Below are 123,802 nucleotides of genomic sequence, written 5' to 3' on the forward strand. Positions count from 1 at the left end.
GGTGTGAATAGCTCAGACAATATTACAGAGCTGTCTGACCCCAGTCTTTGGGGTGAAGAAGCGTAATCTACACAGCAACAGCGACGGGACAACAGAGAGCGCAAAGGGGCTAGGACTAGCTTATGTGCCAACATCAACGATAGGCTGGGTAAGTCTAAACCACGCCCAGTCTCTACTCTGACAGGCCGGCTCGGAAGCGGGAACTATCTCTGTCATGAGTATAATATACTATCTTTGTCAGGAACAAATCAGTTCTCTGTCTTATCCTGCGTGATGAAACATTGAACCCGTATATACGGAAATTGTATTTGCCATTTATTAACTTTTGAATTAAACAATTATTTTAACTAAGTTCAGGTGTACTATTGTTCCTATCTCAGTTGAACTTACGCAACCCTAACAATTGGTGACCCCGACGTGATCTGAGGGAACTTCGCTGGACATTGAGCCATCCAGCCTTTGGCCTAGACTGTCGCCAGACGGGGTCTATCTAACCAACATTGCCTACAAGTTTGATCGGGGATGTCTATAGGAGAAGCCGTTTGGACTAGAGGTTTGGACTAGAGGCCGATACCGATATCGATTATCGAACGACCAAAAAAAGCCGATACCGATTAATCTGCCACATTTTTTATTTTATTTGTAATAATGACAATTACAACAATACTGAATGAACACTTATTTTAACTTAATATAATACATCAATAAAATCAATTTAGCCTCAAATCAAAAATTAAACATGTTCAATTTGGTTTAAATAATGCAAAAACAAAGTGTTGGAGAAGAAAGTAAAAGTGCAATATGTGCCATGTAGAAAAGCTAACGTTTAAGTTCCTTGCTCAGAACATGAGAACATATGAAAGCTGGTGGTTCCTTTTAACATAAGTCTTCAATATTCCCAGGTAAGAAGTTTTAGGTTGTAGTTATTATAGGAATTATAGGACTATTTCTCTCTATACCATTTGTATTTCATATACCTTTGACTATTGGATGTTCTTATAGGCACTTTAGTACTGCCAGTGTAACAGTATAGCTTCCGTCCCTCTCCTCGCCCCTTCCTGGGCTCGAACCAGGAACACATCGACAACAGCCACCCTCGAAGCATCGTTACCCATCGCTCCACAAAAGCCGCGGCCCTTGCAGAGCAAGGGGAACAACTACTCCAAGTCTCAGAGCGAGTGACGTCAACAATTGAAACGCTATTAGCGCGCACCCCGCTAACTAGTTAGCCATTTCACATCGGTTACACCAGCCTAATCTCGGGAGTTGATAAGCTTGAAGTCATAAACAGCTCAATGCATGAAGCATTGTGAAGAGCTGCTGGCAAACGCACGAAAGTGCTGTTTGAATGAATGCTTACGAGCCTGCTGCTGCCTACCATCGCTCAGTCAGACTGCTCTATCAAATATCAAATCAGACTTAATTATAACATAATAACACACAGAAATACGAGCCTTAGGTCATTAATATGGTCGAATCCGGAAACTATAATTTCAAAAACAAAACGTTTATTCTTTCAGTGAAATACGGAACCGTTCCGTATTTTATCTAACAGGTGGCATCCCTAAGTCTAAATATTGCTGTTACATTGTACAACCTTCAATGTTATTTGTTGTCTTTGTTAGGAATAAATGGACTTCACACAGTTCGCAAAGAGCCAGGCGGCCCAAACTGCTGCATATACCCTGACTGCTTGCACGGAACGCAAGAGAAGTGACACAATTTCCCTAATTATAAGAAATTCATGTTAGCAGGCAATATTAACTAAATATGCAGGTTTAATATACACTGCTCAAAAAAATAAAGGGAACACTAAAATAACACATCCTAGATCTGAATGAATGAAATATTCTTATTAAATACTTTTTTCTTTACATAGTTGAATGTGCTGACAACAAAATCACACAAAAATTATCAATGGAAATCAAATTTATCAACCCATGGAGGTCTGGATTTGGAGTCACACTCAAAATTAAAGTGGAAAACCACATTACAGGCTGATCCAACTTTGATGTAATGTCCTTAAAACAAGTCAAAATGAGGCTCAGTAGTGTGTGTGGCCTCCACGTGCCTGTATGACCTCCCTACAACACCTGGGCATGCTCCTGAGGAGGTGGCGGATGGTCTCCTGAGGGATCTCCTCCCAGACCTGGACTAAAGCATCCACCAACTCCTGGACAGTCTGTGGTGCAACGTGGCGTTGGTGGATGGAGCGAGACATGATGTCCCAGATGTGCTCAATTGGATTCAGGTCTGGGGAACGGGCGGGCCAGTCCATAGCATCAATGCCTTCCTCTTGCAGGAACTGCTAACACACTCCAGACACATGAGGTCTAGCATTGTCTTGCATTAGGAGGAACCCAGGGCCAACCGCACCAATATATGGTCTCACAAGGGGTCTGAGGATCTCATCTCGGTACCTAAAGGCAGTCAGGCTACCTCTGGCGAGCACATGGAGGGCTGTGCGGCCCCCCAAAGAAATGCCACCCCACACCATGACTGACCCACCGCCAAACCGGTCATGCTGGAGGATGTTGCAGGCAGCAGAACGTTCTCCACGGCGTCTCCAGACTCTGTCACGTCTGTCACATGTGCTCAGTGTGAACCTGCTTTCATCTGTGAAGAGCACAGGGCGCCAGTGGCGAATTTGCCAATCTTGGTGTTCTCTGGCAAATGCCAAACGTCCTGCACGGTGTTGGGCTGTAAGCACAACCCCCACCTGTGGACGTCGGGCCCTCATACCACCCTCATGGAGTCTGTTTCTGACCGTTTGAGCAGACACATGCACATTTGTGGCCTGCTGGAGGTCATTTTGCAGGGCTCTGGCAGTGCTCCTCCTGCTCCTCCTTGCACAAAGGCGGAGGTAGCGGTCCTGCTGCTGGGTTGTTGCCCTCCTACGGCCTCCTCCACGTCTCCTGATGTACTGGCCTGTCTCCTGGTAGCGCCTCCATGCTCTGGACACTATGCTGACAGACACAGCAAACCTTCTTGCCACAGCTCGCATTGATGTGCCATCCTGGATGAGCTGCACTACCTGAGCCACTTGTGTGGGTTGTAGACTCCGTCTCATGCTACCACTAGAGTGAAAGCACCGCCAGCATTCAAAAGTGACCAAAACATCAGCCAGGAAGCATAGGAACTGAGAAGTGGTCTGTGGTCACCACCTGCAGAACCACTCCTTTATTGGGGGTGTCTTGCTAATTGCCTATAATTTCCACCTTTTGTCTATTCCATTTGCACAACAGCATGTGAAATGTATTGTCAATCAGTGTTGCTTCCTAAGTGGACAGTTTGATTTCACAGAAGTGTGATTGACTTGGAGTTACATTGTGTTGTTTAAGTGTTCCCTTTATTTTTTTGAGCAGTGTATATATACTTGTGTATTGATTTCAAAGAAAGGCATTGATGTTTATGGTTAGGTTTGGTGCAACGACAGTGCTAAATCATCACCCGTTTGGCGAAGTAGGCTGTGATTCGATGAGAAATTAACAGGCACCGCATCGATTATATGCAACGCAGGACACGCTAGATAAACTAGTAATATCATCAACCACGTGTAGTTAACTATTGATTATGTGAAGATCGATAGTTTTTTATAAGTTTAATTATAGCTAGCAACATACCTTGGCTTCTTGCTGCCCTCACGTAACAGGTAGTGAGCCTGCCACGCAGGCTCCTCGTGGAGTGCAATGTAAGGCAGGTGGTTAGAGCGTTGGACTAGGAACCGGAAGGTTGCAAAAACTAATCCTTGAGCTGACAAGGTAAAAAAAACTGCCCCTGAAAAAGGCAGTTAACCCACCGTTCCTAGGCCGTCATTGAAAATAAGAATGTGTTCTTAACTGACTTGCCTAGTTAAATAAAGGTGTAAAAAATATATATAATAATTAAAAAAATAAAAATAATTAATCGGCCAAATCGGTGTCCAAAAATACCGATATCAGATTGTTATGAGAACTTGATATCGGCCCTAATTAATCGGTCAATCCGATTAATCAGTCGACCTCTAGTTTGGACTGCCAGATGGTGAAGCATGATTCATCACTCCAGAGAACGCGTTTCCACTTCTCCAGTGTCCAATGGTGGCAAGAAATTTAACAAACTGACTTGTTGAAAAGGTCGCATCCTATGACGGCGCCAAATTGAATGTCACTGATGTCACGGCCGTTAAAAGAAGAGGACCAAGGTGCAGCGTGGTAAGCGTACATTTTCTTTTATTAATAAAAATGACGCCGAACAAAACAATAAACACTACAAAAACAAACCGTGAAGCTAAAGGCTATGTGCCCTAAACAAAGTCAACTTCCCACAAACACAGGTGGGGAAAGGGCAGCCTAAGTATGGTTCTCAATCAGAGACCCTGATTGAGAACCCTACCTGGCAAAACATAGAACTACAAAACATAGAACATTTAAAACCCACCCCAACTCACGCCCTGACCAAACCAAAATAGAGACAAAAAAAGGATCTCTAAGGTCAGGGCGTGACAGTAACCCCCCCAAAGGTGCGGACTCCGACCGCAAAACCTAAACCTATAGGGGAGGGTCTGGGTGGGCATCTATCCGCTGTGGCGGCTCAGGTGCGATACGCAGACCCCGCTCCACCACTGGCTCACCCCACTTTGGTGGCACCTCTGGTGCGGGGACCCTCGTCGTCGACCCCGGACTAGGGACCCTCGTAGCGGGCCCCGGACTGGGGACCCTCGTTGCGGGCTCCGGACTGGAGACCGTCGCTGGAGGCTCCGGACTGGAGAACGTCGCTGGAGGCTCCGGACTGGAGGCCGTCGCTGGAGGCTCCGGACTGGAGAATGTCGCTGGAGGCTCCGGACTGGAGAACGTCGCTGGAGGCTCCGGACTGGAGGCCTTCGTTGGAGGCTTTGTGCCATGACTCCTCAATGGAGGCTTCGTGCCATGGATCATCACTGGAGGCTTCTTGCCATGGATCATCACTGGAGGCTTCGTGCCATGGATCATCACTGGAGGCTTCGTGCCATGGATCATCACTGGAGGCTTCGTGCCATGGATCATCACTGGAGGCTTCGTACCATGGATCATCACTGGAGGCTTCGTGCCATGGATCATCACTGGAGGCTTCGTGCCATGGATCATCACTGGAGGCTTCGTGCCATGGGTCATCACTGGAGGCTTCGTGCCATGGGTCATCACTGGAGGCTTCGTGCCAAGGATCATCACTGGAGGCTTCTTGCCATGGATCATCACTGGAGGCTTCGTGCCATGGATCATCACTGGAGGCTTCGTGCCATGGATCATCACTGGAGGCTTCTTGCCATGGATCATCACTGGAGGCTTCGTGCCATGGATCATCACTGGAGGCTTCGTGCCATGGATCATCACTGAAGTGAGGAGACGTATGGGCAGTCTGGTACGTGGAGGCCCTGTCCTTGGCAGAGGCACCGGATACACTGGGCCGTGGAGGCGCACTGGAGGTCTCGAGCTAGGATCCTGCACAACCCGTCCTGGCTGGATGGTTACTTTGGCCCGGCACATGCGGGGCGCAGGCACAGGACGCACTGGGCTGTGCAGACGCACCGGAGACACAGTGCGCAGAGCCGGCGCAGGATATCCTGGGCCGTAGAGACGTACTGGCGGCCAGATGCGCTGAGCCGGCATCCTCCGACCTGGCTGGATGCCCACTCTAGCCTGGCCGATTCGGGGAGCTGGAAGGTAGCGCACCGGGCTGTGCACGCTCACTGGAGACACTGTGCGCTCCACCGCATAACACGGTGCCTGACCAGTACGACGCTCGCCACGGTAAGCAAGGGGAGTTGGCTCAGGTCCCCAACCTGACCAAAAAAATTGGGCTGCCTCTCGGGCTTCCTTGCTAGCCATGTCTCCTGGGAGCGAAGTTGTTCCTCCCTCGCTACTTCAGCCTGTCATAACCTCCTCCCATGTCCAAGATGTCCTCCATTCTCTTTTCTCCCGAGCCCAGGATCCCTGCTCCTCCTGGCCACGCTGCTTGGTCCTTTCGTGGTGGGAAGTTCTGTCACGGCCGTTAAAAGAAGAGGACCAAGGTGCAGCGTGGTAGGCGTATATTTTCTTATATTAATCAAAATGACGCCGAACAAAACAATAAACACTACAAAAACAAACCGTGAAGCTAAAGACTATGTGCCCTAAACAAAGTCAACTTCCCACAAACACAGGTGGGAAAAGGGCAGCCTAAGTATGGTTCTCAATCAGAGACAACGATAGATAGCTGTCCCTGATTGAGAACCATACCCCGCAAAACATAGAACTACAAAACATAGAACATAGATTACCCACCCCAACTCATGCCCTGACCAAATCAAAATAGAGACATAAAAAGGATCTCTAAGGTCAGGGCGTGACAACTGAGCTCTTCAGTATGGGCCATTCTACTGCCTATGTTTGTCTATGCTCGATTTTATACACCTGACAGCAACAGGTGTGGCTGAAATAGCCACTAATTTGAAGGGGTGTCCCCTTGACTTATTCCCCATTTTGTTGTGTTACAGCCTGAATTCAAAATAGATTAAATATTTTTTTTCTCTCACCCATCTACACACAATACCCCATTATGACAAAGTGAAAACACGTTTTTAGATTTTTTTTGAAACTTATTGAAAATTAAATTCAGAAATATCTCATTTACATACAGTACCAAGGGTTTTTCTTTATTTTTTACAAATACTCTTGGCATTCTCTCAACCAGCTTCACCTGGAATGCTTTTCCAACCCCATCTATCTTCAGAGCTTGTGCTGCTAGGTGACCTAAACTGGGACATGCTTAACACCCTAGCCATCCTACAATCTAAGCTTGATGCCCTCAATCTCACACAAACCAACTTGCCCTAACCAACTTGCCCTCTAAATACACCTCTGCTGTTTTCAACCAAGATCTCAGCGATCACTACCTCATTGCCTGCATCCGTAATGGGTCAGCGGTCAAACGACCTCCACTCATCACTGTCAAACGCTCCCTGAAACACTTCAGCGGGCAGACCTTTCTAATCGACCTGGCCCGGGTATCATGGAAGGATATTGACCTGATATTGACCTTGATTTTTTTTTAAAATGCCTTCCTCACCATCTTAAATAAGCATGCCCCATTCAAGAAATATAGAACCAGGAACAGATATAGCCCTTGGTTCTCTCCAGACCTGACTGCCCTTAACCAACACAAAAACATCCTGTGGCGTTCTGCATTAGCATCGAACAGCCCCCGTGATATGCAACTTTTCAGGGAAGTTAGAAACCAATATACACAGGCAGTTAGAAAAGCCAAGGCTAGCTTTTTCAAGCAGAAATTTGCTTCCTGCAACACAAACTCAAAAAATTCTGGGACACTGTAAAGAATTTCAATAAGCATTTTTCTACGGCTGGCCATGCTTTCCACCTGGCTACCCCTACCCCGGTCAACAGCACTGCATCCCCCACAGGAACTTGCCCAAGCCTTCCCCATTTCTCCTTCTCCCAAATCCAGTCAGCTGATGTTCTGAAAGAGCTGCAAAATCTGGACCCCTACAAATCAGTCGGGCTAGACAATCTGGACCCTTTCTTTCTAAAATTATCTGCTGAAATTGTTGCAACCCCTATTTCTAGCCTGTTCAACCTCTCTTTCGTGTCGTCTGAGATTCCCAAAGATTGGAAAGCAGCTGCGGTCATCCCCCTCTTCAAAGGGGGAGACACTCTAGACCCAAACTGCTACAGACCTATATCTATCCTACCCTGCCTTTCTAAGGTCTTCGAAAGCCAAGTCAACAAACAGATTACCGAACATTTCGAATCCCACCGCACCTTCTCCGCTATGCAATCTGGTTTCAGAGCTGGTCATGGGTGCACCTCAGCCACGCTCAAGGTCCTAAACGATATCTTAACCGCCATCGATAAGAGACAATACTGTGCAGCCGTATTCATTGACCTGGCCAAGGCTTTCGACTCTGTCAATCACCACATCCTCATCGGCAGACTCGCTAGCCTTGGTTTCTCAAATGATTGCCTTGCCTGGTTCACCAACTACTTCTCTGATAGAGTTCAGTGTGTCAAATCGGAGGGCCTGTTGTCCGGGCCTCTGGCAGTCTCTATGGAGGTGCCACAGGGTTCAATTCTTGGGCCGACTCTCTTCTCTGTATACATCAATGATGTCGCTCTTGCTGCTGGTGAGTCTCTGATCCACCTCTACGCAGACGACACCATTCTGTATACTTCTGGCCCTTTGTCAGGACGAGCTTAAATGCCATACAACTCTCCTTCCGTGGCCTCCAACTGCTCTTAAATACAAGTAAAACTAAATGCATGCTCTTCAACCGATCGCTGCCTGCACCTGCCCGCCGGTCCAGCATCACTACTCTGGACGGTTCTGACTTAGAATATGTGGACAACTACAAATACCTAGGTATCTGGTTAGACTGTAAACTCTCCTTCCAGACTCACATCAAACATATCCAATCCAAAGTTAAATCTAGAATTGGCTTCCTATTTCGCAACAAAGCATCCTTCACTCATGCTGCCAAACATACCCTCGTAAAACTGACCATCCTACCGATCCTCGACTTCGGTGATGTCATTTACAAAATAGCCTCCAATACCCTACTCAATAAATTGGATGCAGTCTATCACAGTGCCATCTGTTTTGTCACCAAAGCCCCATATACTACCCACCACTGCGACCTGTACGCTCTCGTTGGCTGGCCCTCGCTTCATACTCGTCGCCAAGCCCACTGGCTCCAGGTCATCTACAAGACCCTGCTAGGTAAAGTCCCCCTTATCTCAGCTTGCTGGTCACCATAGCAGCACCCACCTGTAGCACGCGCTCCAGCAGGTATATCTCTCTGGTCACCCCCAAAGCCAATTCCTCCTTTGGCCGCGTCTCTGCTGCCAATGACTGGAACAAACTACAAAATTCTCTGAAACTGGAAACACTTATCTCCCTCACTAGTTTTAAGCACCAGCTGGCAGAGCAGCTCACAGATTACTGCACCTGTACATAGCCCATCTATAATTTAGCCCAAACAACTACCCTCTTCCCCTACTGTATTTATTTATTTTGCTCCTTTGCACCCCATTATTTCTATTTCTACTTTGCACATTCTTCCACTGCAAATCTACCATTCCAGTGTTTGACTTGCTATATTGTATTTACTTCGCCACCATGGCCTTTTTTTGCCTTTACCTCCCTTATCTCACCTCATTTGCTCACATTGTATATAGACTTATTTTTCTACTGTATTATTGACTGTATGTGTCACGCCCTGGCCATAGAGAGGTTTTTATTCTCTATTTTGGTTAGGCCAGGGTGTGACTAGGGTGGGCATTCTAGTTTCTTTATTTCTATGTTTTCTATTTCTTTGTTTTTGGCCGAGTGTGGTTCCCAATCAGAGGCAGCTGTCTATCGTTGTCTCTGATTGGGAATCATACTTAGGCAGTCCTTTTTCCCTCTTTCATTTGTGGGTTCTTATTTTTGCATTGGTTGTTATTTTGCCCTGCAGAACATCACGTTCGTATTTGTTTTGTTGTTGTCTGTGTTCATTAAATAAATAAATAGAATGAACACGTACCACGCTGCGCTTTGGTCCACTTCTTCCCATGACTACCGTGACAGAAGAACCCACCACAAAAGGACCAAGCAGCGTGGCCAGGAGGAGAAGGGATCCTGGGCACGGGAGAGAAGGGAGTTTAGGACATCGTGGACATGGGAGGAGATCATGGCAGGTGACAAAAGCCTGCCATGGAAACAGGCGGAGGCAGATAGAGAGGAGCGGAGAGATCAGGAGTTACGGCAGAGATGGGAGCACGAGAGGCAACCCCCAAAAATGTTTTGGGGTGGGCACACGGGTTGGCAAGCGGGGCGAGCGGAGTTGGTCACGGTTCCAGTGCCATGTTTTCCGGTTTTACGCACTGTGCCTTCAGTGCAAAGTCACAGCCCGGTGCGTGCAGTACATGCTCTACGTACCTGCCGCGTAAAGAGGGGTATCCAGCCAGGAAGAGTGGTGCCGGCTCAGCGCTCCTGGTCTCCAGTGCACCTCCTCGGACCGGGATATCCTGCGCCGGCTCTGCGCAAGGTGTCTCCAGTGCGCCTGCACAGCCCAGTGCGTCCTGTGTCAGTGCCTCGAACGTGCCGGGCTAAAGTGGTGATTCAGCCAGGAGGGGTTGTGCTATCTCTAAGCTCCAGACCTCCAGTGTGCTTTCACTGCCCAGTGCGTCCTGTGCTGGTGCCCAGCACTTGCTGGATTGAAGTGGGTATCCAGCCAGGACGGGTTGTGCCTACTCCACGAACCAGGCTTCCTGTGTGTCTCCCCAGCCTGGTGAGTCCTGTGCCTGCTCCACGAACCAGGCCTCCACTGTGTCTCTCCAGCCCGGTGAGTCCTGGGCCTGCTCCACGAACCAGGCCTCCAGTGTGTCTCTCCAGCCCGGTGAGTCCTGTGACTGCTCCAAGGACCAGGACTCCTGTGTGTCTCTCCAGCCCGGTGAGTCCTGGGCCTGCTCCACGAACCAGGCCTCCAGTGTGTCTCTCCAGCCCGGTGAGTCCTGGGCCTGCTCCACGAACCAGGCCTCCAGTGTGTCTCTCCAGCCCGGTGAGTCCTGTGACTGCTCCAAGGACCAGGCCTCCTGTGTGTCTCTCCAGCCCGGTGAGTCCTGGGCCTGCTCCACGAACCAGGCCTTCAGTGTGTCTCTCCAGCCCGGTGAGTCCTGGGCCTGCTCCACGAACCAGGCCTTCAGTGTGTCTCCCCAGCCTGGTGAGTCCTGTGCCTGCTCCACGCACCAGGCCTACAGTGTGTCTCCCCAGCCTGGTGAGTCCGGAGCCTCCGGCGACGGTCCCCAGTCCGGGGCCTGCGGCGACGATCTGCGGCCCGGTTCCTCCAGTGAAGGTCCATGCACCAGGGCCGCCACCAAAGCGGAGGGATCTGCGGGCGGAGGGGGGTCTACGTCCCGCACCGGAGCCGCCGCCATAAGGGATGCCCACCCGGCCCCCCCCCTTTAGAGTCAGGTTTTGCGGCCGGAGTCCACACCTTTGGGGGGGGGGTACTGTCACGCCCTGGCCATAGAGGTTTTTATTCTCTATTTTGGTTAGGCCAGGGTGTAACTAGGGTGGGCATTCTAGTTTATTTATTTCTATGTTTTCTATTTCTTTGTTTTTGGCCGAGTGTGGTTCCCAATCAGAGGCAGCTGTCTATCGTTGTCTCTGATTGGGAATCATACTTAGGCAGTCCTTTTTCCCTCTTTCATTTGTGGCTTCTTATTTTTGTATTGGTTGTTATTTTGCCCTGCAGAACGTCACGTTCGTATTTGTTTTGTTGTCGGTGTTCATTAAATAAATAGAATGAACACGTACCACGCTGCACTTTGGTCCACTTCTTCCCATGACGATCGTGACAGTATGTTTGTTTTACTCCATGTGTAACTCTGTGTTGTTGTATGTGTCGAACTGCTTTGCTTTATCTTGGCCAGGTCACAATTGTAAATGAGAACTTGTTCTCAACTTGCCTACCTGGTTAAATAAAGGTAAAATAAAATATGCTGAGCACTTGTTGGCTGCTTTTCATTCACTTTGCGGTCCAACTCATCCCAAACCATCTCAATTGGGTTGAGGTCGGGTGATTGTGGAGGCCAGGTCATCTGATGCAGCACTCCGTCACTCTCTTTCTTGGACAAATAGCCCTTACACAGCCTGGAGGTGTGTTTTGGGTCATTGTCCTGTTGAAAAACAAATGATACTCCAATTAAGCACAAACCAGATGGGATGGTGTATCGCTGCAGAGTGCTGTGGTAGCCATGCTTGTTAAGTGTGCCTTGAATTCTAAATAAATCACTGACAGTGTCACCAGCAAAGCACCCCAAACCATCACACCTCTTACTCCATGTTTCACGGTGGGAACCACACATGCGGAGATCATCCGTTCACCAATTCCACGTCTTACAAAGACACGGCGGTTGGAACCAAACATCTCAAGTTTGGACTCATCAGACCAAAGGAACGATTTCCACCGGTCTAATGTCCATTGCTCGTGTTTCTTGACCCAAGCAAGTCTCTTCTTATTATTGTTGTCCTTTAGTAGTGATTTCTTTGCAGCAATTCGACCATGAAGGCATGCTTCACACAGTCTCCTCTGCACAGTTGATGTTGAGATGTGTCTGTTACTTGAAATCTGTGAAGCATTTATTTGGGCTGCAATTTCTGAGGCTGGTAACTCTAATGAACTTATCCTCTGCAGCAATTAACTCTGAGTCTTCCTTTCCTATGGCGGTCCTCATGAGAGCCAGTTTCATCATAGCTCTTGATGGTTTTTGCGAGTGCACTTGAAGAAACATTAAAAGTTCTTGAAATTTTAGAGATTGACTGACCTTTATGACTTAAAGTAATGATGGAATGTCGTTTCTCTTTGCTTTATTTGAGCTGTTCTTGCCATAATATGGACTTGGTCTTTTAACAAATAGGGCTATCTTCTGTATACCAACCCTACCTTGTCACAACACAACTAATTGGCTCAAACGCATTAAGGAAAGAAATTCCACAATTTAACTGTAAACAAGGCACACCTGTTAATTGAAAGGCATTCCAGGTGACTACCTCATAAAGCAGGTTGAGAGAATGCCAAGAGTGTGCAAAGATGTTATATGGAATGATGTAGTAACCAAAAAAGTGTTAAACAAATGAAAATATATTTTATATTTGAGCTTCTTCAAAGTAGCCACCTATTGTCTTGATGTGTTATTTCATAGTTTTGATGTCTTCACTATTATTCTGCAATGTAGAAAATAGTAAAAATAAAGAAAAACCCTTGGATGAGTAGGTGGGTCCAAACTTTTGACTTGTACTGTAAGTATTCACACCCTTGAGTCAATACTTTGTAGAAGCACCTTTGGCAGCGATTACAGCTGTGAGTCTTTCTGGGTTAGTCTAAGAGCTTTCACACCTGGATTGTGCAACATTTTCCCATTATTATTTTCCAAATTCTTCAAGCCCTGTCAAACTGTTTGTTAATCATTGCTAGAGAATAATTTTCAGGTCTTCCCATAGAGTTTCAATCAGATTTAAGTCAAAACTGTAACTTGGCCACTCAGGAACATTCACTGTCTTCTTGGTAAGCAACTCCAGTATAGATTTGGCCTTTTGTTTTAGGTTATTGTCCTGCTGAAAGGTGAATTAATTTCCCAGTGTCTGGTGGAAAGCAGACTGAACCAGGTTTTCCTCTAGGATTTTGCCTGTGCTGAGCTCTATTCCGTTTCTTTTTTATCCTTAAAAATGTGCCAGTCCTTAATGATTACAAGCATACCCATGAACATGATGCACCACTATGTTTGAAAATATGGAGAGTGGTACTATGTTATGTGTTGTATTTGCCATAAAACATAATACTTTGTATTCAGTACAAAACATTAATTGCTTTGCCAAAAAGTTAATTGCTCACTATTACTTTAGTGCCTTATTGCAGGATGCATGTTTTGGAATATGTTTATTCTGTACAGGCTTGTTTCTTTTCACTCTGTCTATTAGGTTAGTATTGTGGAGTAACTACAATGTTGTTGATCTATCATCAGTTTTCTCCTATCACAGCCATTAAGCTCTGTAACTGTTTTAAAGTCACCTTTGGCTTCATGGGGAAATCCCTGAGCGGTTTCCTTCCTTTCCGGCAACGGAGTTAGGAAGGACACCTGTATATTTGTAGTGACTGGGAGTATTGATACATCATCCAAAATGTCATTGTTTGTGGAATTGCCTTAACCACTGTTGTATATTGTCTATTGGTGAAAACAAGATCACATTTTTTTCATGAAATTGTTATACAATAAAATATTTCCATTATCATCCATTAAATGTTGAATAGACCAGATACCTTTCTCCATCCACTCATTGTAAAATAATAATTTTCTCTTAATTAGGATCCATCTATTGTTCCAAGTTGGAGTAGTATGCTGAGTAAAGTTATGTTTATATATTAGTTTCCAATAATGGAGGACTCACATCTTAATACAAAATCTATACCATCAAAACTCTTAAAGATTTTGGAAGGAAAATCAAACCAAAAACGTTCAAATTTTCGAATAAAATATTGTAATCATTTTAACTTGATGGTACCATTCATTGGATCAAAGTCAATTGCATTCAGACCACCTTCCTCAATAGACTTTACAATATCTCCTTTTCTTAAATAATTATGTTTATTGTTCCATATAACGTTGAGATTGGCTATTTTTCTTGATTAACTTGTCAGGGATAGCTAAGAAATAGGATGAATATGTTTGTCTTGATAGACTATGCAGTATAGTAAGTAAAATATGTCAAAAAATGTATAAATCCCTTTGTAGCCAACTATTGAGAATAGTTATAAATTATTCTGTATATTAGACTTTCCCGTAAACTTTAAATACTTTCCCATAAACTTAATATTGTTATTACAATACATAAATACGTTACTTAACTGGTACGTTATGAACAGTAATCAGAGGGTGATCATGAATAGCCATTCATTAAAATGTGTCATATTTAAATGTAAACCAGAAGCTTTTTTTATTTTTTATAATAATAATGTTTTGTACTGCTGGAATCTGTGCTGTGTTCTTGATCAATAGACATTTAAAGGTTGGATGTTCGGACTAGCCTTTATAAGGAATTCATGAACATTAATGGTGAGCTGCGACACAAATTCCTCTCTTCACTTTATATCTATTTATACTATCATGTAACATTCCAATCACCTTTACACATTTTTCACCAAAACTAAAAAAAAACATCATCATCAATCATGTCTGTAATAATAGGTCCAGGACAAGCCTATTGTTGTTATGTATAGACCTGTCTTCAAGGAATCCAGATGAGTGTTACTTATTATATGTGGCATGCCCTCTTTCATTCTGTTAGCAATCACATGGGTAAACACATTGAAATCTACATTAAGTAATGTCTCAGGGCGCAGATTGTCTATATAGTGTATATCTTGTCTTTACCAGGTTTAGGTATAAGAGTTAGTTATCAACAAGTGCAGGCTGCTGAGGGGAGGACGGCTCATAATAACTGCTGGAACGGAGTATTATTGCCGGAATGGAGTGAATGGTATGTTTGCTACCATTCCATTAACTCCATTCCGACCATTATTATGAGCCATCCTTCTCTCAGCAGCCTCCACTGGTATCAACCCTTGTTTCATAGTTGGCGTTAGACCGCATTCAAAACAACTGGGAACTCGGAAATCTCTGACTTCAGTGCTTTCAAGACAACTGGGAAAAAGAGAGAAAAAACGAGCTCCGACTAGGGAAAATCGTTTTGAATGGTCATCCAAGTTCAATGCGGAAACTCGGACATCTGTCTGGATCTCCGACTGTCCGACTCGAAGTTAGTGTTAGTTAGTGTGCGTGACCACTGAGCTATAGGTGTGGCCAACTTGCAAAGATACCACGTGACTGAGGACGGTCCACGTACCGGTCCACGTACTTCCTGTATTGAAATTAGGTTGGACGACCAACGTATAACACCGATTCAACACTGCTCTCGGATTACTTTGTCAAATTCTGTAACAGAACCCTTTGTCTGCGGCAGCACTAGTGTAATATTAGCTGTTTGCATTGTCCGCATGTGTATCGAATTAAACGCCTAACAAGCGTTTTCATATTCAAAAATGTGGTCATTACGATCCCGCTTGGCCAGCGTGTCACGCCGGGGGCATTCTTCCCATTCCAACCCCCTTGTGAAAATGTCTTGCTAGCCAGCTAGTAGCTATCTACACCTCAGCTTGTGGTTGTGCGTTGTAATGTTTAGTATTGTATCCATCTCTTCACTACTATGGCTGTACGTTGGTTATGCAGGTAAGAATACGGGCATGTAAGCTTATCATATATTCCGTACAGTTTATTATGTGTATTTATTATCAAATGTATTTATTTACCTGGCATCGTTTGGATTTCTACGACGTTAGCTAGCCTACATTTAGCTTGTACATAAAATACAAAAAAATGTTGACACCACATTGATGATTTCATTAATATATGTGGATTTATTGCACTTCGGCTGACATTATGGTGTCAGTCAGGGGACCAGTGACTCGGAGTCACTAAGTGTGGTCTTGTTGACCAGCAGTGCCCCTGGCCGAAAGAGGCTTCATTGTCCTCCAACAACTGGGTCCCCGTTGGAACTCTACAAAAAGTAGTATTTCCTTCCCCCTTCATTTACTGATTCGAATTTCGAAATGACTGTGCAAGTGAAAGCCATCTGGTGGAGCCCTTGCGTTCACCAGTGTCCAATCATGGCATCAGTGATTACTGAGGAAGGAAAAGTGCACATTTTAAAGCAATTCGAATGGGGCCCTGTGACTTAAATGTAGACCTAGCAATATGAACGCGCGGCGACTTCTTGCTCACAACTACATGGACTTGTCCAATAAGAAAATATAGTTGGCTGTGTTGTACTACTAAACACGACCCATGATTATGAACTGTTCTAAGGGGGGAAAGAACCCCCCCAGGTGCCTCAGATTGAGGTCTAATAGGCCTGTAGATGATCCTTTGTGATAGGGGCTAGCTATAAGGTCACAGTTAGTGATGTAGTTGCAGAAAAATAGGTGGCTTAAGCTGACCGTGGTGCATTTACCCTCCACTGTACCACTGGTCATAGTGTTTACAAATATGACCATTGGCCAGGGTCACACCATCTCACATTCAGTAGGCAGCCAACAGACAAGGCAGCCAACGAAGAAGACACCCGGGACCTATTCAGGCTCAGCATGTTACAAATATTGGCTAAATATGAAATTACACACCATAGCGTGGGTCTCGTTAATGCAAAATGTTGTGTTTTTCAGGCAAAGAAAATGGCAAGATATTTCTGTGTTTTGTAAACGCAAATCTAAAATGTTTCTTATTGTAATTTCTGCTCGGCATCAGACTAATTTTGTGCTTCAGTTGCATTTCTCCACTCGAATGATAATTCACAAAGGAGATGTGTAGCTGCTTTTCTCCGGTAAAATGCAAGATTAACTTAAGCTAAACATTAGAAAATGTAGCTGGCTACATTCTTTATGATAAACATTAGAAATATGATGGCCATGTATCTTTTTTACAAAAAATCTTGCTTTTTCATTGTAGGCTAAGCTCGTTTACTTGTGTGGCTGCTAACCAAATAGCGTTGCGCTTCTGTTGTCATCTGATTAAAAGTAAGTTATTTTCTGCCGAATGTGTTGCACTCATGCAGTGGTCACCGATTGGTCGATCGCCACGGCATTTCTAGTTTATTGCCAAACATTTCTGTAAAAAAATCAAGGATAACGTTATTTTTGCGTTCCTATTTTTATGTATTCCTCTCGCGCTGTTGGTAGGTGCATACGATTCAGCTGGGTAGGCAGATTGTTCCCATTTTGAACCATTTCATGTGTCTGAATGCACAAACACTGCCTTCCTGTAGAACAAATCAAATGCACTATAGGTCTACCGCTGGCCAATCGGATGGTCTCAGAGGATTTCGTATTATTCTGGTCTCAGAGCGTTTCATATTATTCTGCGCGTATATTCGAGACATCATTTAATATGATATGTTGTTTGGTTTGTATTAATTTGTGGATGTCCATCACCCGTTTCGTATGTTATGAATTACACTTCGTATTGTATGTTACGAATTTGCAAAATGTACAATGTGTTACGAATTTGCAAAACATAGTATATGTTACGAATTCTAGCTAGGTAGCTAATGTTAGCTTGCTGGCTAACATTTGCTAGGCTAGGGGTTATGGCTAAATAAATAAAATAATTGGACTATGGTTAGTAGTTAGGTTAAAGGGCTTTAGGGGAAGGGTTAGCTAACATACAAAGGAGTTGAAACGTTGCTAAAATGTTAAAGTTGTCCGTGATGAGATTGGAACTCGCAACTTGTTTTATGTAACCATACCTAACATATCATACTAATTACTATGTTACGTCTAGTTTGAGACGAACCAGCAGATTACCAAGTCTGCAGTAATGTATCAGGCGTAAAATAAAGCTAAAGTAAAGTTGATACTGTGAGATTTCAAAACTTTTAAAACCATGACATGTTTTTACTCATCACTGTCAACACTTATAAGCCATAAAATTAGCATTGTCTTACTTCCAATTGCGCTACAACCCGCACTGCAGTTATAATGAATGAGTAGGAAAGTGTATCAATAGGCTTGCACTGTTATTATTAGCGACTTGAGTCTTATTTTATTATTATATATATATATTTTTTTATATCTAGGAATATTTCACTTTCTCTGTTCACAGGAGTGAGAACATGAATTTGTGCATGAGGCAGAAATAATGCGGTGCGACTTGAGTTAACCTCTCTTGGGCACGTGAGACGGTAGCGTCCCACCTCTTCAACAGCCAGTGAAACTGCTGGGCGCCAAATTCAAATACAGAAATACTCATTATAAAAATTCAGAAAACAAAACATATTTTACATAGGTTTAAAGATGAACTTCTTGTGAATCCAACCACGGTGTCAGACTTTAAACATGCTTTACGGCGAAAGCATACCTTACGATTATTTGAGAACATAGCCCACTAGACAAATCATTACAAACAGTAGCCAGCCAAGTAGAACAGTTACACATGCCAGAAATAGAGATAAAATTAACCCCTTACCTTTGATGATCTTCATATGGTTGCACTCAGCAGACATTCATTTACTCAATAAATGTTCCTTTTGTTCGATAAAGTCTCTTTATATACAAAAACCTCTGTTTTGTTCGCGCGTTTTCTTCAGTAATCCACAGGCTCAAACGCAGTCAAAACAGGAAGAAAAAAATCCTATTTGTATCCGTATAATTCATAGAAACATGTCAAACGATGTTTATATTCAATCCTCAGGTTGTTTTTAGCCTAAATAATCGATAATATTTAAACCGGACAATAACGTTTTAAAAGGTAAACAAGAAAGTCGGTCTCGCGCATGAAAAAGCTCTGACACTTTAGGGTCCACTCATTCAGACTGCTCTTACTTCTTCATTTTTCAGAATACAAGCCTGAAACAATTTCTAAAGACTGTTGACATCTAGTGGAAGGCATAGAAACTGCAATTTGAGTCCTAAGTCAATGGATACTGTAATGGCATTGAATAGAAAACTACAAACCCCCCCCCCCCCAAAAAAAAAAACTTCCTGCATGGCCAAATCAGTTCTGTTATACTCACAGACACTATTTTAACAGTTTTGGAAACTGTGTTTTCTATCCAAATATTAGTGTTTTCTATCCAAATCTACCAGTTATATGCATATCATATCTTCTGGGCCCGAGCAGCAGGCATGCATTTCATCCAGAATTCCGAATGCTGCCCCCTACCCCAGTGAAGTTAAGCTATCAGCTGGAAGACATTGTCCTTTTTGGTCAATGTCAGTTAAAGAAGGGGAGAGTGGAGGGATATTTAGAGGCGAACTCTGAGTCTGCTGCCCTCAGCTGAGACTGACCATCAGATGCAAGCACCATCAGCCCAGTAAAATAAAAAGCTAGTTATTTAAATGTATTCTCACTCAGCTGTGCCTCACAAGTAATGCAACAACAGATCTATTACCGGTGAAATCATAGAGCCAATCTCAAATTTTGAAATTGAATATAAAAAATATAAAGAATGCCAGGGCAATTCATGCAAAGCCAATATATGTCGATAATGTATTGGGCCTATAGCCTACTGCACAAACCACATTGGTACAGTACTGTTTTTAATAGGTTAATGTTCCATAGGCTTACGTTTTTTAAGTAATGTTAAAAAATAATCTTAGCGGTAGATATCGGCTTGCATTTTGACTCAGTGAGCTTGACTTAGAAAAGGTTGGTGACCACTGCACTAATGTATTTTCAGTGAAGGAATACTATAGTTTCATGCGCCTGATCACTCTTGAAGCAAAACGGACTTTCAATATGAAACGCAAGTGAAAGTGTTTAAAATGCAAATATTTTGATGGTTTCTAAATTTCTAAACTCTAAAGCGACCCCTGCATAAGTAGGGGCCCCAGGTTATCGGTTTATTCAGTGGCCAGCCATCCTCCACAGTCCCCATGGTGTGGGTTGCCAGTTGTTGGTTATGAATCATGGCCAAATTTACAGATTGTACATGTCATGGCTGACCATCACTAAATTATTTTTGTCTGTTCTAGGGCTATACACTTCTGTCTGAATATTATGTAATGTTATATTCTCATGAGTTTAAGCCCCTGAACTAATCAATTTTGTGTATAGGCAGGCTTATCTCCCAAATACTCTTCATGGATATGGAAGTTGGCAATGCATGATACAGTTGTGAAAATGGAATCTTTGTCATAGTGGTATTCCAGCAGCACCAGTTGGTCTCAACTTGCTGCCAGATGCCAATTAGAGATCTTCTTTTGTAGTTCAATGGTAGAGATGTCAAATGCTTGACATAGCCCATGTAAATAGAATGTATTTTTAATTGTGTTTAATAGTGATTACAAGTTACAACGTATCTTGTTGACAATAGCAGACTATCAAACTGCTAAAATATGGCCACGACCCCGTTTTACAGTTCACTGAAGACTAGTTTATGACGCGCGTGAACAAACCCTCTGAATTGGTGCTTGGGAGGGGCGACACTGCACGCAGTGCTTAATGCTGTACGACAGTACTGTACCGAGGTGAATCAGCCATTGAAAACGAAATAGCCGGCATAGCTACATAAAGACAAACAATATTAATTTGGATTACACACTACAGCGCGTACGATCATAGTTGGTTAGCTGATGGAAACGGACATCTTTAGAAATGTGCGCAAATGTCTTTGGCGCTTTGAAAAGGTGAGACATTTCATGCGCAGCTGGGAAGGTAGTGAGACATTGCTGGCGTTTGTTACATTGAAACAGGAACCTAGCAACTGGCAGATTGAAAATGCGTTTTGTTTGAGAGATAGTGGCAGCACTGCAAGCCTAAATGATTAGAGTGTCTGCTTACAATGCTTAAATCCCTTTTTAGGTATGTAGAACTATTATGTATGAACAGTAATTCTTTGCTCAGTGGGTTGCTGCGCGTTTGAAGAGGGACTGTTCTAGAACGCTTTTTGTAGAATGGGGTCTCAGACATAGAGCATCACCGTACACTATGTTAATCAATTCTAGACTACAGGTATCAATACATAAATACACTACGTAAACTATAAGTCAAGTTGGTAGCTCTAAGGAGACCTCAATTTTGATATGTTCTTTCGGATCGGGTTCTCTGTCAGGCAATTTTTTATTTGTAAGCTGTTGGCCTCACAGGTAGCCTTGCCCCATTGTGTCCAGAAAAGGGACATTCGCTGGTAGCATCCTGGATTGGAGCCCTCTCCAAAACCAGGATGCCATAACAATGTCTGTCTCCTCCCTACACATCTGGGAGGCTTGACTAGCCATTTTAGTTTTATTTAGGCTCCTTGCTCATATTAAACTGACAACAAAATTAAATGTAGGCAGTTTTATTCAACGTACCAAGCATAAACAATGTTTTTAGTGGTTGTGTAATGTGTAATCATGCACTCCTGTCAATAGGATTTTGTTATGAAAGTCTACTTGTCAATTGAGTGGATTCGGCCCATGGTCGTCACCATTCTTTTAGATAGAAGTACAATAGCAACACAGTATTGTCTGAGATGGTCTTTCTAACTACTGTGTCTGATTATATTAAAGGCCCAAATGCAGCTATTTCTGGGTAACAATTAAGTTCCTCATTGTAATGGATTTCCATTAAAATGGCCAAAAGTAGCTTTTGAGCAAGAATTCTTGATTGAGAAACAGTTTATCTTGGACTGACTTGGAGTGGTCTGGGTGGGGATGGGGAAAAATAAAAACTAGCGGTTATGGCAGAGAGGTTTGGAAACCTCTTTGTTATTGCCCAATGCAGCTAGGTTTATATCAATGTCATATCACAATGTCACATCTCCCTTTCTGGTTAACAATTAAGTATCTTACTGTTAGATTTTTCCATTTTTAAAAGGTACAAAAATTGCCGGTCACCAGAAAAGCCGAGATTCCCACCCATGCAAACAGGCTGATTCGAAGGTCCTATGTAGATAGTTGCTGCTTGAAAAACAATCAGGAAATAACACTGATCAAATAGTTTCACACTTTTACAGTGTTAGTTTCATTACCTATTGTACAATATGACATAAAACACATGAACAACTGAATTTTGACTGCAATTGGCCTTTAATTCAAAAGACAAGTAACCTAGTGGCTAAGTGTCTGATTCTCTCCCATGAGGCCTGTTGTCTTTAATTTTTCTGTTAACCCTCGTTACAGGCTGCTTGTTGTCCTTTCTGACAAATGTGTGTGAATAGGGTAATACTATAGACCCTAGGCCTAAATTGTCTCAACCTTTTCCAATGGCTTTCCTGAGGCAACACTAAAGATAGGTTTACGCTATAGACCAAGGGGGGTGCAAAGTACGGCCCGCTCAAAAAATGTACACCTTTTTCTCCTCAATTTCGTAGTATCCAATTGGTAGTTACAGTCTTGTCCAATCGCTGCAACTCCTGTATGGATCGGGAGAGGCGAAGTTCGAGAGCCGTGCGTCATCCGAAACACGACCCAGCCAAGCCGCACTGCTTCTTTACACAATGCCCACTTAACCCGGAAGCCAGCCACACCAATGTGTCGGAGGAAACGCCGTACACCTGACAACCGTGTCAGCGTGCATTGTGCCCGGCCCACCACAAGAGTCGCTAGAGTGCGATGGGACAAGGAAATCTCTACCTGCCAAACCCTCTCCTAACCCGGGCGATGCTGGGCCAATTGTGCGCCGCCTCATGGGTCTCCCAGTCACATCCCAGCTGTGACACAGTCTGGGATCGAACCTGGGTCTGTAGTGACGCTCGGGAGGCCCCCGCAAATTGATTAAAAAAAAAAATGTTTGCCCACCCCTGCTATAAACTGTCACACCGACAGTATTTTAGGCTTCTAATTTGGGTTTATTATCTGAATGGTATTGCAATGTTACCAATAGTCCGAATTAAAACATTTCTGTCTGAATATAGTTTAAATGGACCCTAGTAACCCCATAATGACTGCTCAATCGGCACTCTTTCTCACTATAATCCCCTTTGGAAAATCCCCAACATACGGTCATAACAGTTACGCGCTGGGTGCATTCATATATTCACTCTGGAGTGCCAGAGTTCAGATTGTCCATTTGTAAATTCAGAGTGTTTTGTTCTCGGATCATTCAGAGCACACACTGGATGCTCTGGCTGAAGAGTAGGGTTGATCCGAGCATTCTGACCTCACAACGGCAGTCAAGCACCCAAGCTAACTTGCTAGCTACTTTCAGACACAAATGAGAACACCTCACTCTGACCATGTTACTCAGACGAGAGTGCTCTAAAATCGGAGTAGATAGACCGAGTGAATTTACAAACTTCATCTTTAAGAATGAGAAGAATGCCCTGTATATTGTGACATCACAGACACATCACTGTGGAACAGCAGCAGTAAATATTTTGAGAGCCTCCCAATCTGCTGTGTCTGGAGCCTGGATGCCGATGGCACAGAATTTAGGCTACTGGTGTGTTCTCTTACCGGAGCCAGCTTGATATTATTAATTCCCTCTGGAGTTTTTGTAAGTAGTGATGTTGACTATTTGATACAATTATGCCAACAGTCATCTTTGAGTGGGGGAATTCATTCTGTGGGGTGCCCTTTTTTTGTTAGGTCAGACGTTCTCTGAAGAATGTAACTCGATTATGGTTATTTCTGACCTGGGGTGTTAAGACAGCTTTGTTGTTATTGTTGCAGTAATTAGACTTAGTTCAGTGATGTTCATTAGACAGTCTTGGAAAGCTGAAATAGTAGCCTGCACTGAGCCTAGATCTATAGCCTACGTTCAGTAATGAGTTGAATGATTGTCATGCTAGTGTTATCATTGAAAGTTGAATTAATGTATTGCCTTTTTTTAGGACATGCCTGCATGGTTCTTGTTGGTTAAGCGGTCACTAACAAATTAGGATTGTACACTTAACTTCCAGTAGCTCATTGTTCATTTGAGGAAATAAGTGGACAAAGGCTGCTTGTTCAAGCTTGTTTTTATTTTGTAAAATAGAAGGGGAAAAAATGACAAAATAGTGAAACATTAAAGTTAGCCTTTTTAGATAAAACTATAATAAAATATTCAAATGTTGTCCACCTAATCAAAGGATCTGAGAATGAATCTGGTACTGAAAGCATAAGCTACAGCTAGCTAGCACTGCAGTGCATAGTTGAACAGCTTTGAACAAGTTAATTTCTTAAAAATGAAGGAGAAGCAATAGAGATATTTAGTTGTATTTTTTTTCACTTAGCTAGCGAATGCAGCTTGCTAGTTTAGCCTACTCAAACACCAGGCTCAAACAGAGAGGGATGCTATGTTAGCTAGCTAGTTATGGCTATCCAACACTGGAACTCTTCCAAGTCAAGGTAAGCTTTTGGTTTTATAAGTTCATGGCCACTGGGGCCCGCCGATATAACTGCGGATGATAAGATGACGCCGAAGAGGATGGCTGACGTTTTACATGCTCCTAACCAACTGTGCTATTTTGTTAGTTTTTTTTGTGTTTAACTTATTTTGTACATAATGTTGCTGCTACCGTCTCTTATGACCGAAAATAACTTCAGGACATCAGAACAGCGATTACTCACCACGAACTGGAAGAAGCTTTTTCCTTTAACGAGATGGATATACTGCTTTCCCGGGAACAGGCCCAAATCCCTGTCATTTGCGTGAAGAAACGACTGAGGAAAAGGGGGCGCAGGTCAGGCTGCCTTCTGAGAATCTGTAGGCGAGCGAGAACTTCCACTGCCATCCGTTCTACTGGCTAACATGCAATTATTGGAAAATAAAATTGGTGACTTACGATTATCCTACCAACGGGACATTGAGAATTGTAATATCTTATGTTCACCAACTCGTGGCTGAACGACGACACGGATAATATAGAGCTGGCGGGATTTTCCATGCACCGGCAGAACAGAGAAGAAGCTACGTCTGGTAAGACGAGGGGTGGGGGTGTGTGTCTATTTGTCAATAACAGCTGGTGCGCGATGTCTAATATTAAAGAAGTCTCAAGGTATTGCTCGCCTGAGGAAGAGTATTTTATGATAAGCTGTAGACCACACCATCTACCAAGAGAGTTCTCATCTATATTATTCGTAGCCGTCTATTTACCACCCCAGACCGATGCTGGCACTAAGACTGCACTCAACAAGTTGTTTAAGGCCATAAGCAAATAAGAAAATGTTCATCCAGAAGTGGTGCTCCTAGTGGCTGGGGACTTTAATGCAGGGAAACTTAAATCAGTTTTCCCCAATTTTTACCAGCATGTCACATGTGCAACCAGGGGGGGGGGAAAAACTCCAGACCACCTTTACTCCACACACAGAGATGCATACAAAGCTCTCCCTCACCCTCCATTTGGCAAATCTGGCCATAATTCTAAACTCCTGATTCCTGCTTACAAGCAAAAACTAAAGCAGGAAGTACCAGTGACTCGCTCAATATGGAAGTGGTCAGATGACGCAGCTGCTACGCTACAGAGAACTGGCAGTGTGGTGCAAGGACATCAACATCTCCCTCAATGTGAGCAAGACAAAGGAGCTGATCGTGGACTACAGGAAAAGGCAGGCCGAACAGGCCCCCATTAACATTTGATGGGGCTGTAGTGGAGCGGGTCGAGAGTTTCAAGTCTCTTGGTGTAAGCATCAACCAACAAATTATCATGGTCAAAACACACCAAGACAGTCGTGAAGAGGGCCTGACAAAACCTATTCCCCCTCAGGAGACTGAAAAGATTTGGCATGGGTCCCCAGATCCTCAAAATGTTCTACAGCTGCACCATCGAGAGCATCCTGACCGGTTGCATCACCGCCTGGTATGGCAACTGCTTGGCATCTGACCGTAAGGCGTCAGAGGGTAGTGCGTACGGCCCAGTACATAACTGGGGCCAAGCTTCCTGCCATCCAGGACCTATATACAGTGGGGAGAACAAGTATTTGATACACTGCCGATTTTGCAGGTTTTCCTACTTACAAAGCATGTAGAGGTCTGTACTTTTTATCATAGGTACACTTCAACTGTGAGAGACGGAATCTAAAACAAAAATCCAGAAAATCACATTGTATGATTTTTAAGTAATTAATTTGCATTTTATTGCATGACATAAGTATTTGATCACCTACCAACCAGTAAGAATTCCGGCTCTCACAGACCTGTTAGTTTTTCTTTAAGAAGCCCTCCTGTTCTCCACTCATTACCTGTATTAACTGCACCTGTTTGAACTCGTTACCTGTATAAAAGACACCTGTCCACACACTCAATCAAACAGACTCCAACCTCTCCACAATGGCCAAGACCAGAGAGCTGTGTAAGGACATCAGGGATAAAATTGTAGACCTGCACAAGGCTGGGATGGGCTACAGGACAATAGGCAAGCAGCTTGGTGAGAAGGCAACAACTGTTGGCGCAATTATTAGAAAATGGAAGAAGTTGAAGATGACGGTCAATCACCCTCGGTCTGGGGCTCCATGCAAGATCTCACCTCGTGGGGCATCAATGATCATGGGGAAGGTGAGGGATCAGCCCAGAACTACACGGCAGGACCTGGTCAATGACCTGAAGAGAGCTGGGACCACAGTCTCAAAGAAAACCATTAGTACCACACTACGCCGTCATGGATTAAAATCCTGCAGCACACGCAAGGTCCCCCTGCTCAAGCCAGCGCATGTCCAGGCCCGTCTGAAGTTTGCCAATGACCATTTGGATGATCCAGAGGAGGAATGGGAGAAGGTCATGTGGTCTGATGAGACAAAAATAGAGCTTTTTGGTCTAAACTCCACTCGCCGTGTTTGGAGGAAGAAGAAGGATGAGTACAACCCCAAGAACACCATCCCAACCGTGAAGCATGGAGGTGGAAACATCATTCTTTGGGGATGCTTTTCTGCAAAGGGGACAGGACGACTGCACCGTATTGAGGGGAGGATGGATGGGGCCATGGATCGCGAGATCTTGGCCAACAACCTCCTTCCCTCAGTAAGAGCATTGAAGATGGGTCGTGGCTGGGTCTTCCAGCATGACAACGACCCGAAACACACAGCCAGGGCAACTAAGAAGCATCTCAAGGTCCTGGAGTGGCCTAGCCAGTCTCCAGACCTGAACCCAATAGAAAATCTTTGGAGGGAGCTGAAAGTCCGTATTGCCCAGCGACAGCCCCGAAACCTGAAGGATCTGGAGAAGGTCTGTATGGAGGAGTGGGCCAAAATTCCTGCTGCAGTGTGTGCAAACCTGGTCAAGAACTACAGGAAACGTATGATCTCTGTAATTGCAAACAAAGGTTTCTGTACCAAATATTAAGTTCTGCTTTTCTGATGTATCAAATACTTATGTCATGCAATAAAATGCAAATTAATTACTTAAAAATCATACAATGTGATTTTCTGTATTTTTGTTTTAGATTCCGTCTCTCACAGTTGAAGTGTACCTATGATAAAAATTACAGACCTCTACATGCTTTGTAAGTAGGAAAACCTGCAAAATCGGCAGTGTATCAAATACTTGTTCTCCCCACTGTAATAGGCAGTGTCAGAGGAAAGCCCATAAAATGTTCAGACTCCAGTCACCCTGGTCATGCTGTTTTCTCTGCTACCGCACTGCAAGCTCCTTAACAGCTTCTGCCTCCAAGCCATAAGACTGCTGAACAATTAATCAAATGGCCACCGGACTATTTAAATTGACATTTACATTGTTACTTTTTATAATTGTTTTATTTTCGTTTATTTGGTAAATGTTTTCTTTTTTTTTTTTCTTTTTTTTTTTTCTAAATTTTATAAATTTTATCCCCTTTTCTCCCCAATTTTTCGTGGTATCCAATCGCTAGTAATTACTATCTTGTCTCATCGCTACAACTCCCGTACGGGCTCGGGAGAGACGAAGGTCGAAAGTCATGCGTCCTCCGAAGCACAACCCAACCTAGCCGCACTGCTTCTTAACACAGCGCGCCTCCAACCCGGAAGCCAGCCGCACCAATGTGTCGGAGGAAACACCGTGCACCCGCCCCCTCGGTTAGCGCGCACTGCGCCCGGCCCGCCACAGGAGTCGCTGGAGCGCGATGAGACAAGGATATCCCTACCGGCCAAACCCTCCCTAACCCGGACGACGCTAAGCCAATTGTGCGTCGCCCCACGGACCTCCCGGTCGCGGCCGGCTGCGACAGAGCCTGGGCGCGAACCCAGACTCTGGTGGCGCAGCATAGCACTGCGATGCAGTGCTCTAGACCACTGCGCCACCCGGGAGGCCGGTAAATGTTTTCTTAACCAACAGTGCAGTTCAAGAAGAGTTAAGGGCTTGTATGTAAGCATTTCACGGTAAGGTCTACACTTGTTGTATTCGGTTTGATTTGAAACTGCTTGCTGACTGTACACTACTACATGATTGTAGTGTGTTTACTAATGCGTTAGTTCTGGTAGCTGTGTTGACGTTAGCTAATATGGTGACAACGGTGTAGCAGTTATGATATGAAGGTTTGGCCTGGTCACAGACAGCTGATGTGTTGTGCACTGAACTCCACAAGTGAAGGAAAAAGGTGAGAGGAGGCTTGCATGTAGATGCGATAAGGAATTATACAACGATCAAAGGGATCATGCTGTTTGTATGTGGCTGCTATGAAAGTGAACTGTGTTTGTGTGTGATCAGGGATGTCTTCGTTCCGCTGATTCTGTTGAAAAACGTTTCTTAAATGGAAACAAACAAAACGAGGATAAACATACCTGAATTTGTCCAATAGAAACTCTTGTTTGCAACTGTTGGACTAATGATTACACCCTAGATCAGCTAGATGCAGGCAAGAGTTTGCAAAGCGGTATTGAATGTGTCAATGTCTGTCACATTTCTCTCAACATATGTACCTATGTTGTAAACTTTCAATCATAGTCTAGGCTGTAGCAACCTCATGATGGGTGTAGGGACAATTCTAGTATCATGTAGTAGCCTAAACCTAGCTATTGTCCTCACTCATCTTAAAATGCACCGACCGCCACTGCCTTAGGTCAACATTACATAATGGGAACAAGGACACCTGGCCTAACATATGGAATTGGACAAGCCTCATACTGGAGCTTTGTTTTTTTTCTTAATGTTTTCCTATTTTAAGGATGAACAGTTAAAATATATATATATTATACACACACAGTACCAGTCAAAAGTTTGGACACCTACTCATTCAAGGGTTTTTCTTTATTTTTGCTATTTTCCACCTTGTAGTATAATAGTAAAGACATCAACACCTATGAAATAGTACATGGAATCATGTAGTAACCAAAAAAGTAAAATATATTTGAGATTCTTCAAAGTAGCCACCCTTTGCCTTGATGACAGCTTTGCACAATCTTGGCATTCTCTCAACCAGTTTCATGAGGTGGTCACCTGGAATGCATTTCAATTAACCTCTCTGGGATATGTGGGACGGTAGCGTCCCACCTGGCCAACATCCAGTGAAAATGCAGAGCGCCAAATTCAAATAAATTACTATTAAAAATTAAACTCACGAAATCACACATTCAATATACCAAATTAAAGCTACACTTGTTGTGAATCCAGCCAACGTGTCAGATTTAAAAAATGCTTTACGGCGAAAGCAAATAATGCTATCTGAGGATAGCACCCCAGCTAACAATCACAGACCATCATATTTCAACCCTCCCGGCGTGACACAAAACGCAGAAATAAAGATATAATTCATGCCTTACCTTTGACGAGCTTCTTCTGTTGGCACTCCAATATGTCCCATAAACATCACAAATGGTCCTTTTGTTCGATTAATTCCGTCGATAAATATCCAAAATGTCCATTTATTTGGCGCGTTCGATCCAGAGAAACACCGGTTCCAACTTGCACAACGTGACTACAAAATATCTCAAAAGTTACCTGTAAGCTTTGTCCAAACATTTCAAACTACTTTTGAAATACAACTTTAGGTATTTTTTTACGTAAAATAATCGATAAAATTGAAGATGGGATGATCTGTGTTCAATACCGGAGGAAAACAATATGTAGCATGCTTTCTGGTCACGCGCCTCTAACAAACCGTACACTTCACTGGAGCCACATTCTGAACATGGCTACTTCATTTCTCAAAGGAAAAAGCTCAACCAATTTCTAAAGACGGTTGACATCCAGTGGAAGCGATAGGAACTGCAGGAAGGTCCCTTAGAAATCTGGATTCCCAATGAAAACCCATTGAAAAGAGTGACCTCAAAAAAATCTGAATGGTTTGTTCTCGGTGTTTTGCCTGCCAAATAAGTTCTGTTATAGTCACATACATGATTCAAACAGTTTTAGAAACTTCAGAGTGTTTTCTATCCAATACTAATAATAATATGCATATGTTAGCATCTGGGACTGAGTAGGAGGCAGTTTACTCTGGGCACGCTTTTCATCCAAACGTGAAAATGCTGCCCCCTATCCTAGAGAAGTTAACAGGTGTGCCTTGTTAAAAGGTAATTTGTGTAATTTCTTTCCTTAATGTGTTTGAGCCAATCAGACTGTAGATCAATGTGTTTCAGCTTTGAACTTTTGTTAATGTATTTGCGCTTACCCTTATTTTCAGCCTGTTTGGGAAGCCCTTTGATGGTGGGAAGAGAATGGACCATGGCAGCCAGCAGCAGCACCCAGCCATGAATAGGCTCTATGAGGTCCAGCGGGAGGTTCAGTCTTTGGGCCCTCAAGTGTGCACCTTCAGCGGGCTAAAGAACGAGCGGGAGTACCGGCGCCTGGAGCGCGAGCTGACCCAGTTGCTCCTGGAAGTGGACCAGGTGGACACGGAGGGCAGGGCAGACCTACAGGGGGCACGCAAGAGAGCAGCCCAGGAAGTAGAGGGGCTGTTGCGCTACCTGGAGGAGAACGCCACCCACCCGTCTCGCCTGGCCATCGAGGAGCTGAGCCGGGAGGCCCAGAGGCTGGTGGAGCAGGGGGTGGTGGAGCCTCAGCAGGCTGGGGGCACAGCAGAGATCAGTGATGAGCTGGTGGATGCTGTGCAGGAGCTGATACTGAGGCTCACCCAGGTGAAGACAGGAGGGAGGGTGCCCCTCCGCAAGGCTCGCTACCGGGCCCTGACACGACTGTGTGCCGTGCAGGATGTGATCGAGGGTCGCACGCGCCAGCAGACCCTTCCCCTGTCAGAAGACACGCACGTGGCCGTGCAGAGGATCAACCAGGTGATGGTGCAGGTGAGTGTTGCGCGCAGCCAGCTGGTGGCACTGCTGATGGGGCTGAGTGGGAGGGATAGCTGTGCCCACCTCTCCCGCGTGCTCACTGAGCTCCTAGTGGAGCTGGATGCCCTGGACGTGTCGGGGAACGCAGCGGTCAGAAACTACCGCAAACAGGTGGTGGAGGAGATCAACAGCCTGCTCAAACACCTGGACCTGGAGGGAGAGGGAGACGATACGCGCAGGTACTCAGCTTTACTAGAATTACAAACGCTCTGGAGTAATAATACAGAAGGGAAATACAGTATGCGTGTGTGTACATGCTTTCAGATACAACTTGGCTCAAAAATGTGATTGTGTTGTATATATCTTTCCTCAGGTATGACTTGGGGCAGAATGACTCTATCCGTCAGATTGAGGCGGTGCGTGGTCGGGTGGGCCAGCTGCAGGGGGAGGTCCTGCGACACTGTGGGGTGGGCGACCTCTTCAGGCCGAAGCCTGAGCTCCAGAGTCTCCTCACACATCTGGACCAGGTAGACACAGCCCGTAACCCCTGTATCCGTGAAGCCCGGCGGCGTGCCGTGCTGGAGGTCCAGGCTGTCATCACCTTCCTGGACCTCCGTGAGGCCCTGATCTGCCGCCAGCCCAGCCCCAACGAGCCCTCACAACACAGGGCTGTGTGGATAGTCCTGGGCAGCCTGTCAGACCTCCAGGCCCAGGTACTCTGCTTCAATGGCAAGCATGCCGACAAGAGCTACATGCTGCTGGAGGAGCTTCTGACCAAACAACTGCTGGCACTGGACGCGGTCGACCCACAGGGCGACGAGATGACCAAGGTGGCCCGCAAGCAAGCAGTCAAGTTTGCCCAGAACATCCTCAGCTTTCTGGACATGAAGACAGATGAGTGGGAATACTGATCCACTGGAAAAGACTGGACATAGCTGTAGGATGCCCTATGGAATTGTATATAAACTGGTGCATCATCGCTCTAAGAGAGTTGGGGTGTGTAAATATTGTCTAAATCCCAGAATGCACGTCAGCAGCGCTTTTGTCTCTTTGTCATTGTTGCTGGTCTGTAGGGGGGGGTGGACAACCCAATAACATTTTTGTGAAATAGAATTTGGAGAATAGTGTTCCGACATACAATGTGCTTTTTAAAGTTTACAGAGCATCTTTTTTAAATCTACTGTATGTGTGTGCGTTTTCATCAGTGTTGTTGGGTTGTGGTTGCAAAGCCTGCGGCCAAAAGCACTGAAGCCTGTTATAGTGGTGGTCAGAGTAGTTAAGATAGTCACTTCGTCTGTTTTTCAAAAGCAGGAGTGGGACTAGAGTAATTACATCTTGATGGTGTCCATGTTTAGCTTGATTACTTTGGAGGTCAGTTGTAAATTTACTCAGATGTACATGTCTCAAAATACTTCTTTACTGAGATGAACCGAGTTTACATCAGTACTGTGAGACAAGATCTTCCTCTGTTCATGTTGCTTCTCCACTTCCATTTGCTCTGTCTCTCTTCCTCAATCAACACTTCTGGGGCAAACTACCCTAACCCTGGACATACACAGCTGTTGCTGGCAACCATTCAGATGACAAATGAAAAGGAGAGCTTCTTTACGGCTTTAACCACTGTCCTACAATAATGAGGAGAAGGAGGATGTAGAGTTAAAGGGCCTGTGAGAACATTTGTCAATAGGAGGGTATGTTATTAAAGGCCTCCTTGTATAGAATGAACATTTGTGGACACGATAATTGCCCTGTTTGTCTGTAATTTGTAGCTAAATGTTGATTGTGTGTTTGCGAGGCTAGTGAAGGGGAAAAACAGTGTGGAGGTGGTTTAGGTTTCATTTTTGTCTGTGGCTTTCTATTGTCAGAGGAATGTGTCTGAGAGCCCCGTAGAGGGTCACTGATTTGGTGTGGCGTGTATTATTATAGCTGGTGACAAGTGTTCACAGTGGACAGAGCAGTCTAAAACCTCTGCAGAGTTGCAGCAGAGTTAGGAAGCTATTAGTTAAAAAGCCCAAATCTCTGTGCCTTTCTTTTCATCATATTTTTCACCATCCCGAGGACTTACGCTCTGAGATGTGCACTTTTTACTGATTCTCAGCGCTGCAACTGACAGCTCTTCGTAAACTGACCATGGCATGTCTGTCAGATAGCCCTATGCACTAACAAAGCTTGAACAGATGGCTCCCACAGAACTCACACACTCTCAAAATGACAGAGGTTATTCAAACCTTCTCTGCTGCTATAGAAAAACATATGGCACACAAACAGTGAAATCCAGCTTCACACTCATGGGTCGTCTGAAGTGAGATGATTCGATTACACTGTGTTCAGTGCGGCCCACATGCAATGGAGGGGTGTTCACACAGCAAACTTAATGCTCTGTCAAACTAACCAATACAAAATAAGGTTCCATTCTGTCAATTTTTGTTGATTTGAAGTAACATTCTTTGCCAATAACCATAGACAATCTCATTCCTTCCTAGGCATATACAGTGCATTCGGAAAGTATTCAGACCCCTTGACTTTTTCAGCCTTATTCTAAAAAGGATTCAATTGTTTTTTTTCATCGTCAATCTACACACAATACCCCATAATGACAAAGCAAAAACAGGTTTTTAGACGTTTTTGCAAATGTATATAAAAGTATTCAGACCCTTTACTCAGTACTTTGTTGAAGTACTTTTGGCAGCCATTACAGCCTCGATTATTCTTCGGTATGATGCTACAAGCTTGGCACACCTGTATTTGGGGAGTTTCTCCCATTCTCTGCAGATCCTCTCAAGCTCTGTCAGTTTGGATGGAGAGCGTTGCTGCACAGATATTTTCACGTCTCCAGAGATGTTCGATTGGGTTCAAATCCGGGCTCTGGCTGGGTCACTCAAGGACATTGAGGCGTGTCCTTAAGTCACTCCTGCATTGTCTTCACTGTGTGCTTGGGGTCATTGTTCTGTTGGAAGGTGAACCTTTGCCCCAGTCGAAGGTCCTGAGGAGGTTTTCATCAAGGGTCTCTCTCTACTTTTCTCCGTTCATCTTTCCCTCGATCCTGACTAGTTCCAGTCCCTGCCGCTGAAAAACATCCCCACAGCATGATGCTGCCACCATCATGCTTCACTGTAGGGATGGTGCCAGGTTTCCTCCAGACGTGACACTTGGCTTTCAGGCCAAAGAGTTCCATCTTGGTTTCATCAGACCAGAGATTCTTGTTTCTCATGGTCAGAGAGTCCTTTAGGTGCCTTTTGGCAAACTCCAAGTGGGCTGTCGTGTGCCTTTTACTGAGTGGCTTCCGTCTGGCCACTCCACCATAAAGGCTTAATTATTTCTGGAGTGCTGCAGAGATGGTTGTCCTTCTAGAGGGTTCTCCCATCTCCACAGAAGAACTATGGAGCTCTGTCAGAGTGACCATCGGGTTCTTGGTCACCTCCCTGACCAAGGCCCTTCTTCCACGATTGCTCAGTTTGGCCGGGCGGCCAGCTCTAGGAAGAGTCTTGGTGGTTCCAAACGTCTTCCATTTAAGAATTATGGGGACCTTCAATGCTGCAGAAATGTTTTGGTACACCTCACCAGATCTGTGCCTCGACACAATCCTGTCTCGGAACTCTACGGACAATTCCTTCGATCTCATGGCTTGGTTTTTGCTCTGACTTGCACTGTCAACTGTGGGACCTTTTATATAGACAGGTGTGTGTGTGCCTTTCCAAATAATGTCCAATCAATTGAATTTACCACAGGTGGTCTCCAAGTTGTAGAAACATCTCAAGGATGATCAATGGAAACGGGATGCACCTGAGCTCAATTTCGAGTCTCATAGCAAAGGGTCTAAATACTTAAGTAAATAAGGTATTTCTGTTTTTTTATTTTTTATATATTTGAAAAAATGTCTTAACCTATTCACTTTTTCATTATGGGGTGTTGTGTGTAGATTGAGGAAAAATATAATTATAACATTTTAGAATAAGGCTAACAACAAAATGTGGAGAAGGGGTCTGAATACTTTCCGAATGCACTGTACATCGTGGTGAAATTACTAAGATATCTATAGTATCTTCAGTACATTATTGTTTGTTGCTCTATCAGTGCGGTCTGTTGTGTTGGATGGGAACCCCTGTGTGAAGGGGTCATTTGTCAGCCAAACCCCTGTTAAGAGTAGAAGGCCAGATCATAGGCCAACACTATCTGTTCTAATTCTAGTCCTCTTTCTCTGTGTAGTGGACATGAGTCAGTCATGGTTGCTCATGGTAACGTGATGAGGTAGCCTTGCCTGCAACTTCATTATCAGTGTCAGCCGTCGGGCCCAACCTTGCAAAAATAGAACAGCGCTCTTATCTGAAAGTAGTGCGAGGTGTTCTATCTGAACTATATATGCATCAGTTACATCCATGTGAACATGACTTCGGTGTTGGTTGAGCAAACAACAAATTACGTAACATTTTAGGGGTAGAATGTACAATTTTGTCAAAGAACATTGTTTTATTTATTAAGTACCAAAGCTGATTACATTTTTTTTTTTGTATTATTTTTATATAGCACATATTTTGGGTTACTCACTCTGTGTGGAACATTTTGGTTTGCCTACTTTGCAAATGGCAGGAATGTGTCTAAGGTACAGTATTAAATGTTTTAATTTGACAATCTGTTTCTCCAGTCTCCTTTGACTAAGTTGATTGTGACAGACTTTGCTGTGTTTTTCATACAAGATGCACGTGTACAAAAGCACACTGAGGTTGAAATGATGTGTGAATGCTTTAATAATAGGTTTGTTAGACTTTTTATTACCCTCTTTATTTTGGAGGGGGATGTCCTGAGTCTATTTGTGTAAAGACCTTTTTTTCCTTCATTTTATTTCTGGATCATGCCGTTCCCATGACAGCACTATCATATGAGTAGACGGGTATAAAAAAAAAACTCCATAACTGGAATCTGTTAACCTTCAAGAAGAAATATCATAATCAATAACTATATTAATAAATAACTAATTCATTATATATTAATCTAACTAAATCAAATTGTATTTGTCACATACGCTGAATACAACAGGTGAAAAGCTTACAAGCCCTTAACCAACAATGCAGTTTTAAGAAAATACCCCCCAAAAATTAAGAGGTAAGAATAACAAATAATTAAAGAGCAGCAGTAAAATAACAATAGCGGGGCTATAGAGAGAGAGAGGCGAAGTCGAGAGCCGTGCATCCTCCGAAACCCAGCCAAGCCGCACTGTTCTTGTCCCATCGCACTGCTTCTGACACAATGCCTGCTTAACCCAGAAGCCAGCCGCACCAATGTGTCGGAGGAAACACCGTACACCTGGCGACCGTGTCAGCGTGCGTTGCGACCGGCCCATCACAGGAGTCGCTAGAGAGCGATGGGACAAGAACATCCCTGGCTAAACCCTCCTCTAACCCGGACGACGCTAGGCCAATTGAGGGCTGCCCGGTCGCGGCCAGCTGTGACAGAGCCTGGACTCTAACCAGGATCTCTAGTGGCACAGCTAGCACTGCGATGCAGTTCCTTAGACCACCATGCCACTCTGGAGACGTCGAGGTAATTAAGGTAATATGTATTCAACCCCTTTGTTATGTCAAGCCTAAATAAGTTCAAGAGTAAAAATGTGATTATCAAATCAAATGTTATTTGTCACATGCCGAAGACAACGGGTAGATCTTACAGTGAAATGCTTACTTTCAAGCCCTTAACCAACAATTCAGTTTTAAGAAAATACCTAAAACAATTAAGAGATAAGAATAATTAAAGGCCAGCAGTAAATAACAATAGCGGGGCTATATACAGGGGGTACCGGTACAGAGTCAATGTTTGGGGGCACCGGTATTGAGGTAATATGTACATCTAGGTAGAGTTATTAAAGTGACTATGCATAGATAATAACAGAGTAGCAGCAGGGGGGGGGGGGGGTGCAAATAGTCTCGGTAGCCATTTGACTGTTAGCTGTTAGCTGTTCAGGAGTCTTATGGCTTGGTAGTAGAAGCTGTTTAGGAGCCTCTTGGACCTAGACTTGGTGCGCCGGTACCGCTTGCCGTGCGGTAGCAGAGAGAACAGTCTATGACTAAGGTGGTTGGAGTCTTTGACAATTTTTAGGGCCTTCCTCTGACACCGCCTGGAATAGAGGTCCTGGATGTCAGGAAGCTTGGCCCCGGTGAAGTACTGGGCCGTACACGCTACCCTCTGTAGTGCCTTGCGGTTGGAGGCCGAGCAACTGCCATACCAGGCAGTGATGGACCTGTGAAGGACCTCGGCGTTACTCTGGACCCTGATCTCTCTTTTGACGAACATATCAAGACTGTTTCAAGGACAGCTTTTTTCTATCTACGTAACATTGCAAAAATCTGAAACTTTCTGTCCAAAAATTATGCAGAAAAATGTATCCATGCTTTTGTTACTTCTAGGTTAGATTACTGCAATGCTCTAATTTCCGGCTACCCGTACAAAGCACTAAATAAACTTCAGTTAGTGCTAAATACAGCTGCTAGAATCCTGACTAGAACCCAAAAAATGTATCATATTACTCCAGTGCTAGCCTCCCTACGCTGGCTTCCTGTTAAGGCAAGGGCTGATTTCAAGGTTTCACTGCTAACCTACAAAGCATTACATGGGCTTGCTCCTAGCTATCTTTCCGAGTTGGTCCTGCCGTACATACCTACACGTATGCTACGGTCACAAGACGCAGGCCTCCTAATTGTCCCTAGAATTTCTAAGCAAACAGCTGGAGGCAGGGCATTCTCCTACAGAGCTCCATTTTTATGGAATGGTCTGCCTACCAATGTGAGAGACGCAGACTCGGTCTCAACCTTTAAGTCTTTACTGAAGACTCATCTCTTCAGTAGGTCATATGATTGAGTGTGATCTGGCCCAGGAGTGTGAAGGTGAACGGAAAGGTTCTGGAGCAACGAACCGCCCTTGCTGTCTCTGCCTGGCCGGTTCCCCTCTCTCCACTGGGATTCTCTGCCTCTAACCCTATTACAGGGGCTGAGTCACTGGCTTACTGGTGCTCTTCCATGCCGTCCCTAGGAGGGGTGCGTCACTTGAGTGGGTTGAGTCACTGACGTGATCTTCCTGTCTGGGTTGGCGCCCCCCCTTGGGTTGTGCCGTGGCGGAGATCTTTGTGGGCTATACTCGTCCTTGTCTCAGGATGGTAAGTTGGTGGTTAAAGATATCCCTCTAGTGGTGTGGGGCTGTGCTTTGGCAAAGTGGGTGGTGTTATATCCTGCCTGTTTGGCCCTGTCCGGGGGTATCATCGGATGTGGCCACAGTGTCTCCTGACCCCTCCTGTCTCAGCCTCCAGTAGTTATGCTGCAGTAGTTTGTGTCGGGGAGCTAGGGTCAGTCTGTTATATCTGGAATATTTCTCCTGTCTTATCCTGTGTGAATTTAAGTATGCTCTCTCTAATTCTCTCTCTCTTTCTCTCTCTCGGAGGACCTGAGCCCTAGGACCATGCCTCAGGACTAACTGGCATGATGACTCCTTGCTGTCCCCAGTCCACATGGCCGTGTTGCTGCTCCAGTTTCAACTGTTCTGCTTGCGGCTATGGAACCCTCACCTGTTCACCGGACGTGCTACCTGTCCCAGACCTGCTGTTTTCAACTCTCTAGAGACAGCAGGAGCGGTAGAGATACTTTTAATGATCGCTATGAAAAGCCAACTGACATTTACTCCTGAGGTGCTGACTTGTTGCAACCTCGACAACTACTGTGATTATTATTATTTGACCATGCTGGTCATTTATGAACATTTGAACATCTTGGCCATGTTCTGTTATAATCTCCACCCGGCACAGCCAGAAGAGGACTAGCCACCCCTCATAGCCTGGTTCCTCTCTAGGTTTCTTCCTAGGTTTTGGCCTTTCTAGGGAGTTTTTCCTAGCCACCGTGCTTCTACACCTGCATTGCTTGCTGTTTGGGGTTTTAGGCTGGGTTTCTGTACAGCACTTTGCGATATCAGCTGATGTAAGAAGGGCTATATAAATAGATTTGATTTGATGCAACCCGTCAGGATGCTCTCGATGGTGCAGCTGTAAAACCTTTTGAGGATCTGAGGACCCTTTTCAAATCTTTTCAGTCTCCTGAGGGGGGATTGGTTTTGCCGTGCCCTCTTCACGACTGTCTTGGTGTGCTTGGACCATGTTAGTTTGTTGGTGATGTGGAACCCCAGTCCGAGAGACCTCCCAGCCCAACACTTCATCAAGACGTCAGGGTCCTTGACCCCAACACACACACACACTGGCTGTTGGATTTCAGAAAAGCCCCCAGAGGTCTATATTAAAAGTCCATAAAATAGAGGCTTTTCAGAGCATTGACTCAGAAAGCAGAACTCTGAGAGGAACAGACAGACTGGCCACGGAACACTTCCAAACGTAAACCCCTGCACCCTGTCCATCTGTCCCAGAGCACTGACTGCCAGAACAGCTGATCAAGTCATGACCCTTCACATGACAGGGTCTCTCTCAGCATGAGCTCACGCTCCATTACCTGCAGTACAGTATCAGTACAGTGTAGACTATTTGTTCTGCAAGGCAAGCATGTTTAGAGTTCCTGCCAGCTTCAACACTGGGTTATTTCATAGGTAGTGTGCCAAGTGTTTTATATCTTTCCACTGTAATTACAGTGAGCTGTGGCCATAAGGCACAACTGTTCCTACGTATGACCACTAGAGAGCGCTAGATAACAGGCCCCGCAGACACACCCTGTCAACGTCCAGAGAGCGAGAGCGAGAGAGAGATTGTTTGTTTGTTTGTTTGTTTGTTTGTGTGTGCTGTTAATCAGGGCGAGGCCCTCTCACACATATCAATTGCACCCTGCGGTGCCTCACAGCACGGATCACTGCTGCTACACGTGAACACTGTGTAACCTATTAATGACAATGTTTATATAAGATGTTTACATGCACCTTTTGATATCTACTCATGAGTATGTCCAATGGTTGTGGAGGGTATATGCAGGTATACGCCGTATATCCACACATTTGTCAGTGGACATTGCATATACTCACTTCTTAATCCCCACTGATACGTATCAAAGTAGTGTAGTGGAGGTATACGCCGTATCAATTAATATGACTGATTGAACAGATCGTAATGTTTAGCTTAAAATGTTAATAATCTTAAATTCTTTAACAATTTAGCCGCAGCAATATACACATGGCAGTAAACCTACGCGTGAATGTTCCAAAATGCAATTTGCTGGAAAATATGGAAATATCCGTAAGAAATAGGGGGGGTTTAAAAATGCAATAACTACCATGGGTTGCTAATATGATTAGGATAATGCCGTTGCTGCTAGACAATGAAATAAAGTTGAAAGAAAACCATTAGAAGAGAGAGGAGAACATAATGAGTCTTTATATAGCAAAAACTTGCCCCCACGTTTCTATGGTGGGATTTTGGCTATAGGCTACTTTGAAGCAAGGTAAGATGTGCCTCATAATATGAAGTAAAACATCCAGGTTTCAAACATTTAAATCTAGTGATGCTAATGTTAGGCCTAACCATCTTTTTGTAGAATGGAAGAGTGTTTTGTAGAGTGTTCGGAGGATATAACGGCATTGTGGTGTTAGGCCCGAGAGGAAGTCTAATTTGAATTTTGAAACAATGTTGCAAATGTCGGAGAGATGGACAGTAAGGTTTTATACAAATCTCCGCTAGGCATTTTAATGTCATAGATTTAGCCAGTGTTAACTTGTGGAATAGACACCGGCTGGAATGCAATTTTAACCAGTCAACATTCAGGATTAGACCCACCCGTTGTATAATAAATGTTAACTAGCTACCAAGTAGCCAATGCCTACTTATCAGAATGCTATCATGATTATTTGCGTCAATCCAGTGGCCATTTATTTTGCAAACAACATCCCATGTGCTACAGAAACACTGCTAATCAAACAATAGTGCTAGGTGCCTGTAAACCTGCGTTAAAGGGTCACTACTTTAAAAAGTCTGAATTCCTTAGATTTTTCCAAGATCTCAAAAGTCGTCTCCTGATGTGATTTAAGCATTGCTAGCTGCTTAGTCTAATCAATCCCCGTCTCCCTCCCTTTGCTCCTCCCTCCAACCCCTTCCCAGGGTCAGTACTCTCCTAGTGGTGGGCTCTTTGTAGGAAGGCCAGGTTACATAACATTCTTCCCTTCTGCACCATTACTCATGCTTACATAGAGACCCTGCTGGATGACATAACCATCCACACATAAACACATTGTCCTTCCCCCTTCATCACTGTTCGTCTCAGCTCTTCTTCTCTCCATCTTTTTGTATTAAACTTGGATGGGTAGTGTGTGGGTGCTCTGTTGGTTTGCTCTCTGTGTTTCTAAACAAATTGAGAAAGGCGCTTGGCTAGCTATATAGATACAATGTATTATGATTCTGTATAGGCAGACAGCCGGGGAGGTCCCTGGGTAACGAGGTTCCATGATCATCCAGTGAATTCCCTTCATTGGCCCGGGTCCGCGCCGCATCTGTCTGTAAGTAAGTAATGGTGAGTTGAGTTTGCTCCGAACCTCGCCAAATAAACACGTAACTCAACAGCTGTGAACAACAGCTGTGAAATTCATTCACCCCCCACATGGTCCCTGTGAGAAATTCTTTGGGTTTACAGAGATGATTACACCACCCACGGTGAGGTCACAGCGAACAGACTGGAGGAGAGTGGGGAAGCTGGAGGGAGGAGATTCTGCTCTGATTTAAAATGAAATGTACATAACCCATCCAGCAGCAGGGCAGCCAGACACTATCTAGAACAACTGGGACTGCTGATGTCTGTTGTAACCCGGTTCACTGATCGGAGTAATCTCCGGACAGAACTGCTAGTCCCTGAAATGATGGGAGTGCAGCAGTTGGCTGCTTGCCACAGCAATGGGAATGACTCACTCCTCCATGGAAGCTGGCCCTTGTTTGCACTGTGGATGTGGTTCTGTTCTTCCACTCCCACAAATGTACTTCTGCCCATCCCTCGATCACCCCCACTTCAAGGAATCAAATTACACACATCAGTACACACATAATTAAATCCCCCTTCAAAACAGAGCAAGCATGAACTATGCATAATTCCATTTGACAAAAGAGCTTGGCATTATCTACCACAGCATAACTGTCCTGTGAGGTAATGGGGTAGAGAGTGGACTAAACACTTATGTTCAGTGGCTTTACACAGTCTGTCTTGCTTCTACTGCATGTTTTGCTGTGTTTACACTCTGGTGAGCATCAATCTATGTTTGAAACATTTGTAAATAGAACTTCCCCTGGTTTTAGCAGCAATACTTAAACCAAGCCCTACACTCTCAGTTCCCTTAAAACATGCTCAAGGCTGAGAGCACATAGAAGACATGCCACACCTATTTACACTAACTGGCATTTGAGCAGTGTCTTATCTTCATTCATGCTCTAGGTGGCAGTCGATCATCGTGGCATTCCTATGACTGTCAGGCCAGGGCAACCCTTTCACCTTGGACAGAGAGTGCTTTGGAATGGAGAAGGCAACAGTGTCTTGATGTGTTAGCTACTGTATGTCATGGGCCATTGTTCCCCCAACCTGAAATGTTCTCATTTGTCTCAAAAGATATGGAAAGGTTTCAGATCCTCTTCCCTCTCTACTGTGTTTGCCTGCCCTCCAGCACATTCTGCTGGACACTGTCATAGCCTACTGTCTGTCTAGGAATACTTAGAGGAATGTGACACACCTTGCTTTCTGTTCAAATGGAGAAATAAAATAAAATCCTTCAGCCCAACCCTCATGCTAGGCAAATGGTGGTTCTGTTCTAAGCAGGGGGTTAGCTGTCTCAGTATGGAATCTGTCAGAGTTTGTCTCTGTGTCTCTTTTCTGAGAACAGAGAAGTGGCTGATGCTCTAAGTTCCCATGACTCAGTGACTTACACATTCATGTCTACATAGCTGTCTCAGATGAGATGTGTAAGGCTGGATGGACCACACTGGTTACCTGACTTATTGTATGAAGCAGTATTTAAAACCGTTACGTGCAGTTTGTGGATGCCCTTCAGACTTCACCTGTGGTAGACTTTCTCGTAAATGCAGTAGCATGGGAGGAGCTGCCTGGAGCGAATGCTATATTAAAACAGCAGTCTAAAGTCCACCAACCACTGTCTTATCATATCAACAGATCTTGTGCAGCCAGGAGTTGTAGGTAGGTGGGGACAAGGGTCACTATATGAAGGACGACCAGGGCCGGCTTCAGGCATAAGCGACATAAGTAGTTGCTTTGGGCCCCTGGCCGCTAGGGGGCCAACGACCAATTATACACTACCGTTCAAAAGTTTGGGGTCACTTAGAAATGTCCTTGTTTTTTAAAGAAAAACACATTTTTTGTCCATTAAATAACATCATATTGATCAGAAAGGCAGTGTAGACATTGTTAATGTTGTAAATGACTATTGTAGCTGGAAACGGCTGATTTTTTAAATGGAATATCTACATAGGCGTACAGAGCCCCAGTATCAGCAACCATTACTCCTGTGTTCCAATGGCACGTTGTGTTAGCTAATCCAAGTTTATCATTTTAAAAGGCTAATTGATCATTAGAAAACCCTTTTGCAATTACGTTAGCACAGCTGAAAACTGTAGTTCTGATTAAAGAATCCATAAAACTGGCCTTCTTCAGACTAGTTGAGTATCTGGAGCATCAGCATTTGTGGGTTCGATTACAGACTCAAAATGGCCAGAAACAAACTACTTTCTTCTGAAACTCGTCAGTCTATTCTTGTTCTGAGAAATTAAGGCTATTCCATGCGAGAAACTGCCAAGAAACTGAAGATCTCGTACAACGCTGTGTACTACTCCCTTCACAGAACAGCGCAAACTGGCCCTAACCAGAATAGAAAGAGTGGGAGGACCCGGTGCACAACTGAGCAAGAGGACAAGTACATTAGAGGGTCTAGTTTGAGAAACAGACACCTCACAAGTCCTCAACTGGCAGCTTCATTAAATAGTACCCGCAAAACACCAGTCTCAAAGTCAACAGTGAAGAGGTGACTCCGGTGATGCTGGCCTTCTAGCCAGAGTTCCTCTGTCCAGTGTCTGTATTCTTTTGCCCATCTTAATCTTTTTATTGGCCAGTCTGAGATATGGCTTTTTCGTTGCAACTCTGCCTAGAAGGCCAGCATCCCGGAGTCGCCTCTTCACTGTTGACGTTGAGACTGGTGTTTTCCGGGTAATATTTAATGAAGCTGCCAGTTGAGGACTTGTGAGGCGTCTTATTCCCCAATGTAATTATTTGTATTTTCCTCAGGGGTTGGACACAGATGTTGTGAGAGAGTATGAGACTGTCCAGCACTAAAACAGGCACACAGTAAACCGTGTGCACAACATCCATCAGAGAGGAATGGGCTGCCACAGCCACAGGCTAGCTATATGGATGTCAGGGGGTATAGAACAGTACCAACGTCCTTGCATACAAATAATCATAGACCTTACCAGTCAGAAGTTAGGAGGGCAAATGCCCTTTTTTATAAAGACCAGTGGCAACCACAGTAGTGGGCTGAAAGTTGGTCCCATTCAAACAAAGCTTTTAAAACCTGGTGATTAAGCTGATAGTGAGTGGGCGTGTGTGACACAAGGCTCATGTTTGATATGAGCTTTATGACTTTTCCTCCTGAAGAGTACAACGTCCAACCATAATTCCTATGACATCATTGGCAAGCTATTTGCCTGGCATGAGGCCTTTATAACAACATGTTTCCTGTTTTATGTGTGATAGTCAAATATGTCATGTAAAACACTGACCTAGGAACCAAAGGAAAAATACATTGGTAATATATTATCTTTCCAAACTGTATGACTGGGTAGCCTGTACGCCCAGGCAGTCAGAGTACATATAATAACAGATATGTTTGTCCAACACAGGGCACCATAATCTTTTATAGCCCTACTCAATGAACTGTCTTGTTATTTTCATTAGGACTCATTGAGATTATGACGGCCCAGTAGTCCTCTATAGAAGAGCTCCTCTGTGTGACCTGTTTATACTTCAAATCTGTCACATTATTTCCAAAGTTGTTGCAGACAAATGTTCCATACAACCCATGGCTAATAAGTCATTTGGCTTTCTATTCTTGTGCTGAGGAACATGCAGCATGTGGAAGTTTTGTGGTGTGCTCCTGGAAACGAAAGTAAAATGGTGGACCATGATGGTCAGTTTCATTGTTTTCAGTTGTTACAGTAACATAGAGATCATTTTAATAAAAAGGAAAAGTTTGGTGCTATTCTTGATCCGCAGTAAACGAATACTGTATATTACACTGGGCATAGTTTGGCAATGTTCCAGTTGTGGAGAATAAATGTGACATTTTCTGAGTAGAAAACAGAGTCAACGCCATCCTGCTCAGCTGACAGGCTAGCCATGACGTCTGTTCCGCAGAGAACAAAGCATCGACTCTGACCTCGAGAAAAACTGACAACCCTTGAGAACTGACTACTGATAATACACACAGACAACCCAATCGCCATTCCACCTCTCAAATATATGTGTGCATGTGTGAGCTCCCCATCATGATAGAGCGATAAGAATGTGGTGAAATATGACTGCAGTTCTCTGCAGAATCAGGAGCACCACCTTGCTACTCCTCCCCTTCACCTTTGTCACCAGGTAGCCTTCGCTGTCACTAGATCATAGGGATCAACCAGGCCAGGAGTCACAGATCACACCACCACCATGCCCCCCCTGCTGCAGAGCCATGATCTTATCACATTTCCGCCAAGCCGGTGCCCCTCCCTGATCACTGAGCTAATATAATGCAGCCCTGCGTATTAACCCAGTGTTATGTCCCTGCCCTGCTTGGATGTGTCCTGGAGGCCTCGGAGCCCTCAGCTGGAAGAGGGTCCATAAGATCTGAGAAAAGACTATCAGTGTTCAGCTGCATGAGATCATACCATAGCGTCTCTCTTGCATTCTTTATATCAGCGGGTCACCAGCAGCACCCGACCCTGATGCCCTGCTGTGTGTGCAGCAGTGTGTGAAGTGGAGGAGCTGAGTTGTTTTATAATGGCTGTGTAATGATGTTAGTGAACTGATAATGTGTTTGGGAATCGGTACGGGACACTCGCAGTAGCTGCAAAAATCTATTTTCTATTACAGCTCTTATACAGGCAGCCATAACTCATCATGGATGGAACTTAAATCTGGGAAAGGGTTAGGAGTACACTTAGTGGACACTAACTGGTAAGAGAAAAACAAAGATAATGGGGATTGAAAGAGAAATGGCAACGAGGTTGGCTGACGGGATGTTTTTACAACAGAGATATAGCAATAGTTTCTACTGTACCTGTTTGGTTATCATCCTTGGTGAATGGTCAAGAATAATCTCATAACAGCCTGTGTGAAGTGTGTGCCCTAGCCTTTTGGCAGGGGCAAACAGTTATTTGCTTTTCATCACAAAACCAATCAATTATAATTTACAGAGGGCTTGGAAATCAATCTCTTTCCGAACTAAAATTCCTATCACCTCGCATACAAAATATGGATGTACGGAGGCCACGTGTTTGCCTGTTGGGAGAGCCAATCAGCAGGAAGAACACTGCAGCACTGTTGGAGTCAGGCTTATCTAATCAACTGACCAGGAGTGTTTGACATCCTCAAACTGAGAGACCACTCACAAATCACCTCTGATTCAGTTTAAAATATGCAATTGAGTGAGAAATGTAAGAATTCAATCATACTTCACATTTAGAAATAATGTGGCTTATGATCTGTGGATTTGACAGGCATTCACTGTAAGTAAGTAGTAGTAGTAAGATGGTCGTGTGACACTTACTAATTGTCTTATGAGATGAGTGACCAAGCAGTTCCCTCTTTTATATTTTGTTTGGATTGTCCCTATGACCAATGATCCGATGTCTGTATCTGCTATTTGGACCGTATTTATATCATTATCTATGGGAAAAAGCTGCTCTACAACCATGGTCCAGTTCCCCTCTGGCATTACCCACAAAAATAGACCCTGAAGCAGGGCTCTCCAACCCTGTTCCTGGAGAGCTACCGTCCTGTAGGTTTTCGGTCCAACCCAAATCTAACGCTCCTGATTCTTATAATTAGCTGGTTGATGAGCTGAATCAGGTTAGTTACAACTGGGGTTGGAGCGAAAACCTACAGGACGAAAGCTCTCCAGGAACAGGGTTGGAGACCCCTGCCCTTAAGCAACCCCCTATCCCTTCAGCATCAGAGGGCTCAGGACTTATTGTTATTGTATGCAAAGTTGTAATATAAATCATACAGATTTTTCATGGAGGTGTCCACCGTATTTTTTTGAAAACCTATGGAACACTTTTCAGATACAGTATGTTTATCAGGCTTAGTATTAGTATTAAGACCATTATGACCAACTATACTGAACAAAAATATAAATACAACATGTAAATTGTTGGTCCCATGTTTCATGAGCTGAAATAAAATATCCCCGAAATTTTCCAAATGCATTAAAACTTTATTTCTCGTAAATGTTGTACACAAATGTGCTTACATCCCTGTTAGTGAGCATTTCGCCATTGCCAAGATAGTGCCTTCAGAAAGTATTTAGACCCCTTGACTTTTTCCACATTTTGTTAGGTTACAGCCTTATTCTAAAACGTATTACATTGTTTTTTCCCCTGATCAATAGACACACAATACCCCCTAATGACGAAGAAAAAACAGTTTTTTAGATTTTTTGCCAAACTGAAAAATCACATTTACATATGTATTCAGACCCTTTAGTCAGTACTTTGTTGAAGCACCTTTGGCAGCGATTACAGCCTCGAGTCTGCTTGGGTATGACGCTACAAGCTTGGCACACCTGTATTTGGGGAGTTTCTTCCATTCTTCTCTACAGATCCTCTCAAGCTCTGTCAGGCTGGATGGGGAGCGTCGCTGCACAGCTATTTTCTTGAAAACTCTGTTTATTAAGTTTTACACACATACACACAGAGACAAGACAACACAAAGCAATATAAATAATATACTCAACTAGAAAAAAATACAAATAATACACTGCTCAAAAAAATAAAGGGAACACTAAAATAACACATCCTAGATCTGAATGAATGAAATATTCTTATTAAATACTTTTTTCTTTACATAGTTGAATGTGCTGACAACAAAATCACACAAAAATGATCAACTCCTGGACAGTCTGTGGTGCAACGTGGCATTGGTGGATGGAGCGAGACATGATGTCCCAGATGTGCTCAATTGGATTCAGGTCTGGGGAACGGGCGGGCCAGTCCATAGCATCAATGCCTTCCTCTTGCAGGAACTGCTGACACACTCCAGCCACATGAGGTCTAGCATTGTCTTGCATTAGGAGGAACCCAGGGCCAACCGCACCAGCATATGGTCTCACAAGGAGTCTGAGGATCTCATCTCGGTACCTAATGGCAGTCAGGCTACCTCTGGCGAGCACATGGAGGGCTGTGCGGCCCCCCAAAGAAATGCCACCCCACACCATGACTGACCCACCGCCAAACCGGTCATGCTGGAGGATGTTGCAGGCAGCAGAACGTTCTCCACGGCGTCTCCAGACTCTGTCACGTCTGTCATAAATGTGCTCAGTGTGAACCTGCTTCCATCTGTGAAGAGCACAGGGCGCCAGTGGCGAATTTGCCAATCTTGGTGTTCTCTGGCAAATGCCAAACGTCCTGCACGGTGTTGGGCTGTAAGCACAACCCCCACCTGTGGACGTCGGGCCCTCATACCACCCTCATGGAGTCTGTTTCTGACCGTTTGAGCAGACACATGCACATTTGTGGCCTGCTGGAGGTCATTTTGCAGGGCTCTGGCAGTGCTCCTCCTGCTCCTCCTTGCACAAAGGCGGAGGTAGCGGTCCTGCTGCTGGGTTGTTGCCCTCCTACGGCCTCCACCACGTCTCCTGATGTACTGGCCTGTCTCCTGGTAGCGCCTCCATGCTCTGGACACTACGCTGACAGACACAGCAAACCTTCTTGCCACAGCTCGCATTGATGTGCCATCCTGGATGAGCTGCACTACCTGAGCCACTTGTGTGGGTTGTAGACGCTGTCTCATGCTACCACTAGAGTGAAAGCACCGCCAGCATTCAAAAGTGACCAAAACATCAGCCAGGAAGCATAGGAACTGAGAAGTGGTCTGTGGTCACCACCTGCAGAACCAGTCCTTTATTGGGGGTGTCTTGCTAATTGCCTATAATTTCCACCTGTTGTCTATTCCATTTGCACAACAGCATGTGAAATTTATTGTCAATCAGTGTTGCTTCCTAAGTGGACAGTTTGATTACACAGAAGTGTGATTGACTCGGAGTTACATTGTGTTGTTTAAGTGTTCCCTTTATTGTTTTGAGCAGTGTACATAAAAAAAAATACCTTTAAAGATACCATACTTTAGACAAGATAAACACACCAGGCAGATGGCTACAACGGTTAAAGTGCAATCTATAGTACAGGGACAGAGCAAACACCTCACCATTGTTCCTGTAAACAGTCAAGGGATAGGGGTGGAGAAATGCAACCACTCACAGACTGTCATGGCCACAGACCGAACCATCCACTGGACCAAAAATAAAAAGTTTACAATGCTTTAAAATAAAAAATGAATAATAATCATTTTATGTAGGTGTGAACAAAATTAAAAAAAAAAAAAAAAAACTGGGAAAAACAAGCTCACATTTTAGTCTCTGCCCGGGCAAGATGAACAAGGCATCCGCAGGTCACAATCAATAAGCACATCAACCATTCCTGCGTTGTCTTGGCTGTGTGCTTAGGGTCGTTGTTCTGTTGGAAGGTGAACCTTCGCACCAGTCTGAGGTCCTGAGCGCTCTGGAGCAGGTTTTCGCAAGGAATCTCTGTACTTTTCTCCGTTCATCTTTGACTCAATCCTGACTAGTCTCCCAGTCCCTGGTGCTGAAAAACAACCTCACAGCATGATGCTGCCACCACCATGCTTCACCGTAGGCATGGTGCCAGGTTTCCTCCAGACGTGACGTTTGGCATTCAGGCCAAAGAGTTCCATCTTGGTTTCATCCAAATCTTGTTTCTCATGGTCTGAGAGTCTTTCGGGGCCTTTTGGCAATTGGCAAACTCCAAGTGGGCTGTCATGTGCCTTTTAGTGAAGAGTGGCTTCCGTCTGGTCACTCTACCATAAAGGCCTGATTGGTGGAGTGCTGCAGAGATGGTTGTCCTTCTGGAAGGTTCTCCTATCTCCACAGAAGAACTCTAGAGCTATGTCAGAGTGACCATCGGGTTCTTGGTCACCTCCCTGACCAAGACCCTTCTGCCCCAATTGCTCAGTTTGGCCAGGCGGCCAGCTCTAGGAAGAGTCTTGGTGGTTCCAAACTTCTTCCATTTAAGAATGATGGAGGCCACTGTGTTCTTCGGGACATTTAATTCTGCAGACATTTTTGGGTACCCTTCCCCAGATCTGTGCCTCGACACAATCCTGTCTCGGAGCTCTACGGACAATTCCTTCGACCTCATGGCTTGTTTTTTTGCTCTGACATGCACTGTCAAATGTGGGACCTTATATAGACAGTTGTGTTCCTTTCCAAATCATGTCCAATGAATTGAATTTACCATCGGTGGACTCCAATCAAGTTGTAGAAACATCTCAAGGATGATCAATGGAAACAGGATGCACCTGAGCTCAATGTTGAGTTTCATAGCAAAAATAATTATGTAAATAAGGTATTTCTGTTTTTTTTAATTTTTAATACATTTGCAAAAATGGCAAAACTGTTTGCTTTGTCATTATGGGGTATTGTGTGTAGATTGCTAAGTATTTATTTATTTTTTAATCCATTTTAGAATAAGGCTGTAACGTAACAAAATGTGGAAAAAGTCAAGGGGTCTGAATACTTTCCGAAGGCACTGCAATCTATCCACCTGAAAGGTGTGGCATATCAAGAAGCTGATCACTTCAGTCATCATAAAGTGCTTTGAGAGGCTAGTTAAGGATCATATCACCTCCACCTTACCTGACACCTTAGACCCACTTCAATTTGCACACCGCTCCAATAGATCAACAGACGATTCAACCGCCAGCACACTGCCCTATCCCATCTGGACAAGAACAATACCTATGTATGAATGCTGTTGATTGACTACAGCTCAGCCTTCAACACCATAGTACGCTCCAAGCTCATCATTAAGCTCGGGGCTCTGGGTCTGAACCCCGCCATGTGCAAATGGGTCCTGGACTTCTTGACGGGCCGCCCCCAGGTGGTGATGGTAAGAAACAACACTTCCCCTACGCTGATCCTCAACACAGGGGCCCAACAAGGGTGCATGCTCCCAGTACTCCCGGTTCACCAATGACTGCGTGATCACGCACGCCTCCAACTTTTTCATCAAGTTTTCAGATGACACAACAGTAGTAGGCCTGATTACCAACAATGACGAGACAGCCTACAGGGACGAGGTGAGGGCCCTGGCAGAGTGGGACCAGGAAAATAACCTCTCCCTCACCTTCAACAAAACGAAGGAGCTGATCGTGGACTTCAGGAGACTAGGGAGCACGCCCCCATCCACATCGACGAGACCGCAGTGGAGAAGGTGAAAAGCTTCAAGATCCTCAGCGTACACATCTCTGACAATCTGAAGTGGTCCACCCACTTCAGACTCACATTAAGCATCTCCAATCCAAAATTAAATCTAGAATCGGCTTCCTATTTTGCAACAAAGCATCCTTCACTCATGCTGCCAAACATACCCTCGTAAAACTGACTATCCTACCGATCCTTGACTTTGGCGATGTCATTTACAAAATAGCCTCCAACATTCTACTCAGCAAATTGGATGCAATCTATCACAGTGCCATCCGTTTTGTCACCAAAGCCCCATATACTACGCACCACTGCGACCTGTATGCTCTCGTTGGCTGGCCCTCGCTTCATATTCTTGCCAAACCAACTGGCTCCAGGTCATCTATAAGTCTTTGCTAGGTAAAGCCTCGCCTTATCTCAGCTCACTGGTAACCATAGCAGCACCCACCCGTAGCACGCGCTCCAGCAGGTATATTTCACTGGTCACCCCCAAAGCCAACTCATCCTTTGCCCACCTTTCCTTCCAGTTCTCTGCTGCCAATGACTGGAACGAATTGCAAAAATCATTGAAGCTGGAGACTCATATCTCCCTCACTAACTTTAAGCATCAGCTGTCAGAGCAGCTTACAGATCATTGCACCTGTACATTGCCCATCTGTGAATAGCCCACCCAACTACCTCATCCCCATATTGTTATTTATTAGATATTTTCTGCTCCTTTGCACCCCAGTATCGCTACTTGCACATTCATCTTCTGCACATCTATCACTCCAGTGTTTAATTGCTAAATTGTCATTATTTCGCCACTAAGGCCTATTTATTGCCTTACCTCCTTATCTTACTTCATTTGCACACACTGTATATAGACTTTTCTATTGTGTTATTGACTTGAACTCTTTATTTACACATGTTTACACTCTTTAGTTACACATGTTGATTCCATGTGTAACTCTGTGTTGTTTGTGTCGCACTGCTTTGCTTTATCTTGGCAAGGTCGCAGTTGTAAATGAGAACTTGTTCTCAACTGGCCTACCTGGTTAAATAAAGGTTAAATAAAAAAATATAGAAATAAAAAAGGTAACTCTGGGTCTTGCTTTCCTGTGGCGGTCCTCATGAGAGGCAATTTCATCATAGCGTTGATGGTTTTTGCGATTGTACTTGAAGAAACTTTCAAGAAACACGAGCAATGGATGGAAATCTGTGGAAATCTGTCCTTTGGTCTGATGAGTCCAATTTTGAGATTTTTGGTTCCAACCGCTGTGTCTTTGTGAGACGCTGAGTAGGATGATCTCCGCATGTGTGGTTCCCACCGTAAAGCATTGAGGAGGAGGTGTGATGGTGCTTTGCTGGTGACACTGTCTGTGATGTATTTTGAATTCAAGGCACACTTAACCAGCATGACTACCACAGTATTAAGCAGCAATACGCCATCCCATCTGGTTTGCTCTAAGTGGGACTATCATTTGTTTTTCAACAAATGATAACACACCTCCAGGCTGTGTAAGGGCTATTTGACCAAGAAGGAGAGTGATGGAGTGCTGCATCAGATGACCTGGCCTCCACAATCACACGACCTCAACCCAATTGAGATGGTTTGGGATGAGTTGAACTGCAGTGTGAAGGTAACGCAGCCAACAAGTGCTCACCATATGTGGGAAAAGCAATCCTCATGAAGCTGGTTGAGAGAATGCCAAGAGTGTGCAGAGCTGTCATCAAGGCAAAGGGCGGCTACTAAAATATGTTTTGATTTGTTTAACATTTTTTGGGTTACTACATGATTCCATATGTGTTATTTCATAGTTTTGATGTCGTCACTATTTTTCAACAATGTAGAAAATAAAAACCCTTGAATGAGTAGGTGTTCTAAAACTTTTGACCGACACACCCCCCTTTGGAATTACCTGTACTTCTGCATAGATTGGTCATAAAATGTTATCTGATCTTCATCTAAGTCACAACAATAGACAAACGCAGTCGGCTTAAAACGAATAACAAACAATTCTACGCTTTCATGTCTTTATTGAACACACAGTGTAAACATTCACAGTGCAGGATGGGAAAAGTATGTGAACCCTTGGATTTAATAACTGGTTGACCCTCCTTTGGCAGCAATAACCTCAACCAAACGTTTTCTGTAGTTGCGGATCAACCTGCACAACGGTCAGGAGGAATTTTGGACCGTTCCTCTATACAAAACTGTTTCAGTTCAGTAATATTCTTGGGATGTCTGGTGTGAACCGCTCTCTTGAGGTCATGCCACAGCTTCTCAAATCGGGTTGAGGTCAGAACTCCAGAAGTCGGATTTTCGTCTGTTGAATCCATTCTAATGTTGTTGATTTACTTCTGTGCTTTGGGTTTTTGTCCTGTTGCAACACCCAACTTCTGTTGAGCTTCAATTGGCAGACAGATAGCATTACATTTTCCTGCAAAATGTCTTGATAAACTTGGGAATTCATTTTTCCGTCGATGATAGCAAGCTGTCCAGGCCCTGAGGCAGCCCCAAACCATGATGCTCCCTTCACCATACTTTACAGTTGGGATGAGGTTTTGATGTTGGTGTGCTGTGCCTTTTTTTCTCTACACAGTGTTGTGTGTTCCTTCCAAACAACTCAGCTGTAGTTTCATCTGTCCACAGACACTTTTGCCAGTAGCGATGTGGAACATCCAGGTACTCTTTTGCGAACTTCAGACGTGCAGCAATGTTTTTTGGACAGCAGTGGCTTCTTCCGTGGTGTCTCCCATGAGCACCATTTTTGTTTAATGTTTTAGGTATCATAGACTCGTCAACAGAGACGTTAGCATGTTCCAGAGATTTCTGTAAATCTTTAGCTGACACTTGGATTCTTCTTAACCTCATTGAGCATTCTGCTCTGTGCTCTCGCAGTCATCTTTGCAGGACAGCCACTCCTAGGGAGAGTAGCAACAGTGCTGAACTTTCTCCATTTATAAACAATTTGTCTTACCGTGGACTGATGAACATCAAGGCTTTTAGAGATACTTTTGTAACCCTTTCCAGCTTTAATCAAGTCAACAATTCTTAATCTTGGGTCTTCTGAGATCTCTTTTGTTCGAGGCATGGTTCACATCAGGCAATGCTTCTTGTGAATAGCAAACTCATATTTTGTGAGTGTTTTTTAAAGTTAAAGGGCAGGGCAGCTCTAACCAACATCTCTAATCTCATCTCATTGATTGGACTCCACGTTAGCTGACTCCAATTAGCTTTTGGAGAAGTCATTAGCCTAGGGGTTCACACACTTTTTCCAACCTACACGTAAATGTTTAAATTATGTATTCAATATAAAAATAGAAACATACAATAGTTTGTGTGTTATTAGTTTAAGCAGACTGTGTTTGTCTGTTTTTGTGATTTAGATAATCTAATTTTATGACCAATTTATGTAGAAATCCAGATAATTCCAAAGGGTTCACATACTTTTTCTTGCCACTGTATATACATATTTCAGGGGGTGCTGCAGCACCCTCAGCACTCCTACTTCCCACAACTATGGATATGTGCATGGTTGGGTTGGTTACTTTTGAAATGTAATCCGTTAGTTACTAGTTACCTGTCCAAAATTGTCATCAGCAATTTAACTTTTGTATTACCCAAACTCAGTAACGTAATCTGATTACTTTCAGCTATTAGCAGATGATAAAAAGGATTCATCAAACGCATTTGGTGTCATCCACTATGATCTCTGACTTGTGGTCAGACTCGCTCAGGTGGAACAAACTTAATCTGCACCTTTTTTCGAGTTGAATGTCATTCAGAAATGTAGAAATAATCCCAGAAGTAAACTAGTTTTTCAAAAGTATCTGTAATCCGAATACAATATTTTAGCTGGTAACGTAACTGATTAGTTAGTACCACAACTCAGCTCAGCAGGGCAAATGACAAGCTGATTAAGAGTGGGATTTCCAGGGGCTCAGAGCTGCTATTCCCAGTTTCTGTCCTCCAGATTAGACCTTCTTTAGCTGGGGACAGGCTGATGACACGACTGCAGGTGAGACACCTCTCTCATTTGAATTGACAATGATATATCGTTTAAAAAAACATATGACTGAGCTTAATAAGAAATTAAGATTTACAGAAACAGATTTAGTCTCTCTAGTTAGCAGATTGTGCAGCCAACCTTTCTATATGTTCTTGATTATGGTGAAACTATTTACCAAAGTGGAGCAGCCTCTACGCTTAAACACTTCGCAGCCGTTTTTCATAGCACCCTTCGTTTTATTACTCATCACTGTATTCTTTACACAAAGGTTGGGTGGACCTCTTTGAAGTCATCACTCTCCACAAACCTCTGATTTACTGATCACTGTTAAGATTTAAAATGTCAAGTTACCAAACCCGTTCAAAGGGCTGGTTAACTCTAGAGACACCTTTGGTGTCGAGATGAGTTAGGCAAATCAGACTTCAATTTCCTGGAATGATCTACAATACAAATATTGCCTCTAGAGCATTTCAGGTTGTTAGGGGACCATTTTACAGAAGAATGTCTTTTTTATGATTGTGTTTTGCTTTTCGTGTATAATATGTATTTTGTGTATATGAATGTGTAGTTTAATGTTTGTGTATTGTGGTGCTATACTGGGCTAATCTGGAAAAGAGACCTTGGTTTCTGCATTGAAAATAAAGGTTCTATAAAAAAATTCCCACCAACAGGGTCAGCTTCTACACAGGAGACCTGACCACAAAGGACTGTTAACCCACAAAAATCCCACAATTACTTCAATAAACAACTCACCATCCCATCTCCCACATACTTTCTAAGCACGGTAGGGAGCTTTATTCAAAGAACACAAACCTTTAAGTGTTACATAACCTCTAGGTTCTCCCATTATGAAAACATTGAAACAAACCTGTACAAAATCATTGGTCATGGAGTGAGGACAATGTCATTGGGCAGAGGTTGTGTTTTTCTGAGTAACAGTCTGTTTCATCTACAATCAAAGAGTGAGGTTTACAGTCCCTCACAAAGAGTAAGAGAGCAGTGGAGAACATCTCCTCCTCCTCCCAGCCTAGAATGGCTGCCATTTCTCTGCCTTTTTTGGTCTGGAGCCACCGGCCATCCAGCAATGATGATAATAGCAGACCATAGTTAAAGAAAACGTCACAAGCAGAGGGCAGTAGGAAGAACGGTAAGGTGTTTATTTAGCCTTGTTACAGCATCCCCCTCAGCTGAGACAAAACACAATTTCTCCCACCATTCTACAAATGTAAAAATTGCAACAAAAAAATTGTCCTCCAGAGAGAAACTGGGTAACAATGGGGGATAAGATACTATTATTTCAATCCTGAATGATGCAAGAACATATCAGTAGCATGATTAGAGCGATTGTACATGAAAGACTAAGAGCGAACCTCTCAGACAGCTCTTCACAGCCCTGTGTAGAGACCCTAAGCAATCAGCAGCCTATTTATAGAATCCCACTTAGCCCGCTCTTCCCTCCCTCTGTTAGAGTGTGTTAGGGATGTGTGGGTTTGTGTGTATACATTCATCAAAGTCTATGAAAGACACTGGAAATAGCCTAAAACAGCAGCTATTTCTCAATCATGTCTCTCTCCAAAAGGATGTCAGCTGTCGACTGAAATGTAGAGTTTTAGCTGAGCAGTGGAGAGGAAGGGAAAGTACAGTAAATCAGTCTGAGCAGGTTTTCCACCCGAGTCAGGTTAGGTCCCAAGTCATCAGCACTGCATTTAGACCTTGTGGAGTTCCCCAGGCATAGTCTCCTAGACAACAGTCTCTGCCCACTCCAACCTCCAGCAGTCAGTCCTCTACACAGAGGGTTTGGTGGCGAAGGTAAGGTAGCCAGTATGCCCTGCCATGTCCCTGGGCGGCGTGGTTGTCTTACAGAGAACAGAAGCATTGCTAGGGACTGGGGTGTCAGTCGGGGTCTCCAAGGGCTGGTCGGACCCAAAGTCCGGCAAGGGGAGTGTGATGGTGCGCACGTCATGCACCCTCAGCAGAACCTCTAGAGTGCTGATCTCCTGGAAACCCTCATCAGCCAGCGCCTCAACAGTCTTCTGCACCTGCTCAATACACGGGGAGAAGGAGCACACACGACCCCCTGCAGAGAGAGAGGTGGGGACAGGAGGAGATGACAGGATAGAGACAGAGAGAGAGGTGGGGACAGAAGGAGATGCGGAGATGACAGGATAGAGAAAGGGGTGGGGACAGGAGGAGATGACAGGATGGAGACAGAGAGAGAGGTGGGGACAGAAGGAGATGGGGAGATGGCAGGATAGAGAAAGGGGTGGGGACAGGAGGAGATGACAGGATAGAGACAGAGAGAGAGGTGGGGACAGAAGGAGATGGGGAGATGACAGGATAGAGAAAGGGGTGGTGACAGGAGGAGATGACAGGATGGAGACAGAGAGGTGGGGACAGAAGGAGATGACAGGATAGACAGAGAGAGGACAAATAAGCAGAGAAAAGGAGAGCCAGTTATTGAGTCAGTTATTCTGTTTCAAATCTCACACTCTTTACTTTTGGCAGTATCTATGTAAACTTCCAGAGTTTGGTTTATTCATCCCTAATGGAGATTTTGGACACTCCTCTAGCCACCTTTAAGAGGCATATTGTGATTCAGAAGACAGGTTAAGACAGACTCGGCTGGTGAATTGGATTCCAATGCTGACATCAAACACGTCAAGAGATTTACAAAGCCAAAGATTTTTAGATATTCACAACAATGAGATATTGGCCTAATCATAAACATCTTATTGTTCTTGTGTGTTATGTTGAACAATGAAGAAGCAAGTCAACCATTTTAAAAGCAAGGAGTAAAATGCTATACACATGACCAGTTTAGTTTAAAGAAGAACACATTGAAATGTTCCACTGGTTGCCCAAGTCATTGTAGTTGCTATGGTGATGACCCTTGTTGACCATTGGTTGATTGAGAGAAGTAGAAGACAACTAGCTAGTCAAAACATCTGAGGCCAGGCAGCCTTGGTCAGAATGCAAGGCTGTCTCAGATGTTTTGACTAGCTAGTTGTCGAATGCCTTGAACAATAGCTCTCACACACTTTCTGGATTTGTGTTGACAACAACCTGGTCACCACTAGCTCCACCTCTTCTGCTTCTCTCAATCAACCACTGGTCAACAAGGGTCATCACCATAGCAACACAAAAATAATTTCAAAGTGCATTAAATAAGAGAAAATAAATATCTATATTTATTTTTTTACATTATATTTTATCTCATAAAAGTCTTCAAGGAAGGGAAGGCCAGCCGATAAAGATGAGTCAAAGGTGCAATATGCAGAAATTGCTCCACCAATTCCTGGTTGCTAAAATCTAACAGTTCACCTAATTTCAGTTTGTGACAAAATAAGCACCCAGAGTGTAGAGAATCATTGTACCATCTAAACCGCGGTGAAATAGATTTTCAATAACAAACATTTTATTTTCAGCTGGTGTACAAAACCGAAAGTAAAAGACGTAAAAACTAAAGTTAGGAACAGGAAACAGAAATGGCGCACAAAAAACAAATGTACTGCTTCTTAGACTTTGCAGCTTTAAGGCCTGCTTTAACAGTCTGAGCAGTCCTGAGACTGTCAGGAATTGTCAAGTGTCCTCATCATAAAACAGGGACGTTGTGTGCGTTCTGTGTGGTCAGGCCTAATAAAGGATAACAGAGGGTTGTTAGGACAGATGGAGTAAAGCGGTTGGACTAGGACAGGTGAGTGGGAGAGAGGGACAGCCCTGCCACTCATTAGTGTAGTTTAACAGGATCACAGCAGATCCACTTAACCCAGGATCACTAGAATCGTCTCCTCCTCCTGCTCTCTAGTCTACTTCCACCACCTCCTCCTCCTCCTCCTGCTCTCTAGTCTACTTCCACCACCTCCTCCTCCTCCTCCTCCTGCTCTCTAGTCTACTTCCACCACCACCTCCTCCTCCTCCTCTCTGGCCAAAACCTGGACGTGCAACACTCAGGCTCCAGGGAGGAGATTGTGTGCGCATGTTTTGCTTCTATGGTGACAAGAAATCAGTCACAGGACCAGTGTTGTAATACACAGATCTGAAAGATGAAGCAGAACGCAATACGGGTGTGTAGAATCACAAACACACAAGACTATGCATGCGTTTCCACTGGGCTAAAGTATCCAGAGAAACAGCCTACACACATCATTAACTAACATCCAAGAATGTGTGCAAACTGCAAAGAATCTTCCTCTCTCTGCTAAACACAAGCTCCATAGAACCACAGCAGGGTATGAGAGCAGCTTACCAAAATATCTTCAAGAACCTTGACAGACTGAGTAAAGAATGTTGTCTAAATCACACACCTATTACAGATGCCAAAATCTCACTGGGAGAATAATTTATTGTTAAATCTACAAAGTGAGGTGGCTTTTTAGCCTAACGAGTCCAGCAAGCAACACATGCAGACATTTACTAGTATGTGCCAAGCACACACACACCAAAGTCGAAATAAAGTAAGATATGCCTTACTAGACAAGCCCTTACAAAAACTAGTGTCCGAATACCCGTACTTGCATTACAAATAGCAGGCATTTTGGATATGCGAAAAAATAAATGTTTATGGTATGTGAAATTCTGAAACTGTGGTATGCTTTAAATGCCAGGATGTCATACTCATTTAGGCTTTTCATCTGTTATAGTAAAATTCGCTGCACACTATTGAGGAAGAGAATTGTCTTTCGAGACCCATGTGTGCCTGACACCAGCTGAGGGATCACACTGTACAAAAAATCAACGAATGGCGGGAATCAACGCAATTGTGCATTAAAACCCAAACCGGCTACGCGCGCCATCGTGCATAAATGTATTTTGTCCTACACCAAACGCGATCACGACACCCAGCTTAAAATATCAAAACAAACTCTGAGCCAATTATATTAATTTGGGGACAGGTCGAAAAGCATTAAACATTTATGGCAATTTAGCTAGGTAGCTTGCACTTGCTAGCTAATTTGTCCAATTTAGCTAGCTTGCTGTTGCTAGTTAATTTGTCCTGGGATATAAACATTAGGTTGTTTAGGTCCTCTACTCCGACAATTAATCCACACATAAAACGGTCAACCGAATCGTTTCTAGTCATCTCTCCTTCCAGGCCTTTTCCATATTTGAACTTATATTGTGATTGGCATCTAAACTTTCATAGTATTACCATGACAACCGGCAACACAGTTAGTCTTTCAATCACCCACGCGGGTATAACCAATGAGGAGATGGCACGTGGGTACCTGCTTCTATAAACCAATGAGGAGATGGGAGAGGCAGGACTTGCAGCGTGATCTGCGTCAGAAATAGAAAGGACTTATATTTTTGCCCTTGGCAACACAGACGCTCATTGACTCGCGCGAGCAGTGTGGGTGCAATAATTGAGTAACAGATTTCAAAATGTATTTTTCGTCGCTCGCTTCGTGTAGTCAGGGTATAAGATGACGTACTCTCAGTAGGATGAGCCTAGTATGCTGATATTCCTTGCTTACTGCATTCGATTTTACTAAACAGTACGTTCTAAATGGTATGTAGTACAATTAGTACAGTACGCAGTTTAAGTAAGTAGTAGGCAAGCCAGATTTCGGACACAGCCAATGTCTAGTGTTGGAAACGTGGGATCTCTCAGATAAGACGTTCCATTGACAAATAGGAGCAGCCCTTCTCTCTGGAAAGCTCAAAACACAGCCCCAATCGGCCCCATGTCTTTGGCAAACAGAGGGGGTGTGTGGGGGGCAGGAGGGTTTGTGCCAGGATCTAGGGTCCTCTGAGCACAGCTTCTCTAAATAAAAGGTGCAGGCCACTGGCCAAATAATTAAAAGAATTACAGAGAGAAAAAAAGACAGCCATTTCCTCTGCTCCATATTCTTCCCCTTACCCTGGTTCTCAGATACTACAGACCAAATCTAAAGCAGGGAAAGGAAAATGTACAGAAATCTCCTTTATTAGTGGTTACACAAGGACTGTACAGGAGCATGTGAAGCTCACATGGGCGGTATAATTGACTGGTCAAATGCTAGATGCCCTTGGCTGAAGCATGGAGAGAGACGGCTCCATAGCGTCCAGTCCTCTAGAGGAGTGTGAGAGAGACTGGGACTCCAGTGTCTCAGCCCTGAAGAGAGGGAACAAAATTGTGCCTTGCCTAAAGGAGACTCACGCTACCTCCCTGCAGCACATAACCCTGTATGGTCATGAGACTGATTCTACATCCAGATATCTGTCTGTTTGCTTGTGGCTCTGTGTGTATGTGTGTGTGTGTGTGTGTGTGTGTAAGGGAGGGTCAGATAGCTAGAGAGAGGAAAACGCAGACGTGAAACCATAGAAGGGAGGACTGAACAGTCTACCACGGGTGAGAACGTAGGAAAGGGTGCTGAGTCTCTCTGCACCGTTACTAGTCCATGTCCCACATTCCATCTGTTTATGCACCTTGGGATTATACAAATATTTTATAAAGCTGTTTATAAACCAGTGATCCCAAGTAAGTAACTGTACTAGCCTAGGGCACTATGTGAATACTTTATAACCTTGTGATGTATTCTACCCATGTCCCACCTTTAGCCTATACAGTCACGCACGCACACATACTGACCACCCCACTAAGCTGCCAACCTGCCCGGGCTTGTCGCCACTGTACATGGGTCCTGATCTCCATGGAGACCACTGCATGCTCTTTAGTCAGGTCACGTTATTCTGCATCCGTGTGTCAAGGAAGTAACAGAGAGGAACAAGCATGAGCTGAGCCAAGGCCACATTTAATGAGAGCTCTGCTGACCCAGATCAATATCCAATATGGCACTGACTGTACTACATTGCACAGCCAGAGAACAAAGGCTGGCTGGGATTCATGAGTGGACAAGCCAAAGTCATGTTCTCTGGACCAAGTTCCTGGCTGCTTCTACACACGCACACCCCTTCTTACCCTGCCTCTTCATGGCGTTCTTGGCATGTTTGACAGCCTCCCAGGGGGAGGGGATGTCCAGGAAGACAGCATCTGCAACCCCCGTCACTCCAAAGCCCTCCTTGCAGACGTCCTGGTTGCGGACGGTGACCAGGTGGCCTACGCGGTGCTCCCTGAACTCCTCAGCCGCCTTCTCAGCACGCTGCTGGTGGAACTCCACAGTGTGTAGGTGACCAGTAGGCGCGATGGTGCGCAGGATGGCGTGGGACAGAGAGCCGCTGCCCGTGCCTACAAACAAAACATACAGGGAATGGGTTATGAGACTAGTAGCAGTGGTGGTGTCATGAATCAGGGTTTCCCAAACTCAGTCCTGCCCCCCCCCCCCCGGTGCACATTTTGGTTTTTGCCCTAGCACTACACAGCTGACTCAAATTACCAACTCATCATCAAGCTTTGATTATTTGAATTCGCTATGTAGTGCTAGGGCAAAAGGTCAGGACTGAGTTTTGGAAATCCTGTTATAGATGACTGGGGGGTTCACAACAACTGAGAAAAATGTAGAAAACAGATCAATACAGAAGTGCTTCTAATTTTCATGTCATTATACTCAATCAACGGGTCTGATGTACAGTAGTACAGTTGTGCAAGTAATCAAACCTTGGAGTGTCATATGACCACAACAATAACTGCAGTTGTGTCTAATCGCATCTGAAGTGATCATGTGACAAGGCAGGGGAACATGGTGATGGGCTACAGTGCCCCTTCCTCCTCCCGCTCCTGACATTGCGTCACTGCTGCTTTTGTTCTCATGGCAACAATGGGGGCAATGTTTACCACACAGCGGCACATTGACTTGCTAACGCCACACCAGTCAACTAACCGGATGACCGACAGAGCCAGGGAAACAGCAGAGGGGTTGAGAGCTGTACTACTACTAGTCTCTCTCCTGGACCTTCAACTGGATGACAAGTGTCTGGTCTAAACAACTGTATATGAAGGGTCTAAAGGAAAGGATACTACTCATTTTAGTATGATGCTGTGTGTGGGTAGTGCTGCATGGTAAACCATTTCCAAGGCTTTGTATACTGAACAAAAATATAAAACAACAATGCAACAATTTCAAAGGATTTTACTGAGTTACAGTTCATATAAGGAAATCAGTCAATTGAAATAAATTCATTAGACCCTAATCTATGGATTTCACATGACTGGGAATAACGATATGCATCTGTTGGTCAGAAACACTTTTTTATTATATTTTTTTAAGTAGGGGTGTGGATCAGAAAACCAGTCAGTGTCTGGTGTGACCACCATTTTCCTCATGCAGCCCAACATCTCCTTTGCTTAGAGTTGATCAGGCTGTTGACTGTGGAATGTTGTCCCACTCCTCTTCAATGTCTGGGGAAGTTGCTGGATATTGGCGGAAACTGGAACACGCTGTCGTACACGATAATCAGAGCGTTCCAAACTTGTTCAATGGGTGACATGCCTGGTGAGCATGTAGGCCATGGAAGAACTGGGATATTTTCAGCTTCCAGGAATTGTGTACATATCTGTGCGTTATCATGCTGAAACATGAGGTGATGGAGGTGGATGAATGACAACCAATGAGCCTCAGGATCTTGTCACGTATCTATGTGCATTCAAATTGCCATCGATAAAATGCAGTTGTCTTTAATGTCCGTAGTTTACAGTGCATTCAGAAAGTATTCAGACCCCTTGAATATTTCCACATTTAGTTGTTACAGCCTTATTCTAAAATGTATTACCTCATTAATGTACACACAATACCCCATAATGACAAAGTGAAAACAGGTTTAGACATTTTTGCAAATTTATAAAAAATATATTTACAGAAGTATTCAGACTCTTTGCTGAGACTCGAAATTGAGCTCAGGTGCATCATGTTTCCATTGATCATCCTTGACATGTTTTTACAACTTGAAGTCCATCGGTGGTAAATTCAATTAGTTGGACATGATTTGGAAAGGCACACACCTGTCTATATAAGGTCCCACAGTTGACAGTGCATGTCAGAGCAAAAACCAAGCCATGAGGTCGAAGGAATTGTCCATAGAGCTTCGAGACAGGATTGTGTCGAGGCACAGATCTGGGGAAGGGTACCAAAAACTGTCTACAGAATTGAAGGTCCCCAAGAACACAGTGGCCTCCATCATTCTTAAATGGAAGAAATTTGGAACCATCAAGACTTTAGAGCTGGCCGCCCGGCCAAACTGAGCATTCTGGGGAGAACGGCCTTGGTCAGGGAGGTGACCAAGAACCCAATGGTCACTGACAGAGCTCCAGAGTTCCTCTGTGGAGATGGCAGAACCTTCCAGAAGGACAACCATCTCTGCAGCACTCCACCAATTAGGCCTTTATGGTAGAGTGGCCAGACGGAAGCCACTCCTCAGTAAAAGGCACATGACAGCCCGCTTGGAGTTTGCCAAAAGGCACCTAAAGGAAACTCAGACCATGAGAAACAAGATTCTATGGTCTGATGAAACCAAGATCGAACTCTTTGGCCTGAAAGCCAAGCGTCACTTCTGGAAAAAACTTGCCACCATCCATGGCAGCATCATGCTGTGGAGATGTTTTCAGCGGCAGGGACTGGGAGACTCGTCAGGATCGAGGGAAAGATGAAATGAGCAAAGTACAGAGAGATCCTTGTGAAAACCTGCTCCAGAGCGCTCAGGACCTCAGACAGGGGCGAAGGTTCACCTTCCAACAGTACAACAACCCTAAGTACACAGCCAAGACAACACAGGAGTGGCTTTGGGACAAGTCTCTGAATGTCCTTGAGTGGCCCAGCCAGAGCCCAGACATTTCTGGAGAGACCTGAAAATAGCTGTGCAGCAACACTCCCCATCCAACCTAACAGAGCTTGAGAGGATCTGCAGAGAAGAATGGGAGAAACTCCCCAAATACTGGTGTGCCAAGCTTGTAGCGTCATACCCAAGAAGACTTGAGGCTGTAATCGCTGCCAAAAGTGCTTTAACAAAGTAACGCAACAAACAAAAAAATCTACAAAAACTATTTTTGCTTTGTCATTATGGGGTATTGTGTGTAGATTGATAAGGGGGTGGGGGGGGGGGGAATTGCATACATTTTAGAATCAGGCTGCAACATAAAATGTGTCAAGGAGTCTGAATACTTTCCAAATGCACTGTATGCCTGCCCATACCATAACCCCACCATGGGGCACCCGGTTCAAAATGTAAAAGGACATTGGAGGCAGCTTATGGTAGAGAAATGAACATTCAATTATGTGGCAACTGCTCCGGTGAACATTCCTTCAAATCAGCATGCTAATTGCATGCTCTCTCAAAACTTGAGACATCTGTAGGCTTGTGTTGTGTGACAAAACTGCACATTTTAGTGGCCTTTTATTGTCCCGAGCACAAGGTTCACCTGTGTAATGATCATGCTGTTTAATCAGCTTCTTGATATGCCACACCTGTCAGGTGGATGGATTATCTTGGCAAAGGAGAAATGCTCACTAACAGGGATGTAAACAAATTTGTACACAAAATTTGAGAGAAATAAGCGTTTCTTCCATATGGAACATTTTTGGGATATTTTATTTCAGCTCATGAAACCAACGCTTTATGTGTTGTGCTTATATTTTTGTTCAGTGTAGTTTACTGCCTGATTTCATTCACAACTCTGCTCAAATCCTATTCAAGTGTGTGTGATGTTGTACTATGACAATTCTTACGCACTAAGGTGCTTCAAATCGCAAATATCTAAAACATCTAGTCACCTTCCATGGTACTACCAAGCAGGAACATTCCTCAAAGTACATGTGAAGGCCTATTTGTTCTGCAAATTGTAGCACGGCATGCACTGAGGACATGCCATTTCCATCTTCCACTGGTTACAAGAGCTTATTCAGAATCTGAGTGGCCTTGTTAATTTAATAAGCCTGCCATGTGAGAGCCAGAGACAAAGAATGAATGAGAGCGAAAGAGGTCAAGACCGAGGGATAGAGCGCCATCTGTGAGTATGGTTTGCTGATGTGTGAAGTTGACTGTCCAGGCACTTGTCATCTCCCGTCTTGACTACTGCAACTCGCTGTTGGCTAGGCTCCCTGCTTGTGCCATCAAACCCCTGCAACTTATCCAGAATGCTGCAGCCAGTCTGGTTTTCAACCTTCTCAAGTTCTCCCATGTCACCCCGCTCCTCTGCACACTCCACTGGCTTCCAGTCAAAGCTCGCATCCACTACAAGACCATGGTGGTGCCTGCGGAGCAGCAAGAGGAACTGCCCCTCATTACCTTCAGGCTATGCTCAAACTCTACACCCCAACCCGAGCACTTCGTTCTGCCACCGCTGGTCTCTTGGCCCTCATACCCCTATGGGAGGGCAGCTCCTGCTCAGCTCAGTCCAAGCTTTTCTCTGTCCTGGCACCACAATGGTGGAACCAGCTTCCCCCTGAAGCTAGGACAGCAGAGTCCCTGCCCCTCTCCTGAAAGCACCTGAAACCCTACCTCTTCAAAGAGTATCTTAAATAATCACCACACCCTTCTAGCTCTGTCTTTGCTGATAGCTACTTTATTGAGAAAAAATTTACTTACTATGCCTGTGATGTGGTGTCCCACCTGGCTATCTTAAGATGAATGCACAAAGTCGCTCTGGATAAAAGCGTCTGCTAAATAACTAAAATGTAAATAAATGTAAGAGACATTGCACATTTCTGCTGCCTGAGGAGGATGAGCGGCAGAACAAGAGCCCAAAGTCTCTTCCCATCTCACAAAACGGCCATTAGCACTGGCACTCAGCCCATGCCCACCACGAGGGTGCCACCTGATTGGATAACAAGGCAGCCACATTTGGCATGTTCTTCAGAGGCTCTGAGCAGTGAGCACCCATTAGCCTTCCCATAAAGCCAGCGTTGATGAAAACAGCCCTGACCTGGGACTCCTATCAAAAGTTCTATTCCTGGCAGCAGGATGGAGCCTGGTCAGCGAAGAAATTAAACAATGACATGTGAAGGAGCAGAACATGAGACCTTCTGCTAGGGCTGGGGCTAGAATGGCGACCTTCAGCGCAATCTAGATGACTCCTCTATGTGACTGTGCATTTCCCCTACAACACATGGTGTGCTCAGAACAGCCAACTGATAATTACTGCCTGTTTACATAGCTCATTCACAAAGTCACTCAGGACACAAAATATAAGTCACCCCTGAGATTGGACAAGTTATCGCTTAGATAGGCTTATTGTCGTCATCCAGTGTTCATGTATTAGCAGGTAATAAAGTAGATTTTACATATAACCAGTTGATAAGCTTCCAGTCTTGTCAGCTATTATAATCAACATTTAGGAATAACATCTGACCAGACATCCAATAAGTATTTATTTTCTAGAGTGAAACATGGTTTCAATGTCAAAAAAATTATGAAATCTAAGAGAGGGCAGGTGATCCTCAGGTTGGTACATTAGGGGTCTTTCATCACTCAATTAGGCTACATTATATTACACAAGTTCAAAACCAACCAACAAAAATTACTCGGCATGCAATGGTGCATTGTAGTAATGCCTTAGCTTTTTGCTCCCTGTGTATGTTTTGGAACCAGACCTTTTTCAAAGCAAAGTAAACACCCACATGAAGAGGCTAATAAATGTGACAATACTGCAGACATGTTGCAGCTCCCCATTATGTCAGGGGCTGACCAAGCAGTTTTGTTCATCGATACGCCATCTGGGAATTCGCACACGTTTACTGGTGTTCCGTCTATAACCCGTGAAGGAAGGAACAGCACAGCAGTTAAACATGATGAAGCACTGCAGCAAAAGCAGCCATCTGCCCCCAGACCCTCCAAGCCAGACACGTACACAGCCCAGGCTGCGTCAACATCCATTAACCACCCACACACAATCACTTTACTTCTGCATTGAATTCAACCAGTTCACACTCCTTACTGGGGAGATTTCTAGATGGTACTACTGTGATGTTCCATCTCAAGTCTAGTTCAGATCAGGTTATTGTCATAAATAACTGACCGCTTAACTGAATAGGTTAATAATGGGATGTAAAACCACAACATTAATTTATCTCTGCTTTAAAAGAGCATAATTTCAACAGGCCTCAATGTAAATGTGATGCTGTGACCCAATGAAAACAGACAATGTCTTTTTTCAACTCTTGATAATCATGACAACTTGGCGTGCATCACCAAAAGCCAAGTGTGATGTTGTCCCAACCACTTCCCTCGGCTCTTGAGCGGGAGCTTTCGCTTACCGACCTCTGTTCGAAGAATAATTAGCGTCACATTTATCCTTTTGTTTTTGAGTGGCTTACCACTAGTCCAGTGGTTCTTAACCTTGTTGGAGGTACTGAACCCCACCAGTTTCATATGCACATTCACCAAACCCTTCTTAATTGGAAAAATAAAATACGATTTTTTCAAATTCAAAACATAGGTATATATTTTACTGGTGCACAAAATGAACCGTGCATCAACATCAACACCGTGTGTTCAAAGAACAAAATCATCAAAACATGATTTTCACACAAAAACAAAAACATAATAATTAATATTTACTGCAAATCAGTGTGACTTCTGCTGTTGCCTTTCAGAGACCAGTTCAGAAATGCTTCACCTTGGCAAGTGCCACTCTCATGTCATTTTCGCAACAAAGTCTGTTCCTTTTCTTCGTTTTTATGTCCAGCATCCTCGAAAAGGATTGCTCGCAAAGATATGTTGTAACAAACGGTATGAAAATCTCCAGAGCTTTCTTAGCAATAACAGGGTACGTTACCATTTGTTGACACCAAAACGTTGAAAGCATTGTTGTTTTGAAGAGTTGCTGTTGAACCTGGCTCTGCTGAATTTCAATGATTTCATCGAGGTATTCATCATTGACATCTGTTGTCTCAACACTAAACGTGAACGGCTGTCTCACCCATGCTGGATATGACTCTCTTGTAGGCAAGTATCCGTCGAGAGACTTTGCAAGCTCATCTAAGTGCGTGGCAATTGCTTGCTTCAGTTCCGCGGGTACAGAAATGTCTCAGATTCCAGATACATCTTCGATCTTACTTACACAGTCGTCCAGCAGGGGAAAGTTTGCGAAGTTATCGTTCTCTGTTCGTCGTTTCCATAACAGTAGCTTTTTTTGAAAAGCCTTCAGGTTTTCCTCCGCTTCGATGATGTTGACTCCACCGCCCTGCATCTTTTGATTGAGATGATTGAGAGCTGCGAAGATATCAGCCATGTACGCTAAAATGAGAATGAACTCAGAATTTTTTAAGCAATCTGCATGACAATGTTGGTGCTCTTGCAAAAACAGGGCTAATTCCAAACGCACGGCAAAAACACGATTCAGCACCTGTCCCCGGGATAACCACCGAACGTTAGAATGGTACAGAAGTACCTCGAATTCAGAGCCCATTTCTTTACACAGCTCACTGAAGATGCGGTGCCTCAGAGCACTAGTTCGCACATAGTTCACGCATTCCACTACAATTTGTAATACTTCTGCCAGTTTTGAAGGCAAGGTTTTTGTTGCCAACGCATGCCTGTGCATAATACAATGCGTAACAATGATGTGTGGTGCATCGGCTTTCACTAGCGCACCAAAACCAGACTTTCTTCCCAGCATGACTGGAGCTCCGTCCGAACAAACTGCAGAAACCATATCCCACGAAAGATTGTTATCTTTGAAGAAGTCATCCACAAGTTTCTTCATATCGGCTGCCTTAGTTGTTGTTTTACGAGGCTTACAAAATAAAAAATCTTCCTTTATCACGTCGTCTTTCACATAGCGCACGAATACAGCAAGCTGGCTTAGATTGGAAACGTCTGTGGTCTCGTCGAGTTGAAGGCTGAATTTTGCCGGGCTTGAAATCAGATCTGCAACTACTTGAGCCAAGATGTCTTTGCTCATGTCCTCTATTCTGTCGCTGATGGTGTCATTTGAAAGAGGAATTTGGGATAACTTAACTTCAGCCTCTTTTCCCAGCATGATATTCGCCATCTTCAACACAGCTGGTTTTATGAGTGTTTCACCAATGGTGTGTGGTTTGCCCTGCTTTGCGATCAGGTAAGCAACTTCGTACGATGCTGTGAGGATCGGTTTGTTGATGGGTACAAAGCCGAGAACAGGCAGAGTAGCCTTTTCATCGAATTTGGCTCTCTTCACCTTGAATTCAGCGAGCGTTGTGTTCTTGTATTTTCCATCTCCATGCAGCTTAAGGAAGTGTTCTCTTAGTTTTGCCGGTGCTAGACTAGAATTGCTCAACTTGGCATTGCAAATCATGCAGTTAGGACGCTGACTCCCATCACGTTCCGTTATACATGTGAATCCATATTGTACATATTCGTCCGACCACTTTCTTTTTTTGCTCGACATAGTAAGTATGAAGGGATTAAAATATTAAGAAAGAAATCACAAGACGTACCATCACAAGTCGACTACTGAGCGCACCAAATTCCCTGCAGCACAGATAGGCCAAGCGATGTAGCGTGATCACCTGCAGCCAATGATGGCCAAGCGGGGCGTGTCATCACGAATCATATGAGTCGGATGTGTGTCTTGACCTCCGCCGAACCCCTGAGACTGACTCACCGAACCCCTGGGGTTCGATCGAACCCAGGTTAAGAACCACTGCACTAGTCTATGACAAATACTTCCTCCAGATATTTTCTCATTATCTGTGTCCCTCTCTTATAGGGAACATGAAACATGTAATATTTCTACTTTATGAGTATGCTAAGCAATTATTCAGTGCAATGGGTGAAGTTATGGAAATATTAAAATGACTCATGTCCTCAGATAAAGTAGCTACATAAAGTTGGAAAACAGCTGGTTTTGTCCCTCTCACCTGATTCACAGACAACAGAGCCAGGCTTGAGCTCCAGCATCATGGTGATGTTGGCAATGTCTGTTGTGTAGAGGATCTGGGTGCGGTGGGGCAGGTTGAGGGTCCACAACTCAGGAGTGGGGTGCAGCACATAGACCCAGCCACCTTTGCTGCAGGTGACCTTGGTGCCAAAGCGCTGGCCTATCAGGTCTTTGGAGTGGCGGATGACTCCGTAGCGTGTTTGTGTTTGGGCACCCTGCTGCACCTTGACCGGCATCATTGAGTCATGACCCAGGAAGATAATTGCAATGTCGCCCTCCTGGATAAACTCTGAATACTCTACAAAACTCATGGCCGGCCTTGTTTGACTCCTATCACGGGGGTCTACAAGAGGGAACCAAAGTGAAGAGTTTCAGGTGTTTTCACTGTAAAGAAATGAAGTCAAAAGGAGTGGAAACTAGTAAACATTTCCCCCATGACAACCAGAACATCCTTTTCACAAATTAATATAAATACAAGTTTGATCAATGTATTGGGCGACATTAGCTGATAGTTTAGGTGAAATCATTCCTGCCTCTTCTATGCGAGTTGAAAATGTACTTTTAAATGGACAAATGTGGTCTGTCAAATATGATCAAAATCCCTCCAAAATGGGTTTGTTACTTTCATACTCATTCAAATGCTCATTTTTACTTTTAGATGTGTGTGTATTGTTAGATACAACTGCACTGTTGGAGCTAGGAACACAAGCATTTCGCTACACCAACAATGACATCTGCTAAATATTTTGTTATGTGACTACTGCGATTTGATGTGCGTTAATTATTTGTTTTGAAAACAAGTATGATTTAATAATTCTAAACTGTTTGTCGAATAAGAACAGTGGAGAGACACTTCAGTGTGACTGGCGGACAATAATATGGAGAAACTAAGTGAAAAGTCGTTTGTGAATTTTTAAATACATAACGTTAGTTATGATACTTTTGTAGCTAACGTTAGCGCGCTAGTAAGTTAACATATCAATCTGGTAGCTACTGTAGCTAGCTAACGTTAGATACATTACATTTTAAACCGTTAGCTAGCAAACTAACGTTAGTCAATTTAGCTAACGTTTACCAACTAAGTTAACGATAGTTTAACTCGCCAACAACAAATATACATAGCTAATCTTGATTTTGCAAGTCCGCTATTCGGCAACTTCACTGTGGAAAACGTATCTCAATGGTTAACTAGCTCGCTACGTTAGCTAGCTAACTTACCTATGGAAAAGCGGTTGGACGCTAAATCTGACCCCATTCGTTAGTCAATGAACAGTCACGGCGAAAAACACTTGCGAGCAAACTTTGACATACCTTATCAAATGTAGTTAGGTACTTGCAGCTATAAAAGCAAAATTGAATTAGATGTGCGAAGTGACTTCTAGCTATGTTGAGAGGTTGATGATCAGTTAGGACTTGTTACTTGCTGTTCAAATGCTGCAGAGCTCACGTGTGGATTTGTCATCAGACTGACCAGACGAGGCTCCTGTTCACAAACATTTACACTATTCGCTTTCACAGTAATCATGAATCCTGCAATGAATGAGGCTGTTTAGATGATATATAAATCTATGAAAACGCGCAAATGCGGCGCTTAAAATTATTTTCAAACTGAGATGCGCAGGCTCCAGTTGATGACGTATGGCATTTCTTAAAAAAGCAGAACATAATCTGCATTATTGCTTAATTATCTGCGACTGCATATTATACTTTTAATGTATTTTTATTATTGGATTTTTTTTCTGTGTATGTTTGGTTGTTATGTTTTTGTCTCTTTGGGTTGGGGGGGGGGGGGGTATATGTGTATATCCTATTTGGAACTAATACATATATGTGTAAAAAAAAAAAAGTCAGAACAATCAATTAACTGTAAATCATAATTTTTTACATGATGGTCCTACATTTGTTTATGAATCCCTAGGAATTTCAAACAGTTTTAGCAAAGAACAGTTATTTAGGCCCAGAGTCTGTGTATATACGCGCTCCAGCAGGTATATCTCACTGGTCACTCCCAAAGCCAATTCCTCCTTTGGTCGCCTTTCCTTCCAGTTCTCTGCTGCCAATGACTGGAACGAACTGCAAAGATCACTGAAGCTGGAGACTCATATCTCCCTCACTAGCTTTAAGCACCAGCTGTCAGAGCAGCTCACAGATCACTGCACCTGTACATAGCCCATCTGTAAACAGCCCATCTATCTACCTCATCCCCATACTGTATTTATTTATTTATCTTGCTCCTTTGCACCCAAGTATCTCTACTTGCACATTTATCTTCTGCACATCTACCATTCCAGTGTTTAATTGCTATATTGTAATTACTTCGCCACCATGGCCTATTTATTGCCTTAACTCCCTTATCTTACCTCATTTGCACTCACTGTATTTAGACTTTTTGTTTTCTTTTTTCTATTGTATTATTGACTGTATGTTTTGTTTATTCCATGTGTAACTCTGTGTTGTTGTATGTGTCGAATTTCTATGCTTTATCTTGGCCAGGTCGCAGTTGCAAATGAGAACTTGTTCTCAACTAGCCTACCTGGTTAAATAAAGATGAAATACAAATAAAAATAAAATAAAAAATATATGGCTCTAGTTAGGCCAAAGAAGTTCATATAATTTAACAATGTGTAAAAAATCCCACATTTAAATTCAACTGTTGTTATATGATATCCGTAGCCAGGCTATACAATAAGAGAAAATGTGTAATTACCAAAGATTTATATATACACTAGATTACTAATTAAGGGGCGCTATGTTGAAGCCACCGCACCACCATTTCAGCACTCCTCCCTACACCGTTGTAAAACATATTTGTTTTTGCCACATGTATTCTATTACAGACACCTTAATGCATACTTAAAAATGATATTATGTGAGCTAAACATAAAAATAACAAATACTTTCCTTAAAGTATTTATTTTTTAGATTACTAATGTTACTGTCCCCACTATAAAAAAATACATTCTTAAATACGTGAAATTTTGTACTTGAAACATTTAATTGAAATACTGTAGAATTCCATTCATTCCTATGGAGGCCTGTGCCTAGTGAGAAGTGCCAATATGGCCGACCGCTGGCTTCAAAACCTCTCACAGGCCAATACATAGCATCAGCAGCAATCCAGGGTAGATATAGGCTACATCATTGGTAAAGAAAGACCAAAGGAACATATGAAAACTGCAATCTCGTATAGCCTAATAATCGACAAATAGATGGACTACAAATACTGACCAATGGGAGCCGAGTTCGCCTACTATAAAGAACCATCTCCAAGAACATTTTCCACCGGAGAGCCAAATAACGTAAGTGATTGCTCGCCACGGTCGGAAAAATAGGTCTCGTTGTGTCTTCCCACCTAGTAGTGACCAGCCTCGGCAGCAGGTAGGACCACTATTTCTACTCGTTCAGGATGACATTCATTGATGGCATAAGTCGTTTTAACCCCAAATCAGCTCATTGTGACTAAGCAAGTACTTGGTTTTTAACAGAGGCGAAATTTTATTGGCTATTTGTGTCCATCCATATATATTTTTCATTTTCCGTGAACATTTCGATAACAAAAGACAATGAAAACAATTGTATAACGCCTGTAGCCGTGTTCGAGCGCGAGACCCTGTTATTTTGAATATCTTGCTTTGGTCTGTTACAATCTGGCATAGCCTACCCTAAATTTTCTTTTTTCAAGGGCTGAGTGATTTGGATATGATTTCCAACATGATCACACGCATTTACCACTCCAGTCTAGAGCACTATAAAATAGTTATTCGGATTGGAATGACGCTACTGCGCAATCTTTGGCATTTGACTGGAGTTCCATCACTCCACCTCTCTTTATCAAATGCCTGTCGACATCTGCCTATACTCGTCTGATTGTCGTTAAGTGCGGTGACTGCGATCCGACATCATTGGTGCCGCCGCTACTTTGCAGTGCGCATATTCAGCCTTGAACTCGCACGCACCTGATTAAAAACCAAGTATTTGACTGAGATCTGTCGTAGGCCTATTTGTAGTATTTTCAAGATCACATTCACCAGTTTTTACCCCACTCCATGTTGCGTCCAGGGATCAGCCATGCCGTTCGGAAACACCCACAACGCGCTGAAGATGAAGTACACTTCTAGTGAGGAGTACCCAGATCTCAGCCAGCACAATAATCATATGGCCAAGATCTTGACTCCTGCCATCTACGAGCGTCTAAGGAGCAAACAAACGCCCAGTGGTTTTACATTGGATGATGTCATTCAAACCGGGATTGATAACCCAGGTAAAGACCCAAGCAGCTTTCAACCATTAAGCCATCTGTTCTGCCTCTTAAATGTGCGTTTAGTGAGGGCATGCCATTTTGTTCTGCACGGTAACCTTGCCTATGGGTAATATAACCCTATGAAAGTATGTCTTCAAGTGGAATGTTGCAGGTATTCAATTGGCCTGCATCAGTACCAAACTCTCAAAGCACAATGGGGCATTGATTTGTTTCGGATAACCTTTTTATTTATGTTGTTATCCAGCAGGGGTCAAGCATCACTTAGGAATAATGCTTATTGGTCAAGCATACCATAATAATAACTTAGCAATATGGAACTCATCATAGGTTGTCACTGCAATTAGTGATGATCTGGTGACTCCATATGAACTGAAATAGTATAACCTAACCCTTTTTGAGGGGAAATGAGTAGTGTCCATGCACCATGCCCTTACCCTGTAGAATGTGTTTTGTTATTGTTCAGAAATGATAAGATGGCCAAACTGACCAAGAGGCTGTCTGTCACCTGTCCCTGACCTAGGCCAGCACAACAACCACATGGCCAAGGTCTTAACCCAGAACATGTTCACCAAACTCAGAGACCGTGCCACCGCCAACGGCTTAACCATAGATGGTGTCATTCAGACGGGGGTTGATAATCCTGGTAAAACTAACCCATCCGGAGTCTATCGACTCCGCCTGTATATAGCTTAATGAAATGCTAAGTATTGAGTGAGGTTGTCACTGTTTAATCTGTCATGCTCTACAATTTGTTTCCTAATTGAATCCATCCCTGATTGATTTTTCACCCCCCATTCCAGGCCATCCATTCATCATGACTGTGGGATGTGTGGCTGGAGATGAGGAGACATACGAGGTCTTCAAGGAGCTGCTGGACCCCATCATTGAGGACAGACATGGAGGATACAAGCCTACAGACAAGCACAAGACCGACCTCAACCCAAACAACCTGAAGGTACTGCCCTTTAAATGGGTCCCTGGTTGACAGTGGTCTGAGACTCATATTCAACAGTGTACACTGCAGGAAGTTGACCAGTATTGATAAGTCACGGAGAATTCAGAACTCAACTTTGGTGTCTGTTTTCACAGGGTGGAGATGACCTGGACCCCAACTACGTCCTTAGCTCCCGTGTCCGAACAGGAAGGAGCATCCGGGGGTTCTGTCTGCCCCCACACTGCAGCCGTGGAGAGCGAAGGGCCGTTGAGAAAATGTCTGTTGAAGGTACTCACCTAAACCCACCCAAAGTGGGCTGGGGCTCTGAGTGGATGCCATTCTCAGAATGATGCCTGGTCCCTGATGCAACATTACTGCGTAAAGAGTCCCCTCTAGTGGTGAACTATGTGAATGTATTTCTACATCTGTTACTGACCGGAAAGGATCGCTTTAGACCAGGGGTGTCCGTCATTTTGCCCGGGAACTGCATTTGGTTATATTTCCCAGCTGTCAACATTTGGGAAAATTGGTCCTCTATCGTTTTTGGAATTTGATGCTCCCTGAATGTCTAGCTTTAATTTAGGTGAATATTAGCGAGCTAGACAGTCAAGAAACTATGAATGTAGGTCCATTATCATTTCTACACTGTTTCGAATTTGGTTAGTTTTCCCCACCCGTGGGCCGGATTGGACCCCATCGCTGGGGTCCAATGGTTGTAATGTGATCAACAGATTAGTGAAAGCCACGTAATGGAGTCTCATCCAGTAACCTCAGACAATGTATCTGACACATCTGTTCCTCTGCAGCTCTGGACTCCCTGTCCGGTGACCTGAAGGGGAAGTACTACGCCCTGAAAAACATGACAGATGCTGAGCAGCAGCAGCTGATTGATGACCACTTCCTGTTTGACAAGCCTGTGTCTCCTCTGCTGCTGGCCTCTGGCATGGCCCGGGACTGGCCCGATGGCAGGGGGATCTGGTAAGACAGGGATTTCCCATTCCCATACTTGATGTCCTCAAAGGCATTACAATTTGGTTTTGTTCTTACTCACTGAAGTCATTCTTACTTTCTACCCTCCAACTTATTCAAGTAAATGACTGCCAAGAGGGATAGGAAATGTAGTTACCCTCAAACTAGGTGTTCCTAAATCTCTGGTAAGTCGAAGGGAGAAAGTTCAAAATAGTTTATATGCTGGTGGTGGCTTCATAAGCCACTGTCCATGACTTTGTCAGAGGACCATAGAACATTTATTTATTCTAATCTTCAAGGCACAATGATACCAAGACCTTCCTGGTTTGGGTCAACGAGGAGGACCACCTGCGTGTCATCTCCATGCAGAAGGGTGGCAACATGAAGGAGGTGTTCAACCGTTTCTGTACTGGCCTCACAAAGGTGAGGGAATATCTGAGGAATACATTCATAAGGCTTTGAGAATGAAATATGAATCATAATTTGCCATATTCATGTGTGAAAACATGCTGGCAATGATCAATCGATGTTTGTAATCCTTTTCTTAATTTGACCCCCAAATCTCTTTTCCTCAGATTGAAACCCTGTTCAAAGATAAGGGCACTTCATTCATGTGGAACGGGCACTTAGGCTACGTGCTCACCTGCCCATCCAACCTGGGAACAGGGCTGCGTGCTGGAGTCCACGTCAAGATCCCCAACATGAGCAAGCATGCCAAATTCGAGGAGGTACTCAAGAGGCTAAGGCTTCAGAAACGTGGAACAGGTACAGAAAATGTTCCATTACTGAACCAGATACCTAATTGTGTTTGTTTGCTGTTCTGTTGCTCAGGGTAACTTACATTAAGGCTGTAAAACGACGAGTTCTAGCATTAAAGCTGGAATTCCTCTAAAAGGACTATTGTAGCTATGTTAAAGGAGGAACTATTCACCCATTTTGAATTGTATGTCCTCATATGATGCAAAACTCAACATACCGGCTGTATTTCTGCCTGCTTGCACAGTGATGGCTCCGATACACATGGAAACATGAAATGACCCCAGGAATCGATAGAGCATTGCTCAGATGCACCAAAACGATACAATGTTCAAAATGGGTGAATCTTTCTTCAGTCCCTCTTCTGATATCTATTTCAGGTGGAGTAGACACCGCAGCCGTGGGTGGAACCTTCGACATCTCCAATGCCGATCGCCTGGGCTTCTCCGAGGTGGAGCTGGTGCAGATGGTTGTGGATGGAGTCAAGCTGCTGGTTGAGATGGAGAAGAAGCTGGAGAAAGGCCAGTCTATCGACGGCATCATGCCCACCCAGAAGTGAAAACTCTTGTGATTGCTTCCCTTTGCCATCTGAATGAATGTGTGACACTATCCTGGAATGCACTTCTGAATGAATGTGTGACACTATCCTGGAATGCACTTACTCTCACAAGGTCCTCTTTCATTGTGATAGTGGATCTGAAAATAAAAAAACTGTTTCAATCCACGTTTCTTTCTTTCCCATCTTTGAAGTTGCACATCCTCAGATTTAGAACTTAAATATGCCAAGTTTACAGAATTTTATTGAGACATTGGTGATCTTACCATGTGAGCATTTACATGAACTCCATCTCTTATACATTCTTTGAAATTAAAGAAATGGTGTATAACAATGTGTGGCTGTCTTGAAAGTCAGATTCATTATTTACTCAAAAGGTTAACTTTCATGAGATGACAAATGCTATTGGTCAATTTTCTCAGTATGACAAACCATATACAACCAGATTATATACTGTAGTTATTAGTAATTCAGTGATTATTGCCAAACTCATTCAATACATACTCAGTATTTTGTAAAAAAAAAGATTGTACAGCTTATACTTTCACCCTTTTTGTTCATAGCTCTAACTCATTGGTGACTTTGGAAGCAATGTTTTTAAAAGCGATGGATGAGCCTGATATCCTCTTGAATCTCACGCCATTGAGGGAGAGGCGGGGCAGCTTGCACACCTCCATCACCCATTGGACAAGGTTCTCAGCATCGCCATGGACACAGAGCAGCAGGAAACACTCTTGCTGTTCGTAGTCACAATTGTTGGCCTCGAGCACCTTGCGTATCTCCCGCATGATGTCACAAGGCTCCATGGAACTGGTGTTCCTCATAGTCCAAGTGAATCTGAGGGAGCGGGGTTTACCGTCTTTACTTTCCCCTTTCTGATCCCCAGGTACATGGCGACTGGTAGGAAGGAGATAGAAAAAGTTGAATTCACTAAAGCTGTGCATTTTCCTATCTGTATAACAGTATTTCCTTCAATATGTTTTAAAAGGGTCTTCCATGAATAGACAAAATAATGCAAGGTGTTGATCAAAGGGTCAATTAGCAGAGCATGCAATAAACAGATGGTCATGAAGCACCATACTCAATGAGGAAAAGGTGAGGCATGGGTAAACCCTGTGAACTATTGGTTGACTGACAAAATGAACGGAGAACAGAGCTGGGCCTGGGAGTGAAGTGATATCAAGCCTATAGTCACAGGAATATCAGGCTGAGAAAGCAACCTACACCTCACCTTGAGCTCTCAAATCTCCCGTTTCTTTCAAACTCGGTTGAGACTCTGTGACAGTTGAGGGAGTAGAGCAAGATTAGAAGTGAAAAAACACTAAATGTGGACTTCCAAAAGAGAGTATTTTGTAATTTTAAGAACAGATAACACTGATATATATATTGACAGATATATAACATGTATATTATAGAGTTATAAAAACAAGAAAGCCACCAAGGTTACTATAACCTCATTATGGAAGTATTGACATGAAACCTGTGCACTGATCAGTCTCGTTGGTGTTCAAACTTTCTTGCTTCTTTAACGCAAAGGAACAAAAAAAAGCGCTTAAACAGATGACAGAGCAAGGGGATACACAAATGGAAATGTGTTGAATGATGGTATGACAGCTTGGTGACGTGAAGAGATTCACCCCAACATGACAAAAACAAAATCATACAGTGGAACTACAGTCCACACACCCACACATTTGCGCACACAATTATGCTGTGTTCGTAACCAAGTGGGAATTTACCACATACGACTGGAAAAAATCCACTTCAACGGACCTCAAACTGGAAATTACTAGTGGGAAACTCGTCTATCATCCTGAGCTCACTTCTCTCATTCTGATGTCACCTTCTAAATAAATGACCTCGAGAACAGCAGTTAAATGCAACAAAACATTATTTATAAAAAGCTATCTATTAATATGTTTTTTTAACACTATAATTTGTTTATGGTTTACACAGCTTGTTGGCCATTAGCCAATCAGCGTTTCTCAATTAGTTAAAATCAAGTGAATGATCCAACTGTTTACAACTGGTAAATTCCCACCACCCACTTTGTTACGAACGCAGCATTTGGGTCAGTGCATGCAGACTGGGGCTATTGTGGGAGGACTCATGCGGTCTACTCTAGACAGACAGCAGAACAGAGGTCCCCTAGTCCGATGTTTCTTCTCTCGGCGTGACACTGGATAAGTTTCAAGAATTCATATTTGTATTTTAATTGTTTTATTTAACCTTTGTTTAACAAGGCAAGTCAGTTAAGAACAAATTCGTATTTACAATGACGGCCTAGGAACAATGGGTTAACTGCCTTGTTCAGGGGCAGAACGACAGATTTTTACATTGTCAGCTCGGGGATTCGATCTAGCAACCTTTCGGTTACTGGCCCAACGCTCTAACCACTCGGCTACCTGCCACCCCAAAGAAGAGGGTGGTTGGTTAAAAAGACAATCATGCAACCAGTCATAGGGCCATTGTAGACAGGGACTGCATACCAGGTCCAGACCCTAATGAGTTTTGTGCTCCACACATGCAGACTAGCCTTGAAATGATTCTACGGGAGGGTAGAGGAAGTTAGATTCCTGGAGGGGTATTAGTTAGTGGGCAAGATATCAGCCTCAAGCCAGGGGGATGAGGGACACAAAAAGGTCTGAGACTTTATCTGGGACAGGGAGAGGGGCTGGGAGTGTCTGTCACATACACATACTGGAGAGAAGGGAATGTGACTGTGTTGGGGTGTGTATACAAATTCGTTCTCTCCACACAGAACTCTGACACTAACTCGTGGGGACATAAGGGTTGAAATGATCCCTTACTCTAGGTCTCCATCTGCGACTTCCTACAATTCTCTAAATCTTCTGCTGCTGAATCTGGAAGAAAAAATGGATTCTGAAAAAAAGCTTGTATTTTTTACGGATACATGAAAAGAGAAAGAAACTTGATGTTCGACATGATCACAGGCCGATGATGCCAGGATGACAAGGAAGAATAAAAAGGGGGAGAAAAGAAGGGGAGAGGTGGGTGAACAGAAGACTTACTAAGAGTCTTTGCTCCCTGGGCAGAAGGGATGGCAGGCCCTGATTTGGCCATCTGCCGTTTGGTCGGGTCAATACTGACCCTGAAGGGAGGAAGAGCAGTGAAAAGGTCCAAGGTTAAAAGGCACAGAAAGGTCAGGGAAACATTGGCACACAGCAGTACAATAGTGAGGAGAAGAGTGAAGGGAGGGCACAGAAATCAAAGCGCATTGCCTACTACTGAGACAAGAGACTTCCTTCCCTATACTTAAACCAATCGTTTCCAGGATGTTACTCTGTACAGAGAAATGAAATGAGTGACAAGGACCTGGTGAATGAAGAAATATGTAAGTGTTGCAAAAGGTGACAACTTCCCAAGATGTAGAACTTCTGGTAGCCACTAGATGTCAGTGTGTCACTTAATCAGACTGAAGAACAGAAGGTTATGTCTGAAGAGGAGGTATGGTGGGAGAGCTTTGCCTATTGTCCCAGCTTTGTAAACAATATATCCTGACCTGCCAGACCATCTGCTTGTAAATGTTTACAAATTGATGTATCAAGACATAAATCCCTCTGGTCTTGCTCATCAGAACGCCTGGTTCACAAAAAGTATTTCACAACCCTCTCGGTTCCCAACAAGTGAACACGACTCCACAAAGAAATATTACAAACTGAAGTTCCCAAAGCCTTATAAACAATAATTCTTATCTGAATACTCTATATCCTGCATCGCCACATCACAAAGTCCATCACATTCCTACAAGCCAGCAAAGTTATTATAGGGAGCATTGGTCACAACTAAGAAGATACAGCAAAATCCAATTATGGACAGAGATAAAGACAAGTTAGAATAGACAAATATAATCTGTCTACCTTTCAAGCACAGATCTGTCTACATAAAAAACACAAACTTACCTGGAACAACAGTTCACTACAGATCAATCATTACTTTGTGAAAAACAAATCAGAGTCAATAGCAACTTTGTAAGCAGGACCGTCCCCACTGCATGCATTGGAGATTGATTAGTGTCAAGCTTTCTGTTGGCTGTTGATGGATTTTTTAACTAACTGACCGATCGAGAGAGCAACACTGCCCTTACAATCTAACCCATCGTTAACTCCAGAAGCCTAAGACCAATCACTGTCACAAAACAGAGGTTCTAAGCAGTATGTCAGTTCCAGCTTGTCCTAGTACTGGTTTTAGTTGATTAATTGCACACACTGAAGGTAATAGGGGTCCTACCTTTTCGTAAACCTAAAGGAAATGTTTCTACAACAGAATCAGCAAACACACAGAAACAGTGAAATGAGGCAAGAAACTGAAAGAATATGATTGGTTGAAACTTGAAATGAGTGAAAAGAAACAGGGTGGTTGGAATCAATGGCGAGGAGGAGAAGGTTCAAATGACATATGTTGATTTCTATTCCTCATGTCAGGTTAGTCTCGGGACAACCCCGAATTGTTGACAGTCGCCTGGCTGCCTGTCTGAGATGTGTTCAATCTACTCAGTCTGGACAAAAATTCAAGTGGGTTTTCCCTGCTGGTTTACACTTGAGGTATGTTTAATTTGATGTCTTTCTCAGACTGGCACCCAGGCTACGTTATCAGTGCTTCTGGAACAATCTATTGTTAGTAGGACTGTGGATGTTCCACACAATGTGATTCATGATGCTAAAAAGCACGCCGTTCAAAGCCCACTCAGAAGGATTAAAAACAAACCATATAGCTAGATATAGTCATAGTATATTTTAGGGGCTTGGACTCATAGTTGAATTGAGTGGCATGAAGCTGTAGTCCCGGACACCTACCTGCGTGTGAGTTTGGAGGTGAGTTTGGAGAAGAGGTTGCTGGAGCCGCGGCTGCGGGTCTGGGAAAGGGGCGCTGCGTCTTGGGACAGGGTGGGTGAGGCTGGGGGCCCGTTGTAGGTGGCCGTGCGGCGCTCCTTCAGCTGACCACTGTGGAAGGTGCTGCGGCTCGCCGTGCCTCGTGGGAAACGTAGTCTGTCTGGCGTGGTGGCGCTGGTGATGCTGTGGGTGGATGCCACAGGGTTCCGCTGGCCAGGAGACACGGCCACACTGCAGGGAGGACGGAGGGAATAGATCAGACGGAGAAGAAAGACAAACACCTGGCTGTACATACCAGTTCTATACATAGAATCAACAGCTGGGCCATTATCATATCACCAGTATCTTACCTTCAAGTCCTAAACTCTAAATTCTAAAATGACATCTAATCTGTGTCAATAATGTTCATTTATAGTGTGATATTGTTGAAGTGAGTTGGAGTCCTAATATCCAGATAGAACTAAACAAAGAGAGGAAAACTTGTTTGGTGAAACATGGAGTGACTAACACAGGTTTGGATAGTCAAGCCAGAGGTAGGTAGTGGAGCTGCCAGTGCCAGGACCAGACCAGGGCCAGACCAGGGCCAAGGCCAGGGCCAGACCAGGGCCAGACCAGGGCCAGACCGGGACCAGGGCCAGAGCCAGACCAGGACCAGGGCCAGACCAGGGATCACAGGTCCAAGCAGACGATGAAGGAAAAATTAGGGAACAGAGGAGTGTGTATAATAAAGGGTGGGGCTGTCTCCTACAAGAGGTTAGAGAGAGGGAGAGATGACATCACCACAACGGTTAGAGATGGAGTCCATGAAAGGGATGCATGTGTGAGCCTTGTCGTGGGTTAGAGAGGGCCTGAGACAGTGAGACGGGTCTACACTTGGGAGGTGAGAGGTCAGACAGACAGTTGGAGGCCCTGCCTGCCGTCTTACTTGGGCTTACAGAAGTCCAGAGTGGGAGTGGGGCAGTGTGGCCCAGTCTGAGTCTGAGGGGAAGGCAGACAGAGGGTCAGAGGCCTGGTACCTCAGCTGGACCGAGGTGGGCGAGCCAGTCAACACGGGGGCAAAGCCAGAGGACGGGCTAATCATCACACAGGCATACGTCTCAGTCATACTGGGACACGACCAGACTACGAAGAAACCAGAAGGTTGGGGGGAGGAAAAAAGGGGCCAAAAAAGAGAAGTGGTGGTGAGGAAGTAGAGAAGCGATGGGGGGAAAGTAGAGAAGCCATGGGGGGGAAAGTAGAGAAGCCATGGGGGGGAAAGTAGAGAAGCCATGGGGGGGAAAGTAGAGAAGCCATGGGGGGGAAAGTAGAGAAGCCATGGGGGGGAAAGTAGAGAAGCCATGGGGGGGAAAGTAGAGAAGCCATGGGGGGGAAAGTAGAGAAGCCATGGGGGGGAAAGTAGAGAAGCCATGGGGGGAAAGTAGAGAAGCCATGGGGGGGAAAGTAGAGAAGCCATGGGGGGGAAAGTAGAGAAGCCATGGGGGGGAAAGTAGAGAAGCCATGGGGGGGAAAGTAGAGAAGCCATGGGGGGGAAAGTAGAGAAGCCATGGGGGGGAAAGTAGAGAAGCCATGGGGGGGAAAGTAGAGAAGCCATGGGGGGGAAAGTAGAGAAGCCATGGGGGGGAAAGTAGAGAAGCCATGGGGGGAAAGTAGAGAAGCCATGGGGGGAAAGTAGAGAAGCCATGGGGGGGAAAGTAGAGAAGCCATGGGGGGGAAGTAGAGAAGCCATGGGGGGGAAGTAGAGAAGCCATGGGGGGGAAGTAGAGAAGCCATGGGGGGGAAGTAGAGAAGCCATGGGGGGGGAAGTAGAGAAGCCATGGGGGGGAGAAGTAGAGAAGCGATGGGGGGAAAGTAGAGAAGCGATGGGGGGGGGAAGTAGAGAAGCCATGGGGGGGGAAGTAGAGAAGCGATGGGGGGAAAGTAGAGAAGCGATGGGGGGAAAGTAGATGAAGAGCACAACATTGAGGATATTTCTCCCCTGGAGGCCTGGTCTTGTTTTTCTTCAATAACTTCTCTCAATAATAACAGTATTGATACACATAGTTCCCTCCTCTGTGCCCCTGGGGGGAGAAACAGTGAAGGTGCTGTGTTGAATGCTGATGCCATGTGGAGAACACAGGGAACACAGTAAAATTCTAGCCTGTTCCTTACCTGTTCTCCTTCCCATTGGGAATGACAGAGAGACAGTCCATAGCGTTCCTGTCGCTGCACACGTACGTGTTTCTCCTCGTCATCCCGTCAGAGCCAGTGTTATTCTGCAGGGTGGAATAATATCACAAATCATCATATCGGAATGGAGGATTCATCCCCACTTCAAGTGTAAGAATATGTTATACAATTGATAATGGGATGGAATAGCAGACACTCACGCTGGGAACAGTGGTAACCCCCTTCCTGCCATTGGGAATATCAGCCTTGTTGGGGTTGTTGGCGTTCCCCAGCAAGGGGCTGGGTGGGGGGACACAGCGCCCCCCGGGGACACTGCTCCCTCCCTCCTCTTTGATGTTGTATTCGGCAGTGCTGGTCTGGCTCCTCTTAGGGTGTCCTGAACCTGGGGCAACATTCTGACCCACTGGAGAAGAGAGAGAAAACGAGGAAGAGAGGAAATGGTAGAGCTGAAACGCATTTGTCAAAGATGAGAATTCCCTCTGAATGGTTGCTAATGACTGACTGATAGAGTGTCTCACCCTGATCACTGTAGCGTCTCTGTTTCTGGTTGGAGGAGACGCTCTGCTGGACTTTGAGGTGTGAGGGGGACTGGCCATTGAGCTCGCTGGTGGGCCGGGGCTTAGCCAGGGACAGGTCGCTGCTGGAGGTTGAAACACTTGGCTCCAGCTAGGTCAAAGGTTACAAACACACACATTCAAAAGATTGGACACTAATAGATATACTAAGCACTAGAGCAGACATCAACAACTATCCATTGTGTTGCTCTGACCTCAGAAGACTTCCTCCCCAGCAGCAGGTAGGTGGCAGTGATCTCATCATACTTCATCTTGGCCAGAGACTCCTGGATGTCCTCTGGAGAGAAGCCCATCCCCACCATTACATCTGGAACAGTACAGAGACATGAGTTCACATATACAGCCCTGGCCTCCACAAGCACTGTCAAAAACTGTCTTATTTTAAGGGACTTTTCATTTAATGGAATTGACCCCAATCCTGCAGCCCAAAATGAATGCCATAATACCAGAAAGGTCTTTATTCGCCAGTATCAGCAACCAATAGCAGCCCACATCCTTAGTGTGTTCTACATAGATAAAAAATTCATAAGCAATTACGCACACTTTCTCCTCTGACTCATTTAAAGCAAACATATTATATCTTCCTTTTTCACCATAACGACAAGAGATGTTCCACCACTTATTAAATGTAGCAGCAACCTCATCATGCGAGTGAGTCAGCATTGCATTCTAGCTCAGGTGTCATCACCCGGCCCCCCTCCTCCCTCTCGCCCCATCCGTCAGCAGAGGAGGACAGGTGATGCAAGCAGCACAGCGGGGGTGGAAGTGATTGGTTGGGAGGCAGTGGAAGATGGGGAGTGATTACACCCCCACTGCGCTACTTGCATCACATTGAGAGGAGCATGCCAGGTGGGGAAGCTCCCGGAGCGGCAGTTCCACCATACATCAGCTCCCTCTATCCATCTCCCCACTAGGCTATACAGTGCTCCACAATCAATGTGTTCAGGCAGATCAGGCTTCACTAAACCCACTGAGGAGTCAGTGCTTCTCCACTGGGTGAATGAGATGGGGAACGCCCTGAAACGTGATCTCTCTCCACTAGACTACAGAGCCCTCAGTGAAACATGTGCTCCATTTCATCTTTCCCTCCCGCCCGCTCTCTTTCTCTCTGCGCTAGGTGACTGGCAGCTCCCTCTAACCAACGTGCTCTGACAGAAATCCCAGCTGCTGTTATGCAATACCCCCACACTCCAGAGGACATCTTTCAGCATGTACACCCTCTCTCCCCCTCCCTCTACCCCTTAGTGCTTTTATCCAGGCCAAGATGTGGAGGTTCTCTCTGTCTCATGTGTCTCTCCCTCTCGGAGGCTCTTGCAGAAGTAGTTTTTATGCTGCGTTTTATCTTTTTCTTTTGAAAACTGTAAAGTGCTTAAATACTGAGAGCGATTATGTTGCTGTGCTGCTGCCTCCACACGTTAGAGTTCGTGAAGCTCAAAAACAAGAGTCGTTTTCTCCTCTTAGTACCTATTCTCTTCTGATCTGCGATGTCCTGTTCTGGTTCTACGAAAGGCTTGAGCTCGTCCTCCTCCGATCCCGCATTGATCCAGCGGTCTTTCATGATTTGCTGAAATAAAATGTTAAAAAAAGAGTCCTCATAAAACAGGGTCCTTTAACTCATGATCGCTTTCTTAAATCCACTTAAAGGTTCACTTATTTCACCTCATTGCACTCAAATAACAAATTGAATTGTGATTTCCTCTAAAATTAAGAATTGGAAATGAGATTTTGATTCGAATCAATGCTCCACTGTTTGAAAGCTGAATCGTCATTTAAAGTCAGTCTAATCTAATTCTCAAACAAACTCACCAATCAATCGGACGGTCGTGTACGATGGGTTTACAAGATAATGATAATAGGAAATGTACAACCACGAGGCCGATATCTCTTCTAAATGACATCTTTCAATGCAGGACTGTATGTAATCTGAACTTCTAGTGTCAAGAGGGATGAGGATGGATGTGAGCACACAACGTGAACACACAGAAACCAAGACAACTATGTGCTGGTGCCTGCATTTTGCTCTGCCTAAAACTCAGAAAACAAGAAAGATAAAAACAAGAGGGATCATGAATTATGTATTGTGCCAACAGAGGAGAGAAAGAGAATGGAGAATATATAATCAGTACAAAAAGAGAGCGGTGTGATGAGTGTCGAGCAGATGCCGGCCCAAGGAATGGAGAGGTGGATGGATGGAGAGATTGCAGGAGGATGGACAGATGGCAGGCAGGCGGATAGAGAGATGGCAGGCAGGCGGATGGACGGATGGACAGATGGCAGGCAGGCGGATAGAGAGATGGCAGGCAGGCGGATGGACAGATGGCAGGCAGGCGGATGGAGAGATGGCAGGCAGGCGGATGGAGAGATGGCAGGCAGGCAGGCAGGCGGATGGACAGATGGCAGGCAGGCGGATGGACAGATGGCAGGCAGGCGGATGGAGAGATGGCAGGCAGGCGGATGGAGAGATGGCAGGCAGGCGGATGGAGAGATGGCAGGCAGGCAGATGGAGAGATGGCAGGCAGGCGGATGGAGAGATGGCAGGCAGGCGGATGGACAGATGGCAGGCAGGCGGATGGACAGATGGCAGGCAGGCGGATGGAGAGATGGCAGGCAGACGGATGGAGAGATGGCAGGCAGGCGGATGGAGAGATGGCAGGCAGGCGGATGGACAGATGGCAGGCAGGTGGATGGAGAGAATGCTCTGGAGTGCCATCATGCCACGGTGGAGTGAATAAAGTGTTGAATATTTACATTTTCGCTGTCCTCTCTCACCTCGAGAGTCCCCCGCTTGGCCGGGTTGAGCACCAGGAAGCGCTTGAGGAGGTTCTCGCAGTCTGTGGACATGTAGAAGGGGATACGATATTTCCCCCTCAGAACCCTCTCCCTAAGCTCCTACAGAGAGACAGACCGGGAGAAAGAGTGAGTGAGACAGGAGTGAGGACATCTTATCTCAAGTTTTACCCCTATGTTTCACTGACTATGAATCTCCCACAGACAAAGGAACTGAGTATGGAAGTATTTCTATGAGTCTTTCTACATACCTTGAGGTTCTGCCCGTCGAAGGGCAGAGAGCCGCTGACCAGTGTGTAGAGGATGACCCCCAGGCTCCAGACGTCCACCTCGGGCCCATCGTACTTCTTCCCCTGAAACAGCTCCGGGGCGGCGTAGGGTGGGGAGCCACAGAACGTGTCCAGCTTGTTCCCCATGGTGAACTCATTACTGAAGCCAAAGTCCGCTATCTTAATGTTCATGTCTGCATCCAGCAGCAGGTTCTCTGCCTAGAGACATAGGAGGGGAAGGCAGAGAAGAATGCGGTGATGAGGTGAGAGGTCGCTGGGACGTCAGATTGAAAGACAGAGGTAACAGACTACCTAGGCCACAGGTAAAAGCATAACACATTTGAATAACTCACAAAGATACATGCTGACAGTAGAGTTCCAATCAGAGGTAGAGATGTCAAAGGCACAAAAAATATCTACTGATCCCTCTACAGAAAAACCCCTCACAAAACAAAGTGCTCTACAAGTCAAAGTTAGTGTCAAACACACAGGGGGAGACAGCTGCTCTCTGCTCTTACATATCTGTCCTCATGGATCATTCATGAAGCTCTACAGAGTAAACACTGTATGGACACGCTGCTGATGGAAATGAGATGGGAGCTCTGAACAGAGTAACTCCCACTGAGGTCGACCCCCTCACGCTAACCGAGATAAAAATACAGGAGCATCAATATTTATTCTACATGTGGCAGCATATCAGAGGCTGGCTAAACGGAATGGCATTTTAAGTGAGTATGTGGTGCAATGGAGAACATGTGAGCAGGGAAAAGCACCGCCTTTGGCCACTTTAGTTCACCCCCCCTCACTGGGTCCTTACCTTCAGGTCTCTATGAACAATGTGCTTCTGGTGGCAGTACTGCACAGCAGAAACGATCTACAGAGAAACACACATACAGAGTGATACAGTTAGTCTTCCACCTGGCACAGTTTTCACACCGCCCCTGGGTGAAGGATATGGAGAGGAGATGTGGTGTACAACCACCCTGGGTGAAGGATGTGGTGTACAACCCCCCAAGGTGAAGGATGTGGTAAGGAGATGTGGTGTACAACCCCCCTAGGTGAAGGATGTGGTAAGGAGATGTGGTGTACAACCCCCAAGGTGAAGGATGTGGTAAGGAGATGTGGTGTACAACCCCCCAAGGTGAAGGATGTGGTAAGGAGATGTGGTGTACAACCCCCCAAGGTGAAGGATGTGGTAAGGAGATGTGGTGTACAACCCCCCAAGGTGAAGGATGTGGTAAGGAGATGTGGTGTACAACCCCCCAAGGTGAAGGATGTGGTAAGGAGATGTGGTGTACAACCCCCCAAGGTGAAGGATGTGGTAAGGAGATGTGGTGTACAACCCCCCTAGGTGAAGGATGTGGTAAGGAGATGTGGTGTACAACCCCCCTAGGTGAAGGATGTGGTAAGGAGATGTGGTGTACAACCCCCCAAGGTGAAGGATGTGGTAAGGAGATGTGGTGTACAACCCCCCTAGGTGAAGGATGTGGTAAGGAGATGTGGTGTACAACCACCCTAGGTGAAGGATGTGGTAAGGAGATGTGGTGTACAACCCCCCAAGGTGAAGGATGTGGTAAGGAGATGTGGTGTACAACCCCCCTAGGTGAAGGATGTGGTAAGGAGATGTGGTGTACAACCCCCCAAGGTGAAGGATGTGGTAAGGAGATGTGGTGTACAACCCCCCTAGGTGAAGGATGTGGTAAGGAGATGTGGTGTACAACCCCCCAAGGTGAAGGATGTGGTAAGGAGATGTGGTGTACAACCCCCCTAGGTGAAGGATGTGGTAAGGAGATGTGGTGTACAACCACCCTAGGTGAAGGATGTGGTAAGGAGATGTGGTGTACAACCCCCCAAGGTGAAGGATGTGGTAAGGAGATGTGGTGTACAACCCCCCTAGGTGAAGGATGTGGTAAGGAGATGTGGTGTACAACCCCCCAAGGTGAAGGATGTGGTAAGGAGATGTGGTGTACAACCCCCCTAGGTGAAGGATGTGGTAAGGAGATGTGGTGTACAACCCCCTAAGGTGAAGGATGTGGTAAGGAGATGTGGTGTACAACCCCCCTAGGTGAAGGATGTGGTAAGGAGATGTGGTGTACAACCCCCCAAGGTGAAGGATGTGGTAAGGAGATGTGGTGTACAACCCCCCTAGGTGAAGGATGTGGTAAGGAGATGTGGTGTACAACCACCCTAGGTGAAGGATGTGGTAAGGAGATGTGGTGTACAACCCCCCAAGGTGAAGGATGTGGTAAGGAGATGTGGTGTACAACCCCCCTAGGTGAAGGATGTGGTGTACAACCCCCCTAGGTGAAGGATGTGGTGAGGAGATGTGGTGTACAACCCCCAAGGTGAAGGATGTGGTAAGGAGATGTGGTGTACAACCCCCCTAGGTGAAGGATGTGGTAAGGAGATGTGGTGTACAACCCCCCAAGGTGAAGGATGTGGTAAGGAGATGTGGTGTACAACCCCCCAAGGTGAAGGATGTGGTAAGGAGATGTGGTGTACAACCCCCCAAGGTGAAGGATGTGGTAAGGAGATGTGGTGTACAACCCCCCAAGGTGAAGGATGTGGTAAGGAGATGTGGTGTACAACCCCCTAGGTGAAGGATGTGGTAAGGAGATGTGGTGTACAACCCCCCTAGGTAAAGGATGTGGTAAGGAGATGTGGTGTACAACCCCCCAAGGTGAAGGATGTGGTGAGGAGATGTGGTGTACAACCCCCCAAGGTGAAGGATGTGGTGAGGAGATGTGGTGTCGAGTGAGAAGACAGATACAACTAAAAAGAGACCATGTCTAAGAAACAGAGTGTAGACATGAAGCTTGGAGAAAACTGGGTCTCCTCTTCCTGTGTGAGCATCTGCTCGAGATTTATCACTCCCAATGAAACTCTGCAGAAAGATGAACCTGCGGTCAGACCAGGGAAGTAGTTAGCTATAGCCTCGACATTGCTGAGTGTGCCTGACTATCCTCCCACTGCAGAGCGCTATGTGGAGGCAGCACATCCCCAGTGTGTCACTGTCAGTGGGAGATAGATAAGCGATGAGGGGAGCTCTGTGTTTTGCCATTTCTCATAACTTAACAGTAACAGCAGTCTATCCTGGGTGGTTTAGGACACTGACCAGTGAGGAATCGGCAGGCAGACAGGCAGGCAGGGTGAGAATCCAGCACATTGCGGGTAAAGTCCTGTACCTACCTGTCTAAATTTAGCCCTGGCCTCTTTTTCCTTCATCCTTCCGTGTGCAACAAGGTAGTCGAAGACCTCTCCTGCAAGAGAAAGAAGACAACAGTAAGGATATTAAATTAAAGGCTGTGTATTTCAAAGGGAAAACGGTACGAAAACACTTTGTACATCAAATAAGGTCAAGGTTTAGAGCAGGGCTGTTCAATTCCGGTTCTGGAGGGCCAAAATACTTCCGTGTCTTGTTTCTACCTGGTAGTTAATGGCACACACCCGGTGTCCCAAGTCTGAATTAAACCCTTATTAGAAGGAGAGGATGAAAATCAGAAGTGTTTCGGCCCTCCAGGACCGACATTGAACAGCTCTAGTTTAGAGAATAATCCAAATCAAATCAAGAACTACTTTAAAACACAGTATGAGGAGCATGTGAACCAAACTGTTCCTCACACCGACAGAGAGACACAGAACTGTAATTCCTTTACTGTAGTTCTGTCCTGAAGCCACAAGCCTCTGAGTATGGCTATAACATCAGATGCTTTCTTCAGCCCACGCAGCTGTGTTGTGTTCTCTCAACCCCGTCCATGCTAAAACGTGACACAGCTCTCTTGTGTGCTAACAGCAGCTGAGAGGTTAGGGGGTGAGAAGGGGGGGGTCCAGCATTAACAACTTGCCCCATAAAACCTTTTGTTCTGCATCCCCGAAACCCTCCCACACACAATCAGTGTTGATCTGCGGGAGCAGCAAGTGAGCGTGTGTGCGAAAGAGCGAGCTTGTAGGCCTATGTGCGCAAAAGAGAGTCACCAGTGCTCTCCAACTCTGCTCTAAATGCAGGACGCGTCAACACACATTTCAGACTTCCTAGAAGTAGTTTGCTAGTGGCCACTGTTGCAATGTACTGAATAGGGCTGAATAGGGTTTCCTGTAGGGCTGACCCCATTTTGTTGACTGGTCGTTTGTTTGGTCAATAGGCTTTTGGTTGACTGAGATTTCTTTAGTGGAGCAGTAGCAATTTAAAAAATAAATCATTTTCATGGTGTACAAGACACCTGTCTTATTGGCACCTGTCTGAGTGGACTACTCCATTATCGAGGCCGTGGGGATGGCACAGTCCATCACTCTAAGACATGTGCTACTGAAATTGTATATGGTTATATTACGTTGGAACAATGGTGCAACACTAATAAAAATTATACTTTATAACAGATGCGCTTTCTCCCGCGTAGGATAGCAGTCGCTGTCAGCGGTTCTGAAACACATCAGTGCACTGTTGGTGCCTAGACCATGTTGCTTTGTGCATAATAGCAAAGTTAACCAGCGTATTGGTGTTGAGAACAATGCTGTGGAGGCAGCAGCAGAATGACGAGATGAGAAAAACAGCCTTTTGACTTAATTGTCTAAGAAAAGTAGCCTAACTGTTAAATGTGCCAGGCTTAAAAATCATCAATATATCGACAGAAATAAGACAAATCCTGCTTCTGTTGCCTGTTTGTTTAATAGCCTACTGATTCCATGAGCACCAAGCCTTCGTAAGCACCAAACCACACACAACATGTCGGATAAGCAATTTCACAAATTTGTCTGTTTGCTATACTGTAATAAAGGCTTTACCTTGTTTTTCGTTAGAACAGCCTGTCTGGTATTATTTATAATGTATTTAGTGTTGCTTACACTGCTTACACTGTTCCAAATTGATCTCATTATTGTTATTATGACTATTATTGTTATGATTATCATGATTATAATAATAAGTAATGTCATTATCATTAGTAGGCTTAGTATAGCTGCCTCGCTAAACCACCATTGAGCTGTAGGTCTAAGAGCACATCCTGTCTATTCTTAATATTGAAACTTACTTTGGTCTATATTTCAATATATAACTTACAGTACTGTAACAATCAACCACTCATTCATTAATGTCATCACACAGCATGAGTCATTCATGATTTGAAATGCAATCAAGCATTGACCTTTGAATAATTAGCGTGATCAATAAATAAACCGTTCCATTTTGCTGTAATAAAGACTTTACAAAAAAAGTTGTTTACATTGTTCCAAACAGTCAGAGAAACTATATTGTAATCTAACAGAACCTGTTTGGCACACATAATATGCACGAAGAGCTTGCTCCTTACCTTACGAGCTAAACTACTTCTATGCTCGCCTGGAGGCAAATAACACTGAAACATGCATGAGAGCACCAGCTGTACCAGAACACTGTGTGATCACCCTCTCTGCAGCCGATGTGAGTAAGACCTTTAGACAGGTCAACATACACAAGGCCGCTGGGCCAGACGGATTACCAGGACGTGTACTGCGAGCATGCGCTGACCAACTGTCTTCACTGACATTTTCAACATCTCCCTGTCCGAGTCTGTAATACCAACATGTTTTAAGCAGACTACCATAGTGCCTGTGCCCAAGAACACTAAGGTAACCTGCCTAAATGACTACCAACCCGTAGCACTCACGTCTGTAGCCATGAAGTGCTTTGAAAGGCTGGTCATGGCTCACATCAACACCATCAACACCATCATCCCAAAAACCCTAGACCCACTCCAATTTGCATACCACCCCAACAGATCCACAGATGATGCAGTCTCTATTGCACTCCACACTGCCCTTTCCCACCTGGACAAAAGGAACACCTACGTAAGAATGCTATTCATTGACTACAGCTCAGCGTTCAACACCATAGTGCCCTCAAAGCTCATCAACAAGCTAAGGACCCTGGGACTAAACACCTCCCTCTGCAACTGGATCCTGGACTTCCTGACGGGCCACCCCTAGGTGGTAAGGGTAGGTAACAACACATCCGCCATGCTGATCCTTAACACAGGGGCCCCTCAGCTCAGCCCCCTCCTGTACTCCCTGTTCACTCATGACGGCACGGCCAGACACGACTCCAACACCATCATTAAATTTGCCAATGACGCAACAGTGGTAGGTCTGATCACCGACAACAACGAGACAGCCTATAGGGAGGAGGTCAGAGACCTGGCCGTGTGGTGCCAGGACAACAACCTCTCCCTCAACATGATCAAGACAAAGGAGATGATTGTACAGGAAAAAGAGGACAGAGCACGCCCCCATTCTCATCAACGGGGCTGCAGACGAGCAGGTTGAAAGCTTCAAGTTCATTGGTGTCCACATCACCAACAAACTAACATGGTCCAAGCACACCATGACAGACGTGAAGAGGGCACGACAAAACCTATTCCCCCTCAGGAGACTGAGAAGGCCCTAAAAATTGTCAAAGACTCCAGCCACCCCAGTCATAGACTGTTCTCTCTGCTACCACACGGCAAATGGTTCCCGGTGCACTAAGTCTAGGTCCAAGAGGCTTCTAAACAGCTTCTACCCCCAAGCCATAAGACTCCTGAACATCTAGTCAAATGGCTCCCCAGACTATTTGCATTGCCCCCCCACCCCAACCACCACTGCCACCCTCTGTTGTCATCTATGCATAGTCACTTTAATTAACTCTACCTACATGTACATACTACCTCAACTAACCGGTGCTCCCTAACATTGACTCTGTACCGGCACCCCCTTGTATATATTGTTATTTTTTACTGCTGCTCTTTAATCACTTGATACTTTTATCTCTTATTCTTATCAGTATTTTTTGAAACTGCACTGTTGGTTAGGGGCTCATGAGTAAGCATTTCACTGTAAGGTCTACAGACCTGTTGTATTTGGCGCATGTGACTAATAGAAATTTGATTTGATTTATTTTTCTTTATTTCCAGTATTTTCTACATGTCAAATGTATTCCAGACATCTGACTTACCCTTTACCTCCTGAGCAACCTATAAACATTCCCCATTTCAAGTTTTTTTGTCACGCGCTACGGTGTTCAGAGTTTATTATAACCAGTTTATTGATGTGATTATGATATGCTATAGGTCAGGTCCTATTGGTCACGTGCATGCCATGCATACATGTGTCACGTAAAGAGATCAAGGGTTGAAAGAATAGGGAATGAGGGATTTCAGTAACAAAAGTTTTCAGTCAGAAATGGCTGTAATTATTTTGCCGCTTTAGCAGCACAATAAACACTGTGGTGGTCGCTGCAGCAGGGAGGAGAGAGCGACAATGGATGCTAGTCACACACTCACTCACTCACTGTCATTTTTTTTAACACATCAAGTCTGAGCCCGGCTCGGCACAATCAAATCAATTGCGGTCAGACTCCCTCTAGTCATGTGTGTCTTAATTATTTAATCAAACAGTGCGCTTAACGCATCAGACAAGCTCAGTGAATATACTGTAGTTGATTTGATTAAACACATAGGATTTGTCTACATATGGAAAAATACACGTTTGAAAATGTAGACCAATCAATGGGTCGAAAGAACAGATGACTCTCGGTCGACCATGATTATTTTCAGTCGGGGACAGCCCTAGTTTCCTGTATGGCTCTTCACCAAGCCCTATGCCATCACAGCAGTTATGGGGGCTGAGAAGCCGAGGCATAACATACTACTCACCTCCACTGGCATACTCCATCACCAGGTACAGCGTCCTCTCTGTCTCGATCACCTCAAACAGCTTGACTACGGGGAAAAGAGAAAGATTTGTCCTTGAATTCAGGCCCACACTCAAAATCAAATTAAGAATTTCATCTTTCTGGCTCAACTTTGTAAAAATGCGTGTCCTGGATAGCTGACGGCATTGTCAGGGACCAGCGGTGTAAATGGATCCTGGTAAGAGAGACTCTGTACCCCCGACATTGAACTGCTTTCTGTGTCCCTGCGACCCTACTACCTGCCCCGTGAGTTCCCCCAATTGTTTGTTACCGTTGTGTACATTCAACCTAAAGCTAATATAACAAAGGCATCAGAGATTATTTATAATCTGTCACAGAAACTGGAATCCATCTCCCCCGACGCACCCACATTTATTTTTAGAGGATTTTAACAACTGTACCTTGCAAAGTCCTGCGCACATACCATCAGTATGTGAAATGTCACACTAGGAAAAATAGGACTCTTGACTTGTGCTATGGGACAATACCAAATGCGTTTTCTGCCACCACCAGACCACTGCTGGGGACATCAGACCACAATGTGGTCTACCTCAGGCCAACCTACTGTCGGCTGCTGGAGAGGGAGAAACCCACAGTTAAAACTGTCCAGATCTGGAACGACAACAGTATCACTTGTCTCCAGGGGTGTTTTGACTGTACTATGTGGGAGGTATTTGAGGACAGCAGCTCTGATCTTGATGAACTCACATATGTTGTTTCAGACTATGTAAACTTCTGTGTTGAGTCAGTTGTGCCTAGTTCTGTCTAGTTCTGGCTTATTGTTGGGGAATATTTGACAGGTTTTAACCAGTAAAATATTCCCCAACAATAAGCCTTGGGTATCAAAACATCTAAAATCACTACTTGATAGGAAGAAGGCAGTTTATGCTGAGGGTGATAGACAGGCTTTAAGAGATGTACAATGTGAGATCAGAAGACAGATACCGGTGGACAAGGAGGCATACAAGCAAAGGGTGGAGAGGACCCTCTCCTCAGGAAACGCAAGGGTGGCCTGGCAAGGGATTAAATCCATGGCTAGTGCCTCCCACATAGGCAGGGGGAAAACCAGTGCTGACCTTGGGAGATGTTTTCTTCTCAAGATTTGAATCAGACAACTTTGTGTTGGAGGTAAAACAAATGGAAGCACCATTACAAATGTTTGAGAGAGTTGTTGTTAAACAGTCTGATGTTTTAAAGTTGTTCAGGGGATGTAACACAGACAAAAGCCCAGGCCCAGACAAAATAAGTGGACATGTGTTGAAAGACTACCGCTCTGTCGCCTTGACATCCTTAGTAATGAAATGCCTTGAGAAACTTGTGGAAAGTCATATTCTCAGCGTCACCCAGAAGCTTCTCGACCCATTTCAGTTTGCCTATCAACCTAGCAGAGGAGTTGATGATGCCATTCTTACCCTCCTTAACATGGTCTATAGACATCTAGAGGATGCCAAATCCCATGTTAGGGTTCTGTTTGTTGACTTTTCTTCAGCCTTAACACAATCCAGCCCTACATTCTGGCACAGAGACTCATTCAGGACTTCTCCTTAGATGGGGGGCTGGTTTTGTGGCTGTTGGGACTTCCTGAGCCAACGCTCACAGCGAGTCAAAATTCGGTCCCCACGTGTCGGACATACGCAATCGCAACACAGGCTCTCCTCAGGGATGTGTTTTGTCCCCACTCCTGTACATCTTGTACACTAATAGTTGTACTAGTTCCCATCCTGACAGACACCTCGTTAAGTTCGCTGATGACACTGCCTTGATCAGCCTGTTGCATGATGACGAGGAACATCATGGCCCGGTCCTAGATGACTTTGTAGAGTGGTGTGAGGAATCACACTTGGTCCTCAATACCAACAAGACCAAAGAGATGTGCATAGACTTCAGGAAGTGTACAACACCTACCTCTGCAACATCTATCAGAGGTCAGAATCTAGAGATTGTAGAGGAATACAAATACCTAGGTGTCCTCTTGGACAATAAGCTTCAGTGGAGTAAATGTACAGACCTGATCTACAAAAAGAGCCAACAGAGACAGTACTTCCTCAAAAAGCTGGGATCTTTTAATGTAGACTGTACTATACTGACTCTGTTTTACAAATCTTTCATTGAGAGTATTTGAACTTTTTGTATTGTTTGTTAGTTTGGCAATGCCTCTGTCAGCGAGAGAAATATGCTGAGAAGGATTATCACCACAGCAAGCAAGGTACTTGGAGTCAAACAGACAGGCTTGGATGAGATCTTTAAGGTCAGGGCCCTTCGCAAGGCTCACAAAATAATTTTAGACCCAAGCCACCGCCTGTACCCGGACTTTGAACTACTCCCCTCTGGGCGCAGGTATAGGACACCCCTCAGCAGGAAAAACTCAACTAGACAATAATTTGTGCCAGGTGTGATATCCCTCCTAAATAGCATGGGCTAATGTTCCTATTGACTCAGTAAGGCCAGCAGGCTAGTCTTTAAAAACAAACAATAGTATGCAAGTATAAACACCATGGGACCACGCAGCCGTCATACCGCTCAGGAAGGAGCCACGTTCTGTCTCCTAGAGATGAACGTACTTTTGTGTGAAAAGCGCAAATCAATCCCAGAACAACAGCAAATGACCTTGTGAAGATGCTGGAGGAAACAGGTACAAAAGTATCTTTATCCACAGTAAAGCGAATCCTACATCAACATAACCGGAAAGGCCACTCAGCAAGGAAGAAGCCACTGCTCCAAAACCGCCATAAAAAAGCCAGACTACTGTTTGCAACTGCACATGGGGACAAAGATTGTACTTTTTGGAGAAATGTCCTCTGGTCTGATGAAACAAAATTATAACTGTTTGGCCATAATGACCATCGTTATGTTTGGAGGAAAAAGGGGGATGCTTGCAAGCCAAAGAACACCACATCCCAACAGTGAAGCACGGGGGTGGCAGCATCATGTTGTGGGGGTGCTTTGCTGCAGGAGGGACTGGTACACTTCACAAAATAGATGGCTTCATGAGGGAGGAAGATTATGTGGATTATATTGAAGCAACATCTCAAGACATCAGTCAGAAAGTTAAAGCTTGGTCGCAAATGGGTATCCCAAATGGATAATGACCCCAAGCATACTTCCAAAGTTGTGGCAAAATGGCTTAAGGACAACAAAGTCAAGGTATTGGAGTGGCCATCACAAAGCCCTGATCTCAATCCCATAGAAAATATGTGGCAGAACTGAAAAAGTGTGTGCGAGCAAGGATGCCTATAAACCTGACTCAGTTACACCAGCTCTGTCAGGAGGAATGGGCCAAAATTCACCCAACTTATTGTGGGAAGCTTGTGGAAGGCTACCCGAAACGATTGACCCAAGTTAAACAATTTAAAGTCAATGCTACCAAATACTAATTGAGTGTATGCAAACTTCTGACCCACTGGGAATGTGATGAAAGAAATAAAAGCTGAAATAAATCATTCTCTCTACTATTATTCTGACATTTCACATTCTTAAAATAAAGTGGTGATCCTAACTGACCTAAGACAGGGAATTTTTACTAGGATTAAATGTCAGGAATTGTGAAAAACCGAGTTTAAATGTATTTGGCTAAGGTGTATGTAAACTTCCGACTTCAACTGTAGCCTTGAAGAGCCTGAACAAACGTATCACTCCTCCACTCCCTCATCTTAGAATGGTGTGTGTGTTGCTGCATACACTCTCTGGCCTACCATATCTCACATGTGGGCATATTATACAGGGCACTAATGCTTATTGGGTATACAGTGTAAAATCAGCCTCCCTGCAGTGTTTTCAGTGAGCTGATCTAACAGTCTCTGGATGAGTGGCTGAGAGCTCCATGGCTATATATAGTGGAGGTGGGATGGAGAAGAGGCTCCCTCTCGCTCTTTTAAATGGTTATCATTGCACATTTAATTATAACCACATTTGAGCAGAGGAATTCATGACGTAAGTGGGGTACAAAATTAAACGCAATTAACAGAGTATCCTGTCACCACCATCTGTAACTCAGCTGTATGGTAGTGTATCGTGGTGTGTAGTGTATGGTAGTGTGTGGTGTATGGAGGTGTATGTGTGTGTGTTCTGCTTACCTATATTTGGGTGGTTTAAAATCTTCATTATTCTTACTTCTCTGAAGAGCTGCAGGGAGAGAAAATTAACAAATTGTTCAGTGTTGGACTGGATGTGTCAGAGAAGAGACAGTAGGGAACTGTTAGAAGTGGAATTTTATTTATATATATATATATATATATATCTCTCACACACACATACATATATATATACATATACACACACACACACACACACATATACGTATATATATATATATATATATATATATATATACCCACACACATATATAAACACATATAAACACTGAAATAATATATAAATGCAACAATTTCAAAGATTTTACTGAACTACAGCTCATATAAGGAAATCAGTCAATTTAAATAATTAATTAGGCCCTAATCTATCGATTTCACATGACTGGGAATACAGATATGCATCTGTTGGTCACAGATACCTTAAAAAGTAGGGGCGTGTATCAGAAAACCTGTTGTGACCACCATTTGCCTCATGCATCTCCTTCACATAGATGATCTGGCTGTTGATTGTGGATTGTTGTCCCACTGCTCTTCAATGGCTGTGAGAAGTTGCTGGATATTGGAGTGAACTGGAACACGCTGTCGTAGACATTGATCCAGAGCATCCCAAACATGCTCAATGGGTGACATGTCTAGTAAGTATGCAGGCCACGGAAGAACTGGGACATTTTTAGCTTCCAGGAATTGTGTACAGATCCTTGCGACATGCTGAAACATGTGGTGATGGCGGCGGATGAATGGCACGACAATGGGCCTCAGGATCTCGTCACAGTATCGCTGTGCATTCAAATTGCCACCGATAAAATGCAATTGTGTTCGTTGTTGTAACTTATGCCTTCCCATACTATAACGCCACCATGGGGCACTCTGTTCACAACGTTGACATCAGCAAATCACACGCCCACATGACGCCATACTCGTACGTGGTCTGCGGATGTGCGGCCAGTTGGACGTACTGCCAAATTCTCTAAAACGCAGTTGGAGGCAGCTTATGGTATTGAAATGAACAGTAAATTATCTGGCAACAGCTCTGGTGGACATTCTTGCAGTCAGCATGCCATTGCACGCTCCCTCACTCAAAACTTGAGACATCTGTGGCATTGTGTTGTGTGACAAAATTGCACATTTTAGAGAGGCCTTTTATTGTCCCCAGCACAAGGTGTACCTGTGTAATGATTGTGCTGTTTAATCAACTTCTTGATATGCCACACCTGTCAGATAAACAAATGAATGCACAACATTTGAGAGAAATAAGCTTTTTGTGCATATGGAACATTTCTGGGATATTTTATTACAGCGAATTAAACATGGGATAAACACTTTACATGTTACATTTATATTTTAGTTCAGTCTATATGCTTTATATGTCTTAAATAACACAATAGTCACTTCCACATACCGAGTGATATTGTTGGGGAATGTTACTATTAGTTAACATGCAATATTTTGTACTAATAATGACCTATATTAATTGAGTGACTATGACAACCAACTAATACCCAGGGCCGATCAGGCCTTACAAAAACAGCATGATACTAACACTTACAGTAGTAGTAGTAGTAAGAAAGGCAACATGTAGGAAAGACAGTTGGCTGACTTAGGAAGAAAAGCTCACTGACACATGATGACAGACACTGATATGGTAGTGTCTGTCAGCAGTTATGAGCAATGTATCTCTGCCCAAATATTTCCCAAGTACTAGTCTGGTTTTCAAAAACATCTAGAATACATCATTGTGCTATTAAAGAAGTTGAAGTGAAGTTCCGATTATTGTCCTCGCCTATCTTTCAGAACCGTAGACTTTACCGGTTTCAACGTTGTTTGAGCAAGACACCTGCACACACAGACACAAGACAAAAGCTCCATAACCATTAGAGAGTGATCGGAGTTGTGTCAGAGCCAAAAATGCTCTTTAGGGTTCAATCTCAGTGGGAATAAAATAACTAAGTGCTATTTATTATTGATCCTCCTTTTACGACAGCTCACTCTGCTCCCATCCCCCCTTCCGCCCATAAAATAATAAAAGTCATCCATATTTAAAAGAGCAGGAGCCGTGCCTGATGCTGTGCCATGTACTGGCCTTGCTAGCTTCTACTGTGCCTCCTGGCATTACCCAATACAAGGTGCTGCAGCAGTCAACGCATAGGAGGAAATATATCACCATGTCTGGAACATACAGCTTAATGCCATCCTAACTGTTCACCCATCAAGAAACACAGACACGACACGCTCTGTACTGGGGAAGCCAGGCTGTTTGGAGGATGACAGACCAGGGTGGTGTTCACATTGAAACCCAACCTGAACATCGTTCATCTCCAAGTCTCTCAACTGAATAGTATGATTTCCGGGTTTAGCTAAACTACTAAAGGGTTAATTAAACTTCAACAGAAAAACACTCTGAACACCATAGTAACAAACAAGCATAGATTCGACTTGGCTCTTCCTTGCTAGGGGAAGAGAAGTCTTAGCCTTGGCTTGAGGTCTAGCTCACTTTCATTACACTCTTCCCATTATACCCCTCTACCCATTTTTATAGCAAAATATTCTCAGAGTGCTGCGTAAACATAGAGAAATAAATGTTGTATTTGCATTTATTAGGGATCCCCATTAGAGCTACTCTTCCTGGGGTCCAAACACATTAAGGCACCTACATCACACAAAACAAAATATAAAACAGTACATGATATAACATTATTACACCACTACAATACAAAATGTATAACACCACCGCCAAGTGTCAGATCTGGAGGAAACCTGGCACCATCCCTACGGTGAAGCATGGTGGTGGCAGCATCATGGTGTGGGGATGTTTTTCAGGGACTGGGAGACTAGTCAGGATCGAGGGAATGATGAACGGAGCAAAGTACAGAGATCCTTGATGAAAACTTGCTCCAGAGTGCTCAGAACCTCAGACTGGGACGAAGGTTCACCTTCCAACAACCCTAAGCACACAGCCAAGACAATGCAGGAGTGGCTTTGGGACAAGTCTCAATGTCCTTGAGTGGCCCAGCCAGAGCCCTGACTTTAACCCGATCTAACATCTCTGTATAGACCTGAAAATAGCTGTGCAGCAACCCTCCCCATACAACCTGACAGAGCTTGAGAGGATCTGCAGAGAAGAACTCCCCAAATACAGGTGTGCCAAGCTTGTAGTGTCATATCCAAGAAGCCTGAAGGTTGTAATCGCTGCCAAATGTGCTTCAACAAAGTACTGAGTAAAGGGTCTGAATACCTATGTAAATCTTATATTTCTGTTTTTTATTTTTAATAAATGAGTAAAAAATTCTACAAACCTGTTTTTGCTTTGTCGTTATTGGGTATTGTGTGTAGATTGATGGGGGATAAAACAATTTAAGACATTTTAGGATAAGGCTGTAAGGTAACAAAATCTGGAAAAAGTCGAGGGGTCTGAATCATTTCCAAATGCACTGTACCTGATGAGGAGTAGAGTTCCATGTAGTCATGGCTCTTTGTAGTACTGTGCGCCTCCCATAGTCTGTTCTGGACCATTTTCTATGTCATGGATAGGCAGGCAGACAGGCTTATCATTGTTTCGTAAAAAACTGAGTTCGCCTATGTGTGGTTGCTGGATGGGTTTCGTGGTGTTCCCTAGAGAAAACCATAGGGAACAGACAACACTATCTTACAGCAGTATAGACAGGCTTATGTAGTGATAAAGAGCGGAACCGGTCAGTTCTTGCACACACACACACAAACAGACCACATGGGAACCACCAGGCTAAGGCACCATAACAAAACATCACAATAGACACTACATAACCAGGCTTACCAGTAAGGCTGGGAATTGTCAGGGACCTCACTATACGATATTATCACAATACTTAAGTTTCGATACGATATGTATTGCATTTCTCACGATTCTATATCTATTGCAATTCGATATTGTGATTTTATTGCAATTCGATTTTGTGATTTTATTACATTTCGATGTTCCAAACATATTGCTCACCATATGTCTTCTGCAGAGGGACAAGAGAAAATTAGTTTTGGTCAGTCATGGAATTAAAAGTGCTGAAAACAAATTGGCTCCCTATTTAAAAAGAAGATGGCGAACAATCTATGAAGGACAAATACTGGAGTTTTGGTGCAGGTACAGCCAGTCAAAATTAATATTGCAATATTGTTAAAACTATACAATATAGTGTCAAAAACTGTATGGATTTTTTCCCCCATCACTACTTACCAGTGCGCTAATATATGGATCTCTAACCTTTACTTATGCTACAAGGCTAATTGTCACAGCAGGTCCCATTTTAACAGTCAATTCGACATGTATTTGTGAGCACTGCTTCTGCTCTCATTAGCCTATACTGAACTTAAAACAGGTTTAGTGCTGCTCTGTGGTGACTTTATGAGAAGGGAGTAGGAGAGCAGTAGAAGCAGAGGCCACACCACACCAGACTCCAAACATCTGAGAACCAACTGTTTTCATTTAATCAAAGGCTTTGGCCATTTCCCTAACCTTTGCCCTCTAAACTGGGCAACAACAGCCTTGTCTGGTCATGTGACCTTCAGTGAAGGGAGGGAGGGAGTTAGGGAGGAATGGAGGTGAAAGATTACAATGAGCTTGTCACAGATGTGAGCTCTTCCAAACTATTAAAAACCGAGGATGACATTTTTTGTTGGGGGGGCTTAAGACCATGTTTTGATTTACTGTCCCAATAACAGAACCACCCACATTTTGCAGTCTCCTCTTCTCAGTGTACCTGGACCTCTTAGATTTGTTGGTGCTGGAGAGGTAGAGTTCCTTTTGTTCACAAATCATCGCCTAAGTCAGACAAGGGGATTTCAATTGGCAAAGGCGACATTTCAGGAAGATAGTGATAGCTTTGCATTACTAAAAATGAGTTACATCAAGTACCCAACACAACATGACTATTCCTAGGGGTTATTACTAAATTGTTAACAGAAGCTCCATGTGTTGTGTGTTTCCAACAAGCCACCTCATAAAGAGCCTCATGACTCAGATAGGGCTCAATGAAATTTGTTTTAATCAAATCACATTTTATCTGTCACATGCGCTGAATAAAACAGGTGTAGAGCTTACCGTGACATGCTTACTTACGAGCCCTTAACCAACAACGCAGGTCAATAAATAAGTGTTTAGTAAAAACATTTACTAAATAAACTAAAGTAAAAAGTAACACAATAAAATAACAATAACGAGGCTATATATAGTGGGGGTACCGGTACCGATTCAATGTACGGTGGTACAGGTTAGGTTAGTCGAGGTAATTTGTACATGTAGGTAGGGGTAAAGTGATTAGGCATAGAAAATAAACAGCGAGTCGCAGCAGTGTGAAAAAACAAAGGCGGGGGGGGGGGGTCAAAGTAAATAGTCCAGGTGACCATTTGATTAATTGTTCAGCAGTCTTGTGGCTTGGGGGTAGAAACTGTTAAGGAAACTTTTGGACCTAGACTTGGCGCTCCGGTACCGCTTGCCGTGCGGTAGCAGAGAGAACAGTCTATGACTTGGGTGACTGGAGTCTTTGACCATTTTTGGGGCTTTTCTCTGACACTGCCTAGTATATACAGTTGAAGTCGGAAGTTTACATACACGTACATGCTGATCAGACCGTACACGTTGCGTACGTCGCAAAATAAATGTAGAAATCCATGTTATTCAATTATTGCACCCACACTGCTCGCGATCGACTGCGATGCCAAGGGCTAAAATAGAACTCCTTTCTATTTCTGACGCAGATCGCGCTGAAAGTCCTGCCTCTCCCATCTCCTCATTGGTTTATAGAAGCAGGTACCCACGTGCCATCTCCTCATTGGTCATACCCACGTGGGTGATTGAAAGACAAACTGTTTTGCGGGTCGTCGTGGTAATACTATTAAAGTTTAGATAAGATCACCATATACGTTCAAAGATGAAAAAGCCTGGAAGGAGGAGAGATGACTAGAAACAATTCAGTTGGCCGTTTTATGTGTGGATTAATTGTCGGAGTAGAGGACCTTGTGCATTTCAGGTAAAATAACAACTCAATGTTTATATCCCAGGACAAATTAGCTAGCACCAGCAAGCTAGCTAAATAGGACAACTTAGCTAGCAAGTGCAAGCTAACTAGCTAAATTGCCATACATGTTTAATGCTTTTCGACCTGTCCCCAAATTAATGTAATTGGTTCAGAGTTTGTTTTGATATTTTAACCTGCGTGTCGTGATCGCGTTTGGTGTAGGGGGGCAAAATACATTTATGCACGATAGCACACGATGGCGCACGCGCACAGCCGGTTTGGGATCGAGATTAGGTTGGAGTCATCAAAACTCATTTTCAACCACTCCACAAATTTCTTGTTAACTAACTATAGTTTTGGCAAGTCGGTTAGGACTTCAACTTTGTGCATGACAAGTAATTTTTCCAACAATTGTTTACAGACAGACTTTTTCACTTAATCACAATTCCAATGGGTCAGAAGTTTACATACACTAAGTTGACTGTGCATTTAAACAGCTTGGAAGATTCCAGAAAATTATGCCATGGCTTTAGAAGCTTCTGATAGTCTAATTGACATCATTTGAGTCAATTGGAGGTGTACCTGTGAATGTATTTCAAGGCCTACCTTCAAACTCAGTGCCTCTTTGCTTGACATCATGGGAAAATCAAAAGAAATCAGCCAAGACCTCAGAAAAAAATTGTAGACCTCCACAAGTCTGGTTCATCCTTAGGAGTAATTTCCAAATGCCTGAAGGTGCCACGATCATCTGTACAAACAATAATACGCAAGTATAAACACCATGGGACCACGCGGCCGTCATACCTCTTAGGAAGAAGACACATTCTGTCTCCTAGAGATGAACGTACTTTGGTGTGAAAAGTGCAAATCAATCCCAGAACAACACCAAAGGACTCTGTGAAGATGCTGGAGGAAACAGGTACAAAAGTATCTATATCCACAGTAAAACGAGTCCTATATCAACATAACCTGAAAGGCCACTCAGCAAGGAAGAAGCCACTGCTCCAAAACCGCCATAAAAAAGCCAGACTACTGTTTGCAACTGCACATGGGGACAAAGATCGTACTTTTTGGAGAAATGTCCTCTATTCTGATGAAACAAAAATATAACTGTTTGGCCTTAATGACCATTGTTATGTTTGGAGGAAAAAAGGGGGAGGCTTGCAAGCCGAACAACACCATCCCAACCGTGAAGCACGAGGGTGGCAGGATCATGTTGTGGGGGTGCTTTGCTGCAGGAGGGACTGGTGCACTTCACAAAATAGATGGCATCATGAGGGAGGAAAATGATGTGTATATATTGAAGCAACATCTCAAGACACCAGTCAGGAAGTTAAAGCTTGGTCGCAAATGGGTCTTCCAAATGGACAATGACCCCAAGCATACTTCCAAAGTTGTGAAAAAATGGCTTAAGAGCCACAAAGTCAAGGTATAGAAGTGGCCATCACAAAGCCCTGACCTCAATCCTATAGAAAATGTGTGGGCAGAACTGAAAAAGCATGTGTGAGCAAGGAGGCCAACAAACCGAACTCAGTTACACCAGCTCTGTCAGGAGGAATGGGCCAAAATTCACTCAGCTTATTGTGGAAGGCTACTCGACATGTTTAACCGAAGTTAAACAATTTAAAGGCTATGCTACCAAATACTAATTGAGTGTATGTAAACTTCTGACCCACTGGTAATGTGATGAAAGAAATAAAAGCTGAAATAAATCACTCTACTATTATTCTGACATTTCACATTCTTAAAATAAAGTGGTGAACATAACTGACCTAAGACAGGGAATTTTTACCAGGATTAAATGCCAGGAATTGTAAAAAACTGAATTTAAATGTATTTGGCTAAGGTGTATGTAAACTTCCGACTTCAAATGTATTATATATATATATATATATATATATATATATATATATATATATATACAGTGGGGCAAAAAAGTATTTAGTCAGCCACCAATTGTGCAAGTTCTCCCACTTAAAAAGATGAGAGAGGCCTGTAATTTTCATCATAGGTACACTTCAACTATAACAGACAAAATGAGAAAAAAAATCCAGAAAATCACATTGTAGGATTTTTTATGATTTTATTTGCAAATTATGGTGGAAAATAAGTATTTGGTCAATAACAAAAGTTTCTCAATACTTTGTTATATACCCTTTGTTGGCAATGACAGAGGTCAAACGTTTTCTGTAAGTCTTCACAAGGTTTTCACACACTGTTGCTGGTATTTTGGCAGGAGACACGTTCATATGAGACGGTAGCAGCAGCATTATGTACAAATTAAGTTACAAACAATGCGAAAAAAATAAAAAAATAACACAGTTGGTTAGGAGCCCATAAAACGGCAGCCATCCCCTCTGGCGCCATTGTAAGAGATTTTTGTAATTTTTGCATGCTTCTGTTCTCCGTTTTGTTTTTCCAGGTTTTCAACAAAATTGGATGTTCTAAGTTCACAAAAATGCTTAAACCACATCAGGAGACCACTTTTGAGGTCTGGAAAAATCTAAGAAATTTTGATTTTAGTTACCCTTTATTTCAAGTACGCACCAGCCAGAGACCGTTGTTTGGTTAATGATGTTTCTGTAGCGCTCATGTGATTGCAGTTTGCAAAACAAATGGCCACTGGATTGATGCAAATAATCATGTCATTCTGCCAGGTAGGCATAGGCCACTTTGTAGTTAGCATTTCATTGAGAAGGTTTTTGGGAATGACTTTCTATCTCTACCAGAATGTAGACATATATACACACACAGGGGCATTCCTGTGCCATTTCAAAAAGTTGCAGGACAAAACGAATCACTGATGCATGTCATCTTATTACTAACATGGGCAAATTAATGATTTTTAGAATAAATTCAATATATTTATACTGAATAAAAATATAAACGCAACATGTAAAGTGTTCGTCCCATGTTTCATGAGCTGGAAAAAAAGAAATCACAGAAATGTTCCATACGCACAAAAAGCTTATTTATCTCAAATGATGTGCACAAATGTGTTTACATTTCTCCTTTGCCAATATAATCATTCCACCTGACAGGTGGGGCATAAGCAAGGAGCTGATTAAACAGCATGATCATTACACAGGTGCACCTTGTGCTGGGGACAATAAAAGGCCACTTTAAAATGTGTAGTTTCGTCACACAACCAACACAATGCCACAGATGTCCCACGTTTTGAGGGAGGTTGCAATTGGCATACTGACTGCAGGAATGTCCACCACAGAGCCCAGGACCTCCACATCTGGCTTCTTCACCTGCGGGGTGTCTGAGGAGGGGTGGGTTGATGAAAAGTATTTCTGTCTGTAATAAAGCCCTTTTATGGGGAAAACTCATTCTGATTGGCTGGGCCTGGCTCCCCAGTGGGTGGGCCTATGCTCTCCCAGGCGAACCCATGGCTGCACCCCTGCCCAGTCATGTGAAATCCACAGATTAGGGCCTAATTCATTTTTTTTAATTTACTGATTTCCTTATATGAACTGTAACTCAAGAAAATCTTTGAAATTGCTGCATGTTGAGTTTATATTTTTGTTCAGTGGTTGATTTCCTACTGAAGTTCAATCCATTTTTTATATTGTTGAATTCCATTTTAATGTCTAGATTCCATGATTCTGTCCACAACGCTGATTTTATAGTGCCCTACTCAGAGTTTCTGTTGACTTAGCACAGCCTATGTCAAAGGACCTGACTTTAAATACAAAACACCGAATCAATGGTGCTTTGGAAAAACAGATGGAAACTACAGCTAAGCAGCGAGTGAGAGAGATGCTTACTGAGTCTCAGTGGGGCAGGCAGAATATCAACGACCACACCATCACCCTGGGTAAGCCCTGGTCATGCTCTCTGTCTGTCTGTCAAACCCTGTCTGCTGCAGCACATCAGTCATATCAATAATGTCCTCTGACTGGCCACAACCACCACCAGGGCACAGGCACAGGGCCAAAACTACACAGGTCAGCGGTTACACAGCCACGATAAATTATCTATTTTGTCACACAACCTCAATAAGTGTACTGGGAATCACAGCCACACAGGGAGGATCCTTACCTTTTGAAGGCTGTTTGGGTTCAGTTGTGTCTTATCGATAATCTTTATCGCCACCTGAGGAGAGAGCAAAAACAAAGTGTGTAAACAATTATGCTCTGAGGACCCTTCACTGGGATCAACACAGCACACACATAACATTACTTATCTTTTATTTTTATGTCCCCCACTTGTGAACAAGATACAATTCATATTTGCACAACAAGAACAACGCTATTGAGAGGGGAAAGAATAGACTAGTGAAGCTAGGTAAACCAGAAAGGGGCTACAGCAGCCTGTCCTGCTGCAGGCCTAGTCTCTCCTCTCACCTCTCTGCCAGTGAGGATGTGACGGGCCAGCTTGACCTTGGCGAAGTTGCCCTTCCCAATGGTCTTCAGGAGTCGGTAGTTCCCCACATGAGGCTGCTCGTCGGCACCAGAGTTCCGGGTGCGGACGGAGCGAGCGGTGACCTCCTGGCGCCCATTGCTGTGAGACGTATGCTGTGGACATACACAGACAGACATGAGTAGAACAGCGTGCTGTGGATGGACTCACGGACGGACAGACAGACAAAGGAGTGGAACATCTCTGCACTAGCAGTGGCTCATGCTTGGGATTCCATCCAATGTAAGGTTCCAAAACAACTCTCCTGTTAATTAAATCTTTACTGAACAGATTATAATCAAGTTAACCAAGCGGGTAAAGAAAGCTTAGTGTAGGTGACTGACTAGTGCAGCCTGATTATCAAGTGTATGTACAGCATACTGATGTTCTGACCCTGGTTAAAAGCCCACCCCAAAATCAGACTGATACTTTTCTATGGGTCAGTATCGACTCCAACCCAGGTCAGCTCCATTAGCATGGCCTGCTCTGTTCTCTAACTCCGCCCTGCTCCGCCCTAACAACCCCGCCCCTAACCTGAGCATCAGTGGTTACTTGGCCGCACAGCTACACCACAGACAGTTGGAGTTGTGGGAAAAGATGTACAGCGCTGAACTGGATGAAAAGGAAAAATATAGATTAAAATGATTCTGATGTTTGCATTGATCAGGATGTTACCAGTAAGAATGCATTAGATTCAGCAGATGTCCAAAGGTCTCGTAAACCAGACAGAACGCTGCGCTCCGCAGTCTGTTGGACAAGGCTAGACTTCCAGTATAGCCAACTATAACACTGGGTTACAGTGATGTTATCACTCGCAGGGAATGCCAGGGATGCTTTACTTTCTGTTGTGATCCACTAACAACATATCTAAATGTGAGAACAATTCACCTCCCTTATAAACTGCATTAAGTAGGTCACACTTTAAAAAAAATATATACCCTTGGAATGTTTCCTCAATATAATATTCCTTTCTTATGAACCAGAATGAATGACAGGATAAAGAGTATTAGAGCATCTAGATACAACTGCATGAAATCAAAATCTAATTAATAAAAATACATTCCAAGAGAGGCATCATCCTAATTTGGCTAAATTAAAATGACAGGTAGCCTACTGAGATTTCTATTAAAAAGTCCTTACTTACTACACTGATGGGGTGTCTTTTCATTGCTTGCCGGATACTCTGAGCGAGAATGAAAACGGTCAGACGATTGTCATTGAACTAGAGGTGGTGGGAAATATCAGTGTAAGCCTATATCATTGAGAGCAAGCAATAGAACTTGAAAACCAGTCAGAACCTAGTCTAACGGGTAAGGTTGTTTGGATGGAGATACAAATGAGTAGGCTATTTATCACTATCCACAGACCAAACAGAGCATCTGGCGTGACATCAAGCAACATATGAGATTACAGCCAGGGCGTGCACAGTAGAGGATTTTGTTTGTGCCGAACATATGCCTGTCTCCCGCGTGACACAATGTATCGAACACTCAGATACAATGTAACCAGTATGTAAAACCATATGATACAATGTAAGGAAAATAGTTTCGTGGTTAGGCCTACTTTCTATTGTCAGAGACAAAACACCTCTAACTGGCTAATAATAACAGTTTACTTACGCTCTCTGTCTCTTTCTCATTGACTGTAGGTAGAGGAGTTTTTGTTGACATTTTCTCGATTAAATGTTGTCTATTTCCGTATATTCTGCACCTCCTTTGGCAATACGAGGGGAGGCGATTGTATTCTTGCCTTTGGACACAAACCATGAATTCGGCAACTGTCTCAACATCGGTCCATCCAATCCAAATTTGTCTCAAGATGTCACGAAGACGCAGACAGAATTGAATGACATGTATTTCCCTATAACGCTCCTCGGCAGCAGGGCATTCGCCCTATCGTCCTTTATGTTCAGAATTAAGTATGTTAACTATTTTTCATTGCAAAAAAGACAATACATTGGCTGTTAAATTGAACTAAGCAGAGGTTGATCGACTCCAATCTAGGCTACTCATAGTGGACGGCGGAAGGTTCAGATGTCACCGCTCCCAAAATCGCAATTTTGTTGCGATGTTGTCCGTGTGTGCCTTGATATCCGTCTGTATTCCTGGGTTTCAAAATTGTTGAGCTTTTGGACTTGCTGTCGGTTCTATTTCTTCCATCTTCTCCATCTTCGATTCCGAATGAAACTAGTGTTTTAGGTGGGAGCAAAATGGCTACCACTCACGGGCTCTGTTGGATCGGCCCAAATCCTGTCTGATAGTGATGGGTCGTTCGCGAACGAATGGCTCTTTTTAGTGAACGTTAGGAACCGAATCGCATCGGCTAAAGGGCCTTTTATTTGGCTCCCCGATTTGCGTACTGCTACTGCTTTTTTAAGCTTCAAAACGATAATCTGCAAATACATTACAAAATCATTTTCTTAAGAGGATTCACTGCAGAAACAAAGTGAGCACGTCAATCTAGTCCATTTGGCAAACAAATGCAGGCGATCGAAATTTGTCTAGGTAAAATTTTATTTCAACGTGCATCACGACCTGACAATGGTAGACGCCTTTTTTGGTTTTGTGTGCACGGTTTCCCCTGGTTCTTGGGATATTTTCAAGCATTTAATCGAAGAGCTGTTTGGGAGCCAAAGGATGCAGCTCACCGAAAAGACTTGGTCCGCAATGCCATCACTGCCTCAGAGATCACTACCGTCTAATGGCAGCAAAGACGTGAGGAAACCAGCGACCCCTTAGCGCTCATTGTGGCGCTCAGTAGACAGTGATGGTAGCACTATCACTGCTCAGTGATTCACAATGACAGATTGGAAATAAAGTTTATGCCTTACCTACAGAAACCATGAGTCGGGGCTCATGCTTCCAAAATTAGCTTTGTTATGACTGGATTGGCTGTTGCAATATACAATATACTGAAAACAACCGGGATAAGGAATCACCCTGATGTGTCATAATTCCAGTGTTTTCTGTGCTCTCCTATTTCAAAACAGTTTTGTATTCAATATCTGCCGAGATGGCACTGCTGACTTGTCAAGGAGGGAATACCAATGCAGTGTTCAGTGACATCCCTAGTGGGCATGTAGTTTACACATACACCACTTATCTCAGACAAGTTCAAGAATCCCATCTAACAATTAACCAAAGGTTGTTTATCTGTGACTAAATTGAACAAAAATATAACAGTTGTGGATAGCAAAACATTTAATGACTGGAAAAAAATGCAAATGAAAAACTACAACAATTAGTGTGCAGTCAACTAAATCCCCAAAATACACCAATATCGCATAAATCAAATGTCTCAATTACAGAGTTAATGTGCAGTGACTAATAGCGCTATGTTAACAAAAGCAGTGAGGTTGTGTGAAAAGGAGAGTAGGGCTGGCAATTTGGCAGGATGAGAAAATGTGATTCAAAACTACAACTTCTCAAAATGGCCTCCTTGTTTAAATTGCATCAATATCAAAGTAGTCCTCTTCCTCGTCAGGCTTGTCCGGTTTTACGTTCTCCACTTTCAGTTCCCGAGCAGAAGAATCATATACAACCTGAGGAGAGCAGGATGGAAAATAAGTGTTTATTTGTGCATTATACTGGCGTCAAAACTCAAACCTGTATCTCCACAATTTTGTGATATCCAAAATGGTAGTTAGTCTTGTCCCATCCCTGCAATTCCCCTACGGACTCGGGACAGGCAAAGGTCGAGAGCCATGCGTCCTCCGAAACACGACCCTGCCAAGCCGCACTGCTTCTTGACACACTGCTTGCTTAACGGAAGCCAGCCGCACCAATGTGTCTGATGAAACACCGTCCAGCTGGCTATCAAAGTCAGCTTGCAGGTGCCCGGCCCGCCACAAGGAGTCACTAGAGCACGATGGGAAAATGAAATCCCGGCCAGCCAAACCCTACCTAACCTTGTCGACGCTAGGCCAATTGTGCACCGCCTCACAGGTCTCCCGGTCACGGTCAGTAGTGACCACAGCCTGGGATTGAACCTGGGTCTGTAGCGACGCCTCAGACCGCTGCGCCACTCAGGAATTATCATTTAATTTTATCTGATGTGGAATAGAGTTCCATGTAGCCATGGCTCTATGTAGTACTGTGCACCTTCCATAGTCTGTTCTTGACTTGGGGATTGTGAAGAGATCTTTGGTGGCATATCTTGTTGGGTATGCATGGGTGTCCGAGCTGTGTGCTAGTAGTTTAGAAAGACAGCTCGGTGCATTCAACATGTCAACACTTCTTACAAAAACAAGTAGTGATGAAGTCAATCTCTCCTCCACTTTGAGCTATGAGAGATTTACATGCATATTAATGTTAACGCTCAGTGTACATTTAAGGGCCAGCCGGGGTGCCCGGTTCTGGACCAATTGTAATTTTACGAGGTCCCTGTGTGGCACCTGACCACACGACTGGACAGTAGTCCAGGTGTGACAAAACTAGAGCCTGTAGGCCCTGCCTTGTTGATAGTTGTTAGAAAGGCAGAGTAGCACTTTATTATGGACAGACTTCTACCTATTTTACCTACTGTTGTATCAACATGTTTTGACCATGACAGTCAACTTGCTCAATTTCTACATTCATTGCAAGAATTAGTTGAGGTTTAGTGAATGTTTTGTCCCAAATACAATGCTTTTAAGTTTTGGAAATATTTAGGGCTAACTTATTCCTTGCCACCCACTCTGAAACTAACTGCAGCTCTTTGTTGAGTGTTGCAGTCATTTCAGTCGCTGTAGTAGCTGACGTGTAGTGTTGAGTCATCCGCATACATATACACACTGGCTTTACTCAAGGCCCGTGGCATGTCATTAGTAAAGATATTAAAAAGTAAGAGGCCTGGACAGCTACCCTGGGCAATTCCTGATTCTACCTGGATTATGTTGGAGGCTTCCATTAAAGAATACCCTCTGTTCTGTTACAACAAGAAAATCTTTATCCACAATATAGCAGGGGGTGTAAAGCCAAAACATGCGTTTTCCCCATCAGCAGACCACGATCGTTAATGTCAAAAGCCGCACTGAAGTCTAACAATCATCAATCTCTCTCAGCCACTCATCAGTCGAGTTGCGCAGAGGTCTAAGGCACTGCATCTCAGTGCTAGAGGCATCACTAGACACCCATTCACAACCGGCCGTGATTGGGAGTCCCATAGGGCGGCGCACAATTGGCCCAGCGTCGTCCGGGTTTGGCCGGTGTTCACTAAGCATATCCTAGTAGCCCAACTCAAACCACAAAGTATAAACTGTGCAAGCTATGAAAATATATCAGTGGACAGTCTGACCAGTACCTCCACATTTTCATCCTCTGCCTCTTCTTTCTCACTGCCCTCGCTCTCTTCCTCCGCCTCCTTCAGCCACTTGATGAAAGGAGCTGCCTTCGCATGGATCTCTTTGGCAAGTTCCTTAGAGACATATTTCTTAGACACCTGAAATATATAAAGTAATGAGCAATGACACTCACAGAGAAGGAGCAAACAGAAATTTTAATGACAAAAAGTTATATTTTACAAGAAACTAGGTATTAAGGTGATCAGTCTGACATGCAGCTGTATTGAACTGTGTGTGAGAGCACGTACAAGTTTAACCACACACACACCTTCTCTGCCCAGGACAGTATTACATCCTCCTCCACTAGATCAGCATCATACAGGTCTTTCAGTATGACAGGCACACGGGGCAGCAGCTGGGCTTGGTGCAGCTTTACCAGGCACTCAAATCCTCCCAGGAGGTATTTCTGGGCCTTCTTATTATTCACACAAAACTAAAGACAAAAAGTAACAAAACCAATAAATTTGGCAAGGTTTTGGTCAACTTTGTCCCCTCTTGAACACATTACCAGTGGTAAGAGGTTATGACAGAGGTCAAATGTAACAATGGGGGTTTGAAGACTCACGCGAAGGAAATGGCGTTTGTATTTCTTTATCTGGTCACGGATGTTTTCGTCAAACAGTAGCTCGCTCAGGATCAGCGGTCCCATGGCCGTCACATCCAGACGCTCTGCCTCTGCCAAGATCTCCTTATCTGCTGCATCAATAGCGCCATCCTCCCTTTTTTGCTGGAGAAAATAACCAGTGAGAAAGCTTTTAACATGATTTTCAAAATAACCCCTAAGAAGCACAAATATTGCTGTGTTGAATAGGGGGGAAAAAAGACTTATGGCCAGTCAAAACTTCTAGTTCGGCTTCATAAAACATTCACTCTCATTATACCCCTATATCAATGAGAAATTTTCACAATGGATCACCGACTTTCATTGTCCTTGTAATTGATTTCAGGCACAACTTACTTTGACAAAGTTATAGAATATGTTGACCCTCTCTTCCAGGGTCTTCTCCATGTCCTCACTGAGGGTCAGGTTTTTGGCATGGGCACTGATCTCCTCCATTCTTCTTCTCTGTGCCTCCTCCGTGGTCTCCTCTGCCCAATCCTCGTCGTCATCATCATCACCGTCCTGATACACAACACACGTTCTCAAGGGATCAATAGCTGCTAGACAGACAGGCTTGGGTTACTGACAGACTAGTCCTTCAGAACAATAATAGCTTGGAGAGTGGTGATGGAGGTTGGTTCCCCCTATTCAACCACTAGCATTAAGAACTTAAACTGACATGGCTTGCACACATTAATGAGGATACTCACCACGGCATCAGGGGCATCTATGTCGTTATGGTTCCCAGCCTCTCCGCTGCCAGAGCCATTTTCCTTGTCCTTCTTACGGTTCTTCTTCTCTTTTTTCTCCTTCACAGATCCAGGTTCATTTTCTGTTGAAAAAAGCCATTGGCGCTTTCACTCAACAGGCCACATATCGGACTTGACTTTAAGATAAGAAAAACAAACCGGTCATGGGCAAATTCTTATTGTGTGCTTACCTGGTGGGTTTTTGAGGATAAACGTGCAGAGCTTGTGTCGAGTGTCTAACATGCCACGGTACCCACAGGCCTTACAGGAGTTACCAATGGTTTGTTTCTTAGGATTGATATGCTGCAATGAAAGGTCAACCAACATAATCACTCTTTATACCACCCATAATAGACAAGCAATCACATACCCAAAACAGACCATAACTGCATTGCAGGAGAAAGACACTTGATCTCTCACTGCTGTGTATGATGTAGCAGATGAGATCCCAAATGGCTGGGACATGCACAAGCAGGACCCAAAAAGGCAGATATAGCACAATTCAAGTTGGCAGGATGTCAAATAAATCTACATAAAAACATGACCAGGGCGTTATTATATCTACACGCCTCAAGGATATAACACTGGGAGTGAACTAAAAGACATGATTTAAAAAAAGGAAGAAACACTACCAGCAAAATAACTGACCAACATCTGTGGCTTTGATATAAAAAAGGTCAAATTCTTTTGCAAAGTCCCACATATAAATGCACTCAACACATTTAATTCCTGTCCCACTCTTGACAACACTACTCAAACACCAACCACAAAGGACAAATATGTTCATCAAATATTTACCAAATCGGTTTCAGGGTTATCACACTCAGGACACAGCACAAATTTACGGATAAATATGTCAAGCATATCCTGCAACTTGTTCGCCTCATGGGATCCGTTGACGATGAAGCGGTCATTCTTTGCATCAAACTGGGTCTGCGCACCAAGCTCACAACCAAAAAACTTGGTCGGATCTGCAAAGAGGTTATGAGTTGCAATCAACATCCACTAATCTAATGGATGGTTATGCACACAACAGATACCTTCACTTCACTAAATGTTAGGTAACATATCAATGTATGGTGCGAGTCAACGTAACCATTTTAGAATCAACACTATGGGAGTGGGGAGGTCAACTTACATGTTGGAGGCCGACTCAGTGCCTTTGCAACATCAGTCATGTTGACAATGACCGTCTTGATTCCATTTCCCTTGCCCTCAACCTGGACACAAATCAAACCACAAAAACTATAAATAACTTATAAGAATCATTTTCAAATGGACCACCATTGAGTCCTGCACATTTCATTGGAAAACTGACCAAGAATGCAAATATCAAGAATGTTGAATGACAATGCTATTTTCCTGACAGGATCATGACAAGATTATACCAGATAATCACCTTAGCAATCAGACGGGGCATCTTGTAGCGATAGAACTGGTCTGCCACGCTGCGGTTGACGTTGACCGACATTTTGACTGGCTACTAGCACTATCAGTAAGATAAAAATATCTTGAATGGGGATTTTTTGGGATCTTCTGTCTGGAAAAGAGGGGATGACATAAACGACTGCAAGCGTGCTCAGTCTCTGACATGAAAAATAGTTTGCCACTGTGGCCGCAAGCGCCTTGATCGTAGACTACGTTTCCTCCACACAGGTTCCAACAGCTGCGCAACAGCTCTGAAAAGAGGGGAGAAAGGCATGGACATCAACTCTAGTTCCACAAATTTCCACAGATTGATAACTTCCTAGATGGCAATGGCTTTTATTGAATACCTAAGTAGCCTATATAATTATCTGACTTTACCTTTTAGTTACAACCTGTGTGTATAGTTGTTGGGTATGTTGCTAGCTAGCTACCCAATGTGTCAAAAGTTAGTGTGGCTCTCGTGAAATGTCGCCACTGACATTGTCAAACTCAATTACGAGACCCCGTGTGGCTCAGTTGGTGGCGCTTGCAACGCCTGGGTTGAGTTCGATTCCCACAGGGGGCCAGTACGAAAACGTATGCACTAGCTAACAGATAGCCAACTGATCTCGCTTTACCGTGAGCTAAAACACAGCAAACGTGTCTAACGTTAACATGTATGTATACGCATTCTTTCACTTCGATATACAAACCACGTACAAACGAGATCAGGTTGATTAGCAACCGGGAAGCCAGACTGATGAATCTAGGTAAGTTAGCGCTGCAGAGTGCGTCATGATTTATCAGATGGCACGAGTGACGGGAGACGCCATTTTGATATTCTTATTTAGCAAAGACATAACTACGCCACGAATTTCACTATAAAAAGTAGCTACATCGAAATATACATACAACAAAAACAATGCGTATATATTTACGACAGCAGCGTATTTCTATAGCTGGTCATTATGCACTCACCGTTTTCGTAAAACAAAGACATAAACAACGATGGTCGTCCAAGAGGCACAGTGAAGTGTTGCCTAATACTGCTGCTGCCAATAGCTGGTGTGTTGCTGGGATTGTAATTCAATGATGCAAGGTGGCAGAATTTCAGAGGTGATAAACGATCTAGCAGATTCTTGCCCCTGTTGTGAAAATATTCGGGACGCCGTCAGAGTTGGGGTGTCTAAGAAAAAACAAAAATAAGAGTTAGTCAGCAGAAACTAGTTAGATACAGCGACTAACGTTAGCTAGCGAAACACGTTTTGATACACTCGCGCTAACGGTAGATAGCTAGCTTTTTGTATGTTGCCGTTAGCTAACTAGCTTTGGCTAAATACAACATGGACTCGACCCAAACATATCATGCAACAATTATTAGTTAGTTAGCTAGCTAAACACCTAGCAATCAGATGGACGATAGTAAAATTGACTCGCTACCTCTCGAACGTTCTCTCAGACAGGATGATTATTCTGTAGCCAAAACGTGAACTTCTTCTTCGATTAAGTTAAACGGCGGTTGGCACCCAATAAATGTTGCATTACCGCCACCTACTACTAGACTGTAGTACAACTCCCTTATACTTTGCTTGAAGAAATAAATAAACAAATACCCTAACATCTAACACTGTACTCACAAAAAAAGCACCCCCCCTACTCCACTATTTAAATCTATTTAGTCCTACCTCAGGTCAACAATCTGAAAGGATGGGACAGCACCACTTAACACACCCTGGAACTCTTATGATGTCAAGTCTCAAACACCCAAATACCTCTCTGCAGCTGACACTATAACCTCAATTTTCTGCAACTTACGTTCCAACCTTGCAGTACAGTTGATAACCATTGCTATAAATGCTATAAATCCAATTTTACTGAAACATATATTACTTGTTGGCCTATCCTTCTGTACTGGTACAGATCTACTACTCACACCACTCCTCTTAGATCCCTCCCCCTTGACCCATCTTCCTCTACTTTCTTCACTGCCACCACATATGAAAACTTCTGCACTATTCTAACCCTGGAAACATCCCTTTGTCAGGCAAAGAATCAACATCAAAACTCAAAAGAACAGACAATGACTCTTCTGTTTCACCACTCACGCCACCCTGTCTGTGTCGCACCAAATGATGAGCATCACAAACACTGGGAATCTTCCCGTTCAGTAATCAGTAATCACCAGTAATCACTCCTTTCAATGGTGCCCTTTTCTTGTGAGCAAAACAAATCACATTTCTTGCCCCCATTTGTTTAACGCGGAGCGCCTTCTCCCTCTGACCAGCAGAAACACAAACAATTATCACAAGACCACTTCTGGTTACCTTCACCGATTCCACAGCACCCAACTCTGTTTTCACCCACCCTGAAACCACATATCGATCAGCCAAAAGGCAATGGTCCACTTTTTCCCAAAACTTCACTCCTACTTTCACAGACTCATCTTTATGAGTATAATATAATTATAACTTCACCACACCTACCACCTTCGATACTTCGTCCTCATTCACTTTAATTTATTCTCCTGTCTTCAGCTCACACTGCTTACATTTTCTACCATTCTTCTTTAATCCTTAAAGCCTTCTTACATCAGCTGATATCTCAAAGTGCTATACAGAAACCCAGCCTAAAACCCCAAACAATGCAGGTGTAGAAGCACGGTGGCTAGGAAAAACTCCCTAGAAAGGCCAGAACCTAGGAAGTAATCTAGAAAGGGACCAGGCTATGAGGGGTGGCCAGTCCTCTTCTGGCTGTGCCGGGTGGAGATTATAACAGAACATGGTCAAGATGTTCAAATATTCATAGATGACCAACAGGGTCAAATAATAATAATCACAGTGGTTGTCAAGGGGTCTCTAGAGAGGTGAAAACAGCAATTCTGGGACAGGTAGCACGTCCGGTGAACAGGTCAGGGTTCCATAGCAGCAGGCAGGCCAGTTAAAACTGGAGCAGAGAGAGAGAGAGAGAGAGAGAGAGAGAGAGAGAGAGAGAGAGAGAGAGAGAGAGAGAGAGAGAGAGAGAGAGAGAGAGAGAGAGAGAGAGAGAGAGAGAGAGAGAGAGAGAGAGAGAGAGAGAGAGAGAGAGAGAGAGAGAGAGAGAGAGAGAGAGAGAGAGAGAGAGAGAGAGAGAGAGAGAGAGAGAGAGAGAGAGAGAGAGAGAGAGAGAGAGAGAGAGAGAGAGAGAGAGAGAGAGAGAGAGAGAGAGAGAGAGAGAGAGAGAGAGAGAGAGAGAGAGAGGGCGAGAGAGCGAGAGAGAGAGAGAGAGAGAGAGAGAGAGAGAGAGAGAGAGAGAGAGAGAGAGTACTTAAATTCACACAGGACACCGGATGAGACAGGAGAAATAGCCCCCCGACACATAAACTACTGCAGCATAAATACTGGAGGCTGAGACAGGAGGGGTCAGGAGACACTGTGGCCCCATCCGACGACAAACCATCTCCCTTTTTTCTGCCATTTTTTACCGACTCAAGCTCACCCTCTTCCTCCCTCTCTCTCTTAGACCTCCTCTGCCTCTCTTTTTTCATCCATTCCTTCTCCGTATTCCAAGTATATGTCTCCTTATGATAATACTGCACTTCTCCTTACATACATCGTGTTCTTGCCTTCTCAAAGGACGCCATTTAATCGGCTGTCACAATCTTCGTACAATCAGCACGAACCCCTCGGGATGTAGCACTCAACAGTGCATCCCACTTATAATGCAGCTACTTCATCTTGATGTTCTTCTTTATCAAAAGCTACCGCAACGCTTTTCCATTTCAAACAAGCACGCTCTTCCAACCACCATCCACCGTCTCGCTTCATGCGCTTCCAAAACGTGAACCAGTTTCTAAACCTGTTTTTGCGTGAACTGTCTGCATTATTTTTTGGTTACCCTCGCCCTCCCCTATCACCCATTGGACAAATTCACCATCTCTGATTAATTGTTCTACATGTATTTGTACATTATGGTGCCACTGGCTATCATAATGATAACAAAACTGTTGATTTCACCAGATTTCTCTATATTTACACACAGATGAAGGCCCCTCCCTCATATCACTCCCTGCAGTCCTCCAACCCA

General features: G+C 44.1%; 5 protein-coding genes across 25 annotated transcripts; 2 read left to right on the plus strand and 3 right to left on the minus strand.

Moving 5' to 3' along the window:
• Positions 1-15,117: 15,117 nt before the first annotated feature.
• On the plus strand, positions 15,118-35,767 carry LOC139563724 (BAG family molecular chaperone regulator 5-like). Of its 2 annotated transcripts, none has more exons than XM_071382592.1 (3): positions 15,118-15,779; positions 30,535-31,377; positions 31,512-35,767. In XM_071382592.1, exons 1-3 carry the CDS (start codon positions 15,757-15,759, stop codon positions 32,047-32,049), a joined length of 1,404 nt encoding a protein of 467 aa, XP_071238693.1. In that variant the 5' UTR covers positions 15,118-15,756; the 3' UTR covers positions 32,050-35,767. The 2 variants fall into 2 exon arrangements, with proteins under 2 accessions (XP_071238693.1, XP_071238692.1); XM_071382591.1 differs by lacking the exon at positions 15,118-15,779 and adding an exon at positions 20,529-20,731.
• A 20,992-nt stretch (positions 35,768-56,759) lies between these two features.
• LOC139563522 (tRNA (adenine(58)-N(1))-methyltransferase catalytic subunit TRMT61A-like) lies at positions 56,760-72,972 on the minus strand. 4 transcript variants are annotated; one of them, XM_071382239.1, is made up of 4 exons: positions 72,665-72,972; positions 71,334-71,696; positions 62,525-62,791; positions 56,760-57,700 (listed from the first exon to the last, which is right to left on the minus strand). In XM_071382239.1, exons 2-4 carry the CDS (start codon positions 71,662-71,664, stop codon positions 57,408-57,410), a joined length of 891 nt encoding a protein of 296 aa, XP_071238340.1. In that variant the 5' UTR covers positions 71,665-71,696; positions 72,665-72,972; the 3' UTR covers positions 56,760-57,407. The 4 variants fall into 4 exon arrangements, with proteins under 4 accessions (XP_071238340.1, XP_071238341.1, XP_071238339.1 ...); XM_071382240.1 differs by having other exon boundaries at positions 71,334-71,737; positions 72,665-72,890; XM_071382238.1 differs by having other exon boundaries at positions 72,572-72,789.
• Positions 72,973-74,600: 1,628 nt separating this feature from the next.
• LOC139563729 (creatine kinase, testis isozyme-like) lies at positions 74,601-78,997 on the plus strand. The gene is made up of 8 exons (XM_071382612.1): positions 74,601-74,731; positions 75,413-75,614; positions 76,415-76,569; positions 76,704-76,836; positions 77,355-77,526; positions 77,817-77,940; positions 78,093-78,282; positions 78,654-78,997. The coding sequence occupies exons 2-8, from the start codon at positions 75,422-75,424 to the stop codon at positions 78,830-78,832; spliced, it is 1,146 nt and encodes a 381-aa protein (XP_071238713.1). The 5' UTR covers positions 74,601-74,731; positions 75,413-75,421; the 3' UTR covers positions 78,833-78,997.
• A 58-nt stretch (positions 78,998-79,055) lies between these two features.
• Positions 79,056-113,967, minus strand: LOC139563725 (MAP/microtubule affinity-regulating kinase 3-like). 16 transcript variants are annotated; one of them, XM_071382604.1, is made up of 21 exons: positions 113,283-113,967; positions 112,808-112,885; positions 111,609-111,779; positions 111,304-111,357; positions 101,255-101,303; positions 97,144-97,209; positions 92,669-92,739; positions 90,297-90,353; positions 89,462-89,698; positions 89,172-89,312; positions 87,888-87,987; positions 86,618-86,730; positions 86,367-86,514; positions 86,049-86,251; positions 85,831-85,934; positions 83,647-83,913; positions 83,081-83,107; positions 81,862-81,941; positions 81,640-81,693; positions 80,061-80,105; positions 79,056-79,726 (listed from the first exon to the last, which is right to left on the minus strand). In XM_071382604.1, exons 1-19 carry the CDS (start codon positions 113,427-113,429, stop codon positions 81,641-81,643), a joined length of 2,166 nt encoding a protein of 721 aa, XP_071238705.1. In that variant the 5' UTR covers positions 113,430-113,967; the 3' UTR covers positions 79,056-79,726; positions 80,061-80,105; position 81,640. The 16 variants fall into 16 exon arrangements, 15 of the variants coding, with proteins under 15 accessions (XP_071238705.1, XP_071238707.1, XP_071238703.1 ...); XM_071382606.1 differs by lacking the exon at positions 83,081-83,107; XM_071382602.1 differs by lacking the exon at positions 81,640-81,693.
• An 878-nt stretch (positions 113,968-114,845) lies between these two features.
• Positions 114,846-121,673, minus strand: LOC139563728 (eukaryotic translation initiation factor 5-like). Of its 2 annotated transcripts, none has more exons than XM_071382611.1 (12): positions 121,556-121,673; positions 120,719-120,926; positions 119,733-120,012; positions 119,472-119,553; positions 119,132-119,304; positions 118,525-118,636; positions 118,295-118,416; positions 117,942-118,106; positions 117,549-117,710; positions 117,252-117,416; positions 116,944-117,081; positions 114,846-115,204 (listed from the first exon to the last, which is right to left on the minus strand). In XM_071382611.1, the coding sequence occupies exons 3-12, from the start codon at positions 119,802-119,804 to the stop codon at positions 115,106-115,108; spliced, it is 1,290 nt and encodes a 429-aa protein (XP_071238712.1). In that variant the 5' UTR covers positions 119,805-120,012; positions 120,719-120,926; positions 121,556-121,673; the 3' UTR covers positions 114,846-115,105. The 2 variants fall into 2 exon arrangements, with proteins under 2 accessions (XP_071238712.1, XP_071238710.1); XM_071382609.1 differs by lacking the exon at positions 121,556-121,673 and adding an exon at positions 121,181-121,316.
• Positions 121,674-123,802: the final 2,129 nt, after the last annotated feature.

The sequence above is a fragment of the Salvelinus alpinus genome, chromosome 34 (assembly GCF_045679555.1).
Source record: "Salvelinus alpinus chromosome 34, SLU_Salpinus.1, whole genome shotgun sequence".
In the NCBI taxonomy this organism is placed as follows: Eukaryota; Metazoa; Chordata; class Actinopteri; order Salmoniformes; family Salmonidae; genus Salvelinus; species Salvelinus alpinus.

What these genes read in the sequence shown, in the direction of transcription:
- LOC139563724 (XM_071382591.1), top strand. Translation starts at nt 20,700, where the DNA reads ATGTGCGCAAATGTCTTTGGCGCTTTGAAAAG. An exon ending in GTCTTTGGCGCTTTGAAAAG is followed by an intron (nt 20,732 to 30,534) that starts GTGAGACATTTC and finishes CCTTATTTTCAG; the next exon opens with CCTGTTTGGGAAGCCCTTTG. An exon ending in GAGGGAGACGATACGCGCAG is followed by an intron (nt 31,378 to 31,511) that starts GTACTCAGCTTT and finishes ATCTTTCCTCAG; the next exon opens with GTATGACTTGGGGCAGAATG.
- LOC139563728 (XM_071382611.1), bottom strand. Translation starts at nt 119,804, where the DNA reads ATGTCGGTCAACGTCAACCGCAGCGTGGCAGACCAGTTCTATCGCTAC. An exon ending in TATTCTATAACTTTGTCAAA is followed by an intron (nt 117,711 to 117,941) that starts GTAAGTTGTGCC and finishes TATTTTCTCCAG; the next exon opens with CAAAAAAGGGAGGATGGCGC. An exon ending in TACTGTCCTGGGCAGAGAAG is followed by an intron (nt 117,082 to 117,251) that starts GTGTGTGTGTGG and finishes TATATATTTCAG; the next exon opens with GTGTCTAAGAAATATGTCTC.
- LOC139563725 (XM_071382593.1), bottom strand. Translation starts at nt 113,429, where the DNA reads ATGGTTTGTGTCCAAAGGCAAGAATACAATCGCCTCCCCTCGTATTGC. An exon ending in GATGGAGTATGCCAGTGGAG is followed by an intron (nt 92,740 to 97,143) that starts GTGAGTAGTATG and finishes TTTCTCTTGCAG; the next exon opens with GAGAGGTCTTCGACTACCTT. An exon ending in TCGACGGGCAGAACCTCAAG is followed by an intron (nt 89,313 to 89,461) that starts GTATGTAGAAAG and finishes GTCTCTCTGTAG; the next exon opens with GAGCTTAGGGAGAGGGTTCT.
- LOC139563729 (XM_071382612.1), top strand. Translation starts at nt 75,422, where the DNA reads ATGCCGTTCGGAAACACCCACAACGCGCTGAAGATGAAGTACACTTCT. An exon ending in TGAGAAAATGTCTGTTGAAG is followed by an intron (nt 76,837 to 77,354) that starts GTACTCACCTAA and finishes GTTCCTCTGCAG; the next exon opens with CTCTGGACTCCCTGTCCGGT. An exon ending in CCCGATGGCAGGGGGATCTG is followed by an intron (nt 77,527 to 77,816) that starts GTAAGACAGGGA and finishes CTAATCTTCAAG; the next exon opens with GCACAATGATACCAAGACCT.
- LOC139563522 (XM_071382238.1), bottom strand. Translation starts at nt 72,608, where the DNA reads ATGGGGTCAGATTTAGCGTCCAACCGCTTTTCCATAG. An exon ending in CTCTGTTGTCTGTGAATCAG is followed by an intron (nt 62,792 to 71,333) that starts GTGAGAGGGACA and finishes TTTTGTTTGTAG; the next exon opens with GCACGGGCAGCGGCTCTCTG. An exon ending in GAACGCCATGAAGAGGCAGG is followed by an intron (nt 57,701 to 62,524) that starts GTAAGAAGGGGT and finishes CTCTCTCTGCAG; the next exon opens with GGGGTCGTGTGTGCTCCTTC.